We start from the raw sequence: 144,179 nt of genomic DNA on the forward strand, positions 1-144,179 counted from the left end.
TTCATTCGATTTTTATGATCGATGAACTCAAATTTGAATTCGAACCTTGTGACTTAGTTTATGAGCATCACCAAGATCCATTGAGTTTTAAGTGTTACATTCACTCTTACAAGAGATGGGTTCGAGTGAACCACTTCCCACGAAACATGGGTCAATGAGTTTGACTCAACAACTACACAGTTGAATCTTGATAGCAATATCACAACTTGCTGTGGAAAATATCTCTTATTTATCAATTGATGAGCTTTAGGGGTTTTCTAATGAATGGTTCATAAGGCACAACACTTGGTGAAGGTTTTGCAAATGAGGTTGCAAATAGAGTGGATTTAACCATGAAGGAAACACTGTATTTAAGCATGCTCGAGCTGGAGTAGTATTGGGATGGGGAACCCCTTGAAAAGTCCTAGTGCTCCACCTTTGTGACCATCACTAGATTCAATGAGAGATGGGTTAAATGGGTTCATGTGAAACACTACTCAAGAAATATGGGTCAATGAGTTTGACTCAAAACTACACAGTTGAATCTTGATAGCAATACCACAAGTTGTTGTGGAAAATATAGATCCTACTTATCGATATTTATCCAGTAAAACATTGCACAATTTACCTCTAGCAATTGGTTATATGTAGAGAGATTAGGTACCACTGTCAACTTATTGGAAAGTAGTATAACCAATTAACTCAGTTTTTGAGTATCAAAGACTGAAATGTAGAAAAAATCTACCAAAATTATTCCATATTCTCTTTTTCATTCTAAACATTTAATTTCTCAAGAATTTGTAAACTGTAGATTCTACTAGCACCTTTCCCGTAGCTTAGAATGTTGCCTTAGCTTATATAGATAGACTTTAAAATGTGCCTGCAATATGCTCACCAAAATTGCAATATTGTTAGGCTTGCAATCTGGCTTAGAAAATTTGTAAAGTGCACCTAGCAAGTATCTCAAAATTCAGACAACCTCTTTGCAATTTTCTTTTGGCTGAGAATATTTGTTTCTTGTGGCAAGTACCTACCAAAATTCTTCCATATTCTCTTTTTCATTCTAAACATTTAATTTCTCAAGAATTTGTAAATTGTAGATTCTACTAGCACCTTTCCCGTAGCTTAGAATGTTGCCTTAGCTTATATAGATAGACTTTAAAATGTGCCTGCAAGATGCTCATCAAAATTGCAATATTGCTAGGCCTGCAATCTAGCTTAGAAAATTTGTTAAGTGCACCTAGCAAGTATCTCAAAATTCAGACAACCTCTTTGCAATTTTCTTTTGGCTGAGAATATCTGTTTCTTGTAATTTAATGTTCTTGCTAATTGCAAATGCGAATATTAATTTTTTTTAAATTTATTTATTGAAAATCCCCTTAAGCCAATTGAGTTGTGGATGCCGAGTTCTTGCACCTTCCTAACCTTTGACAGTTGTGTTGATTTCCAACACCTTGCAGCAATTTTAGGAGATTTAGCTAGATCAATTGACATTGATTCTAAATATAAGATAACCTAAGAAATAAATATTTACACAATTTACCTCTAGGAATTGGTTGCATGTATTACCAAATTAAGTGCCATTTGCAACTTATTGGAAACTAGTATAGTCCATTAACTCGGTGGTTGAGCATCAAAGACTGAAATGTAGAATAAATGTCACAAAATTTTTCCTTATTCTCTTTTTCATCGTAAACATTTTATTTTTCTAAAGAATTCTTAAACTACAGATACTACTTCTAGAATTAAAAATGTGGCAGCAAGTTGCTTGCAAAAATTGCAATATGTATAGGCCTGCAATTTGACCGAGAAAATACGTAAAGTGCTTCTAGCAAGTATCTCAAAATTCAAACCTCTTTGCAATTTTCTTTGGGCTGAGAATATATGTTTCCTATAATATAATTTTCTTGTTAATTACAAGTGCAAATATTTAATTTTCTGCATCAAAGATTGAAATAGAACAAATCTCTCAAAATACTTCCCTTTTGTCTTTTCCATTCCAAATGTTCTATTTTTCTCAAGAATTCTTAATTTGTAGATACTACTTCCAACTTTCTTAAGTTGTCTAGAAATAGACCAAATTAAGATAACTAAAAACAAATCTTTATCTAATACCCTCCATTAATGGTCATCCTATCAACTACCTTGTAGAAGATAGTGCATGTCTTGTAGTTAAAATCCTTCAGAACATTTTGTTGGTACTGAGACCCTCCTTGGATCTGCAGAATGTTAATGACCAAGGGTAGCTTAGAAAAAGACAGAAGGTTTTCCCTTTATTCAGAATGGTCTGCAACAACAGACAAGAGTTTACCAATTCTTTTTTTCCTGCATTCTTATCAAGAACGATCATTTCGTATTTAAAGCCCACTCCCTTCTAAATGATTTTTTTCTTATCATGTCACATGCTTATCACATCCTTTCTGTATAATGATGAATACTATGTAGGACATATAGTGTGATATAGTTTTATTTCTAGAAAGGAAAGTTGTGTTTAAAACAAAATTTAAAATTTAAACACACACAAAATGCCCTGTCAATGACATACCAAGAATTTAACTCCAAGCTTCATGCTCATTGGATGGAATTAGCATTAAGAATAAAAGAAATCACCTACATAGTTCATGTGTATAATCATATGGAGTTTAAAAGTAGAGACAAAAGAATTCATTTGTTAAGTGCTGATATGCATGTTAGTGGTGTGTGAATCTAGATTATCTGAATTGGAACATTCCTATTTTATTCTATCAACTAACTACCTTGCAGAAGACAATGCATGTCTTGTAGATACAAATCCTTCAAAACATTTTGCTGGCACAGAGATCCTCCCTCAATCTGTAGAATGTTAACGGCCAAGCGTAGCTTAGAAAAAGATAGAGAAACTTGTCACTTTCTTTGGAATCATCTACAACAAGAGACAAGAGTTTACCACATTCTTTTTTTTTTTGGGATCTATATCAAAAACAGTCATTCCTATTTAAAGCCCACTGCCTTCTAACTTTTTCTTCTTACCGCATGACATGTTTACCACATCCTTTCTATATAAAGATATACACTACGGATGGCATATAGTATGATATAATTTTATTTTTAGAAAGGATGCCAAGTTCAAAACAAACTAAAATAGTCTTTTTAATGAATTAACATTTTAACACACAAAATGCACTTTTCTTGTCCATGACATACCAAGAATTTAAGTCCAAGCCTTGTGCTCATTTGATGGAATAAAAATTACAAATAAAAGAAATCACCCACATACTAAATGTGTATAATCATGTGGAGTTTAAAAGTGGAGACAAGAATTCATTTGGTAAGTGGCTGACATGCATGCAGGTGGTGTGTATATCCAGATTATCCAAATTAGAATGTTCCCATTTCCAAGCCGAAGCAATGTTTAGAAGATAACACATTTGTAGCTAATTCAAATGTTTCTCAATATCATGTCCATCTAAATGCGGTTGCGAGTTTTTGCATTGTTTACGGTTATTGGTATTAAGAAATATTAAAACCAAAATGACACTATCTCTTGATAATTAGATAAATTGATGCAACAGACAAGCATGATGTTGGCCCAACCAAGTTTACAAAGTGAAAATGTGCAAGGGAAAGGCTATGTTCCCCAAACCCACAAATAACAACTATCCACTCTACAACTCCTACACCCTTCCAATGGCTATGGTGGATGTATTTCAGTTATCTAAGATGGATTCAAGAGGTTCCAAGTGGTTTCAAACCCCCAACCCAATCCTAGCACTCAAATCCCTCAAAATTGTGTGGTAGGCCTAATTGCCCCCAACTAGGTCTACAACGAGAAAGATCTGAAGTTTTCTCCAAACTTTTCCAAAGAACTCCTTAAAAAAAAAAGGTTTTTAGATACCCATTTCGACCTTCTTCAACATATGTCAAACTCAGTATACATTTTTTTGGACCAACAACCAGATTCCCGAACTTGGCACCCTTTTTAGGCATAAAATAGGGTGATTTTACAAAGCAAGTATATGCTGCCCATACTTCCAAAGCTTCAGGCTTTCAACAGTCCTCCAAAATGATCCCAATCAAAGGAAAATAAAATCAATTTGACTCTCCAACCTCTACAGATAAGAAACCCCCAATTTGGCATCTTATAAACCCTCAAATATAGGGTTTTCTCAATGTGTGACCTCCCAAGACAATATCAACCAAATGAAGGTTGATTCAACATGTCCAATGTATATGTAGATGATATATACCATAAAATACCCCTCTCCAATGGACAGATCTCCAGCTGCTACACTCTAGGCATGCATTACATGCACCTACAACCACCAAAAACCCGTTAGAAGCCTCCATTCATGCAAAATTCTGCCCAATCATTTTTAGAATGATTATTTCCATTAGGATACAGGTTCATTCCATGGGAATCAGATTCTTACATCCATGGAATGACCAAATGCTTCCAAAGTGCCCAAAACTTGCATAAATTGTTGCAAAAGTTGCTTGAAATCAACACTTTTGACCAAATGATCTTCTACTTGTCTTAATGCACTAGAAAAGGGTTAGAGATCATTCCAATGGATTAAAAACATCAAAACAGCAATCAGAAACCAATCCAAACAAAAGATCTAATGCAAAATGCTCAAAAAATGGAGTTTTTATTGCATTCCAACTGCCATATCCGTACAATGCTGATGGAACCCATACAATGCCTCCAATCTGATGATCCTATGCCTTTACTAGGCTATATATGACAAAATAAAACTTCCCCAACCATATTCCATTGGTTGGAATCCATAACAAAAGTTAAAACACTCAAATACTAGTTTTCCCTCCTAATTCAAAATATAGCCGTTAAGACTTTAAATTTGAATTTAAAACCTTATTAAAATGTTTTAACTCATATTTTATTGGTTTATACCACTTAGGACTTATTCTAATACCCCCCCACAACCTATTTGATCCCTATAACTAATCTAGATCCCTTGTTGGCACTATTGGCCACCCTTAAATCATTTTTATGCCTAAATCCTTTATCAGGATCTTTAGGACTTTTCAAGTTAACATTAAATTGTTCATTACATTTAGCCATTATAGGATTCAATACATTCCAATACACTTTCAAGGATACCAAAGATCCTTTTCTTTTGTTTGCATCCAAGGTGTGCCTACATGTTTGCCTAGGTGCTCTTGCACCATACACCCCACCTTGAAAAAGACTCTTGCCACAAGAGTGAAGGGGAGTTGTCTTCAAGCCACCCATTCTCCTAGATGGATGTCTACAACTCTTCTTTAGCAATCCTCCACTTGTGCCCATGTACTTCCTACATTCAAAATGTTACAACAAATAAAAACATCAGATTTAGGACATCTATCATTTGCCCTCCCAATCTGCCCTTTCTCTTTCATTTGAGGATCCAAAAGATCCTTGTCTGTGCCCTTCATGGACACTGCATCAGTATCTAATGGAAACCAAAGAGAACCAATTAATATCCTCTTTTCACACACCATCTTCTGTAAATCAGAACTTTTGTGATCAGCAATATGACTCTTCATCATTACCAAGGAAGTCTCATGTTTCAGATCAGCACCACTTGTTTTTTGATCTTGTAAGGTGATATACTTCTTCTCACCAACACATACAATCCTTCCACCATCACCATCATTACTTGGTAAAGGGTTAAGGTGAAATATTAGACCATCTTTATGCACAATGTACACGTTTGCCAATCCATGATGTATAGTATCCCTAGAGGCTTGCCAAGGCCTTCCAAGAATAATATGACAACATTCATAGGAATCACAATGATTTAAAGCTTAATATAAAGATTGTTTTTACTTATAAATACTATAACATTGATATTGTATTAATAATAATATTTTTTTATAAATATAATATTTACCAATTATTTATATATACAATCACAACTACATTGGTGAAGACTTCATAGGCAAATCTCTATTTTATTTCACACAAAGGCAAGGACTCTAGCTCATCAAGAGCTCTTGTTTTCAAAATGATGTCATCATACTATTATTATGTCCAAGGTCATATCTATTAAAATACACATATCTATATACGTGCATAATTTGGAGCACTATGATTTATTCTAACCTTATATCCTCTTGATATATATATGCATGCATATATTTATACATATGTGTTGATGTGAGTTTTGTATCACTACATAACATATTAGTAATTGAATATTCGATACGGAGTATCAAACACACAATTCCTCTATTGAAAAGTTAAAGCTCATAGGATATGAGAATAACTCCAAGGTTCCTTACACTTCTGGATACTCACTTAGTTTTATCGATGTTGATTTGCTGGTAATCACGTAGGCGGCCTTACGCAAATTGTTGAGGATGACTTGGACTTTGGTGGGATGATGGAGATGGTGGTTCGGTGTGAATGCTAGATGATGTTGATGGGAAAGTGATGGTGGTGGAGGGTGAATGGTTCTTACGACTGGTGTTTTTCTAACTCTCTTCTCCTAAATTTTAAGTCCTAAATGTAATGACCCTCCTCAAATTTGCTCTCAAAAAATGCCGATGAAAGCTCAAGGAATTTCATCAAACAATTCACATGCGAGGGACATATGACTGATATAGTATTTCAGCTGGCTTTAAATGACTCTTTTTAAAATTTGCATCAATGAGAATCTTGTGCTAGAAGACTCCAAATGGACTACACAATGACCTAACGTGAGTGTGCTACTAATTTTGACAATATTCAGTGCATATATATGATCTAAGCATGAGAAAAGAATACCTATAGCCAACTGGCATTTTTACAAACAGTTGGTATGCAAACTAACTAGTTGATAAATAATGATATTGAATTGCTTAAGTGACACCAGCAACTATTATCTTCTTAATTTGCAATGAAATTTCTAATACAATGCTCATGAAATATGGCCAAGACTTTTGGCATTTACATGGATTACAAAATGATAATGCTGGTATAATGCACACTTATAGCTGAAACTTATAACACCTAAGAAAGCAATACTAATAAAGGAACTTGGTTGTAGATGGCTGTAATAATTTTTCTTCAATGCTGCCCCTTTTGCTTTTCTTTTTCGATTTGCTTTTTCGAACTGCTTTTTCGGATCTGCTTTTTGAACTGCTTTTACTGATTGCTTTTTCTGCCTGCTTTTTTTGTTCTGCTTTTTCAATTTGCTTTTTCGTATCAGCTTTTTCGGACTGCTACCATGTTGAATCTCAAAACCATATCTTTCAATGGTGTCAAGATTTCCAGCTTGAAGGGATTTCATCCTTCAAACTATTGAGACATAATCTCCAAAAAAATTCCCAATTTTTTTGATATTTCCAAGCATGCATAAAAGAAGCTCTTCCATTTCTTTTATAGTGTTCTCACAAGAACTTCATCCTTTGTTTTCTCAATGTGGGATAAAACATAACTCCCTTTATGTAACTTATGTCCAATGTGTTATAAAATAAAGGGGACTCTTTTAATTTAAATATTTCCCACAAACTATAGTCTATGCATTAAATAAATTAAATATTTAAATTTAACTTTATAAAATAGCTTTATCAATTCATAACAAATCTTATCAATGATAAACAAGTCTTCTTGTCAATTTTAAACAATTACCATCGACATACCGTTGCCACTGGATGTCTACCCCTGTCCAAAATGACTTACTATAAATAGTAAGTATGCCCAAAGTTGCCTCAAAAACCCTCAGAAAGACTTGCAACTGAAACTATCTAGGCCAAATGGCCTCTAAGCCCCTTTAATGTCTTGGTTAGCCTACGGGACCGTGGGGAAATAGGCTAATGACAACATCATGTTATGAATGCTAAAAAGGGGACATTACACTAAATTACTTGTTGTCTTACTTCTAATCCTATAGATGGAAGACTAGCAAATGGATGGGGATCAAACCTAATGAAAGTTAACTAGTGGCCTCACTTCCACAGATGCAATGATTCAAAAGAAAAATAAAGTAGTTTTCCACACAAGGCTTCCAACAAGCCGCTAAGATGCTAGTGGTCTAGTATTGATCCCTATCAAACATCTACTAATGCTACCATGCAACTATCCATCTACTGTACTCTTAGCAACTTGAAATGAAATTTGCTTCAACAAATTGAAAAGAAATTTACTCTAACTATTTGGAAGTAGAAACCATGCAATAATACCAAAGGCTCTTAATCACCATGCAAGTCACAACAATGAGAAAGAAATAGTGAATTTTGGCATTATCTTATGCAACAATTTTCTCTGACCCTTACAAATGAGAGCAAATGGCCTTATATAGAGGCCAAAATTACAACCGACGGTAGAGATCAAGAGCAAAATCGACGATCTAGATTGAGTCCTAGAAACCCTAATTAGGGTTGCCACCCCATTGGCCAATGAGAAGACGCCATCTTGTCAATGGACCAATGAAAAAAGTGTAAAAGTGGCAACCAATGAGAAGGCACCAAAATGGCAGCCAATCAGAATTAGACACTTGTCCTATCCTAGAAGAAAGAGAAATTTTCACTTGGGCTTACATCAAATGATCTTCTAATATAACTCCCTTTTTCTTTCATTCTTTTAGCTAAGGCAATGAACCTAGCTAGCCTTTCGTTGACTTCTTCCATGGGAGGACAAGGTGTGTGCTTTATTTTGAGCTCCACTAATTTCATCATGCTGTTTGCTACTTGTAGTGTCTTCTCATGATCCTTCTCATACTCTTTTGTGAATCCAACGAAAGCATTTAGGGAGGAAAAGGTGTTCAAATGTTTCTTCTTGATAGCAACATTTCCTAGCTCATCCAATCTCGATCCAAGTCTTGTATCATGGATATCCTCTTCTCTGATGTCTTCAAAATCAAGCGCCATCCCAACGTCGCTCATCATGGTTAAAATGGAAGTGTCGACGCTTGGGTCGTGCTGTGCAACAACTTTCTATATCTCTTCAAGTGTTCTAAATCTAGTAGTCAAGGTGACAAACCAAGATTCAACCGTACCCAATCCTCTCTCATCAACCAACTTGGCCCTTTCCAAATATGCTTTTGGTAGCCCAATGAATGCTTGTAGCCTGGGAATAGCTAAATCTTTGATGGGAAGAAAATTCTTCCACTCTTCTTCAAATAATTTGAACTTGTCTCTAATAGTCACCAATGATCGGAATGTTGAGATGAAGGCAATAAATTTTCCCATCTTGGATTGTATCATGGATCTAATCTTTTGATTTCATGTAGCTAAGCTGATATCTCTTCTAGGTTGCTCCCACTATCTTGAGGAAGGATTGCCTGGTGCAACTATTGGATGGGCTGGCAATCTCTCCAATATTTGTTCTCGGCCTCCAATTTTACGATCCTTTCATTTTCCTTCCTCAACTTTTCTCTGATTGAAGCTATACCCTCCTGAATCTCCTCACATTCCATATAATCCATGTTTCTTCCCAAGTTGTGTTCCACTATCTCATATTCTTGGGTTGCAATCTCATCCACTGCCTTATTGACTGTTGGTATAGCAATTTGAACCCTTCGGTGACCATCATTGTCACTCCTGATTACCTTTTCCACCATCTTTGCCATTTTCTTTTGGTTCTCTCTATCACCCTTTTCTATTAATCCTTGGATGTCTTCCACTGTTCGGGCAGTTACCACCTCGCCTCTTGGCATGAGCATTTGCCTTAACCATAGTGGTCCAGTGCATCTCCCCAAATTTGGATTTGATTCGACTAACAAAGCATCACCAACAGCCTTGGGTGCCCGACTTATTGCTTCAATGTCAATCGGCCCATCTTCTTCCCCACTAGTTACTGGCATATCATCTCCTTATTGGTTCTTTGAGAGAGGGGAGTATTTGGTGCTTTCACTATAGCCACTTGATTTTGAATCAGAGCTCACTGCTACTGCAGCTCCTTTACCACTTGAACTGACCTCTTGGCTTCTAGCCTCGATTATAATTTTTCTTGATGGGACTATATGTTGTCTCTTGGCTGGAGGTTTCGAATATTCTTTTCTTTTTTCAACCTCCAAAGCTCTCCTTTTGCCTCTATTTGTTTCCTGTTGCCAGCTACTTCCTTCACCCTTTTGTTCGACTGATTTTGTTGGACCTTCTTTTGGTTTCATCTTCTCATAGGTAAAGGAATCCTTTGTCTTTTTAGCTTCCTTAATCTTTCATTATACCACGACTCGGTATGCAAATCTACTGCCCTTGTGACTGCCTCCAAGGAAGGATCCTAATGGTCATCCCAATCCATTGGATTCAATTCTGTTCCTTCTACCATATCATAATCTTCTCTTAGCACATTTCCATCATCTTCTAGTTGATCAGGAATATCACGGCCTCTCCACTTGATATCCCTCATCATGTTCACCGATAGTCTTGGGAAAGCAAGCTTCCTCACATGAAAGTCATATTTGGCGTTGGCCCAAAAGTCTTCTATAGTGGAACATGTTTAAATACATTTCCATGAGATACCTTGATAAGACCATTAGGATCGAATCCTTGCCTTTCTCTATACCACCCTAGATGATACCATTCCAATTCCTTCTCCATAGCTACAAAGGCAGCCCAATTGGGGCAACTATCATTGCCAATTCTGGTTGAGAAGGTAATCTCTGCTTTACCTTGATTTCTCATTATTCTATCATAGTTCTCAAGTTGTCTAGCCAATTCCATCAAAACTACCTTGTTGGGTGAGTATCTTGGCAGCCTCTTGGGACAAACTGTGCTTCCTGCTTCTCTAATGTAGGTGAATTGCAGAAATTGGATGAATCAACTCCCAAACTTCTTTATCTTTGCCTTTTCTTTTGATGAAAGTCTCTTAGCAGGTGTTCCTTGTAGTACCCTTATTGTCTTCATGGCAAAGGCGTCACAGAATATCTTGTAATCCTTGTTGTTGTGCAAGTGAAGCTGTGGATAACATTCATGCACCAAATATTGCCCCATCCCCTTGCCAACTTCTCCTAAGGCCTTAAGTCCCAGACTCTTATATAGTCTAGCAATTAGGTAAAACAAATAGGATCCCATGTAGAATTGCCTTTGATTTTGTATGGTTCTAAGTTGAAACTCTAGGGTCTCACTTATGATCCTAGCCCAATCAAATCTTCTTTTTCCCTTTTCAATTTCATCAATGAAGAAATACATCCAGTTTTCAAATTGTATACCTTAAGCTAGGCCCATGGTTTGGCTGAGAAGTAAGATGAGATCTCTGTATTCTGATTTGATGACTTGGTTACACCTTTCTTTCCCTTGTGTAGCCAATTCTGCTTTAGATGTGTGAAATAGGCCTCCTGGTTATCCTGAAATGATTTAGCCATCTGATCCATCATCACTACTGTCATGTTCTTATACTGGGGAATGTTAAATGTTTCTTTGATTGCTTGTCCGTCGATGTTGTCCAACACCCTCTTTCCTTCGCCAAAGATGATGGATTCACTAATCAGATCAAACTGGGATGCGCATTCCATAACCAATTCTGGATAGGGCAATGTAGGAGGAAAAGCCATTGCGTGTAGAATTCCACTTCTATATATCTTCTTTGCCAAGGGGGATTGACCTTTCTTTACTCTATCCTTTACTTGTACCATGTTTATTGTACCGACATTGGTATCAGTTATTCATTTCATTTTCAAGAAGAAAGTTGTTTTGGGCATCATATCCTCTTTGTCTTTCTTAGTATTTGTTCCCTTAGGATTCTTGCTTGCACTACCATCCTCCATCTCGTTGCCCTATTACGAGATGGTAAAGTGGTGGACAATGAATGCAAGAAGAAACAAGGGAGACAATATCTAGACCAGAACGAAAGAAGTCATCTTAAGGACCCCTTTCAACTCTAAATGATTAGAAGTCACCTCTACCAATAGCCATATCTTTCTTTTGGAAACTAGGATCAGACCTTGAGAATTTCAAATCCCTTGAAAATCAGAATTTTACTTCTTTGGAATTGTCCACCTTTGGCCTCAAAATCAGACGTAATCATGTATTTCTTCTCCAAATTAAAGTTTCCCAGGTCTGATGTAAAAAAAGGGTGCAACTCTAATGGAGAAAATTAGACCCTAATCAAGAATTATTTAGGGCAAGAAAATTGAAACTAGCATAAAGTGCAGATCTGCCCCTTGAAAATCGCCAAGAATGAACAAAATTCTACCCTTGCAATAGTTAGCCAAGCATGAAAAAGTATAGATTTGCAAGTAAAATCGCCAAGGAAGAAAATTGCTCCTTCTAGAAGAAATTGCCAAACATGGAAATTTTCCCATTGCCCCAAAAAGAATCGCCAAGCAAACTAGATCTGCTCATGCAAGAAAAATTGCCCAACAATGGAGAAAGCTGCCCTCAAACTGATTCACCGAACACACCAAATCTACTCTCAAAAAGAAAATCGCTCAAGCATGGAAGAGAAGGAATGAAGAATGAGGGAGAAAGGGGAAAGAGTTTCCTCTTATACCCAATTTGTTTGCCCTCCCCAACTGGCCGACTGGGACCTTGGGAGCAAGAAAATATTAATTAGACCACCAAAGCTAGCCCCCAATTAAATGCTTAGCACGAAATTAACTTTGCCATGATGAAATTTACTTTTTTAAATTGCCAATTAGACCAATATTGCAAAAAAGAAATTAAATAATGCCTTGGAGATCCTAAATATTTCCATTTAATGAGGATTTAGTAATTAATATGTCATCAAAATCAGATTTTGGCTAACCAAAAGCCATTTTTCAATATTAAATTACCAATTTCATCAAAGGCTTAAAATTTTTCAAGGCAATTTTAATCCATTAAAGCCAATTTTCTGCAAGTTTTATCCAAATCGATTTTGCTATGCCATTTAAAATTTTTGACAAAAAAAAAAATCATCATTTCTAGAGTCTAAAATCGATTTTGCAATTTGACTTCATCTCCACAAAATTATTTTTTTCACCAAAGAAAAATTTAAGATTCTCCAAAACTCAAATCTAACAAAAATTTATTTTTTGAAAATTATCGAAGTTTATACAATTACATCCAAATTTTCAAAGAAAACGTCTAAGTTCAAATTTTGCAATTTTATCCTGCCAAGTGCTACTTTGAAATTTTGTTCGGCCTAAGGATGAAATTGGTTGTTTTGGAAAATCAAGTTGAAATCAGGTGAAAATAAACTTAGCCCTCTCCCCTTTGGCCCTGAAGGTGTCCAAGACTTTAAACTTTTCAAAAAAAATTGAACCAAATTTTTTTGGACAACTCAAAAATTTGCCAAGGCAACTAAAAAAAGGGGGTCCCCAACGTTTTGGGGCGATGGTGTGAGAACCTCACAACAATATGTTACAAGAGATGAACTAGAGATTCAATATCATGGTGGCATCATACATACATATATATATATATATATATATATATATATATATATATATGATGATGATGATGATGAAAAATGGAGACGCTATCATAGAACAACAAAGGTAATGGTTCTAAACATCAATTTTGATAATGATAGCTATATATTTTATATGTTTGATCAAGTAGCTCATGGTATTGTCCAACATACACTCTTGCTTGCATAGTCGTTTACCCTTAGCCATGGTGATTCAAGATTCATACCTATTATTTTCTCAGTTATGGTGGTGCCCCCGTGCCCAATTCTTTTTTAACAATGCTTCCACCCCTTCGACGTGCTCCTATAGGGAATTCTCCATGATTATATCATATTCTTCAATATAATAACAAGTTTCCATAACAAGTTATTATTTATAAATGGCTAACCACCATTCTACTTCCCATGATGAATAACCAACTTTGTAAAATTTCATGATAATGGTATAATAATATCATAACGATTAACTAACATGTCATCTTCGTATGAAATTATAACAATTGACCATCTTACCATTTCAAATGATCATAACAAATTTTAACTATCAACTGACTTCATGTGAAACCTTAACATTTTAAATTGGGTCCAAAATTGGGATGTAACAACAAACATCAATAAGCAAATGCAAATTAAGGATATGTGCACATAGATTAGTTACACTACTACACCAGATCCATTCAATTTCAACAGTCTTGAGTTGCTAGGTTTGTTGGGTAGGGTTGGGGAGTTCAGAGCTAACCGCTTCATGGTTGGGTGGTAAAATTGCCTAGGCCACACTCCTGTCTCTAGATAGCAGATGGTCTCACATATGGGGGTTTAGGAAACAAGAACTTGTAGATGGACTATGGTTCGATGTACATGAAACACAATGTACTTACTCTCATTTTAAGTTTGACATGTAGACCAACTTCTCATTTTAATGGATTTCATTTTTTTATGAGGACATGTCATGCTAGTGTTGACAGTGTCTGGCCAATTGTAATTTAGATATCAAATATTCATCATTCTGCAAGAGGTCGAATTGTATGCTTTATTTTTCCTTTACTATTCAAGGAAATTTTATTTGTTAATCAACTTTATGTGAAATAGGCTGATTTTCAAACAACTTTTTCACACATTTTTTTTGTTTTACGTTTATGTGGCAATGTTGTAGAAAATGCAATCTTTACATGTGGTATGCCATTGCGATGAGAATGCTACTAACCCCCCCAATAATCTACAACACCTTTGACTAGAAATCATTACAAAATGTCCAACCTAATATTGGATACAAAACTATCCTTCCCTAGAGTCAGAGATACACATTGAGAAGAATTGTCATGATTGAGGAAAAATTGGCAAAGCATCTAAACTATTGTCCACAACACCTTTGACCAGAAATCATTAGAAAATGTCCAACCTAATGTTGGATACAAAACTCTCCTTCCTTGGAGTCAGATACACAACGAGAACAATTTTCATGATTTTGAGGAAAAATTGGCACCATCTAAACTATTGTACATGAGTAGGATGCCCCAAAACTGATTGCAAGATTCAATGATCTAAAGTTTACAAAGCATCTTTTTTTGAAAAATAGTAAAAAGCTGAAAACAAAAATCCTTGACATGAAAACCCACACGAGTTTTGTATATTATAGAAACCGAAAAATATTTTTGAGGTGGAAAATCAACCAAAATCAAATATGATTCCAAAACCAAACAAAGTTGTATCAGGTAACTTGAAACAAATATTTTTTTGAGGTAAAAAGTATTAAAACCCAATAAATAATTCTTGAGGAAAAGTTATTAAAATCTCCCATGAGCCAGTCATACCTAGGTGGGCTCTGAAGGTATGGGCTCTGACTTTGATACAATGAGATTTTTAAAAGCAAAATGATTATATTAAACAATACACCAAATATATAGAGTTTAGAGGCACTATAAAAAGCAATAACTAGTTGTCTAATTAAAGACAATGTCTAAAAATAGACTAGATTTAGATTACTAAAAATAAAGCCTTATGACCATTAATTAAGGTTCTAGAAGAATAAGCTAAATTTAGCAAGAACCTAGGATACTAAAAATAATCTAATAAACTCACGGAAGTATTCAATGAATTTTTAAATTGTGAGGAAACTTGAAGCTTTCTTAACGCTTACATTCTCCTGGGATGTTTGATGATTTGTTTGTACTATAATCTGTCTATTCATAGATAAAGCCCATGCTATGTCCTTTATTCCAAGAACATTCTTCATCTCGTTTGCCCAGTTAGCCTCATGGTCTTTAGAAAAAGTTTTGCAGTCCTCTATTACCAATATTCTCTTCTTATGCACTGCTTTGTTTTTACTTAGAAGTTACAAAATCTCATTTTGAATGCAAGTGATGGTTACAATTATGCTTGGGGTTGAATCAGTATAATAACAACTTTTCCAATTTAAAACTACTATTGAAACAATAACTTCAATTACTGAAATAAACAATTATGCACATGAACACAATAACACAATGTTTACGTGGAAACCCAATGTGGGAGAAAACTATTCTTTTACAATGTTTTGCATGCTTCAACCTACTAGAGGTTCTCCAACCCCTATGTTTATGAGCACCAACTCATTGGATGCTCCAACTCTCACACTTTGTAGGCACCAACCTTCTGGAAGCACCAACCCCCAATTCTGTTTTTGTGAGCACCAACCCACTGCACACAAACTGCTCTCCACCATGATAATGTTACTAACTCAACTTATGAGGACTTTTTAATTCACTACCTTATTTGTTTCTTTATTTTTCTTTTCTTATCTGCACACTTATTTACCTATATATATATATATATATATTCTAACACATATCTGATTAAGATCAGAATACATTTGTAGTACTTGATTTCCATCATTACTCTATTCACCCTCTATATTCACTTCACACACTTGATATGCTTTTTTTTATCCCACATCTGTGTATACCCATTTTTTAATATTCTTCTTTTTATCTCTGTTCTTTTACTTTTACTCCATTCACACCACTCTCAACCAAATACATCAGATCATTAGATCTGAGTATTTACTTTCTTATCTCTTACTGCATACGTTCTTTTTATTTATCTTTTCACTTCATTTACTTCCAAAGTAAACTCTTTATATTTCAATACATTTTTTGTTATATCCAAAACAATGTCTTTTGGCCAAAATGACATCTCTTGCTAATATTCGCATCTCTTCATTTTAATTAGTTTCTCATGATCCCTCTTTATTGACATTAACAAACCTTGATAAGTAGGAGATAAGTAGGAGACATTAACAAACCTTGTTTTACTGCTGCATCTTAACTAATCTTTCTTCCATTTGTCTTAGTCATCCTCTATCTCATTTCCATGCCAAACTAAAAGTCGCTGTTTGTTTCATGAGTAACCAAACCTTAATGCTTCTGATGTGAAATTTGTCACTTCAAATTTTCCTTTGTTCAATATTTAAATTGCTGACAGACTCTGGTACTTTTCCGACAAGTATGGAGTCAAACATCAACACTTCGCTCATGTCTTCCATATTTTATCGAGCCTTCCAGAAAATGTCACATATGTATTCCATATCTCTACCATGCTTTTCATGTATACTAGAATCAAATTCCATGTTGTCTGTCTATCTTGAGTTCAAATGATGATAACTTTAGCAAACGTACTAACGTTCTGGAAATTTTGAACCCACCCAAAGTTGCCGTAAAACCCCCATCGTCAACTCATACTGATTGGAAATCCATGATGGCTCAGCATAGCCTTTGATGACTATTTTATATGCCTTGGTCTTTTATAAATAAATGTAATTGCTTATGTTAGTGTAGTTTTTTATTTTTCCTATTTTGCTAGATTTTTCTTACATTTTTAATAATCTCGCTTAGGTTAATAAAGCATGTCTTATTAGATGAATGGTTGTGAGGTGTCACCTTCCTACATGTGAGCATCCATTAGCTATCTTGGGAAGATACTTTGCTCTCTTTAGTCCGATAGATGGTTGCTCCTCATTGGTTGGTGTTGCCACCTCCTTCCTCTTCCTAGCCTATATAAGCATGCTACATGGCTTGTATTTGCATTTCTTGTTTTTGCATTCTCTTAATGCTATTTTGCTTCCAGCATTTGCATTACTCTCTTGGAAACTAACTCTATGATGCTATTTTGATTTTGTATCATTTGCATTCATAGTTTAGATATTTATTCTTTGCACTATTTTTCTGGGTTATTAATTTTATTAGATTCTAATATGGTATCAGAGCTTTTCTATGTGCAAGAGTAGATTTTAGTTTGTTTATTTGAGAGATTCGAGTGGGGGGGCTAATAAACTTTATTGTAGTCTTTTGAAAAATGAAGTATGCTCTTCTCTTGCATCTTTGGATGATCTTGAGAATCAGAAATTTTTTGACAAAAATAGTTTTTCTCTGGAGTTTCAATCTCAAATCTAACAACGAACTTGCATATTTGGAGTTTTCAATTAGTATTGCAAGTTCCAGCATGTCATTGATGGACTTAGGAAGCTGTCTAGCATTTGCATGTTGTATTTTGGTTGCTCGGGTTGGTTTTTGATTTTTGAAGCCATTTTTTACTGTTAAAGGTGTCTAATTTACACTACAGCAGCATCTTCTGTACATCAACAAGAAAAATTCTTTGTGAGTTTTGTTCGCAGCCCCGAAAAACCATTTGGGTATCTTTTAGATTTTGCATGCAAGCTGTATATTTTGCAGAATCGAGCATGAAAGGTTACAGCCATACCCCTCTCCGTTGGCAGTCGCAGATTTGAATGCATTTTTCAAATGTCTCATTCTTGCTCATACGAACTCTGATTTTGATGATTCTTGTGATGAACTTGGCTATTTTTTTGTGCTCTATCCACAAGTGGAGTTGTTTTTTGATTTTCATGCATGAATTGTTCAGAAATTGCAGATTCTCAACTGTGACTGTGCACAGTTCTCGTTTTGGAAACTTCGGAGGATCATAACTTTCTCATACGACCTCGTATCGAGGTGATTTTTTTTTTTGAAAGTGCATGATTTTTTGAGTAGATCGCAGTGGTGCTATTTGTTTTCGTGATTATTGTGCCCAAGTTTCACTTTTAGCATATGCTCTTCATGAGGGTTTGTAATGCATTGAAATCAAGACCACTAAGTATTTCTAGTGGTAGTTGTAAACACACTAAAATAAAGTGCCAAATCATATTTCTTTGCGGGGGGGGGGGGGGGGGGGGCATCTTTGATTGAGTAAAAGGGGGGGGGGGGGCATTGTCCTGGTTGGGTTCTCTTCTTTTTAGCATTTCTTTGCATTTCTTCATCATGGATCAAACAAATATGCCCATCCTAACTCCATACAATTACTTTGAGTGGAAATCACACATGACAATTCACTTAAAGAAAGCTGGATTAAATAGGATAACTATGGGACTTGAAACTGAACCTGCTAAAGATGAAGACAAGCCTAAGTGGTTTAACAAATGTGATGAGGCATATGGAATATTGTGTTTGTTTGTTTCTCCTGACTTGCTATTTCACATTGAGTCTTTGGATACACCAAATGAAGTATGGACAAAGCTAGAAACACTATTTAGCACACAAGATTCAATGAGGGGTCATATGTTGGAAAATGAATTAATTAGTTTGAGTCCAGGCAATTTCAACACAATTCAAGATTTCTTCACCAAATTGAAATCACTAAGGCTGCAATTAAAACAATGTGGAATTGAAAAGAAAGATGAACAACTGATTCTTAATATTCTCTCTAAGCTAAGTTTAGAATATTCTGTGTTTGTCTCTACCTTCTATGCTACTAAGGGTGCACTTGGTACTCAATTCACCATGCCATCTCTAGATATTTTGCTGTCAATCTCACTCGAGAACAGGACAAGCTAATCCAGATGGGTACTCGTAAGTCCTCTAAGTCACATGCCTTAGCAACCAACCAAGGCACAAAAGAACAAAAAGGACAAAGTAGTAACAACAATAGTAAGGATGAGAAACAAAATAATAGTGAGGAAAAGAAGGATTAGATACCAATTGCTTCAAAAGCAACTATTGATACCTCATCCTCTAAGGGCGATAAGCCTAAGAAAGAAAAGGTTAAATGTGCCTATTGTAAAAGACCCGGTCATGATGAACATAAATGTTTGAAGAAACAAATTGATCACTTGACATACATTCTTGAGAAGAATAATATTAGTGTTCCTGAGTCTATCAAACAAAGTTCTAATGAAGAGTCTAACAAGGCAAAAGAAAACAACAAGGGGAAAGGAAAGGGCAAGGCTCTTGTTGAAGTTGCTTCCTCACCATCCACTTGGGTTCTTGATTCGGGTGCTTCGCACCACATGGCTTCATCTAAGGAAGAACTTGCATCCTTGGAGCCATGTACTATGCCTTCTATTTTGATGGGTGATGACACTCCTGTTGAGGTGTGTGGGAGAGGGTCTGTTGATGTGGGCATGGCACATTCCATGATGTTCTTTGTTTACCCTCATTATCAACTAATCTCCTATCAATGTACCAGATCACTCACACAGGTTTAGGCAAGCGGGTTGAGTTCACTCCCGATTCAGTGGAGATACGTGAGTTGCATAGTGATTCTGTAGTTGCAGTTGGGAGAGCAGATCATTAGTCACGGCTCTATCTATTTTCTCACTTTGTTCCTGATCCTCCTTCATCTGTTTTGCTCACTCACTCTAATCATGTGAGTAAATTATGGCATGAGCGGTTTGGCCATCTTAACTTTCGCTATTTGCATCAGCTCAACCAGCAAAGCATGGTCACAGGGTTGCCTTCGGTTCAATTCTCAGGAGGTGTTTGCCAAGGTTACATTCTTGGTAAGCATCCTAAGAAAAAGTTTGACAAAAGTAAGGCATGGAGAGCTTCACAAATACTAGAGTTAGTTCAAAGTGATTTGGCTGGTCCATTTCAACATCCTTCTTTCAGTAGGGCCCAATATGTCCTCACATTCATTGATGACCTTTCTCGATATACATGGGTGTACTTTCTCAAATAGAAGTTAGAGGTATTTGATCATTTTCAAGACTTCAAAAATTTTGTAGAAAAGCAATCTGGGAAAGCCATCAAGGTTTTGTGCATAGATAATGGTGGTGAGTATGTCAACTATCGGTTTGAAAGATTTTGCACTTCAGAGGGGATTGATTTACAACATTTAGTTCCATACAATCCTCAGCAAAATGGTGTTGCAGAACAGAAGAATAGATCCTTGAAGGAAATGGCAAACTATATGATTCACTCTAGATCTCTTGCACCACAGTATTGGGCAGAAGCTATTAACTGTGCTTGTTATATCCAAAACCATGTTCCTCATCGAGACTTGAAGGGAGTTACTCCTTTTGAAGCTTGGAGCGGTCGAAAATCATCAATTAAGCACTTTCGAGTTTTTGGCTCCCCTGCATGGGCCCACATTCCTACAAAGAAACGTAAGGCCTTGGATCCGAAAAGCAGACCTTGCATATTTGTAGGTTATCCTGATGGTGTGAAGGGTTATTGGTTGCTCCACCCTACTACACATGAGTTATTCATTGAGAGGAGTGTTCAATTTAAGGAGGGATCTTCAAGCTCACTTTCTATCACTTCTCCAACTCCTTCTACCTTGACATTAGAGTCACTTGGAATACATGACAGATCTTCTAATGAGTCAGATTCACTTGAACAGTCTTCTACCTCTACTTCTGATGCAGAAAGTGATTTAGAGAACTCACCTCCTTCCTCTCCTAGTCATCATTCAGAGGTTAATGATTCCCCTCCAGATTCTCCATCTTCCTATCCACTTTGGGCTATATAGACCTTGCAGTCTGCAAGTGATTGGGTTGGGGATCCATTAGACACCAGGCGAAATCGTTCACAATTTCAGGATGCTCCACATGTCTTCATTGCTACTGCCTCAAATCCACAGTCCTTTCATGAGGCTTCTGGTATTTCTGAGTGGGATACAACTATGCAGGAAGAGTATAGTTCCTTGATGATGAACCACACTTGGGATCTTGTCCCTCTTCTTAAAGGAAGAAAACTTGTTCAATGTAAGTGGATCTATCGGACAAAATTTGCAGCAGATGGGTCAGTTGACAAACACAAGGCTCGCTTGGTCGCCAAAGGATTCTCCCAAGTTCCTGGGATTGACTACTCTGAGACTTTTGCGCCAGTTGCCCGAATGAATTCCATTCGAATTGTTCTTTCCATTGCTGCAGCTAATCATTGGGAAGTACATCAGATGGATGTGAAGAGTGCTTTTCTTCATGGTGACCTTCATGAGGAGATCTACATGGAGCAGCCACAGGGCTTCCTTCAGAATTTTTCACTTGTGTGTTGTCTTCGAAAGTCTCTCTATGGCCTCAAACAAGCTCCTCGGGCCTGGTATGCCAAGATGGACTCCTTCCTTCTATCATTTGGGTTCACTCAGTGCCATTCTGATCCTAATGTCTACATTTTGCAACAGGGTGATTCACTTCTATTTTTGGTTTTGTATGTTGATGACTTGCTGATCATAGGAAGTTCTTCACCCACCATTAAGGCTGTCAAAGTGGCCCTTCAAGATAGTTTTTTGATGACTGACTTGGGCTTGTTGCATTACTTTCTCGGGATTGAGATCCTTCAGTCTCCTTCTGGGATCACCATCACACAATCCAAGTATGCTCTAGATTTACTCTCGAGGTTTCATATGGCTGACTGTAAGCCTACTCCGACTCCCTTCCTTTCTGGAGTCAAACTTGAGGCTCAATGTTCTTCTCTACTTGTTGATGGCACTTTGTACCGCCAACTTGTTGGGAGTCTCATTTATCTGACTCATATGAGACCTGACATGTCCTATGCTGTAGGTATGGTCTCTCGATTCATGCAGGAGCCCCATGAGTTGCACTGGAAAGCAGCCAAGCGGATCCTTCACTACATTCAGGGTTCTCATAATTGTGGGATTCACTACACAGCAGGGATTGAGCTTGATTTGGTGGGCTACAGAGATTCAGATTGGGCAGGTGATTCTGAAGATCGCAAGTCTACTTCAGGGTATAGCTTCTCACTTGGGTCAGGTCCTGTTTGTTGGTCGAGCAAAAAGCAGTCTGCTATTGCTCTGTCTTCTACTGAGGCTGAGTATCAGGGGGCTGTAAATGCCACCACTAAGGCCATTTGGCTTCAACATCTTCTCACTGAGTTTGGTATCTAGATCAGATGGCCATCAGTCATATTTTGTGACAACCAGAGTGCCATTCAGATCTCACGGAATCTAGTTCATCATCAGTGGACCAAACACATAGAGGTCCACATGCACTACATCCGAGAGCTCATCCATGGTCATGTCATTGACCTTCGCTATTGTTCGACTTCTAAGCAAATTGCTGATATCTTCACCAAACCCTTAACTGAGAGCAAGTTCCTTCATTTGCGAGCTTTGCTGGGGGTGCGGGATGCTTCATCTTTTGGAGGGGCCTCTTCCTCTCGCTCGGAGTCCTGATTTTTTTTGTGGGGGAGTCTCTTTTCTCTCTCTTTTGGGAAATCTTATGTACATGGGTACCTCATCAGGCTTGACTTGCCGAGACCCATTTCTACATCCACCTAAGCTTCGCTTATGGGGGGGTGTTAGTGTAGTTTTTTATTTTTCCTATTTTGCTAGGTTTTTCCTACATTTTTAATAATCTCGCTTAGGTTAATAAAGCATGTCTTATTAGGTGAATGGTTGTGAGGTGTCACCTTCCTACATGTGAGCATCCATTAGCTATCTTGGGAAGATACTTTGCTATCTTTAGTCCGATAGATGGTTGCTCCTCATTGGTTGGTGTTGCCACCTCCTCCCTCTTCCTAGCCTATATAAGCATGCTACCTAGCTTGTATTTGCATCTCTTGTTTTTGCATCCTCTTAATCCTATTTTGCTTCCAGCATTTGCATTACTCTCTTGGAGAATAACTCTATGATGCTATTTTGATTTTGTATCATTTGCATTCATAGTTTAGATATTTATTCTTTGCACTAGTTTTCTGGGTTATTAATCTTATCAGATTCTAACAGCTTAAAGGTATTTGCTGTCCACTAATGACATATTTTTTAATCGCCAAAGCCATCCTATCTACAGGACTTTATGAGTCTTCCAAACCTTGACAGGGATGACATATATATTTTATCTACAACCAAATCCAAACTCCCATCGTTCATATGCTGAGTGTATTCATATTTATAACATAGTCACTTTTTGAAACTTTCGGACACTGTAGGATGGCCTTCCTAGTTTTCGTTTGAAACTCTTCCACATACACTATCTATAATACTTTTCCATTCAAAATTCATGTTTATCAGACTTCTTGACTTGTCTAATCACGTATTCATTTTCTGCCTAAATCTAAAGTTGCTTCTATCTTGCTTGATCAGGGTTCATTGTCCGTAAAATGTCCAAACGCTGGGTATATTTTTGTATGCCTCTTTGATAGTCATTGCTTATCTTTAATTTGTTGTTGCTGACATGGCAAAAGAATAGTCTTTTAGAATATTAGTATCTTTTCTTTGTCCTGTTGTTACCTGACGCCTTCATTGTTTGTAGTTTTTTAAACATTCGCTACACATAGCTGCTTTATATGTCTTTAATGTTGCTGCATCTATATTGCTACTTCTATAGCATCATATTGTTGACTCATTTTGACTGTTACCATCACTGTCACCATACTTAATGTACCAAAATTTATGCCTTCTACGTATGAAGTGAAAGATCAAGTTGAAATCGTATTTCTTCTGTGATAGTCTCCTTGTTTATTCATTCTCATGTTTCGCTATCTCTATATGTCGATGACCACAATCAATATTGAGCTTATGTATCATTCATTCTTTGACTTTCGCTGAATATTATAACATGTTCAATATATATGTCATTGTTTGGATAATAGATGAAGTAAATACTTTACTTCATATATCTATGTATCTTCATAGTTGTAGGCTTGTTATGTACGAACATCATTGCCATTGCTACTTACCTTGTTTTTGTGCCAATGATCTTAATTTATCTCCCCTGTTCTCCACACAACTGTCCATGTATTTGATGTTTCTTTCTATATTACTGATGCACAGTCCATAATTTGGTGCACTTTCAACACAATAAAGTCATGGTGTATATATATGCAATCTAATTATATTTTTATCTCTAGTCAATGCTATTATTGTGACAACCATGTCACAACAATGATTATAATATCTTTATAAATTACTCATTAAATCTTCATATATTTTCATAGGAATGCTTCAGCATAATCATCATCCATGGGATCCTTGTCTTAACTCTTGACATTAATGATAAATTTTCTTCAATAGTTTCTACCTTTGACATCAATGACAATATCTCCATCAATCTCCCCCATTGTCATTGATGGTAATAGTTCCTGATCTCGTCCGATCATTCTCCTTTATTTATCTCTCCCTCGTTGATGTTACATCCCAGATTTTGCCCATTTAAAATAATCATATCTGTTATATATTTCATGTGAATGCCAGTTAGTTAAATCAATTGAATGTTACAATCATGTGAAATGAAAATTATGGTTGTTTGTTTTGATTCATGTAAAGATGAGTTGTTAGTTTTCTGTTACAATTTTAACTGAAAAATGATTATTTATTATTTTACAAAAAGTTATAAAAGTTAGTTGTTTAGTGGAAATGGTGGTTAGCCATTTTGATGATTATGAAATAACTTTTTGGTTATAGTTATCTTGATTTAAATTAAGGAGTATGTTATTATCATGGGAAAATTCTTCTTGGATGCAGGAGAAGGATTTGGGCACCAAAAGTCTATCAACAGGCCATCAAGTATGGATTCTAGCTGTCTTGGTTAAGGATTTAATGACTAAGCAAGCACGAGTATACCTAGGACAACCATGAGCTACCTAGTCAGTTCATAACACAAGAAAATGTTAAACATTTAAATAATATAAAATTGTTACCTTGTTTGTTACAGATCATTGTGTAGCCTGCTAATTGTATTTTCATATATTGACACCATGCTATGTTAACATCTGTACTTGCACCTACATGTGTGTATATATATATATATATATATATATATATATATATATATATATATATATATGTATGTATGTATGTATGTATGTATGTATGTATGTATGTATGTATGTGTGTGTATAAACCAATGTAATGATACAAAAGAATTACGTGATTAAATTTATGCACATATATGTATATATGTATATATGCACATACCAACCATGAGCTACCTAGTTAGTTCATAGTGTTGTTATTCAAGGATTGTTTCTGCAAATGTAGTAACATTGCCAATGTGATTGATGTCTTCCAAATGCAGATTTGAAGACTCATAAATATGAGAGGAGACGTGTCTCATGATCTCATGAAGGCACATGTCTCTATAGTTGATCATCATTAGTTAATATAAATAACCATATGTATAACTCATTTTTAAGCATATATGTAATATATAATTATATTATTATATAATAATATATAATGTATAATATATATAATATATATTATATTACATATGTAATATATATTATATATATAAGATATTTATCTTAAAGATGATTTACCATCAACAAGGTATTTCATGATAAAATCAATTCGACAGAAGCTACAACCTTAACACATAACACAAGAAAACATTAAACATTTAAATAATATAAAATTGTTACCTTGTTTGAGTGAGATTGTTGTGTAGCCTACTAATTATATTTCCATATATTGACACCATGTTATGTTAACATTTGTACTTGCACCTACATGTGTATATATGTGTGTGTGTGTGTGCGTTTGTGTGTGCATAAACCAATATAATGATACAAAAGAATTATGTGATTAAATTTATGCACATATATTTATATATGTATATACATACATACATGCAAATATAGGTGGCACAAATAACATGATGCCAATATATTTTAAAATAATGAGGAAGGATGACCTTTATCAATATCTTTAATATTGGCTCCTCATTATTTGAGCAATTGCCATCTTTTCTCGGGCTCATAATTCTTTTAAAATTCAAATCGATGGAGTTACTCTTTTATTGTGTTGGAAATTAATAATTCTTTGAATTGATAGTTGGCTTACATCCACCACCTCAATCTCTTTCTTGTAACCAAGAGTAGGTTTATGGGCTGCTTATTTATGCTCTTGCCAAGACCATGCGAGTACCTTTTTGTTGTTCAAGTTTCTTTATACTCTGCAATAATAGTGAGTCTAGCAGATACTTCAGTACAATTGATTTCATTTCCAACATTTCCAGTTAGCATTTTACTTGCATCACCACCAGTGATCTCAAGTCTACTCTAGGCAGTGCGACATTCAATTATAGGTTATGCAATCATTTTTTCTTTCCACATTGCCATTTATATACATTGTTTGTTTCTAATATAGATTTTGCAAACAATGGTCTACTATGTTGCCATCAATTGTTTGCTGATGGAACTATTATATAATCATTGAACATCATTTCGATGCCATGCATATAGACTGTTTTCTGGTAATACTGTTATGCAAAATCATAAGTTGTCTTTGTGATCACTGTAAATATTTCATAATTACTTTCCATTGGCATATTTTGTGCATGAAATGCTTTATTAGAAAGCACATAAATACTTTTGTGCAAATTAATCAACTTGTCTTCGAGATGCCATAAATATAACATTAAATACAGAATACTCAATCCGATACCTAATTGTATATGATCTTGGAATCTTCTAGGATGCACCCCTAAGAGCGAAAGGGTCAAGCCAGATGGGTAGGAGGAGAAAAAATTCCTGGACGAACAAATGGAAGTGATTATATCATAAAATTGTATAAGTATAACTGAGTCAGCTCATGATTGTCTGGTAAGTAACTCTTGTTGTCAAGTCGAGCAATGGGTGATCGGGCAATATAGTAGCCCATTGAAATCCTTGACCTAGCATGCTTGTCACAGAGATCACTAAAGGTCAGAGTGCTAGCTGATAGAGGGGAGGTTGATGGAGGATATCCACACCCTTGTTTGCTGCTTAGTCGACACTGGAATGCTCGGGTGGCAGGACCATGGTGCCCCAAGCCTAATCTTGAGGTAGGGAGGGCCTTTCTTGATTGAGATTGTGTGGGGATAAGTTAAGGTTTGTGGTTGGGAGATTAAGCCCATGTCAATATGCTTTTCCTCTTCACTAGATGTTGAGGCTTGCTCAATACAGGGATTGTCTTGTGCTTCATGTATGGTACTTGATTCTTTTGTACATTTCATTGTCATAATTTAGTATCATGTTGATTAAATAGATATATCATTACGTTATTTATGACGATTGTAATAGACTTAGAAAGAAATGAGATATGGAAGTTATAGTAGTTTCCTTTGATGTGAACTAGATTAGTTTGTTACTAATTAGTAATTTCTATTTTACTTTTATAAAATGTAATAAGGTGATAGATTTCCCTTTCATGTGAAGTAACTAATGCAACTACCATTATGTCATTCTGTTATGCATCTAGATTTGCTTTAAAATATGGTTCTTAAAATGGTTTTAGAAAGTAGCTTGTTACAGTTGACATCAATGGAAAAGGGAGATGATCATCAAGCTTTCATCTACAAACTGGTCGTCAAATGTATGTGAATATATAGCTCCTCCTTTGAAGGTTCTCTAGTACTTCCCCTAAGAAGGATTCTTCAATGCTCTTGCATGCTTTAGTGATGCATCTATGAAGGTTCCTCTTGCAAACTTTGACATCAATGCAATCAGCTTTCCGTCTTCAAGACATCAACTATCTCATTGTTTTCTCCAAGGGATTAATATATATCTCTTATGTATCTCCCCATGAGTTCATGCTTCTCCTCTCAAACTAGGAGGTATATGAACTGCAAGTTGCACTTGCATTTGTTTTTTCTTCTTCTTCTTTAGTGATCTTTCTCCAAACTTTTCTATTTATTTCCTTATTCTTTCTTGAAGTCCATAAAGATTCATTCTCCATTTTATCTTTCTTAAGTTTCTTTCTCCATACAAAGGTAGGATCTTTTTGTTTGTTCTTTGTATAATTTATCTTGTATCCTTTATGTGATTCCATAAACCCATATCTGCAGTGTTGCGCTAAGTGTCCATAATGATTTCTATTTCTCCGTTGATGAAAGCTTTCATTTTGTGTTTTACATTCTCTTGCTCTGTGACCAAAGTAATTGCATGAGTAACAACATCCATAGAAGTCATGTTGGAGTTCGGATTTATGCTCTTGACTAGGAGGAAAATCTTTTCTGATTCTGCCCTTCTTATCTGTTCAACATATCTTTCAAGTTCTTCCTCTTTCTAAGATGAATTTGACATACTACCTTCTTTGATGAAGCCTTTGAATGTACAATCATGATGCTTTGAACCTTGTTCATAACCTACTCCTATTTTGCTAGAAGATGGCCTTTGGCTGTGAATTATATTAGTCAGAATTTCAGGTAAGATAAATTTATTGATGTCCAACAAAAGACCATCCAAGGGTCTATGGGACTGAAAAGTGTACAAGCAAAGAGACAATAGGCTACAAGAGTACCAAATAGTGTTTGAGAAAGAGCAAACAATAACTCTTTTCAAACTTGTGACTAGTATTCAGTTTGACAGTGGTTTTCTCTGAATCACTTTTCAACATGACGCCTTCTTCCTCTAATTTGGTATAAGCCACTTCTTTTGCATTTAACTTCCTTGTCATCCCATTATGAACTTGTCTGACTCTTCTAATTGTTCCTTCAAAGTTTCAATTGTTGTGCTTGATTCCTTTTGGGATTCATATAATTCTTGAATTTGTGTTTTCAGTTTTATATTCTTCTTCTTAAGCTTTCCATTTTCTTTGTGAGCATAATAGAGTTCTTCCATGGTATCAACATCCTCTTCGATGACATAGGCCTTCTTCTTCATCTTCTGTCATCTCTTTTCCATCATTCACAAGGTCATTTGGATTCATCACATCATCATTTTCTATTTTTGTGTGTATTCCAAGTGTCACCTCATCACATATAATAGCTTACATATTATCACATGTATTCGAATATTTAATGTCAATACAATCATCATTGCATACTATGTCAATTCCTTTTTCAAAGAGTTCATTATCTATCACTTCATCTCTAGTAAATGGTGCATTACTATTTATACTCTTCTTCAAATAAAATTTTCTCTTATTTCCTTTACTTTTTCCCATGTGTGCTCAATAAATTTACCTTCAAGCTATTAGGATTTATAGAAGGAGCCAACTATGATACCAATTGAAGAGCACATGATTATACTGAGAGGGGGTGGGGCAGGGAGGGGAGTGGGGAGTGAATCGTTATAATAACATCTTTGCCAATTTAAAACTTCATTTAAACAATAACTTCAAATCCTGAAATAAACAATAATGCACATGAACACAATAACATAGTGTTTATGTGGAAATCCAATGTGGGAGAAAACCACGAAAAATAATTGTTTTATATATAAACTTGTTCTTTTACATTAGGATTCAACGGTCAACCTACCAGAGGTTCCAACCCCTATGTTTATGAGCATCGACTCACTGGAAGCTCCAACTCCCACACTTTGCAAGGATCAACCTGCAACCCCCACTTTTGTCTTCATGAGCACCAACCCACTGTACACAAACTACTCTTCCACCTTGATAATGTTGCTAACTCAACTGATGATGGACTTTTTAATTCACAACCTTATTTGTATCTTTATTTTTCTTTTCTTATCTGCACACTTCTTTACCGATATGAAAGATCCCTGATGGATCTCTTCTGCTGATTTGCTGTAATTTTATATTTTCAAATTTGTTTTCTCTGTTTATTAAAATTTTCTTGCAGAGCTAGACAGAAGTTGCAGAAGGGTTTGATTGTTTTATATTTTTGATGATTTTTCAATAAGTAATAACATAAGTACAATAACATGAACCATTTCTGAGAATGTATTCCAAGTACATTTAAAGAGAAGTTGCTTCAAGTAGATTTTTTTTTTAATATACACCTAATATGTAACCAGATGAAGATTTACAATAATATCCAGATGATTACAATTGAGAATAAAGCCAACTTGAAGGTGAAATATGAGCCCAGAAGGAAGCTATGGTCAGAATCTAGCTCTCAAATGTTGTATGTGGAAAAGTAGATGGCTGCAAGGTGTGGTTATATAGCTGCAAAGTGCCCACATGTGGGTAAAATACACAAATCAGAGTTGTGGGAGCTTCCTACATGCTTCCATTCCAATCATCAAACAACACCCCATCTTGATTCTTCACATGCTTAGATAAGAGTGGCTCAAAGAAGTCTTCAACTTGGCTTCTATGAGATTCAAAGTCAAATTGCCTGCATACTAAACTTTTCATCCCATTCTTAAGTTGAATACCATCATCAACATCATTACCTCCATTTGAAATAAATGTTGCCTCATGATTTGAATTGCTGTTGCAAATTTCAGAATAGGCCTCACACCTGCTGTCACATTTCCAACATCTCTAATGGTTTGTCCCCTGATTGTAATCTCTTCCAATTTGTGACCAATGGCTTCTTTATTATCATTTAATATTTTTTTCTCTTTTTGTTACTGAAAGGAGCTTGTAGATACCTAGTTATCATTTGCTTCAGGTACACCCATAAATTTTGTAAAGGAAAGGAGGTTGCGTATCTCCTTGGGAAGAGAACAATACTGATGGTAGCTGCTCATAACTGCAACATTGAATGTCTTGGCAAGAGGCATCTTATTTGTACTTGTTAACGAAGATGAAACCGCAGAGCACCCATTTTTATTTCTAGCCATGGTATTGGCCTGTAATTGAACTGATTTTTTTTCCAACAGGCTGGTAGGTTCTAGACTTTGATACTATTGAAACATCCCTGATGGATCTCTTCTATTGATCTGGTGTAATTTTATATTTTTAAATTTGTTTTCCCTATTTATTAATTTTTTTTTGTAGAGCTCGACAAAAGTTGCAGAAGGGTTTGATTGTTTTATATTTTTGATGATTTTTCAATAAGTAATAACAAAAGTACAATAACATGAACTAGTTCGGAGATTGTATTCCAAATACATTTAAAGCAAAGTCACTTCAAACAGTTTTTTCTTTAATATACTCCTAATATGTAACTAGATGAAGATTTACAATAATATTCAGATGATTACAACCAAGCATAAAGCCAATTTGAAGGCATGAGGGTGAAATATGAGCCCAAATGGAAGCTATAGCTAGAATCCAACTCTCAAATGCTGTATGTGGAAAAGTAGATGGCTGCCAGGCGCTGTTGTACAACTGCAAAGTGCCCACACGTGGGTAAAATACCCAAACCCTAGCTAAAAATCTAACTCAGTACTGTGTTCCCCAGAAGAAATAATGCACAATCTCTAAGATGCTTTTGACTGCAAGAATCCAAACCACTGTTTTGGGGGCTACATCCCAAATAGGCAAAGCAAGTGGGTTTGGCATCCCAAATGTTGAAAGCTCAATCAGAGCCCAAAACTCAAATCCAAGATGTAATATGTCAATAATGCCTTCGAACTTTGTTTTTACCTCCTTATAACCCACCAAACTTAGCTCGAATCCTAAAAGTGTCCCCATGTGGCATTGGGTTATAAAGTAATATATTTCTCATTTTTACAGTGGTCAAGTATCCAGAAAATGACCTTTTTCCCTATAAAAAGAAATTTGTTCACCGAAATGCTCTGAGTCAAAAGAGAAATATTTAGAAAAGTTAAAGACCTTTCCAATGAGCTATTACACAAAGGGATATTCACCCAGATGAGGCCAGAAAACCCCATATTACTCCAAAATGGCTATAACGTAGCCTTATTTAAATTATTAAAATGCTAACTTAGGAGAATATTTAAATATATTAGAATATTTTCCAAATAGCGAACTGATAGCCAAAACACCTCTACAAGGTGAAATTGAACTCATCACTTCCTATGACTGATGCCGGATAATCTAAAATAACTGATAGTCTCATCCCTCAAAATTAGGTATACTCCTAAAAAATAGGAACGTCTCCGAATCTCTTGAAATTGAAACCATAGAATGATCTTGTAGAGACTCAAGACTATATCCCATCTCCACCTCCTAAAATATAGGAAACTCCTCTTAGAATTAAGGAACTACTCTCAACTTCCCTCCTACTGTTTGAAACTCTAGATCCGAACACTGTATACCCTGACTGAGTCTCTAAACACCACTGCCAGCCTACGAGACTCCTTGATAGGCTAACTCTATCGTCTTTGATGTCCACTCTAAAAAGGGGACATGACACGATATATATATATATATATAATTTGTATCTGCACGAATTCTCTTTCATGTCTCTGTATATGCCTCTTCTTTGTCTGCATTATCTGATTGAAATCAGAATACATTTGTAGTACTTGATTCCCATCATTATTCTATTCACCCTCTATATTCACTTCACATACTTGATGTGCTTTTATTTTTATCCACCATCTGTGTTAACATTTTTCTTTTTATCTCTGTTCTTTTACTTTTACTCCATCCACACCACTCTCAACCAAATACATCAGATCAATAAACCTGATATTTTACTTTCTTATCTCTTACTGCATACCTTCTTTTTATTTGCCTAATTCACTTCACGTACTTCCAAAGTAAACTCTTATATTTATACATCTTTTGTTATATCCAAAAGGATATGTCTTTTGGCCAGTATGACGTCTCTTACTGATGTTTGCATCTCTTTATTTTATTTAGTTTCTGTTGATCGCTCTTTATTGACATTAACAAACCTTGTTTTATTGCTGCATATTAACTAATCTTTCTTCCATTTGTTTTAGTTATCACTCGTCTTCTTTCCATGCCAATCTGAAATTTGTTGTTTGTTTCATGAGTAACCATACTTTATGCTTCTAATGTGAAATCTGTCACTTTAAACTGTTCTTCATTCAATATTAAATTGCTGACAGATTCTGGTACTTTTCCGCCAAGTATGGAGTCCAACGTCAACACTTCATTCATGTCTTCCATATTTTGTTGTGCCTTCCAGAAAATATTGCATATGTATTCCATATCTCTTCCAGGATTTTCATGTATACTATGTATCAAATTCTATGCCATCTGTCTATCTTGGGTTCAAATGATGATAACTTTAGCACACACGTACTAGTGTTGTGGAAATTCTGATCACAACCAAAGTTGTCGTAAATCCCCATCATCAACTCATACTGATTGGAAATCCACGACGACTCAGCATACCCTTTGGTGAATATTTTATATGCCTTCTTTTATAAATATATGTCGCTGCTTAAAGGTTTTTTCTGTCCACTAATGACAAATATATTTTAATCTCCAAAGCCATTGTATCTGCAGGACTTTAAGTCTTCCAAACCTTGATAGGGAATTTAACATCTGTATTTTATCTACCGCCAAATCCAAACTTCCCTTGTTGATGTGCTGAGTGTATTCATTTTTATAACACAGCCACTTTTTGAAACTTTTGGATGCTGTAGGATGGCCTTACTAGTTGTCGTTTAAACCTCTCCCACATTTACTAACATGTCTATAATACTTTTCCATTCGAACTTTATGTTTATCAGGCTCCTTGGCTTGTGTGATCATGTATTCATTCTCTGCCTAAACCTGACATTGCTTCTATCTTGCTTTATCGGGCTTTATTGTCTGTAAAATATCCAAACACTGGGTATATCTTTGTATGCCTCTTTGACAGTCACTACTTATCTTTAATTTGCTATTGCTGACATGGGAAATGAATTGTCTTGTATAATATTAGTATCTTTTCTTTGTCTTGTTGTTAATCAACGCCTTCATTATTTGTAGGTTTTTAAACATTCTCTGCACATAGCCTCTTTATTTTTCTTTAATGTCGCTGCATCTATATTGCTACTTCTGTAGCATATTGTTGACTCACTTTGACTGTTACCATTACTGTCAATATACTTATTGTATCAGAATTTCTGCCTTGTGCATATGAAGTAAAAGATCATGTTGAAATCATATTTCTTCTATGACAGTCTCTTTGTTTATTCATTGTCATGTTTCACTATTTCTATATGGCAATGACCACCTTAAATATTGAGCTTATGTGTTATTCATTCTTTGAGTTTCATTGAATATTATAACAGGTTCAATATATATATATATCATTGTCTTGGATAATAGATGAACTAAATACCTTACTTCATATATCTATGTATCTTCATAGCTGTGAGCTGGTTATGTACCTACATCATTGTCATCGATGCTTGCCTTGTTTTTGTGTCAATGATCTTAATTTATCTCCCCTTTTCTCCACACAGCTGTCCATGTATTTGATGTTTCTATTTATATTACTGATGCACAGTCCATAATTTGGTGTACTTTCAACACAATAAAGTCATGGTGTATATATATGCAATCTAATTATACTTTCATCTCTAGTCACTGCTATTATTGTGACAACAACCATGTCACAGCAATGATTATAATCTCTTTATGAATTGCTCACTAAGTCTTCATATATTTTCACAAGAATGCTTCAACATAATCACCATCCATGGGATCCTTGTCTCAACACTTGACATCAATGACAAATTTTCTTCAATAGTTTCTACTTTTGATATCAATGACGATATTTCCATTATAGATTACTTGAGTACAATCCCCAAATTCAAGAGGATTAATTTTTTTGCTTGATAAACTATATTATGTGACTCAACAACTGCATTTGTGGCGTCATAGATGTCCTTGCCCAGAAAACTGCCGCAGAGGCCTATGAATCGGCTATCCGTCAGGGATTGAAACTCAAGGAGGATGACTATTAGGGATAGAATATGGAAAAAGGAAAAATGGTTTAATCTTCCCAACCCTACAAAAGGTGAATAGACAAAGAGGACACTAATAGTAAGGGTGATAAGAATTTAAAGGAAATAGACAGGATTTCTGAGGGGACAAAATGGGCACCTCTAATAATAAAAGAGGTAATGAAACATAGAACAAAGCATTTGAAAAGTAAGGTCCCTTGGGATGCTTCACCTATGGTGGTGAGCATTATGTGAATCAGTGCTCTACTAGGACACAGGGTAGGAAAGCAATAGAGGAACCCCCTTCCTAATTGACAGACAGTTTTCCAGCAAAGAATCTATGCAACAGTAGATTAGCCAAACATATTTTTTCCTACAAAGAATTCGCACAATAATAGATAATAGGTAATTAGACTTTTAGATCACCCCTATTAAGACAACATCTACACTCTATGGGTAATCCTGTATCAACATTAATAGACACTGGAGCTACTGAAATTTTTACATCACCTAAAATATTTAGTAAATTTCCTAAAAGAGCAGACAAGAACCTATTTGTAGATTATGCTCTTAAACCAAATTTATGACCAAGGTAAACGGTTTGCCATGTTGGGCATTAGGTTCTAGTATGTCAAAAATATTGTGGTCAAATGGAACCCCTCCAACATGTGTACAACTACAAACATGTAATGTCCCTTGTCGGGACTTACATAATTTATTTCAAATCCTGTCTAAACTTTTTACCGACCAAATTTTATATATCTCCTTTTCTCCTATATATATTTTTGGGTGAATAGTGAGTCAATAGTGCTGCGTGAATAGTGCCACATGAATAGTACCACGTGAATAGTGCCGCATGAATAGTACCTACGTGAACAGTGCTGCCACAGTATTTTGTCTTCCAAATAGTCCAATATCTTCATAAAATCATTCCCTCAATGTGGCATAAGCGTCGGATGAGTAAAGGAGGAGATGTGAGCAAAACATCAAATCTACCTGTAGCTAGAAACACACCCAATCTGCTTGATAATGAAGTTGATAACAATGGATTCCAAAGGCCAAACCCCAAAGGATTGACATCTAGAATGTCAAAAGAGAGGATAGACATCCTCTAATGCCAAGAACTGATCTACAACTCACATATCAATTTTCTTCTCATATTCAACATGCCAAATGAAGCCAATAATGCTTGCTTTTATTTTTTCTCCAAGGGTCAATTCAACTCACATGAGCAATGTGGGATAAAAGATGTGCAATATAAAACATATTAAAATAATCGCTTATGTCTCCCTTAGGCACCCCCTTTGATTTGCACACATCCCATAAAATTTAATATTAAAGTAACACTTTATATTTTATAACTAAATTAAATGTTACAGGCATAAAAATATATTAGCTATTGAATTCCGAACAACACGATTGATAGCTCGTAGGAAAGCTCGCGCCTAGGAGTATCAAATCCAATCACCAAAACTAGCCTCCCCTATGTCCTGTTGACTTACTAAGAATAGTAAGTATGCCTGAGACTGAGTTAAGAAACTCCGTTTTAGCCCAAACTAGAGATGACTAGGCCAAAACACTCTAAGATCCCTTTAAACCCTTTGTTAGCCCTCGGGACCATGTAGAACTAGGCTAATGCACACACACTTGGTTGACTGCTAAAGTGGGGACATTACATAAGCCTTTATAACGAAAGACTACTAGAGAAAAGAAACCATGCAATCCTAGACACTTAAAGTAAACAAGAAAGGGTATCTAGTGATATTGCTATGTTTGGATACCATTGGAGCTTTCAAACATATAGTATCAGACGGATAACAAAGCTTTATGACAAGATGAATAACAAGAAGAAGAAAAACCTGACAACTTTAAAGCATCTTGAGAGAATCCTATCAGACAAGGGCGGCTGCTAGAAAAGAAGATGCTCAAGAGAGAATATAGTGAACAAGAGACACAAAGGATGGAATCCAAAGATCATTAAGAGAAAGGAAACCTCTTATTAAGAATATAAGAGAGAAAACAAGATACAAAATGAAAGATAACAATATAATGAGCTCAAGACAATGGCTAAAAAATAAACTAGAAGCAAACTAAAAAAAATGGGGCATGATACAAGATAAGGAGGGATGGAGGGAAGACCCTAGAATGAAAGTCACAATTAGAATGGATTTATAAATTAATTTGATTAGAATTAGAAAATTCTATTTATTGATCAAGTTCCAATATCAGTGAAAGCTTCCTTAATGAGCTATAGTGATCTAAACAAAATTTAGAAAAGACCACACAAACTAGACTTTCCTTTAAACAAATTATTTGTCAAATAGTTCATAACTTCATTGGTTGCAAAAATAAATATAGTGAAATTACTTGCTATCAAATTTATTTAAAATAACTATGAACTATATGCAGGGTATGGGAAATCGAAATTCCTGGAAAATAATCCATATTTGAATTACTATTTCGAATGACAATATACAGGTTTCATTGATTTGCGAATAATACAGAATTGGATTATTCCTTAATTGTCAGGTCTTTAAATCATACAACCATATATTGTACTTTCTAAAAAGGGTGAACTTTAATCTAAGAAAACAGAATGCATTACAAGAAGATCTAAAAGGAGTAATAATACGAACCCATTGAATAGAACTATTAGTAAAAAAATTGAATTTCTAATGAAATTCTTGAGTTTGGTTATTATTTCTTCTAAATTTAAAAGCTATTATAATACATGTGAGGAAGGAATGTGATGGCCAATAAAATTGCATAACATCTCTTTTGCCATTTTGAACAATTCATAAAAGCAACTGAGTATTCATCGATAAACTGACCAAGGTACAACCCTACCAATATCTTAAATTTAATCTCTATTAAACTAAATTGAAACGATAAGAACTAAGAGTTATTTCTACGAAAGAGAAATATGGATAATAACTTAGTTTCGTATTGATAGAATATCATAGAAGGTAGTGAAATAGCAGTTAGAGATCCCATTGTTCCATAAAGTTAAAAAAAAAAAACCAAAAGTATAAGTCTTGCAGAGGACCATCCAATTACATATCTAGAAGTATATTTAATTATGTACTGTGACTGATACAACCAGAGGGGACAACCGGTAAAACTAGAAAGGCCGCTAAATAGAGATAAAAAACTAGATGAAGACACCTAACTAGACTAACAAAATATACCCCAGTTTAAATAGAAGGAAGGGAGACAACCTCTATAAGGGTACACTTAACCATCCTAAAAAGACAATAAATCAAACCTGCTGAAAGGACAAACAAACCAAGGAAGCAAAAAGGAAGACCAGAAGAGAGAAACACAATTAGACATCCCTTCTGAACGCTCTTCTATGCATTCAGATCAGCTTCTGACAACTTCCATTTTGATGCTTCTTAGGCTTCCTTTCGTCATCTTCACGGTCAAAATATTCATCCTCCTCTAGCCAAACAACATTGGTGTAGGACATGATCTCTTCGTAACCTTCATAAGATTTTTGGTAAACCAATTTCTCTCTATTGGCCTTATGACATGTAAGAAAATTAAGGTTTCTCATAGGAATCTCTATGTTATCTCTAAAACCAGCCCAATCTTCAATCCAAATGATCGAATACTTTGGGACAAGCTTTCCTTGATGTTAGGGTTATTGTAATTCCTAGCCTTAGGAGCAAGGGAACTGTCAATGTTTCTAATAACTGTGTTCAGATTGACCAAATATTTCTTATGGAAGGCATTTCTACATAGGTTCTTGACCTCATCTTTGTCTCCTTTCAAGAATATAGTCAAGGCCAGAAATATGGATACAATATCTATTATTTTATTAATGTTATATTAATGTTTTATTCGAAGAACATACCATTATTAATATTATATTATTATTGTTTTGTTTATTTATTGTTTATCTATATTTTATTTATATGAATCTTACGGGGATATCACAGTCCTCCCCTCTCAAAGTTTGCTTGTCCTCAAGAAAAATAGATATATTCATAACTTTTTTTATAGAGCATATAATTGAATAGAATAAAGCATAAGGGATTCATGGAGTATGTATGAAAATATGAAGCATACATGAAGTGAACATGTAAGTGCATGAAAACCTAAAGTAGACACATGAATGCATTAAGACATGAATTAGACATGATGCAAACATATAATGCATGCATTATTGATTGTCTTACAATTTGCAATGAGCCAGGGTCAGAAAATGTTTACAAATTTACTTCTTTAATAGATTCCTACAACCATAAGTGACCATTAGTACACTTGTATATATAAGTTTCAAAGAAAATATGAGTCATGATAAATTACTCCAAGCCAATCCCATACTAAGTTTGAGAGAAGAACTTTTTCCCCCTGTGGTGTTTACGAGGTGGCCTACTTAGTGGAATGCTTGTTTTGTTTTGCTGTTGTTTTTATTCTTAATTGAGAAGAACACTTAGGATGTAAATAGGTTACTTAAGGACCAAACTCAATGGTTTACCTCAAGGCCTTACAGTTCCAAGCCCCTAAGCCTTTCTTGGATATGTCTGCAAGGCGCTCAAGGATTTTGATCCTATCCTTTATTGGAATAACTGATTGGCTGGATTTATATTAGCCTTATAGATAAGTTAGTAATAATCTCTATGTGAATTGAAAAGTTAGGCTATCTTGGTTATGACTATAGCCTAGAAGGAATGATGAGATATAATAGGTCACTTTGAGACCAAACTCAAGTCTTCTCAAGGTTTTTGTGTATCCAAGCCCTTAAGCATATCTTCAACATTTCCTCAAGGTGTTCAGGGACATTGACCCTTACCTATCTTGAGATAACCTGTTGATTGGATTTATATAGGCCTTTCCCATATTGTAGCCCTACTTATTCCTTCTAGCTTCGTAAATAATATACTTACATCAAAGATGCATGTCTGAACATTATCTTTCCTTCTATGTTGGTGGTGTAATTTGTGTCTGATTGAATGAGACAGATTTTAGAATGGTTTTTATTTGTTTTATACCCTTTTCAGGCCCTGTGTGAAATCAAATGTCTATTGGATATGGATTATATCTTCCATTTAGGCTGATAGTATATGTGTCACTTAGGCTAATCGTATTCTCTTCTAGCTTAGACTTATAATGGGACTGAGCATGGCTATTATTTAAATGAATTGATCAATAAATAAAAAAATTGATCAATAAATAACATACTTACACGAAAGATGCATGCTTGAACAATTTCTTTCCTTCTATGCTGGTGGTGTAATTTATGTCTGATTGAATGAGACATAGATTTCATAATGGTTTTTATTTGTTTTATACCCTTTTTAGGCACTATGTGAAATAAGATGTCTATTGGATATGGATTATATCTTCCATTTAGGTTGTTAGTATATGTGCCACTTAGGCTAATGGTATTCTCAGTTTCCTTACTGTCTTATTTTCTTATCTGTCTTCCTTTGTTTCTGATTTCTACCTTCCCTATTTCATACGACCCAAGGGGGACTCACAACCCTTAAGTGCTAATGTTTAGATTGCTTGGTAATCTGTTAAAATGGGTTTGTTTATCAAATTAACTTTTAATTCTGCCACTGTGGACATACATTGATTTTGTCTAGTCATGCCGGCGATTCATCTGCTGTCATAGTATGCCCTCTAGATTGATGGTGCGGCATGAAATACAACTCTTGATTTTAGGTTGTCCTTCTAAGTATATTATGATGGTTTTTGAGGGATGGTTTCATGGGATAGAAATGCACGCACCTTACTCCCGTAAAACTTTAACAAAAATGATGGTAAGAAAAACTTGTATGGTGAAAAATTGCATATGTTTTAATTTGTTGGAAGAACGTGGTTGATATTCACTTCAACATCTCGTCAAAAATGGAGATCTCAACAAATATTAAACTAAGCAGTGGTCCAACCAAGTCTTTGAATCTCAGTCAATTTTATTTGAATTGTACTGATTTTAAATGGGCTTTGTCAATGCAAAGATTATGCATATAAAATGGGCTCGTGGAGGTGAGAATTTTTGCTTATCATTCACGACATTCAAGAGGATTGAGAAACAAAAAAGGAAGGCCTTGGAGTTTTAGTGAAATATATAAAGCCTTTCTTTGTGGAGACTGGTGAAGCCAATTTCAAAGCAGTACTACATAACTTAACTAGCCAAGATTCTCTTGCAATTTAACTTTCACAAATCTGAAACTCACAATGATCACAATCTAAGGGACTTGGCACAATTTTCCTATTCACTAACAACTTAATGTTGGTAGCATTTCCTCTCCTACTGCAGTAATGGTGTTAATCCTCCTTTGGTGTATTTGACATTGCTGTATTACAATAGAGATAGTAATGACATCTCTCATAAATTAATCATACCTGATTTCCATTAGGGTAGCTTGCTTTGATGGTTTACATTTTATATTCTCCTCTCAATGATATATTTTCTTTGTGAACATAAAACATATCACACTGTAATGTTTTGGCTATACTGGGGAGATTTATGTAAGCTTGGAGGGGTTTTCTTGTGCTTGAACAAGCTACGATATGTGTTGTTTAGGCCACGAAATTTGCAGTGGGCAGTATAAAGTGTGAAGATCAAGCTACAACTAGATGCTAGAGCAATACATTCGCCAAATATGCCAATTAATGCTAGTGCAAATGTTTCAATCCCATTCTACACACACACATATATATATATATATATATTTGCAAACAAAATAGTACGTGGATTTGCTAGATTCGAGCAAGTAATATAGAGACAAAATAGGGTGAGGATTGAATCCCACCGAAACCAAAATAGCCAGGTAGGGAAGGTCTTTCATTTTCGAAGTGGTGAACATAGAGAACTCCAATAGGAATTCACAGTACAAAGAGAATAATCCAAATTGCATACCAACTACTTCCTATGTGCCATGCTTAAATACCCTTTAGAGGATCTTCCTGAGGGTTTATAAATATAGCCAACGACCATACCACTGAAACAATTAAATAAAAAATGGGTCTGAGATATACCAAATCAATCGGCCTATAAACAAAGGTTTGATTGATTTTTTATTTTATGACGAAAACATTACAGTCCTCCCATCCCAAAATTTGCTTGTCCTCAGGAAAATGCAATGTTAGATGCTACAAAATGTTTTCACCTTCCCAAGTCGTGTCGTCCAACGAAAAATGTTTCTAGCAAACCAAGTATTCCCTCAGGGTACATTTCCATAGAGTCTTCTACCGTACATCAAGGATCTTGACCGGTTCTAACATGAGCTTCCCTTCTTCATTGAGGGGTAGAAGATCTGTAGTTACTACGATGTTTTGTCCCACGACTTTCTTCTTGCAAGAGACATGAATGACGTTATGGATGTGGCTTCCTTCTGGAAGTTCCAGTTCATAGGAAAATTCACTGATGCGACAAGCTACATGATAATGACCATAAAAATGTGGTTTCAATTTTTCTTTCCCCTTTTCCTTCAATGAGGACTGCCTGTTTGGCTGGAGTCTTAGATAGACCAAGTCTCCAACTTCAAAACTTCTCTTGATCCAGTGTTTGTCAGTGTAAATTTTTTGTTGATTTTGTACCCTTTGTAAGTTCTCCTTCAAGAGTCTCAAGATGTCTTGCCCTACCTGAAGCCAATCCCTCAACCTTGGTGTGTGGCTATCACCCAGTACCATGTCGATAAATAAAAGGGGTTCATACCCGTATAGTTCTTTGAAGGGTGTCATCCCAATGGACATGTGTAAGTGGTATTGTAATATTATTCCCCCAGATGCATCCATTTTATCCATGCCCATTGCTGTGTCGAAATGTAGTTCCAGAGGTAGCCCTCTAGCCACTTGTTCACAATCTTCGCCTGTCTATCTATCTGAAGGTGGTAGCTAGTACTTGGCAACAATACTGTTACTGCCAATTGAAACAATTCTATTTAGAAAATATTGAAAAACTGACCATCCTTGTCACTAACAATGTTTCAGGGTAACCCATGCAGATGAAAAAATTCTCCAAAAAATAAGTCCACTACTTGTGCAGCCTAAAAATTTGAGATGGTGAAGAAGTGTGCATACTTCGTCAGTCATTTGACCACCACAAAGATATAATTTGTCCCCTTTATCTTAGGAAGTCTGGTGATGAAGTCCATGGAGATACTTTCCCACTTTTGTTTTGGTATAGGCAAGGGTTGCAGAAACCCGATAGGTAGAAGTGTGTTTGGATTTTTTTTGCTGACAGACCGCACATTCCTGTATGTACTGCAATACACCTCCTTTAAGTCCCTTCCATGAAAACCTCTCCCTAAATTGTCTATAGATTTTGAGAAAACCTGGGTGTCCAGCCAAGGGTGAGGCATGTATTTTCTTTGGGATTCTCTGCTTCAGTTTGAATTCAAACACTAAGTATATCTGATCCTTTATAGTAAATGGCGTAATCCATCACTTTGTATCGGTTATCTAGAGTGTTGCCATCCATTAGCTTACATGAAAATGTGTTTTTGGAATATTCCACAAATAAGTGTGTTTTCTAGTCAATTGAAATTTGAGATAGTAAACAGATGGTGGGTTTTCTTGACAAGGAATTTGCAACTACATTGTACTTTCCCTTCATATTCAATGTTGAAATCAAAAGCTTGAATCTTACTTACCCATTTTTGTTGCCTCTTGTTCAGATCCCATTGCTCCAAAAAATACCTTGAACTATTATGATTGGTATGAACGACAAACTTGGCACCTACCAAATACTGTTGGAACTTGGTTAGTGCATGCACGATGGCCAATATCTCTGTCATAAATAGAATATAAACACTCCTCTTGTGTAAGCTTCTGACTTTCATAGGCTATAGGGTGTCTATCTTGCATTAATATCACACCAATGCCCTCTTTGGATGTGTCACACTCTAGAATGAATGCTTGAGTGAAATCAGGTAAGGTGAGAATCAGGCAAGTGCTCATTACTTCTTTTAACTTATCAAAAGTGTGTTGCACTCTTTCATTCCATTGGAAGGAACCTTTCTTATTCAGATCTGTCAATGGTAAGTTGAGCTGAGAGAAACCATTTACAAACCTCCAGTAATAACTACACAGTCCCAAGAACCCTCGCAACTTAGAGAGCAATTTTGATGGGGGCCAATCCAGGATAGCTTGAATCTTCTCCTAGTGGACCTACACTCTATATTTACTAACAACGTGCCCTTAGGTACAATATTTTTGTCATCCTAAATTTACACTTCGATTGCTTGGTGAAAAAAGATTGAGCCTTTATGATCCCTAGGACTTCATCCAAATGTCTCAAGTGTTCTTCCCAAGTTTTGGTGTAAATAAGGATATCATCAAAAAATACCAACAAGTACTTACGCAACTATTTGTTGAAGATGTGATTCATGCAAGATTGAAAAGTAGTTGGTGCATCGTTAATCCGAATGGCATGACCGGGAACTCATAATGCCCATAGTGACAATGAAAATCCATCTTCTGCACATCTTCTTTCTGCATGTGGATTTGATGGTATCCAGAATGAAGATCTATTTTAGAAAAATAAACTGCACCATGCAGCTCATCCAATGATTCATCGATCTTGGGAATAGGATATCTATTTTTTATTGTCTTCTAATTTAGTGCACGGTAGTCCACACACATGCGCATTGTCCCATATTTCTTTTTTACCAATACTATTGATGATGCAAAAGGGCTAGAGCTGGGACGGATCCATCCTTTCTCGAGCAACTCTTGAATCGTCTTCTCGATCTTGTGTTTGAATTTTTTGGGTGGTGATAAATGGTTTGGTGCCAACTTCCAACTCGATGGTATGAAAATATTTTGAAGGTCATCATCCTGATGGGGTGTTTGTTGTCCTTTTATTGGTTTTGTCGAAGTGAAACGTGTATCCCATGCAATGTCATCATGAAGAAAAATGACCTCTATCTGCTGTGTCGAAACTTCCTTCGATCCCTCATTGGCCATCTCACAGAGAACAACCTTCTTCCCATGGACAACAAAAGTGAAGTCCATTTGCTTGAAACTCTATGTCTATTCATCAAGTGTCTCCATCCACTATATGCCCAAAATAAACTTCATATCATCTAGGTCCACTATAAAGGAATCCTCCATCACATTGTGGTTAACCATAGTGATACTCAACTAGGGAACAAGGTGCGTGTAGGGAAAAAGTGTTCCTTTGATGACCTTGACCTAGAATCCTTCATGTGTCTCAGTAGGTAGACCTCTTCTTTTCACCAAAGTTGATTTTATGAATTTTGGAGTAGCTTTTCTATCGAGCATCACAATGACCCTCTGTCTTTGAAGGGTTCCCCGTACATAAAATACCATACATCTTAGGCTCCTAACTAGGGCAAGTTCCCCCACGCAATACCAATGCAGTGATCCTCTCTGTACGGTTCAAATTAACCATCTTGGAGTCCTCATGAGGGTGATCATCTTCTGTGGGTAGATTCTCCTGATCATCCTTGTCATGGGCTACAACTTCAATGTAGTGTATTTTCCCTTTACCGAGGCATCTGTGCCCAGGTTCCCACGGTCCCTTGCAATTGAAACATTATTGCTTCCTTTGGAGCTCCTATCTGGTAGCTTTTTCCAATGAAGGTTTCTTCAGTAGAGGTTTATATCTTTGTCCCTTGGAAATACTGGTAGTTTGGAGTGGGCGTAACCTCGAGAGGATGATGTCGATGATGGTGCCATTCTTCGCGCCTTTTTTAGAGCCTTCAAAAGAGTGGTAGGATTGAAACCTTTTACCCAACTCCTCAGTGGTTCTGTCATGATGGAGCCCAAATTATTTCCAAAAATGTATGGCCTCCATTTAAGAAATAATATTAAATTGAGGGAATTATTGTCAAAGATGTTAAAGTTATACAATCAAGATTATTGAAGGATGCACAAAAAAGCCACAGGCCATAAATAACCTATAATGAAGGAGAAATGAATAGAGCAAACCAACAAATCCAAAACATACAATTATTATGTTTTCCATAGATTTCATTGAATGATAGTGCCTCCAAAGAGATGACACCTCATGGAATGTAACGATAGTAAGATATCCATGAATTGGTTTGCTTAAGGATTTTTGAAAACTTGAATACAAATGCATTCAACCAGTATAAAGCAGAGCCCATCAACCTTGGCTAGTAATCTCCCTTACCTATTCATCTGCAATGAGAGTTTTATAACAGTAATCTAATGCTTTATTTATGTTTGAGAATTTGAAATGAGAGCAACATGAGAGTTTGATAAAGAGTGGTGAAGATCACTGTAATTGAGAACAAAATACACCATTTCAAGATGCTGGTAGGATTATGGATGGTTTCAATTTATCAGCCCTTGGATTCAGTATAGCTTCAAGATCACTAGATGGCATGTCAGCCATGAATGAGAAAGGATAAAAAGTCACAGACATTTGATAAAGACAAAACATTGATGGCATACAAAATAGAAACAATGACATGATTGAGAAATCAACAACATCATTTTTAAAGCCCTTCAATAACTTTTTTTGTAGCAGTGAATTTCCTTTCAAAGTTGTGAATGTGTATATGACAGAATCATTTCTCTGGATTTCTCAGTACAATATAATTTGTCAACATAAGTCTCAATATCTCAAATATTGTTTTTGTAAAGGTATCAAGATACCTACCTCCATTGTCCACTAGGGTTTCATGAACCATTTGAACAATTGGTGAATGAAAAATGCCTTCTAAACAAGATCAAATATATATATGTTCACTATCAAGACGTGAAAGATCTAGAACAATGACCAGGAGTAAGAAATAAAATCTTCTGCCAAAGAAGTAAGGGTGACGAACAAATTACAAATCCCTTCTGTGAATAGTGATTCAAGACTTCCAGATCATACCTGTTAGGAGTCACTAACAAATATTATAAACTGGAAAATACAAACCATGGCATATGGAATGCAACACAGAGAGGACATACCCAGACTAGTTAACGACATAGAGATATTCATGGACTCGTACGAAATAAGGAGCTCTTCCAGTCTTAAAAGCAATCAAGTCGTAAGTATAGAAAAATAAGTAACCATCAGCGAATAAAGACAAAGTTATAGCCGACATGTGATTAAGGAGTGTTGATTTTCAAAGAGCACCGATATATGTAAAATTGCAATTTATGTTATGCAGCGATTGGAATAATAATAATGTTTGGAACAAGCAAATATTAATCATACACAATTTATTTTTAACCAAAGGATACGATTAAGAAATATGTCCAACCAAAGGTGACAGAGACAAATGGTGTCTAGAAAAAAGTGCTAATATTGAGGATTATTGAGAAGACAAAGAAATAGGATTGATAAGAAGAAACTGCCAGACTTTGCATCTAAGGATGGTGAGTCGAGTCTCATGCAGAGGGGAAAACACTTCATTAACTCCATTGTAGGTTTATAGTTATGAGAAATATTAGCTGAAATATAAAACTTAATTAAAATAGGAGGTGCGATTACGAGATGTTTATTTAATTAAGAATATGTTTAGAAGAAATGTCATATCCTTTCATAAATAAGGGACATCTTTCTTCTATTTTTGAGAAGTAAATAAGAGATGCTTTATTTCTCAACAAGACATATTCGAACATTCGAGTCCAAAGAAGAAGCATTTTATATTTGTATGAAGGAATAAGGGGCTTCAATATGACTTTATAATGTAAATTCAATTATTTTAAATTTAATAATAAAATAAAAAGTCCCTTGTTTATTTTTTTAAGGCATGGAGAATTAAACTTGAGTTGATTCATCCTTTATATTTACTTTTAAAAATTTATGTAAACAATTCATGTTAGATAAGTGGACGAGATCATCTATGGAATTTTAAACTCGATCATCATAGACGTTGTGAAATATTCAACTATTTCCAAATCGGCATTGTAAGAAATGATAATGTTGAGCAAGGAACAAGAAACAATCCAAGTAAGTTAAGTGTGAAACAATGTTACCATAAGATAAGCAACTCCAAGAGCATACACCAAGATGGTTCAACAATGGAGACAATGATTTATAAGGGGAAAGCAAAGAAAACCCCTTGTGAGTTATTATGAATGAAGGCAAATGCCTAAAGAAGAGAGAGAGAGAGTGTTGGAGCAAAAGTAGCTCAATACAATAACATCAAGTGCTTAGAGTGGTGTGTAGTTGTGTAGAAGGAAGGAGGAGCATCTCTTATATAGAGATGAGAGAGGAGTTGCATTTGTAACTCCCATTTCTATGAATGCCACATTCATAATAGGTGTGTGCAAAGTGTCACAATCCTCTTAAGGAGGATAAACTAAATAAAGAAATAAACAAGAGTTGTCCTTACATGTGGAATAAGGGACAAACAATGACATGTCCTCCACATGTGTACAAGTGGACAAACTACATGTAGGGACCCTTGGAATATCCCAATTAAAATATATCCAAGGAAAGATTAACCTTTCTAACACCCCCCCTTAATCTTTACTTGGGGAGTTTACTTCAATGGGTTGTAAACCCAAATTTTTACAATGGAACTGAAATCTCTCTTTAGAAAGTGGTTTGGTTAAAATATCAGCCACTTGATCTTCTCCTTTACAATAAAGAAGAATAATTTGATTGTCTTCAACTTGTTCTCGAATGAAGTGATGTTGAAGTGAAATATGTTTGGTGCGGGCATGATACACTGGATTCTTTGCCAAGGCAATAGCACTTTGATTGTCACAATGTATAGGTGTAGGTAATTGTTGAGGTAGATCGAAATCATCAAGAATTCTTCGAATCCACAAAGCTTCCTTAGCTGCATTGGTACAACCTTTGTATTCAGCTTCAGTTGAGCATAGGGAAATAGAGTGTTCCTTTTTGCTTTTCCAAGAAATTGGACCTGAACCAACAAAGAAAAAGTAACCACAAGTGGATTTCCCATCATTGGGATCTCCACCTAGATCAGAATCAGTATAGCCATGTAAAATAAATTCAGAGTTTGGATCATAAAATAAGCCTATATTAATAGTTCCTTTAATATACCTTAAGATGCGTTTAGCAACTTTAAAATGAGTTTGTTGAGGTTTAGACATAAAGCGAGACACTAAACCAACACTATAAGCAATATCAGGTCTAGTAAGAGTTAAATAAATTTAAACTTCCTACTAACTGTCTAAAGTTTCATCAACAAAAGGAGTATTCATATCATTCATTAATTTAGTTCCTAATTCACATGGAATTGAAACATGGTTAGAGTCATTCATCTTAAATTTTTCTAAAAGATCATAAGCATACTTGCTTTGAGAAACAAAGATACCATTAGGAGTTTGAAAAATTTGCATACCTAAGAAGTAATGTAAGATACCTAAGTCGGTCATTTGAAATTTTTGTTTAAGTTGGAATTTAATATCAGAAATCAAAATGTCTAAACTAGAAGTGAGAATTAAATCATCTACATAAACAATAACAATGATAATATCATCGTTAGTATGTTTAATATACAAATTAGGATCATTTTTGCTTCTAGTAAAACCTTGAGAAATGAAGAAAGAATTAATTTGAGAATACCATTCTCTAGGTGATTGTTTAAGACCATAAATAGATTTGTTCAATTTGCAAACTAGATTTTCAGTACCTTTCTTAACAAATCCAGGAGGTTGAGCCATATAGATTTCTTCATGTAACTCACCATTTAAGAAGGCACTTTTAACATCCATTTGATGAATGGGCCAATTCATTTTAGATGCTAAAGCAAGAACTAATTTGATAGTAGGCATTTTAGCAACAGGTGCAAAGGTTTCATTATAGTCTAAGCCTTCAATTTGGGAAAAACCTCTAGCAACTAGTCTAGCTTTAAATTTACTAATTTCATTATTAGTATTCAATTTTGTTTTATATAACCATTTACATGAAACTAGATTTTTGCCAGGAGGTAATGTGACTAAGTCCCAAGTGTGATTAGCAAGTAACGAATCATATTCCTCTTGCATGGCTTTCTGCCAATGAGGTTGAGAGTTAGCTTGATCAAAAGACTTAGGATCGTTAGAATTCATAATAGTAGTCATCAAAGCATAATTACAATAATTAATCCTTCTATGTTTAATTCCATCAGATTTGGAAATATAATCATCAGCTTCATTGATGAGGTTTTGAGCCCATTTAGGTTTACGTTTAGTTGTAATGGAATTATCACTAGAGGAAGAATCATGAGTAAGAAAAGTATCATTAGTATCTATTTGAGTATCATGAGATGTAGGAGTAGAAATAACCGGTGGTACTTGATTAAGAGAAAGAGTAGGGTTAAGAGAAGGAGGTTGGTCCTCCACTAGCACAATTTTAGTGCCACTGAATTCTTCATCCGTTGTAGTAGAGCAATCATGAACTCCATTTTCTGCAATACAAATATCTCTAGCAACTTGAACTTTGTTAGTAGTGGAATCATAAACACGATAACCCTTAGTGTTTTCATCATAGCCAACAAACATATAAGGAGATGACTTAGCATCTAATTTATGCCTTTTCTGTTTAGGCGTATGAACATAAGCAATAGAACCAAATATCCGTAAATGATGTAAATTCAGTTTCCTACCAGACCAAGCCTCTTTTGGAGTGATAGCCTTGAGAGCTTTGGTAGGAGTCCGATTAAGAATATAAGTTGCACAAAACATGGCTTTAGCCCAAAATTTATAATGCAAATTCTTAGCATGCAACATGCTTCGAGCCATTTCAACAATGGTCCGATGCTTTCTTTCCGCTACACCATTTTGTTGTAGTGTATAAGGAATAGTAAGCTCGTGCTTAATTCCACACGATTTCAAATAAGAATGAAAAGCATTATTCACATATTCCTTCCCATTATCAGTTCTAAGAATTTTAAGTTTATACCCAGATTGCCTTTCAACATATAACTGAAATTCAATAAATATATCAAGAACTTGATCCTTGCTATGCAAAAAATAGATCCAAGTTCGTCTAGAAAAATCATCAACAAAGGTAAGTGCATACCGAGAACCTTGGATGGAGGTATTCTCCATGGGACCCAAAAGATCACTATGGACAAGATGCAACTTATGAGTTGCTCGCCATGATTTTCCACTTGGAAAGGGCTCCCTATGCATTTTACCACTCATACAACCTGTACAGGCAATCTTGAAAGGAATAATGTTAGGCAAGCCATCAACCATATTATGCTTTTGCATGAAAGTAATATAATCAGAATTTAAATGACCAAGTCTTTCATGCCATATATTGAAATCAATAGAAGTATGTAAATAATATCGTGAACTAGCAAATTCATGGAATTTAAACAAATTGTCATTATCCATTTTAGCATAAGCAATCACTTTGAGAGTTTGAGGATCTATAATATAACATGTATCTTTGTAGAATTCAACTTTATAGTTCTGACATAGCTGTGAAACAGAAAGTAGATTAGTTTTCAAGTTAGGTACATATAAAACATCATGCAATTTACCATTAGGAATAGTAACATCACCTAGTCCTTCAACTTTACAAGTCTGATTATTAGCTAACTGAATAGGAATGTTAGCAATATCAGGTTGTAAGGAATCAAAAATTTCTTTATGAGAAGTGACATGTTGTGATGCACCGCTATCAACAATCCATTCTAAAGGTTTACAAAGATTAAAGCTACAAGTAAAAGCATGACGAGGATTAGAACTAGTCGAATTACCTTTTTTATGGTTTGAGGTTTGATGATTGGTACTATGATTCATAGGTTTTTTATCATTTTGTTTTTTAAAACAGTTATTGACAAGATGACCATCTTTGCCAAAATAAGAACAATGAGGTTTGGAATTGGAATGGTTCCTTTGATTATTAGTATTACGAGTATTATTAGGATGATTGGTATTATTATTATATTTGGGATGAAATTTATTGTTGGTGTTATTTGAATTAGAAGTAGATTGTTTGTAATTATTATTATTGGAACGAAAATAATTAGTTGAATTTCGAGAGACAAATGCATGTTCAGTTGATTTGAGAGTACCAAACTGAATTAGCTTAGCTTCTTCCTGTCTTAATAAAGTTTGAAAAATAACATAAGTTAACTGAGAAGTTAAAGTAGGAATAGCAAGCTGTGCATGAATATTAGTTATAAACTGTTGAAATTGTCTAGGAAGACATTTTTTAAGAATAAGATGGATTAAACAAATGTCCTCTAATTGAACACCTAAAGCCATAATTTGACTTTTAAGAGAATCAAATTTTAAGAGGAATTCATCCATACCTTTAAAATCTGCATACCTGAGATCTTCGAGTTGATCTTGCAATTGTATTTTGCGGTATTCATCGCCACTGTCATACTTGGTTTTCAAGATGGACCATGCATCATGAGCTTTAGAACAGTGAGCAATTAAGACATATAAATCTGGAATAATAGAAATACCAATTAACCCTAAAGCTTCTTCGTTTTTAGCTTTCCAAGTATCTTTCTCGTCTTGAGTAGCCGCCGAACCAGGCTCAAGAGAAGGGTCAGTGGCTATTTCGAAGAGATGTTTAAAACGAAAAATAAATGAGATATGAGTTTTCCAAGAATGATAATTAGAATAATTAAGTTTAATTTCTGGAATTAATGTTGACATGATTAGGAAAAAAATTCTTCGTTTGTTTGAAAAAATAATAAAAAATAAATGCCCTTAATTTGAAAATCAGATGGATTGAAAAAAAAATGTTGTTAAATGAGAGAGAAAGAAAAAAAAATTAAATTTTATTAATTGAAAAAAAAATTGGTTTTTTTTGTTTTTTTTTTTTGATAAGATTAAGAATATTTTCTTTTAATTTTAACTAATTGTGACAGAGAGAAGTAAAAATTAATTTATTAAACAAATAAAAAATTAATATAATACAAGTTGTATTAGTTTGAGTTAAAACCAAATTTTAAAACCATAAAAGGTTTAAAATTAGCAAAGAGGGGGAAAAAAATTTTTTTAAAAATTTGAAAGGGGAGCGGAGCTGTCGGTGGCTGCCGCGTGGCGAAAGGAGGGCCGAGGTCGGTGGTTGCCGCGTGGCGAACGGAGGGCCGAGGTCGGTGGTTGCCGCATGGCGAACGGAGGGCCGAGGTAGCGGCGGAAGCGGTGGTTGGGGTTTAAAATGTGAATAGAGTGAGGAGCGGCGCAAGAGTGTCGCGCGGCAGCGCAAATCTGGACTGGCGGCAGTGTTTGCGCGCGGCGGCACAAGTCTGCAATGGCGGTGGTGTAGGTCTGGACCGGCGGCGTTTGCGCGGAGAAATGGGGACTGTGCTGTCGGCGGCAATTGCGCGCGGTGGCACGGGGTGCGCGCGGGTGGCGCGGCCGCCCAACCAAATATTTTTTTTTTTTATATATAAAAAAAAGCTTTGCACTATGTTGTTGTTTTTTTTTTTTTTTTTTTAAAACACAATATAGTAAAATATATGATTTTTTTCTTAAAATTTTTTTTTTTTTTTTTTAATAAATGAAGTAAGAAAAAGTAGAGAGTTAGAAAGCTTTACTATTGTGTTTTCATAAAAAGCTTTACTAATGTAATATGTTTTGTTTTGGCGGCATGCCGTCCAAAACAAACCAAAAAAAATTAAAATTTACTAAGAAAACCCTTTGGCGGCAAGCCTTCCAAAGAAGGTTAGTGAAAAATATGAAGCTTTACAAGAAAACCCTTTGGTGGCAAGCCTTCCAAAGAGGGTTAGTAAAAAATATGAAGCTTTGCAAGAAAACCCTTTGGCGGCAAGCCTTCCAAAGAGGGTTAGTAAAAAATAAAGCTTGCATGCACAAGATTAGTTAAAAAGAGCTAAAATCACAACACAAACTTCTTCTCTCAATAACGTCTCCAAATAAGGTGTGCTCCAATGAATGGCAACCTTCACCACAAAACTTAAAACAAGGATTAGATAACCAAGCTCTGATACCATGTAAGAAATGATAATGTTGAGCAAGGAACGAGAAACAATCCAAGTAAGTTAAGTGTGAAACAATGTTACCATAAGATAAGCAACTCTAAGAGCATACACCAAGATGGTTCAACAATGGAGACAAGGATTTATAAGGGGAAAGCAAAGAAAACCCCTTGTGAGTTATTATGAATGAAGGCAAATGCCTAAAGAAGAGAGAGAGAGAGTGTTGGAGTAAAAGTAGCTCAATACAATAACATCAAGTGCTTAGAGTGGTGTGTAGTTGTGTAGAAGGAAGGAGGAGCATCTCTTATATAGAGATGAGAGAGGAGTTGTATTTGTAACTCCCATTTCTATGAATGCCACATTCATAATAGGTGTGTGCAAAGTGTCACAATCCTCTTAAGGAGGATAAACTAAATAAAGAAATAAAAAAGAGTTGTCCTTACATGTGGAATAAGGGACAAACAATGACATGTCCTCCACATGTGTACAAGTGGACAAACTACATGTAGGGACCTTTGGAATATCCCAATTAAAATATATCCAAGGAAAGATTAACCTTTCTAACAGGCATCCAGTCTATCTATTGACCTTAAAAGTTAAAGTGCAATTTGGACAAGTTTAGAATTGCGTATACATATTTGATCCATCGCATCTTGATCATTAAATTGTTATAATTGAAGTGTGTAGAACATTACAAAGTTGTATGTGAAAATCTTTATTGTAGTTGACTCTGTTGCCTGAACAATTAAAACATTGGTCTATTGGATTTATATTTGAAGTCAGAAAATCTAAAACTTCCTTCTTACAAGCATAAAATTCATCATTGACAAACATTATACAAAAAATCTAACCATTTCAAATATTTAACATTCAATCCCATTTTGATCAAGTTCAAGGACCTTGCCAGTCGGAGAACTCCAAAGCTTAATTCACTTTAGAGAAGCTCTCAACCAAGCGATCAGGTTTGAGGAGAAGGTCTACCCGCCTAAGTGTAGCAAAGCCTGAAGTGCAGGGGAATCAAGGTGATTCTCATTCGTTGGCCAAAACTGATTGTAGAATCTTGTAAGAGAAGTGGCAAGCTCTTGGATTTCCAATCTGCAGTTTTGGGAACCAACATGTTAGTCCGTCCATGAAGAGCACTATCTATCTCCTTTGGGAAATGTCCGTAACCAAATAAGAGAGTTTTTGAAATTATGTGATGCACTGGTCAATTGATCCAGTTTGCCTCAATTGAGCCAACTCTTTGAAATTAAGTTTTGGATCTTTACCACGAAACTGTTCTATCAATCTTTTAGTAAAGTCGACATAAGTATTTACTGGATCATGCCCCAGCGTGATAGTGCCATGATGCCACCATTCATGTGCCACTCCCTCCAAGTGGAGTGCTTCAAATTTAATTGCTTCTTCTTCTAGCATTAGATTAAGCTGGAAGTATGTATCGACTTTCATTACCCATGCTCAGGCAGATATGCATCCAGATTCATCAAATAGTGACAGTTTTACTTTAATCAACTTCCTTTTGAGATTGTCATTAAAATATCCTTAGTTTCTACCTCTTCAATATCTCATTCTCAATTTTGCACAGTCCTTGTAGGATATATCCTCTTCCAAGTTTGCATTCTTCCAGTCTTCTTTCAACTGTTCTTGAATCTCCTCAAAGGTTAGTTGCCTTCCTCTATGTGGTACCTCTGTCCATGTAGGAAAAGTCAGCATGGAAGGTCGAGAGCATGGCCCGATGAGGATTCGCCTTTCTTGAAACTGAGTTAGAATTGTGACCATTGTGTTCCCCGGATATCTTATTGTCTACCAATTTTCGGTGAGTTTCTTCCATAAGTCACTTAGTGTCATTGATCTGTGCTTGATTCTCGAAAGATCCCTCAACATTGCTATGACTTCCGAAGGAGTGGCTTCTTGATTTTCCATTCTATCAACTAAGTGGGACCCCCCTCTCTTTGGGCTAGAAAATTTCATTCACTGTCCATAGGTTGGCAAGATCTTTGGCTCTGATACAATTATAATGTTCTGGCTATGCTAGGGAGATTTAAGTAAGCATCAAGGGGTTTTCTTGTGCTTGAACAAGCTATTGTAGGGTCTCTCAATTGTCGTATGGTGGCCTAAGAAGTGGAGTGTATGGTGTGTTGGGGCTTTGGAGATTGCTACAACGTACAAATTAGAGAATCCTAATGGATAGACTGGAATGAGTGACCGTACGGTAGGGGAAGTATGGTGAACCAAGCCATCTCTAGATGTCCATACAATGTTGTTTTGGAAGCCGTACAGTGGGGTGGGTGGAGTACAGTGTCGTACGGTATAGCCATAAAGTATGTGGAGCAACAACCGTGCAGTGAGGGAGATGATTAGGCAAGTACAAATGTTTCAATCCAATTCCATATTGTTGGTGTAAATAAGTATTCACTTATTACACTTAAGTTTTACTTAGGTTAATGCATTATTTAATTATTATTTTAGGTGAGACACTTAGGAGTTTGTGTACTCTCATTGAGTTACACAAATCTAATTATGCATGATGTCTACAACACAGGAGTATGCATCATTCACTGAGTTTTCATGATGACAACACAGTTATCTGCACTCCTCATTTAGCACATGTTGTCTACACCACTGATTTGCGTGCTACACCATTGTAGGCTTATCCTCACATCATTGCATTTAATCCCATGCTTAATAGAGGATAATCCATATCTGGTGGACATGTGCCTGGTTGTATGACATATCATGATGCCGACTTCTATGCATTCTAGAAGCTCTCCTGAGGCCTTTATATTCAGGCACTCCTAGTGTACTCTCAACCAGTTATTGAATGAATATCGTCATTCTGATCATACTCTGTCTATTTTGTTCTACTGTGTGCTTGTGTTGAGTTCTTTAGTTCTTGGGTGAATTTTGGCCTAAGCCAAATTCTTGCATGCTATCAAAGCCAAGGAGGATTCTCATCATGTAGCCGTTCGAGACTGTTCATGCTTCAACACCTCGATACAAATTTGGAGGATCCGCAGAAATTGGGAGAATCTAGAGCCAAATCTGACCTCACTATTGCATCCAGAGCATCAATTCAGTGAAGATCGACTATAAATTTGCCTATGTTGGGTGAAAGTTGATCGTGAGGCAAAATATTTTTTGCAAATTGGAACTCAAAGGCCCCGATTTGCAATTGGGTATGATTGTTTTCGGATCTAATTGATTTTTTTTTCGGATCTGAATTATTTAAGCTCTGCAATTTTCAGCATTTTTTTTCAAATATTTATTTTTGGAATATTAGTCTCGGCAAAGAAATTTCTTTTTGCCAAACCGGGCAGTGACACCCCAGCTCGGCTCTGTATTTGGTGGAATTTTTTTGGATTAATTTATTGCAGGTATATTATTAAATCTACGGGCCACATATCAACTAGTCGTACCTTCGCATTTAATCCAGTTGCGGACCACATTAAATACTGAGTAAATCCTATAGTGACCATATTTAACCGGTGGCAACATTAATTCCAGTGGCATCTGCCAGCGATTCCACTTCACTTTTCTTTGTGAGTGTTCTTGTTTTAAACAAGCGCTTCATATGCACTATTCCCACGAATGTGGGACTAAATAGGACATTTCTGACAAAGATTACATTTTGAGCAAAAGTTTCCAGCAACGAGTTTATTATTTCGACGATTGCTGCTCACGACTCGCAGTTGGCGACGAAAAAAAGGGAAATTCGACGACTGTAGATCTGCGCACGGACAGCGCCACACGGTGCCCTTCTATTCGCCCTAACACCTATGGTGCCAACAACGCTTGCCACATCAGATCGCAAGTGTCCACTTGGATAGCCTCTACCAACACAACTACCACATTTGTATCCTAATTAGCCTATATAGTTAGCACATGTCATCCACCACGCAGAATTTTTGTATGATCCGTATGATTGTGATGTCATCGACATGTCATGCTAACGTAACCTAGCCTTGGAAGTCGCTAACATCATCAAGTCAGTATCCTAAATTTGACGGCCATCTGACCATCATTTTAGGGCCATATACAACTGTTGCGACAGCCGTATGACCGTTAAATTTAACCCCGTGACTCGCTGATGCAACCCCTCTTCAGATTGATTTTCATTTTTGCAGTCCAACTTCAAGAGGCCATAACTTGCACATCCAGACTCCAAATCAGGTGCAATGTTTTTTGAAATTGGGTAAAATTTTCTAAATTTTTCAGTGGTGCAGCTATTTTCTTGTTTTGGTACATAGATTGTTCAAAATTTGTATTTTTTGGCGATTGTACTTGCATAATCCTACATTTTGCAACTTCCAACGCTCCGTATGAGAACATCTGGAGTCGAAAACAAGTTCTATTTTCTTTGAAAGTGCATATTTTTTTGTCTAATTTCTAGATCTAGCATTAGATTATAGTGTTGTGTGGACAAAATTGTCACTTTCAGAAATAGGGTCTTTCTTTGCTTTGTAATGCTTCAGTATTGTAGCACATTGTAAAGTTTCAAATTTGTACTCTATTAAGAGGTTATAATAAGCAAAATCAGAAGTCCACGAAGGCCAAATTGGCAAGTGGCCCATTGTAATTGCACTACTAATAAAGTGCCCAAAGCATCTATTTTTGGGGGGTTTCTTGATTTAGTGAAAAGGGGGGGTGTTCTTGGTGTTGTGTTTTCTCTTTTCTGCAATTTTCTTTCATTTTCTACATTATGGGAAACTTTAAGTTTCCTAAATTAACTCCTCATAACTATGCTTCGTGGTCAATCAAAATGTTGTATCACTTAATGCATAATGGAGTTTCACAATTTGTAAATGGTACTCTTCCTAAACCAGCAGGTGATAATGTATCAACAAGTGAAATTTCAAATTGGGTAACAATGGATAGGAAAGCTCTAGGTGATATATGTTTGAGGGTAGATGATAAGATCATGTATCAAATCAAGAAATGTACTACATCCAAGGAAGCTTGGGATACCCTTGAAAGCCTATATGAGAAAGTGTCTGAAGAGGATGTTTTCAAAATTGAAGATGAGCTTGTATCCTTAGATCCTAAGTTGTATGACTCAATACAGGATTTCATCATCAAGGACAAATCTTATTGATTGTGGGAGTTCTATCAAAGATGACAAACTGATCTATCTCATATATAACAAGTTGCCATCGGAATATTCCACATTTGTATCTTCTTTTAACACATCAAAGACTACCTTAGGGTCTGCCTACAAGAAAGTCACTTTTGATGAATATGCTAAACTGTTGGATGATGAAGAAAAGAAGTTGAAAACAATGGGGATTCTCAAATCACCTCCATCTAAAGCATTGGTGGCCAATGAGGGTTTTCAACATTCAGCTAGCCAATCTTCAAATAAAGGAAAGGGTAAAAAGAAGTGGAAGAAAGACAAATCTGAGGATTCAGAAAAGACAACACCACAATCCAATCAACAAGGCAAGTCCTCGAATTCCAACAAGAAAGGGGACAACAATAAGGAGAAGAAGAAGTGTGCTTATTGCAAGAAATCAGGTAATGAAGAGCATGAGTGTTATCTTAAAAAGATTGATGAGTTAACCAACATCATGAAGAAACATAATGTTCCATTACCTAATGCTTATAAGGATAAAGGATCATCTTCAAACTCTAAGGGCAAAGGGCAAGCATTCATGGAAAATGCAAACTCTTCAAAGGAATGGATATTTGACTCAGGTGCCTCATATCACATGGGTTCTTCAAAGGAGGATTTTTCTTCAATGAAGCAGTCCAAGGTACCACACATCTTCATGGGAAATGATAGCAAAATGGAAGTTGAAGGAAAAGGAAACATGGAGATGGAAAATGGAGAGTTTCAAGAGGTTCTCTATGTTCCAAACCTAAGTTTGAATCTCCTTTCAATCTACCAAATCACTCACCTTGGAGATGGACAAAGAGTTGAGTTCTTTCCAGACTCAGTTCAAGTGTACAATCTTAAAGATAATTCCTTGGTTGCAGTGGGGAAAGTGAATGATCAGAAGAGGTTGTACTCTTTCTCTCATTTTGTACCCAAGACTCCTTCAAACGCCTTGTTAAGTCAATCAAATTCACACATGCAATTATGGCATGAGCAGTATGATCATCTTGACTACCGCTATCTTTAGCAACTTTGCACATACCACATGGTGAAAGGTCTACCTCAAATCAACTTTTCTAAGGGTGAATGTTCAACAGATTTAGTGGATATGCATTCAGAGGGGAAGTTACAAAGAGGGTCTTCTAGAGCAACATGTGCTCTTCAAATGGTTCACATGGTATTAGCAGGTCCCTTTGCATTCAGCCAGGGTTGCTACATACTTACCTTAGTTGATGACTTTTCAAGGTTCACTTGGGTCTACTTTCTGCATAACAAGAATGAAGTGTTGGACAAGTTTCTAGCTTTCAAGGTTCATGTAGAATGGAAATCCAAAAAGGCCATCAAAGTAATCCGAATGGACAATGGAAACATGGATATGAACAGAAGACTTAAGGACTTTTGCAGACATGAGGGCATTGATCTTCAGACTTTGCCAACATTCAGTCCACATAAGACAGATGTTGCAGCATTGAGGATCTAAACTCTTAAGTCTATGGCAAGTTGCATGATTCATGCCAAGTCTCTTGATCCATCATTAGAAGACAAAGCAATATCTAGTGCCACTTAGATTCTTAATCGTTCTCCTCATCCAACCTTAGATGGAAAAACTCCTTTTGAGGCATGGTGTGGCAGAAAACCTATTGTGACACACTTCAGAGTCTTAGGTTGTCCTACATGGGAAAAGAGATCTTCCAGGGGATGCAAGGCACAGTCACCTCGGCCTTGTACTTTCATTGGTTATGAAGACGATGTGAAGGCATATAGACTTCTAGATCCTGAGACACATCAGCTATTTGTGGAGAAGGATGTACATTTTGAGGAAAGTTCACCTAGCTCGTCCTCTACTCCTCTCCACACATCATACAGTGTGGATACTGATAGTGCTTCAATAGATTCAAACACGTGGGGTTCTATCGATAGTTGTAGTGAGAGGTCACTTCATCAGTTCAGTTCGCATGCATACATAGCCATAGTGATAGGTCTAGAACAACAAGGTACATTCAGTCTTCTAGATACAGGTTTAGTGATAGATTTGGGGGACAGTATTCATGATTTGCCTCTTCTTCTTGATGCAGAAGTTCCTTCTTCAATTGTCACGAGGGTTCCATTAGAATCTCTTGTTCATTCCCTACATGATTGATCCTCATAGGTTGAAGTGATTGTGGATACTTATGATCAACAGTTACAACAGGGTTCTTCATCAGTTGTAGGGATAGATAGTTCTTTGGGACAAGTTCTTCAGCCAGTTGAGTAGGTTTCAGAGACATCACTTATTCATGAGATTCTTTCCACGCACAGTGGAAACGTCTCATTTATACCCTTGGCATTGTTTCTTCCTAAGGGGAGGAACACCATTCTGCAGTCTTGGATTAGCTTCTTCATCGGAGCAGTCACTGTTCGGCATTCTTCTTGGGGGGGGGGGAGCCCATCCTGTCTCTCTTCCTCTACTCATCATTCTCTTATGTATATACCAGATGTATGTCATAATGGGGGGGTCTTGATTACTCCATCCATCCATGCATCCTCTTTCATCTCTCTTTTTGGGGGAGGGTTTTTCCCATGAGGTTTTCCCTCTTTCCCCGCTTTATGGGAGATTGCATCATCATTATGTACATGGGTACCTAACATGGCCTAGTAGCCGGGACCCATTATGCATTTCATCCTAGATTTCGTAAGCTTAAGGGAATTCACCTAAGTTGCACTTAAGGGGGGGTGTTGGTGTAAATAAGTATTCACTTATTACACTTACTTAAGTTTTACTTAGGTTAATGCATTATTTAATTATTTTGCATTATTTTATTATTATTTTAGGTGAGACACTTAGAAGTTTGTGTACTCTCATTGAGTTACACAACTCGAATTATGCACATGGTGTCTACAACACAGGAGTATGCATCATTCACTGATTTGTCATGATGACAACACATTTATCTTCACTCCTCATTTAGCACATTTTGTCTACACCACTGACTTGTGTGCTACACCATTGTAGGCTTATCCTCACATCATCACACTTAATCTTGTGCTTAATAGAGGATAACTCATATCTGGTGGACATGTGCCTGGTTGTATGACATATCATGATGCTGACTTCTATACATTCTAAAAGCTCTCCTAAGGGATTTATATTCAGGCACTCCTAGTGTACTCTCAACTAGTTATTGAATGAATATCGTCATTCTGATCATATTCTATCTATTTTGGTCTACTATGTGCTTGTGTTGAGTTCTTTAGTTCTTGGGTGAATTCTGGCCTAAGCCAAATTCTTACACACACACACACACACACACACACACACACACACACACACACACACACATATATATATGAATCTACAAACAAAGATAGTGCACGGATTTGCCAAATCTGAGCAAGTAATACCGAAATCAGAATAGCCAAGTAGGGAAGTTCTTTCACTTCCAAAGTGGTGAACACAGAGAAGAACAAGAATTCATAGTAGAACAAGAATAATCCAAATCACATACCAACTACTTCCTACATATCATGCTTAAATACCCTTTGGAGGAACTTTTTCAGGGTTTACTAATATAGGCGACAACCACACCTAGGGAAACAATTAAATAAAAAATGAGTCCAAGATATACTAAATCAATCATCCCATAAACAAAGGTTTGATTAAATTATTTATTTTATGACGGGAACATTACACACACAGTACTAGTTTTGTGTTTCCTTAAATAATGCTTGCTTCTAGGTATTGATTGCTAAAGAGTTAAACAACATTGTCGAAGCTCAAAAAAACTATGTCACGTGATATGTTCTAAGTGTTCCATAAAGAAATCCATCCTCTTGGTCTGCAAAACTCTAATTTTTCATAATAGTTGTTTGTCCTCTTTTGCACAAGGAGTCGACAGTTTCTTGTTTATTGTTGGCCGATTTCTTATTTTATTTTACATCTTTATTGCTTTCGTCTCTCTGTCTCTTCAATGATTCAATGACTTCTTGTCTCTATTGTCGATTCTATCCCTTGCTCGATCTAGTACAATAATCTAAATGTTAATGTATGTTTCAAATGCTGACTTCCCCGTTCTGATACTTGTAAAATTATCTTCACAGGCTGGCAGGATGTTTGCTTTGATACCAATTGTAATGTCCCTTTTTGTGACTTACATAATTTATTTCAATTCCTTAATCTGAACTTTTTGTAGACCAAATTTTTCATATCTCCTTTCTCCTGTATATATTTTTTGGTGATTGATATTTCTTAATATGGTCTTGATATGAGAAAAATATGTCTTTTCATTATATTATTAGTTAATATTAATCATGTTATTATGCTATTATTATTAATATTAATATTAATATAATTCCCTTTATATTATAACCTAAGTTGTCGATTCGGGTCTAGGGACGGATTTGGATTTAGGGTTTGGTTTTGTGGATTCGGGCAAAAAAGAAAAAATTCCCATTTGGGTTCGTGGGTGGGTTCATGAGTATATATATATATATAAATATTTATGCACTATATTTACAAATAGACACACACACACACACACACACACACACACACACACACACACACACACACACACACACACACACACACACACACATACATACATATGCATTATATATACAATAAAATAGAGAAACCTGCGGGTCCTCCTGGATTCGCCATGGGTCCTCCCGGGTTCACCATGGGTCTGTTTGGATTCGCTGCGGGTCTAAACAGGGTCCTTCATTTGGACTGTGGGTCCACCCGGGTTCGTGCCAAGGGCTGACCCACAATCCAAATGAAGGACCATGCCTGGACCCACAGCGAACCCTAACCCATGGGAACCTGGATTTGCGCAACAGGGTCCGAACTCAGTAACTTAGATTATAACTATTAATATTTTATCATTTTATATGATAATATTTAATTCTCATATTTTAATATTTATTTTTTATGCAATATAGTAATATGATTATAATAAATTGTAACTATACCATTAGACACGTTATATTATTATTATTTTATTATTTATCTATATTTTAATTATATAGTTCTTATTTGACAGGGATATCACAAAACCTAATATGTCTATAGAGGAAAGTTGGATAGGGTGACGACATGCTAAGCATGTTGAGTTTATCCTTAGCCAAGGTGCACTATCTCCATGTGCTAGTGTTAGTCAGCATATAAGACTTGATATACATCCCTAGTCATGTGTCATGCTAAGATAGTAGTAGTTGTAGGGTGTGGTTGACTATGACTTGTAGTGCCTTACACCGGATACCAAATGGCTTGTCATAACCAAGTATGTCAAAAAAGTGAGAAGAGGAGCAAACAAGAATCTATTTGTAGAGGAGTAGACAAGAACCTATTTGTGGATTATGCTCTTAAACCAAATTAATAATTTAGTTAAATGGTTTTCCATGTTGGGCATTAGGTTCTAGTATGTCAAAACTATCGTGGTCAAATGGAACCCCTCCAACATGTGTACAAATAACCTAATATGTCCACAGGGAACAAGTTGGATAGGGTGAAGAAGTTGACGACATGCTAAGCATGTTGAGTTTATCCTTGGTCATGGTGCACTATCCATGTGCTAGTGGTAGTCAATATATATGACTCTAGATACATCCTAGTCATGTGTCATGCTAAGATAGCAGTAACTGCAGGGTGTGATTGACTGTGGTTTGTAGTATCTTACACCAGATACCAAATGGCTTGTCATAACCACGTTTACATCCCTTGTGAAGGGCTGGGCCCATTTTGAGAGAAGTGAGAAAGGGAGGATCAGTAATTGATCCAAGTCCCCATGTTGTATAGTGGAACTAGAAGAAAAACTTTTGGATTCCAAATTATTAGTTAGGAATTGTAAGAACTCTTTCCTCTTCTTCTTACTTTGTATAAGTTGATAATTATTTTATGCATATCACAATTTATCTTTCAGTTTATCTTCTTCTTCTTCTTCTTAATTGTCTTTCAATTTATCGCAATTTAATTTTCATAAAATAATGTTAATATCATGTTAGCTTAAATTCTTTTACAAGTTCATATTTGAGTTATATATTTAGTGCAAGAAAGTTAGCTGTTGTTTAAGCATTTCTGTTTGTTACATTGTCATTTCCAAAAAGTTTTTACTTGACTACATGCCACTCTTGAAGGTAATGCTAACTTACTTCACATGCATTTTATTTCTCAAATTCAATATTTATGTGCTTGAAATTAATAATTCTGTAACAAGTTATTCCCATGTTAACAAATGGCAAGAATTCTTAGTCCTTTTCTTGTATAAAAAGTTAAAGAAATTGCCTGTCTATCGTCTCTGTCATGCTAAGCATAATTAAATGACTGGATTTTACTGTGCAGCAGTTGACTGCATAACTGAATTATTATTCATATGATTTAAATCTTTAATCAATCAGAAGTGCCATTGCCAAGTGAAATCAATATTTCCTCACTGTGCCAGTTTGTTATAGAATTCTTGTGGAACAATAGACTCACTTAAAAAATTTAACAACTCAAGTCTTACAATCCTAGAGTGAAAACTATTTTCAATCATGTGATTCAAAATGAAAACTTTGTTAGGATTTTATATCATGGAGCATGTTTAAACAATCCAAAGCTATTTTTCTTGCAATGAAGTTGGTCTCTAGTATGCCCCACCTACAATGAGTACCTAAGAATTTCTGTGATGCTCCCACTATCATAGATGTCATAGGGCCTAGTGGAGGGAAACACACATGTGCTGTAAATTCCAAACACAGTTCAAGGAAAAGCCCTTTTGAAAATGAATATTGCTACTTTTTCATAGGAAAAGAAAACTATAGAAAGAAGAGAGGCTTTTTTAAGATCTGTCTGTCTACCTGCCTGTCTCTAGCACTGGTGTGCACACACTCGTTTCCTCTTCTCAACTTAATCGTGAGTAGTTTGTTGATTCTTGATTTGAGATTTTGAGCCCATTAGATTAGCCTAGAAAGCTTTTTCTTAAAAACTATATGTCATTTTTTTCATCCATAGGCAAGGAAAATAAATGTTATGTGAATTACAAGATTAACTCAAATGGTAGCCCCATCAATGTGAAGGAAGGTGACTGGGGTGGAATAGAAACAATATATTAAATAAAATCAAAATTTAAAATTAAAAGCTACAACAATAAGAAAAGGTTCAATAATTTTACTTAATGTATTGATTTACTTGTTACCCTGCTCATCTCCCCTTAACATTGATAGCTTTATTTATGTAGCTAATATTGCAGTTCCCCATAACATGAGTTGTTTTAATTTGGACGATCAAGGACCGTGATTTGACATTTTCTCTTATGTGGGTCTTATACTTAATAACCTCTCATATGAATAATGTAATTACTCAACAAATTGGCTAGTGACTTGAGATTTTTGAGGTTTTTTTCAAGGCTTCTCATATTCAAAGTAGTGTAGATCATATATTGTTACAGTCCAAAAAACCAGGTCATCAGATACTGAGAAAGGTAAGAAGATTTGTTATAGCCTTAGTAGATGTTAAATCTATAAAGAGAGACAGATTGATGAGCACAAATGATGACTATTGAAAGGCCAACTAGGCTTTGAAGCCCTTCATAGAGTCTTGACTCGAAAGTTAACCAATTTATCTATCTTTTGTGGGCCTAACAACTATTTTGGCAAGCATTTACTTTTGCTCCATTTGACATTGTTCAAAACTGGATCTATAGGTTGTGAGGTAATGTATGTTTACTGACATCAATTTGTTGGCCCTTGTTTATGCCTTAACATTTCCAACTTATTGTTGCTTTGCTACTTTCAGGATTTAATCTGGTAGAATTAAATGAAAGTCACTTATCAATATCTTGACATTAATTTGACCAGACCATGTGTTTAACATAAGAGATCTAGTAATCAAGACATGATACCATATGTTGTTTGTGAAGTCAAGGAATGCACCCTTTCTATTAAGTAGTTAGGAAATAAACAGTGTACCTAGGGATCCATCACCCTAGCCCCCTCTAACAAAATCCCCAGCGTTCTTAGAATGGGGATATCTTGCCACTGTCCGCCAAGAATGCAGGCACACCCCAACATCCTCAGAGGGGTCAGGGGCACGCAACAACGTTCCTCAACCCCTCTTAGGATGCCTAGATGTCTCCCATCACAACAGAAATAAAAAGTGCAATTTATCAAAAAAAATTATTTTAATTTGATAGTTTCGCTGATGACGAGTTTGCCAGGGATGATTAGAGGTCTCCTCCACTAGATTTTGGCATTTTGATCTTGTAGTTTCTACTTGTTTTGATATCATGCTACTCAAATCTATTTTTTTTATGATTATTGAGGCCCCCTTGTCACCCCTATGCGGAAACTTGCTCCCTGTTCCAAAGTGCCTCTGCCCCCTGGGGTGCTGTAACTATGGAAATAGATTCAAACTTTTACAATTGCTGCTTGCTTTTGCACTCGCTCGAGTTGGTGAGTCTTGTCATGCATAATGAATAATTGTGTAAATGAGTGCAAAAAAACAGTTGCCTAAGGTTCTTAAAAGAAGCTTAATAAAAGCTGTTGCAACATGTATTAGATTAAAACATTCTGTCTTATTATGCTCTATAATCATATCCATCAATTATGTTTTAGGCGAACATATTCATGTCACAGATTTTATAGTAAGGCTGTGGATTCTCAAACAATTAATTTCATATGTATCTGAATCTGAATCTTTTATTGTTTGCAGCTGGCAATAGGTCCATCCCTAATTTCTAAACAAAGAATATAGATTGCTTTACTAGTTTGTAAACCTTTTATCTTGCCATATTTATTCACAATGTAGCTAAGCTTAGAGCTGCGCATGAAGAGGAAGGTGATAAATTTTACCTTCATTATTCAAGTCTTACCTAAACCTATCATTATATCTGAAATTTAAAGTTCTAAGCTGGGATTTATGTTTTCTTCCTATTCTTATTTTTGAATTTTAAAGTTCTAAATTTCTAAGCTAGGATTCTACGGAGTGGCCTAAAATTCTTATGGCACAAATGTAACCAATCAGGCAACTGGAAACGTTTTTTTAGGACTTGGCCTACAATTTTGTATAAAATATACCTATGTTGGGTACAATTTAGCATGAGAGCTATCATCTTTGAAAAACTGAATGTTAGAACAGCACAGAAGTAATACTTTTACACATCTTGACCTTTTTGTTCGTAACAGTTGAATATATTAAATCTGATCCATTTACAGAAACACTAGGTTCTCATTATACAACAAATGTTTACAATCTATGATTGTATTTTATCATCCCTGTAAATTGCAAAATGAAATACTTAATTTCATCGAAATGTTTACATTAAAGAAAAATGCAACAGGCTTCTGAAATTTAAAGCTCTAAGCTGGGGAATTATGTTTGCTTCCTATTCTTATATCTGAAATTTAAAGTTCTAAACTTCTAAGCTGGGATTCTATGGAGTGGCCTAAAATTCTTACGGCACAAGTGTAACCAATCAGGCAACTGGAAGCCTTTTTTTAGGACTTGGCTTACAATTTTGAATAAAATATACCTATGTTGGGTACAAATTAGCATGAGAACTATCATCTTTGAAAAACTGAATGTTAGAATAGCACAGAAAAAATACTTATACACATCTTGACCGTTTTGTTCATAACAGTTGAATATTTCAAATCTGATCCATTTGCAGAAACACTTCTAAGTTCTCATATACAACAAATGTTTACAATCTATGATTGTATTTTATCATCCCTATAAATTGCAAAATGAAATACTTAATTTCATCGAAATGTTTATAGTAAAGAAAAATGCAGTAGGCATTTTGTGCTCTGTAGTGTACACATAATTAATATTTCTAGATCATAATATAATACATTTATTAACTTTAGTTGGCCCTGGATTATGAAGAGAAACTCTATAGTGCCTCGTTCAATTGTAACTTGCTCTATTTTCCAAAAATATCGTCTAGTTCTGAGAGAAATGGCTCTTGTTTATATATTTCACATTAGTTTGACATTGAATCCACTATCAAATAACTGGAATATGAATAAAACAGGAAATATATTATTTAAAAAATATAATTTAATTAATTTAAGGATAATCCATTAATGTAGACCAAGTTAAGGGCATCTTACCAGATGGTATTGAGTTGCAGCTTACAATCTTAGACAATATTTCATAATTGTGTTAAGAAATCATATAAAGATTATTGTTCATAGCACAAGTAGTCAATTTATTACCTGCTGTGCATCTGTTTTGGCTCTTGTACTTCATTAATCCTTATTCTCTGCTGCATACTCATTGCCAATGCTTCAACACCCAATACACTGTGAATTTCAAATTAGTTTATCCAATTTTTTGTTTTGCTGCTTCTATTTTTAAAAAATCCTCTTCGCTATGCCTTCTTTGTTCTGCTTACTTTCTTCTCATTGGTAGATTTGTTTTTGGATTAGATTATGTCATATTTTTTGTATCATGCTCCATGACATGTTATTGGAGTAATTGAGCTATTTTTGGATTAGATTGTGTGGTAGTTTTTGTAGCAATGCTCCATGATGCATCATTGAAATGATTGACTCTCATGCCCTTTTTATTCTACTCGTTTCCCATTTGAAAGAGCTGTTTTGGATTAGATTAAGTGATTTTTTTGCATCAACATTTCAGATCATGCTCCATGATCCATCATCAGAATGATTGAGTGTCATGCCTTCTTTATTACACTGACTTTCTTCCCATTTGGAAAAAAATGTTTTCTGATTAGATTATGTGATCTTCCTTATTCCATACACTTCTATCTTTATGATAGAAATCAGATTTGAATTGCACCTTATTTAGAGCTCTACCACATATTGATTTTCTTGCCTAGTTTACTTTTATCTTCTTTTCGCCTACTACACTTCCTATTTGAATAGCATTCAAATTCTCCTTTGATTTTTCCAATCTCATTAATTATCTCTATTTTATCTGCACACAAATGTGGCACCAAGTCTTTTTTTTTTCCCCTTTTTTATCACCTTTCTATGAATTTTGAACATATTCCTCCCTTTCTTATATTATGCATTCTTCATTCTGGCTCAATATTCTCTTATATTTTTTACATATTAATTTTCACTTATTAAAATTTACATGCTCTCTTTGGTTTTCTTTCTGTTTCCTTTGCTACTTTATGCAAATTTCTTTCTCTTGTAATCACTTTCTTTATATTATTTATCATTTTTAGGGGATTTGTTTAGTTTCCACTTTCCTCTCCTTCCTTATTTAGACCACACCTTGAAGGCCAAAAGCCCTTGAAAACCAATACCATAAATTCAAAAACCCATATCAAACCCCAAACTCAAATCATTCAGGTCCCTTGGGAACCTTATAGTAAAACTTGAACAAGAAAAAATGTTAAAGCAACAAAAGATCTAATCATAATAACCCTTCAATATTTAAAGCTCCCAAAAGTAAATGCCTTAAGAACCTTAAAGCCCAATTCATAACAACTATTGGAACCTCAAATGATTGGTAACTACAGAAAATGCCAAACATCTTAACAACAAATGTTGAATCCCAAAACAAGATGTCAAACCTTAATGCAAAAACATAAACTATAAAAACATAAAGGACTTGGACTATTGAAAGCCCCGAAGTAAACATTTTAATGCATAACATAAATCATAAACCTTATATCCCAATAAGGATCTCATAAAAATACCTTTGTATATTATATCATAAACTCAAAGTCCTTAAAATCCCAAAGATTAAATATATTAAAATCTCAAAATTGTCTTAAGGTTGCCAACCCTCAAATCCTCGAATTATTAAAATCTAAGCCTCAACTATTAAACCTGTAAGACCCACTCAAGCCTTACATATATGTGTGTTTTTTCCCACAAGGAAACTTGACTTCAACTATTATTACATATTTAATTTCAAATTAGATTGATACGTTACAGTGGTATCATAGTTGGTGATCTTGCCAACTCATTAGGGAGATTGAGAGTTTAGGGTTTTGAATCGTAGTATGACACCCAATGATGGACAATGTTGGTTGATGGTGTTAAAAAAATTGGAAACTAACTCAACAAAGGTGTTATATTTTATTCAAAATATTGGAAGCGTGTTTGAGTGAGGTCAACCAATCACCTTCAATATGATGCCTACTTTGATGAAGATTGCCTTAAGACAACCAAGATTTTTGAGACACCATGACAAGGAAATTAGGCTAGTTAGAGATTTTAAGGATCTATACTTGATGCAGGAGAATCCTAGGTATAAGAGCAATCTTGTATCACCAAAAATATTATCTAGTTTGTCTTTTCAATAAGGGCTATCTCAATGCATAGTTGTTATTTTTGGAAGCTTATTTTTTAATAAGTTGGTTGTTTGCTCAAATCATTCTAATTTCTTCCCTAAAGGCTCACTTTGGATATATCAACTTGCCAGTAAAGATTAATTTTAAGATCATGTTTTTTTTGAAGATATTGAATTTTTTTGATAGGATACATAAACTTTGAACTCAACTTCAAAGGCTTTAGAGGCTTTGAAAAGGCTGTAATAATCAATCAAAGCAATTGAAGATGAGTGGTGGTCTCCAAAAGTTGCATTGTCTGAAACAGATAAAATATGCAATTGAAGGCTTATTCTAATGTAATAAAATATGAATAAGCATTGTAGAGTAGATTGTGCAATTTTGGGCTGTAATAATCAATCAAAGCAATTGACGATGAGTGATGGTCTCCAAAAGTTGCACTAAAACAAATAAAAATAATTCCTTAAAAATTTACTTTGAGCTTTGAAAGTTGTCAAGGCTTATTCTAATGTAATAAAATATGAATAATAACATTTTAGGGATATATATAGTGGCCCTGACTTGCATAATTTTGGAAAGAAAATGTCCATGTTGCTTTGCATGTCATACTTCTGAATATTGTAATTTCATTTTATTGAAGATAATTAGAAGCCAATTTCTTTGTTGTTATTTTCTTTTGTGTGTGTGTGTGTGTGTGTGTGTGTGTGTGTGTGTGTGTGTGAATAGGGAGAGTACCCTTGACCAAGTCATATGAAAGCTGAAATTCTTGAGTGTAGATAAATTGTCGAACATAATTGTGGGTTTGAGTAGTAAGTGTGAAAATACCTTTGCAAAGGAACCATGGTGGAAGAGTCCAAGGTGTGACAAAAGAGGGTTTTATATCCCTTTAGAGACAAGTACGAGATGAAAGTGGGGAGAAGTATGAAGAAGGGCAAGTTGAGCAAGAGGCAACAAAAGAAGATCCCAAGGAGGATAGGTTTTTGAGAACCATTTCCAAGATTGAAGTTCCCATAATTTTACAAAATTTTATCTTAAGAGGAACTAATCGACTGGATCAATGACTAGGAAGAATACTTTGAGTATGAAAATATTGAAGATTTTGAGTGGCTCAAATTTGCATAGGCCAAACTGAAGGGCTGTGCTTGGTGGCAGGGGATTCAATTGGAGAGAAATAGAAGAGAAAAGAAGAAAATTACAAGATGGGAGTAGATGGTGGAGAAATTAAAGAGACAATTCTTAGAAGAAAATGCAAGGGTTGAAGCAAGTAGGAAGATTTGTTCATGAATATATAGAAGAGTTAATTTTGAGTCCTCATCTGAATAGGCCACATAGAAGAGTTATATTGAGTCTAGTTAGAATGACTAGTATTGAAGAGGCATACCTATTTTCCTTAAGAGTAGAAGAAAAAACAAACAAGAAGTTTGAAAGAAAGAAAAGTGGAATATGTTATGGTGGAAGATCAAACATATGATCTTATGGAAGCTGAAATGAAGATTTAAAAAATAAATGATGAGTCTAATAGTAGTTAGAATAAGAGGGGAAATAATTTCAATCGTTCTTGTGATCAAAATAACACTAATAAGAGAGGAAGAGGGCAAGGACCATGAAGAGGAGATTTTCATGGGATGTGTTTCCATTATGGAGAAGGAAATAGAGATTATGAATGTCATCACCATCAAGGGAGAGCCAATAGAAGACCAAAGGGCAATGCAGAAGTGACGTATGTAGATAAAGATGTCAAATCATCAAACTCTGAAGAGGAGAAATCTTGATTACCAAAAGAGCCTTGCTCTATGATGAGAATAAGTTTGAGCAAAGGAAAAAAATGTTATGTACAAGGTGTAAGTATCTTGATTACCTAAAGAGCATTCTTGTGTGATGAGAATGAGTCCGAGCAAGGGAAAAAATTGTTATGTACAAGGTGTAAGTTTACTGGAAAAGTACAACCTTGTTAATGGTGGAAGGGAAGATTGAACATACAATCTTATGGAAGCTAAAATGAAGATTAAAAAAAGAATGACGAGTCCAGTAGTAGTTGGAATTAGAGGGGAAATAATTTCAATCATTCGCATGATCAAAATAATACTAATGAGAGAGGAAGAGGGCAAGGACCATGAAGAGGAGGTTTTCATGGGGTGTGTTTCCATTATTTTGAAGGAAATAGAGGTTATGAATGTCTTGACCATCAAGGGAGAGCCAATGGAAGACCAAAGGGCAATGCATAAGTGATATATGCAGATGAAGATGCTAAATCATCAAACTTCGAAGAGTAGAAATCTTGGTTCCCAAAATAGCCTTGCTGAGTGATGAGAATGAGTCTGAGCAAAGGACAAAAATTTTTCTATGCAAGATGTAAGTGTACTAACAAAGTACGACCCTGGTTACTTGAAGATGCTAAAAGAGGATAAGTCTTGATTACTAGAAGAACCTTGTTGAGTGGTGAGGATGAGCCTAAGAAAAGGAAGAATTTTTTCTACACAAGGTGTAGGTGCAATGATAGTATGAAATGCCATTATTGATATTGATAGTACAGATAATTTTATTTCCAAGGAAATGGTTATTAAGTTGAAGTGAGAGAGAAACAAGCATCCGAATCTCTATCAGTTTTCTTGGTTGCAGAAGATCATAAGGCTTGGTCAATGAACAATGTCTGGTAAAGTTCAAGACTGGGAACTACCATGATGAGGTGTTGTGTGATATTATGCCATGGTTGTTTTTCATTTGTTATTAGGGAAATCCTGATAGTTTGATAGTCATGCAATACATGATGGGGATGTAAATACCTATTCTTTGACAAAGGATGGAGTGCAACATAAGCTAAAGCCATTAAAGAAAATAGAGGAGATGGCATGTAGTAATGCCAAAATATTTTTAGTTGATGGAAGGAAGTTTCTACAAGGTATGAGACATGAATGTATGTGTTTTGCTTTGTTTCCAAAAGTTAGTAAAGTGGAAGTAGAAGACTTACTTATAGAAGATGCATACTTGTTGGACATGTTTCATGATATTGTATTTGATAATGTGCCTAATGCATTTTTTCCAGCGAGAAAGAATAGTCACTAGATGGACTTGATTCCAAGGCCAAGTTTGCTAATAAGACAACACATAAAATGCCACCATCAGATATTGGAGAGTTGAATGGAAAAATGCAGGAGTTTTTGCATAAGGGGTTGAATTGAGAGAGCCCGATTGCATATATTGTACCATTAGTATTAACATTAAAGAAAAATATAGAAAGGAGGATGTGAATAAATTCTTGAGCTATCAATAAGATCACTATCAAGTATAAGTTTCCCTTACCAATGATGGATGATTTAATGGATTGTTTGAGTGGATTTGGGTATTTCTCAAGGATTAGATCTATAGAGCAGATATCACCAAAATTGGATTAGAGAAGGAGATGAAGGGAATACAACCTTCAAGATAAAGGATTTGTATGAGTGGTTTGCTATGCCTTCTGGGCCAATGAATGCATCAAATACATTTCTATAGTTCATGAACGATGCATTGAAAAAGTTTCTAGGTAAGTTTTTTAATTTTTTATATGGATGATATTTTGATCTTCAATAAAACATTAGAAGAGCATATAATGCATAGTTTTAGGGTGTTTGAGAGGTTAAGGGAAGATAAATTGTTGATTAATATCATTAAGTGTAGTTTTATGGAGTTAGTGTATTTGAGATTTTTAGTTTTAGTAGGTCTAAAAATGGACATAGAAAAGGGTGAAGAATCTCATTGAATGATCTACCCCAAGAGTGCTACAAAGGTAAGATCTTTTCATGATTTGACTAGCTTGTATAGAAAATTTATTTGAAATTTCAGTAGTGTCTATGGATGCTTGACTAAAACAATGAGAGGAGATAAGAAATAGTTTAAGTCAACTAGAGGAGAAAATAAGAGTTTTTAATTTTTGGCATAGAAAGTTATATAACAACCTATTTTAACACTTGTAGATTTTAATAATGCATTTCAAGTAGATTGTGATGCTATTGGTAATACTATTGGAGTTGTTTTCAGTGAAGAAGGAAGGCCCATTGCTTATTTCAGTGAGAAGTTGAATGATGCCAACATAAATACTTTGTTAATGATCAAGAGTTTTATGCTATAGTTTAGGCATTGAAGAAGTGGAGACATTACTTTTTACTTAAAGAGTTTGTTTTCAGAGAAACTGGCTAGACTACTTGGTTTCTCAAAGAGCATAGTTTTAAATGGAAACACTAAGTTCACTAGGTACTTTTGGAAAATAATTGTGGAAGAAGTTAAAGACAATTTTAAAGTTCACCTTAGCACATCATCCATAAATGGATGGAAAAACAAAAGTGAGGAAAAAGAGTTTAGGAATTTTTTTGCAATGCTTAGTTGGAGATAAACCAAATGGATGATATTTGATTTTACCACATAGGAGATTTGCATACAATCATAGGAACATTAGTAAATCACAATCCAAATAGTAAATGGAAATAGTTTCAAAAATGCTTTTGAATTAAGGAAGCTGGAGAAAGGGGAGACACGTAGTACCAAAGCTAAAGACTTTGCAAAACACTCAAAGAACTTGGATGCGGAGGTGAGGAAGAACATTACTAAAATAAATACACAATATAAGGCTAAGACATTAGAAAATGAAGCGTAAGGAATTTTGAATCATAGATGAAGTCATAGTTTATTTATGAAAGGAGAGATTTCTAATGGGAACATTTAATAAGTTGAAGATGAAGAAGTTTGGATCATACAAGATACTGGAGAAACATGATTTCAGAAATGCCTACAAAGCAAAATCACCTAGTGAACTAAATATTTTGTCAGTATTTAACATTTCAAATTTGGTAGAGTATCGCGAGGTAGGAGTTGAAGACAAGGTCACAAAAGCACAATGGGATATTTTAACAGCTACTTCAGCCACAAAAGGGATTGAATACATTTTGGATAGTCGTGTTGGTAGAAGCACAAGAAACATGACATATAAAGAGTATTTAGTCAAATAGAAAGGAAGACTTCTTGAAGATGCATCATGACTATCATGGGATGAGGTTAACCATCCAAATTTTCCTTTGAAAACCTTATATTTCACAAGATCGCTTATCCAATTACTCTAGGTGTTTGATGTAGGAACATCTTGGGTGTAAGGCAATCTTGCATCACCCAAAAATATTATTTGGTTTATCTTTTAAATAAGGTCTATCTTAGTGCAAAGATTCAATTTTAAAATCTTACTATTTTTAGGAGATTGTTGGAGCTTAGAGTATTCTAATATCTTCAATGGATGTTCACTTCAGATATATCAACTTTCTAGTAAAGTTTCATTGCAAGATCAAGTCTATTTTTGAAGATTTTGAAATTTTCTAGTATTTGCAACGGGGCCCAAAAACATTGAACTTAATTTTGAAGGCTTTAGAATCTTTGAAAACGGGTCAAATTTTGACTAACTACAATTTGTGCAAATTAAGTTCTCTAGAGTAGTTCACACCATTTTTGAAATGGGGTAATAATTTATCCAATCAAAGCAATTGGCAATGTGTTATGGTTTACGAAACTTACACTACTTGAAATGGATTGGAATGAAATTCCTTCAAATTTTTTTTTAAGTTTTGAAAGTTATTGGAGCCTACTCTAATGTATTAAAATATGAATAATAATATTTTAGGGATGGTTAATATTGAAGTTTAGGGTTAAAATTTCTAGAACCTTCTTGGGCAGTTAAAAATTGCCTATATAAAGAAGACCCATAGGGTTTTCTAGAAAGGTTCATGGGATGTTTATGGTGGCTCTGTTTTACAAAATATTGCATGGAAAATGCATATGTGGATTTGCATGTCATATTTTTAAATATTGTAATTCTATTTGATTCATGATAGTAAGAAGTCGATTCCCATTTTTGCACATGGTTGTTCTATTATGTAGTGTGTTGGTGTTAATAACCCTTCATCACTACCCCTTGAGTACCATATGATGATGACACCACAAATAAGATATTGCACTTGGTAATTGACAAATTTCAAAGCCTTAATGACAATATCCTTTTTCAAGGAGCTATACAATATTGGAGATTTATGCAAAAATCAACGCGAGGATCCTTCTTTTAGGGTTGGAATTTGCAAGAATTGATCCATGATGTTTCATCACTACTTGGTCACAATAAAAAAGAGCCATGATAATAAGGTTTTTATTTCCATGGAGAGCATTATGATTTCGTCTATTGAAGAGATAGAGGTAATATACCAACCTATCATATCTATGCTATATCATATCCATGCTATGAGCTATTCATAATTTAGAATGCAATCCTTCTATTTAACATGCAGATTGGTCAATAACATTCTAAAGCAATATTTAAAAAATATTAGTCTTATTTGCTAAGTGTAAAGGAGTTTGTGATGACAATAAGATAGATGTCCTATATAAGGATGATGAAAATATGATCATAGGGTCACTTCAACAACATTAGGATCTGTAACAATTTGTTACTATATCTACAAGAAGAGAGCACCTAAGGCCACATGATAGCTATGAGACTAAAGAGGGTGCCAGTCAACATTTCTCGATCAATTGCATAGAGACACAAACTCTAGTAATAAACCCTTTCATGGGAAGGGTCTATAGTTGTAGAACATGCAACATACATGATCATTGATTTTCAAGAAGAGAGGAATTCAGATGAAAAGAACAAGTTGCAAATGAAATTTGAGCTTCCAAACCATTTTTTATTAGAGCGATTGATAGTTATGTAAGCATGATAGCTTTGCGTTAGGATGTCAACATGTTTAATGGTTGGCTTTAGGGGTATCATGATGGCTCTAGTCATGGCATTGTTTATATCAAAGTAGAGGAACACGAGCTTATTGGATATTTGCACAATATTTGATCCTAAGGTTTAAGGATGGTGCATCCATGGTTATAATGAAGCATGGAAACTTCATTGAATGTGGGTACTAATGTTCATGGTTTGGGATCCTGGAGCTTGTTAGTAGATAATTTATTGATTACTTGGGTAAATAATCTTTGGGCTAAGAGGACTATAATGTCCCCAATTTCTTAAAGTATTTAAATTTGGGGTACTCCCTTATTAACTCAAACATACATATGACAGAATAGAGAAATAAACAAATTGTAAGAACCGAACAATTGTAAGAACATTAAATTTCTTTTCTATTATCTTCAATAAAATGATATTACAATATTCAAAAATATGACATGTTACAACCACATGGCCATTTTCATTACAATAATCTGCAAGCCAAAACAATCGTATACACCATTAAAATTGCCCTAGATAACCTTTATTTGACATAATTTTAACTATCCTAGAAGGTTCTAGAAATGCTTACCCTAAACTTTGAGGTTGACCATCCCTAGAATATCATTAATCATCTTTTCTTACATTGGCATAGGCCCCAAACATGTTTTGAAACATAAATGAGTGTTTGAAGGAATTTCATTTCTCTATTCTATGTAGTGCAACTTTTGGAGGCCATAATTCATGACCTATTAACCCGATTGGCTATTATAACCCCATTTTGAAAATGATAGAAAGTGCTCTAGTGAAATGATTTGCAAAGCATGTACTAACCGAGGTTTGACCCCCTTATAAAATCTTGAGTTCAAATTTTTTTTACCCTTCTGCCAAAATAAATGAAATAAATATCATCAAAACTAGTTTTGTTCTTGCAATGTGAGGTTGATATAACCAAAATGAACCTCAAAGGAAGAAACTACAACATTTTGAGGTCAAAAGAATAACTTAATAAAAATAGTAGATTTCCATAAATAATTACTCTATGCAATTATAACCCTTATTGAAAAACTAAACAATTATTTGGTCCTAAAATTTAAATAACATCATAACAGCTTATTTAATTAATTAATTTAATTATTAAATAAAGGGGCCAAGAAAATAAAATAATAAAGTAATGTTGACTAATGACCTATGGTAACTTTCTAGATGCTTTGTAGAGTTCTTTATAAGGAGTTCACTTAGCATTGTAAATCATCTTCCAATGTATTTGAACTCTTGTTTGTATAGCTAGAAGTTAGATGTTGAAGTTGGTTTATTTGTTTGTAGTTTTTGAGCTGGAAGACCCTCCCTAGACTATATTCATAGTTTTTGAAGCGGGTTATTTCTCACGTTAATCTTCCATTGGGAATATCATTATGATATTTCACATTGTGCTTGAAATTTGTAGTCTCAACTTGAAGACAAATTTGATGTGATATATATTTATCATATGACAATTCAAATTCTCTAATCTTGATGATTCACTCCAGTTGATGGTGTGTGCTCTATGTTAATTCATTATTCATCATTGATAATATATTTTGTATTTGCAAACCATATAGTTGAATCATATCAATTGAGTGTTGAGTCTCAGTGTGTAAAAGTGCAATTTTGCAACATGCATAGTATAGTGTGCAACCATATGGTGTGCGAAGTGCCACTATTCAGAGTGTAGAGTGTAGAGTGTAAAGTGAAAGTGTCTCTACTTCTTTTGAGAGTTGTCTTTTCCCTTGTTGATCATGTGATATTTCCTACGTGGACTTGTTTCGGTGTTCCCTTTGGTGGAATCCATGTCACCTTAGTGGGCATTATAAATCTTTGCTCTAATATGCAAAGTGGCTCTATTAACATCATGTGATAGTTTTATCAAGATTTGGTGGTCTATATCAAGACACTAGGTGGAAAAGCAATCATGTGTCCAACCCTCTTCCTTATTCCAATGGAAAACTTGTATCTCCTACGGTTGGATTATAATAGTAGCTTCCTCCCTTGAATCTTGGGCACATCTTCTTGTATGATTATATCCATGTGGTTTCCGATATGCTTGTTTGTCTTATGTCTATGTCAAAATACACTAAGAGTCTTGTCCCTAACTTTTCTAGTGCCCATGTTGTTTTGTTTGACTTTATCGATCTCCATGCTTACTGTCATGGTTGGTCTACAAAGTATTTGGGATTACCATCTGCCCAATCCAACTTTTCACATATAGTTATTTAATTTGTCATCGCCATGGGAATGATGCTCTTTCAAATTGGTCTTTCCTTACTAGTCACTATTTCCCTCCAATTCGATAAGTATACAATTCATGTCCATTATCTATTCCCCTTCTTCAACATTGGTTTTAACTCCCCATCTGTTTGGTGACTCAATCTGTATTGGAATGATTATTGAGGAATATAACATGCGTGATCCGCTAGTAGTTATATTTCACATATATTAAATTGTTTCTATGTCCAAATGAATGATTACTTGTGACCATCTTCAATGTTTCACTTCTTTTGTCTAATTTTCCTTGTGTTCCATTTCTTCTATTTTCTAACTATCCAATTGAATCTTGTCTAAGACTCATCTTGACTAGAAGTTGTCTACTATCCATGTATTCAGGTCATTAGGATCTTCCTTTAAGAAGAAAAACCCTCTTAAATGGAACTAGGCTATGATACTATGCTTTTCTGAGGATTGCTGCAAATGTAATGTCACTTCCATAATGTTTGGTATGTGTTTTACAAATGGCAACAACCTCTAATTTTTAATGAAAAAAGGCTATGAAGAGATATGTCCCTTTATGAGATGTCTATTAATTGATAATTAGATATTAATATTATAGAAAATAATAATATCTCACATAGCAATATATTATTTAATCAATATATAGATATATATTATATCACACACGCATGCGCACGCGCACACACACACACACACACACATCTACACTTTAATCTCATAGTTTATCCTATTGAAGCTACCAAACATCAACATTAAAAACCAATAATGATGCAAAGAGGGTAAGAAAGAACTAGGGCCAAAGGCACACCCATCAATCAAAACCACCTTGTAGAGTAAACACAATAGAAGTAAACACATAAAGAGAAAAACACCACAAAGAGAGAATGGAACACTTTTATTGATTCATCAAGTAATCAACATACATGTCCATCTGCAAGGCCTTCTGGGTTAGGACCAGATATAAAATACATTCAAGATCCATGATCCAGCTTCAAATTCACACTTCCAAACACATATGCAACCAACTTTCGAAACCCTCTAAGTTCTGCAAGATCCCTCAAGATCCAACTCAAATCCTATCCCAACTAGCCAGTATCAATAACATAACAACAATCTGGTAGAAACCTCCAAGATCTTAGCTTGTACTTGCAAGCCACCAAGCAACCACCTTGTTTCTAAATCGCAATCACTAGCTCCTCAATTCAAAATCACAATTCTACCACAATCCTATTGTAAACTGCCTCACATTTGGTGCTTATCTATAGACTTAGGAAAACTTGCCCTTCAGCTACTCTCCATACTCACTACTTTGAAATGAATGAATCACTCCATGAATGAATAAATTAAGAATCTACAGAACTCCTTATACCCAACTAAGCCACGGGTTGATCTAGCAATCACAAAATGAAATAAACCCCATGCATTAAATGTATATTTAAGCCACAAGTCAGCTCACAACAAACATTAAATACAAAACATTATCCCTCACGTTAACTGACAGTTAACACATGATAACCACATGAAAATACTTAGGACAAGCCACAAGTTTATAACCAAGATTAAATGCAAATAGGAGAGATAACCAAGACCACACATAGGTCCACACACACTCCTAGATCGATCCATATCATGATCACATCCTACAAGCATTAAATGCACCAAGAACTCTAGTCGACACCACTATACTGTTAAGTGTCAACAAACTCCCCAAGCATCACCGAGCTCTCACAAGCATTTTCAAGAAACCAATACGTGCTGAGCACAACAGACCATGCCAAGCTCCAAGACCTTGTCGAGCTCCCTTCAAAGACCGAGCTACTCGGCCAACACTAAACCAAATAGCGAACAAGCACCAACCCTTCTTTTATGGAGTACTACTTCAAACACTCTCCAAATAAATTACTGAGCCTCCTCCCAAGAACTCCAAAGTAGCCATCAAGAAAACCCAAGATGCTCCTACATCAGACACTGCTGGAATAGAAAAGTGTGTCCCACAGTTTGATTCCCAAAGAAAGATCAACAACCAGCTTCATCTTCATCAAATTCTTCCACTCCAATAGGGGTGAGAAAACCAATCTGCACATCATCCACATTTGCATCATTCTGTCAAACACCAGAATCTCAACCACCCAATCAACATGCTCACTCCTAGGAACAAATTGAACATAATGCTTCTACATCAAATCATCATCCATGGTAAGAACTAGTGAATCCACACAAAAAACAAAAAAATCCACATCAATAGCAATGTGTAGATCTCCACCAACACATGCCAAACTCACAACACCAACAATCTCATTGCTCACAAAAAGATGCTCTACAATAGACAACTCACCACCAACAACAACTAGATCATCCATGAGAAAGTGCTCTACAATTTCCATGCCAAACCCAACCAATTAATTATGAAAACCAACCTCCATCCCAACATCAAAAAAGGTTAGGAATATCCTTAGCAACAACCTCTACTTGATCTGCAAGTTCTGTATCAGACTCCAGAAGCTGATCAACAAAACCAACCTCTTCCACCATGACCTTGCTATGCCATCTTCGTTCTCGAACAAATCTTCTAACTGGGTAGAAAGCTCTTTTCTAGATTGGTAGACTCCAACTCCATAAACATCTAGGGAATGCCTTCCTCATCTTATCCTTATCTTGATCAACCAAACTAGCTTCAAACCGAGCAAACACCTCCTTAGCTTAATCAGACAAACTAGCTTCAAACTGAGAAGACATCTCAAAAAGCCTCCTCTCCACCACTTCATGAAGATTCAAAATCATCCAAGGGTCTAATCCTCTTGGAGCCATCTTCCAAGATCTTCACAAACCCTTTGCAACAAATCCTTTCACACTCTTTGTGTTAAACCCAAATCATCTGCAAGTCAAATTGCAACTTGCCACCTCGTAGGAAAAATCAGGAACCAACTCACAAGTCTAGGAACAAAAATCTACAATCCAAAAACTCCCTGTGATCATGCATCAACAAGATCAATCTTCCATATTCACATTCATCGATCCATCTGCAAGCCCTCTACAATTGCAAGTCAAAATCATGATTTTCCACCTCACAACCAAGAGAACTAGGACTCTAGAAAGAATAAATCATGACCAGATCAAGATCTTCTTGGATCAACTTATCTCAACCCAAGTCTTGGTGCAAACTTCCTCAACTTCGGCAATTTGTCTATACACTTAGGAACAACCTTCACTCTGATACCACCTGATGCAAGGAGGGTAAGATAGAACTAGAGCCAAAGGCACACCCAATAATCCAAACCACTTTGTAGAGTAGACACAACGAAAGAAAACACACAAAGAGAACAACATAATAGAGAGAGAATGAAACACTTTTATTGATTCATGAAGTATTCAAGATCCATGATCCAACTTCAAATTCACTCTTCCAGACACATCCAACCAAATTTCAAAACCCTCTAAGTTTTGCAAGATCCCTCAAGATCCAACACAAATCCTGTCCCAGCTAGCCCAGATCAATAACATAATAGCAATCTGGTATAAACCTCCAAGATCTTAACCTGTGCTCACAAGCCACTAAGCAACCTCCTTGTTTCTAAACTACAACCACTAGCTCCTCAATCCAAACTCGCAACTCTACCACAATCCTACTTTAAATTGCCTCACATTTAGCACTCTATCCACAAACTCAAGAAAATTTACCCTTCAACTACTCTCTAGACTCACTCCTCCGAAATGAATGAATCACTTCATGAATGGATGAATTAAAAATCTACAAAATCCCTTACTTATACCCAACTAAGCTGCAAGTTGGCCTAACAATTACAAAAATTAAAAAAACTCGATGCATTAAATGCATATTTATGCCACAAGTCAGCTCACAACAAAGATTAAATACAAAACATTTACCCTCCCATTAACCCACAGTTAACATGCGATAACCAGATGAAAATACTTAGGACAAGCCCCAAGTTTACAACTAAGATTAAATGCACATAGGAGAGATAAGAAACACCACACATAGGTCCACACACACACCCATATCGATCCACATTATGATCATACGCTACATGAATTAAATGCACCAAGAACTCTAGTTGGCACCAATATACTATCAAGTGTCAAAAAACTCCCGAAACATCGCCGAGCTCCCACAAGCATTGCTGAGAAACCAATATGTGCCAAGCACAAGTGACCATGCTAAGCTACACAACCATGTCAAGCTCCCTTCAAAGATTAAGCTACTTAGCCAGCACTAAACCAAATAGTGATCGAGCACCACTCCTTCAACAAAGTACCAATCTAAGCACCCTCCAAAGAAACTACTGATCCTCCTACCAAGAACTCCAAAATAGCCATTGAGAAAACCCAAGATGCTCTTGCATCAAATAAGGTGTATCCAAATAGCTACAAATATTAAATTCATGATGCAATTTAATAAATGTCTAAAACATTTAAGGAACTTTTCAAAAAACTTCTAAAATACCATGTATGCATGTTGATAAAAAAATTTATCCCCCTTTTCCCATTTTATGCCGACTATGCATCTAGATAAATGAAATGACCTTTTTTCCATTTTAAAGTATTTTTTCTCTTGTATTTTTGTTACTTTCTCTTATTTAGATATAATTCCTTCGATTCTCTTTATTCTTGTTAAAATTTCTATGATTCTTTCTACACATGCTTTAATGGTCTCATCTTCTTGTATTCTAGCATTCTCCAACCTAGCTCTCTAGTTTTGCAACTTAGGACTCTCCTTCCTGTAAACTATTGTAGATCTCCTCAAGTTGTTAGGATTCCTTCTCAAAGAGGATATGATGTTCTGGTGCCACTTGTTAAGAAGTAAATTCAACACACCATCATTGAGGGGAAGGAGGCTAAATTACTTGTGAGAAAATATAATTAATTCCAAACTTATGAAATTGATTGCCAATAGTTAAAATAATCATGCACAACAATAAGAAACCATACATCATAAAATATTGATTTTTATTTTTGAGGGAAACCTCGATGAGAAGGAAAACCCCTAGTAGAGATAACATCCATGAAATAGTGTACTTATATATAAGTTCCTAATGAAAAGGATGTGACCCTATTAGGAGTCAAATACTATGCAATTAGTACAATGGTCCCTCTTAAAGGACAATCCCTATTACGAGACCTTGAACCCTTGTTTGAAGGTTCTAACCTTGTTAAATATTGATGAGAACAAAAGACACTCTTCTCAAGTACACTACTAAGGACTAAAGGTTAAAACATAGTTACAAATGGATAAAAAATCCAACAATATAATTTGATTGCTCTATAAATTACTTGCTAAAGTAGTTCCTTTGTTGTCCACTAGGAATGACAAATTCCACTCATGCCTCTTCACAAGAATCCAAAAAAATTCTCTACTCTATTATGAGAATCTAACATCAAGGCTCACATCTATATTTATCATTCCATTTCATACAATGAGGAAAATAAATTGTCCTTATACCCATTATAAATAATTAATTAGGTCAACTTATTAAGACTTCCCAAATGTACATTAATTTATATAGAACCATGCTAAGACATACACACCTTTACAAGAATCTATAGAAAAAATTTAGTTCATGTTCCACATGCTACAATACAAAATTAAGTCTTTTCAACTATACTTCAAATGCTACATTGACACAATTGGTTTTTAGTAAAATACATCCCACATTACACACCAATGCTATTTCTAGAATAAGCCAAATGACTTACAAATATAAACATACATTGGAAGAGAGTCTTCAATCTCCTTCCATGCTTACCAACACTAATTCCTACTCACCATCAATATATAGAAAAAATACTTCAATTGTCTCTACCAACTTTTTTTGCATACTGATTTGCTACTTAGTCTTCATAAAAAAATTGCAACTCATTTACAATATGGCATAAAGGACATCAAACATAGAAATGATGTCTACATTTATTATTCTACACAAATGTAAAGCTCACATATCCAAATTTGTTAAATAGTTTGCACTCAATTGATAAATGACATGCAATATATAGAATTCAAGTCTGTTATAAAGCAAAGAACATATGTTCACATCATTAAATTCTTATGTTATAAACCAAATAATATAACATGCGTGATCCACTAGTAGTTATGTTTCACATATATAAAATCATTTCTATGTCCAAATGAATGATTACTTGTGATCATCTTCAATGTCTCACTTCTTTTGTCTGATTTTCCCTACGTTCCATTTCTTCTATCTGCTAACTATCCAATTGAATATTGTCTAGGACTCCTCTTGACTAGAAGTTGTCTACTATCCATGTATTCAGGTCTTTAGGATCTTCCTTTAAGTAGTAAAACCCTCTTAAATGGTACTAGGCTCTAATACCATGTTTTTCTGAGGACTACTGCAAATGTAATATCACTTCCATAATGTTTGGTATGTGTTTTCCAAATGACAACAACCTCTAATTTTTAATGAGAAAAGGCTATGAAGAGACATGTCCCTTTATGAGACATGTCTATTTGATAATTAGATATTAATATTATAGTAAATAATAATATCTCACATAAAAATATATTATTTAATCAATATATAGATATATATTATATCACACACACACACACACACACACACACACACACACACACACACACACACACACACACACACACACACACATGCACACACACACACACATATCTACACTTTAGTCTCATAGTTTGTCCTACAAAAGCTATAAAACATCAACATTAACAAATAATAATAATGCAAGGAGGGTATGAAAGAACTAGGGCCAAAGGCACACCCATCAATCCAAACCATCATGTAGAGTAAACATAATGAAAGAAAATACACAAAGAGAACAACACCAAAAAGAGAAAATGGAACATTTTTATTGGTTCATCAAGTAATCAATATACATGCCCATCTATAAGGCCTTCTGAGTTATGACCAGATACAAAATACATTCAAGATCCATGATCTAGCTTCAAATTCACACTTCTAGACACATAGTAAACAAAATTTTGAAACCCTCTAAGTTTTGCAAGATCCCTGAAGATCCAACTCAAATCCTATCCCAACTATCCCAGATCAGTAACATAACAACAATCTATTAGAAACCTCCAAGATCTCAACTTGTGCTCACAAGCCACCAAGCAACCTCCTTCTTTCTAAACTGTAGCCACTAGCTCCTCAATCCAAACTTGAAACTCTACCACAATCCTACTGTAAACTACCTCACATTGAATGCTCTATCCATAGACTTAGGAAAACTAGCCCTTCAACTACTCTCTAAACTCACTCCTTCGAAATGGATGAATCACTCTATGAATGAATAATTTAAGAATCCACAAAACCCCTTACTTATACGCAACTAAGCCACAAGTCAGCCTAGCAATTAAGAAATCAAATAAACTCCATGCATTAAATACATATTTAAGCCACAAGTCAGCTCAAAACAAACATTAAATACAAAACATTAACCCTCGCATTAACCTATAGTTAACACACAATGACCACATGAAAATACTTAGGATAAGCCCCAAGTTTATAACCAAGATTAAATGCACATATGAGAGATAACCAAGACCACACATAGGTCCACACACACTCCTAGATTGATCCATGTTATGATCACATGCTACATGCATTAAATGCACCAAGAACTCTAGTCAACATCAATATATTGTCAAGTGTAAGCAAACTCCCCAAGCATCACAGAGCTCCCACAAGCATTGTCAAGAAACCAATAGATGCCGAGCACAATAGACCATGCCGAGCTCCAAGATCCTACCGAGCTCCCTTCAAAGATCAAGCTTCTTGGCCAACACTAAACCAAATAGCAACCGAGCACCACTCCTACTTCAATGGAGTACCAATCTAAACACCCTCCAAAGAAACAAATGGGCCTCCTCCCAAGAACTCCAAAGTCACCATCGAGAAAATGCAAGATGCTCCTGCATCAGATGCCATAGGAATAGAAAAGTGTGTCCCACGCTTTGATGTGCAAAGAAAGATCAACAACCATCTTCATCTTCACCAAAGTCTTCCACTCCAAGATGGACAAGAAAACCAATATGCACATCATCAACATTTGTATCATTCTGTCAAACACTAGAATCTCAACCACCTAATCAATATGCTCACTCCTAAGAACAAACTGAACATAATGCTTCAACTTCAAATCCTCATCCACATGAGCAACTAGTGAATCCACACTAGCAACAATAAAATCCACATCAAGAGTAATATGTAGATCTCCACCAACACATGCCAAACTCACAACACTAGCAATCTCATTGCTCACAAAAAGATGCACTTCAACAGACAACTCACCACCAACAACAATGAGATCATCCACAAGAAAGTGCTCTACAATTTCTATGTCAGACCCAACTGACTGATCATGAAAACCAACCTCCATCCAAACATCAACAAGGTTAGGAATATCCTCAACAACAACAACCTCTAGTTGCTTTGCAAGTTTTGTATCAGAGTCCAGAAACTAATCAACAAAGCCAACGTCTTCCACCATGACCTTGCTATGCCATCTTCATTCTTGGACAAGTCTTCTAACTGACTAGACAACTCTCTTCCAGATGGGTAGAATCTGACTCCAAAAAAATCTATAGAATGCCTTACTCATCCTGTCATTATCTCGATCAACCAAACTAGCTTCAAAGTGAGAAGACACCTGCTTAGCTCGATCAACTAAACTAGCTTCAAACTAAGAAGATATCTCAAAAAACCTCCTCTCCACCACATCACAGAGATCCACAATCATCCAAGGATCCAATCCTCTTGGAACCATCTCCCAAGATCTTCACAAACCCTCTACAAAAAATCCTTTTCACACTCTTTGTGATAAACCAAAATCATCTGCAAGTCAGATTGCAACCTGCAACCTCGTAGGAACAATCAGGAACCAAATCAGAAGTCTAGGAACACAAATCTACAATCCACAAACTCCTTGTGATCATGCCTCAATAAGATCAATCTTCCATCTTCACATCCCTCAATTCATCTATAAGATCTCTACAATTGCAAGTCAAAATCATGATTTTCCACCTCACAACCAAGAGATCTAGGACTCCAAAAAGAAAAAACCACCACCATATCAAGATATTCTTGGATCAACTTATCTCAATCCAAGTCTTGGTGCAAACTACCTCAACTTTAGTGATCTATCTACACACTTAGGAAAAGCCTTCACTTTGATACCACCTAACATAAGGAGGGTAAGATAGAACTAGGGCCAAAGGTACACCTAGTAATCCAAACCATCTTGTAGAGTAAACACAATGGAAGAAAACACACAAAGAGAACAACACCACATAGAGAGAATGAAACACTTTTATTGATTCATCAAATATTCAAGATCCATGGTCCAACTTCAAATTCACACTTCCAGACACATGCAGCTAAATTTTGAAATCCTCTAAGTTCTACAAGATCCCTCAAGATCCAACTCAAATCCTATCCCAGCTAGCCTAGATCAATAACATAGTAGCAATTTGGTATAAACCTCCAAGATCTCAACTTGTGCTTGCAAGCCACCAAGCAACCTCCTTGTTTTTAAACCGCAACCACTAACTCCTCAATCTAAACTCACAACTCTACCAGAATCTTGCTCTAAACTACCTCACATTTGGCACTCTATCCACAGACTCAAGAAAACACGCCCTTCAGCTACTATCTAGACTCACTCCCCCGAAATGGATGAATCACTCCATGAATGGATGAATTAAGAATCTACAAACCCCTTACTTATACCTAACTAAGCCACAAGTTGGCCTAGCAATTACAAAATTAAATAAACCCCATGCATTAAATGCATGTTTAAGCCATAAGTCGGCTCACAAAAAACATTAAATACAAAATGTTAACCCTTGTGTTAACCTACAATTAACATGGGCTAACTATATGAAAATACTTAGGACAAGCCCCAAGTTTACAACCAATATTAAATGCACATAGGAGAGATAACCGAGACCACACATAGGTCCACACACATTCCTAGACCAATCCACATTGCGATCGCACACTACATGCATTAAATGCACCAAGAACTCTAGTCGGTACCAATATACTATTGAGTTTCAGCAAACCCCCCAAGCATCATCGAGCTCCCACAAGCATTACCGAGAAACCAATATATGGAAAGAACAACTAACGATGCTGAGCTCCAAGACCATGTCGAGCTCCCTTCAAAGACCGAGCTACCCGACCAACACTAAACTCAATAGCGACTGAGCACCACTCCTTTGACAGAGTACCAGTCTAAGCACCCTCTAAAGAAACTACCAAGCCTCCTCCCAAGAACTCCAAAGTAGCCATCAAGAAAACCCAAGATGCTCTTGCATCAAATAAGGTGTATCCACATAGCTACAAATATTAAATTCATGATACAATGTAATAAATGTCTAAAGCATTTAAAGAACTTTTCAAAAACTTTGAAAATACCATGTATGCACCTTGATAAAAAAATTGTCACCGTTTTTTCATTTTTATGCCAACTATGCATCTAGACAAATGAAATGGCCTTTTTTTCCCTTTTTAAATATTTTTTCTCTTTTATTTTTGTCACTTTCTCTTATTTAGATATAATTTCTCCTATTCTCTTTATTCTTGTTAAAATTTCTATGATTCTTTGTACACATGCTTCAATGGTCTCATCTTCTTATATTCTAGCATTCCCCAACCTAGCTTTCCAATTTTGCAACTTTTCCTTGTTTTTTTATTCATCTCTTTCATTTTTTCCCCCTAAATTAACCCAATTCTCATGAGAAGAATCAAGTTCTTTTACCCCTACAAAGTTTTCTTCAGATAATGTACTAGTAAGTGCTTCCACTATAATCATGTTGTACTAAAATAGCTTCTTCTTCTCATCTATTCAAGAAGATAGATCAGTCTCTATCAAATTTGTTCTCATCTTTTTCTTCCAACTATCGTAATTATCTCCATCAAATTTAGGACTCTCCTTCTTGTAAACCATTGTAGATCTCCTCAAGTTGCTAGGATTCCTTCCCAAAGAGGATATGCTCTAGTGCCACTTTTTAAGAGTTAAATTCAACACACCATCATTGAGGAGAAGGAGGCTAATTCACTTGTGAGAAAATATAATCAATTCCAGACTTAGAAAATTGATTGCCCATAATTAAAATAATCATGCACAACAATAAGAAACCATCATTCATAAAATATTGATTTTTATTTTTGAGGGAAACCTTGATGAGAAGGAAAACCCCTAGTAGAGATGATGCCCATGAAATAATGTACTAATATATAAGTTCTTTATGAAAGGATGCAACCCTATTAGAGTCAAATACTATGCATTTAGTACAATAGTCCCTCTTAAGACAATCCCTATTAGGAGACCTTGAACCCTTGTTAGAAGGTTCTAATGTTATTAAAGGTTGATGAGGAAAAAAGACACTCATCTCACATACACTATTCAGAGGACTAAAGGTTAAAACACTATTACAAATGCATTAAAAATCCAGCAATATAATTTGATTGATCTATAAATTACTTGCTAAAGTAGTTCTTTTGAAGTCCACTAGGAATGAAAAATTTCATTCACGCCTCTTCACAAGAATCCAAAAAAATTCTATACTCTATTATGAGAATGTAACATCAAGGCTTACATCTATATTTATCATTCCAATTCATACAATGAGGAAAATAAATTATCTTTATATCCATCATAAATAATTAATTAGGTCAACTTATTAAGACTTCCCAAATGTACATTGATTTATATAGGACCATGCTAAGACATACACACCTTTACAAGAATCTATAGAAAAATTGTAGTTCATGTTCCACATGCTACAATACGAAATTCACTCTTTCCACTTACACTTGAAATACTACGTTGGTACAGTTGGTTGTTAGTAAAATACACCACACATTACACACCAATGTTGTTTCTAGAATAAGCCAAATGACACAAATATAAACATACATAGAAAGGGAGTCTTGAATCACCTTCCATGCTTACCAACTTTAATTCCTACTCACCATCAAGATATAGAAAAAAATACTTCAACTGTCTCTGCCACCTTTTTTTGCATACTGGTTTGCTACCAATCTTCATAAAAAAATTGCAACTCATTTAGAATATCACATAAAAGACATCAAACATACACATGATGTCTACATTTATTATTCTACACAAATGTAAAGTTCATATATCCAAATTTTTTAAATAGTTTGCACTCAATTGATCAATGACATGCAATATATAGAACTCAAGTTTGTCATAAACCAAAGAACATATGTTGTCATCATTAAATTCTTTTGCCAGTAAATTACATCTTTGGAACACTAGGATTGGAAAAATATCTCCTATTTCCAACATAATGATAAATGGTTCTATGTACAAGTTAAGATTTAGGAATACTCATCCAAGGAGGTCCACTTGGTAAGAATTCCACCCATATGGGTAAGTATTTTTTTTTCTAGTTAGCAATTAGTTTTAGAATTTAGAAGCTAACTATTCTTCTGGCTACTGGAACTATGTTTTACGAATATTCTTGCAACCATTGGAACTATGGTTTTTTTTAATAATTTTTTTGTTATATTAGATTAGTAATGTAAAAATATAACTACAAAATTTTTCTTTTTAGTTCTGGTTGTAAAGTATCCAAAACACTATATTCTACCCCAACAGAAAAGATTACATATGAAAATTATTTTTATGAATAATCACATTTTGCAACCAAAATTTCAAAAATAAATTGACTAGATTAATGTTCAATAATATTTTGATTGTATCATATTAATAATTAAAAAATATATATTTACAACATTCTATTGTGAAAGTACCCCCAAAAAAACCATACCCAACTAGTTTCATACATATATTTTGCAAATTCTAATTGTACCCATCTTTCCCTAATACAAAAGATTACATATGAACAAAATGCCAAAAATCTTATACATATGCACACTCTCTAGCCAAAGTTTTAAATATTAATTGGATTGATGAATAAAATTATAAAATCCCTCCTATGAGATTCTATTGATTGAGGCATGACCCCTTTCAATAACAACATTACAACCCTATTTATTTTCTTTGTGCAATCCTTTCATATATATGTCCACAACCACTTACATGACCATGTCCACAACCTCCTCCAATGGCTCAAAATATGATGGTGTATTGTCCTTCAAGCCATCTCATGGGATTCAATGTCCTCCTAAACATTGACTAATTTTAGGAAAAATATCTCTACGTTCAACTATCTCCTAGGTATCTCAATGACTAGCTCCAAGTCTCGATCATTCAAAAAGTTAACCAATAGAACCAAATCTTTTTTATTTCCATTTTATTGTTGATTCTATCCCGCAATCCTCTATGTGATAGAAAATGTTGCAGAGCATGTGGACCTCCAAGGAAGCCAAGCCAATCCCCATGCACTGTAACAAAACCACATCTCATTACTGCACATTGTAGAATATTGTCCAAACCTACTTGGTATTTAGGATAAACACACCACTCCTTAATATATTTTACCTCATTCATCAAAGAAAAGTATTGTTTCCACGCACTAAACAATGCAACAATGCCTTCATTTGTGTGCCACCAAAAATTCAAAAGTACATACTCCAAATCCAAGAGAGCCTTGATCATATGTAGAAAGAAGGGATATTTTGAGATGAAATCATAACTCAATCATTCCTCTTACACATTCCATTTGAAGGCTATCTATTTGTGATTGGAGCTTTAACTTTTCTTCCATGGTACATCATATTCCTTCCAACCTCACAACATCTTTTTATTTTTTCAATGTCTAAGAATGTGGCATTGTGTATGAATATAAAGGAATGTATATTACTAGCATTAATGTGCATTGAATGCTCAATAAATTTGGGATGTACCTAAAAAGTATCAAAAGGCATATATATCTACAACTTCACCCAAAATAAAAGCCTCCAAAATTAGCAACAATATATCCTTTGCTCTAAGCATCACATCAAAGCATTTCAAATTTGATGTGGATGTCATCTCTAGTCCTCAATTCATTTTTCATCCACTTTAATAAGACAACTCATCTACTAATGAAATTGGTTCACCTTCTATATCACTACCCCATTATTTTCCAACTTAGAAAATGAGTCGATAAGAGTATGTCCCTCTTGATAAATATGTGAGACTTTGAGAATGTAGAAGTAATCTATTTTTTCCTAATAATGCCAAGTACATTTTGAAAATTCCAAGCCTTATTTTAGCCTTGGAAATAGCGGCTTTGAAGACAAAATGTGTCCCCTCCCAAATATATTTTCTCAACATACAACCTTTACATCAACTCTGCATGAACCTCAACATCATTATTGGGATCATATTTAGTTTTAGTAGCCAACTATTCTTGTAGCCATTAAAATTCTATCATTTGAATATAATGATGCAAAACTTTTCTACATCTAATTTAAGATTTTAGAGGAGTCATCCAAGTGGGACCATTTACTATGAATTCCACTAATTTTTTGTAGTTAATTTTATGTCTAGTAATAGTTTTAGTTTTTGTAGTTGTCTATACCTGTAACCATTGTGACTTTCTTCTATTGACTATTCTTGCAACCTTTGTGACTCTATTCTTTGACTATTCTTGTAGCCATTAAAACTTTCTTCTGTGAATATTCCTATAATGATTAACACTCCATTCTATGACTATTCTTGCAACCATTGGAATAGGTGGGGATTTACCTTGTTCAAGAAGAAAAACCAACTCGAGGATGTATGGACAAATAACTTCATTTCAATATTGATGAGCTCATTAGGGTATTACTATGACATAAGTTTATATGCTAAATAAACCCTCAATACATAACACAATGTAGACACACAATATATAATTTAAAAACTTATGGTAATCATGTGCACCCTTATGCTATGATTTCAAAAAACAATCCCATCCAAAGCTTGTGATCCCATCTAGACCAAGATAGTTGGGATCACCTTAAGAAAATCTTATAAGTCCTTAGAATAGTTGGGTGGGAGTATTACAATGTGGAAGGTGGGTTATTTCTCTTGTTGCTATTGATTATGAACTCTAAACTATGTTCTTATGACTTACAACTAACTAGAACTTATTGATAACTAGCTAAGAATTATGGACAACGATTTCAAATACATTGGATGCCTGATCCTAGTGGATAACTTATTCATTTATATAGGATCATTAATTCAAAAACTTAGTTGGGATAGACCAATGACTATTGACAAAACCAAAGTATGGGTGGTGGAAAGTGAACTTTGACGGGGCTTCAAATGGAAATCCTAGTTCATAAGTTACAAGATTTATTATTTGAGATTCAATAGGTAACACTATAGCTTTACATGGTAATAGAATTGAAGATGGAACTAACAATGTGGTAGAAGCCAATGAAATAATGGTGACACTTAAAGTGAAAATAAGCTTAGGGGAATCAAAATTGTATCTTGAAGGCTATTCCCAAATAATTATTCATACAATTATTAAAGTTGCATTTAAGCTTGGAATTCACAAGACTATGTAGATCTTAGTGGTGCTCAATCATCTTTTTTAGGATGACTATAGAATTTCTCACGTGAAATAAAGATGACACCATATTTAATTGATCTCACAAGCCTTTGCAACTAAAGGAGAAATTCAAATTGAAGGCTTTAGAAAATTGGAATGAAACCAATTTATTTTTTCAAAACAAAAGGTCGAAGCCTATAAAATGTATATTAATAAGAGAGAGTTTTAACATATATGCTAAATCCAAAAGTAGAAGGAAAAATCTAAGAATAGAATATAGAACTTATAGAGACTAATTTACCTAGAGATGCGAAAAACTAAAAGCCTATAGAAGGTTGCACAATACTTCCATGCTTAACTATAAAATAGTTAATCATTAAAAAATTATAATAAAAAGGAAATTTATAAAAGGTGACATGCAAGATATAAGCACTAAATGAGTTCAATTAATTAGTAATGTTGGGATGGTTGAATGATAGAAACTTTCACAAGAGGACATGATGGTTATTGTAGTAGATGCCCCCAAAATTTGGTAAACCTCTCCAAAGTTTCTCATAATTATTAATGTAGGTAAAGTGGTCTATTATATGCTTTAAATAGGGAAATGTCATTCACCTTAAGAGTAGGAAATAGAAAATTTCATTTATTCAACCGAAAATGAAGAGGAGTTTAAAATGCATGGTCCTATTTATTGATAACAAGGTGGTGGACTCTTTGCCACTAATTCTAGGATGTATGTTTAACTAGATTGAAAATAGGAATATGATAGAGAAGGGTTTGTAATCCATAGTCATGATATGGGGTCTAAGATTTGGAAAACTAGTGAAGATCATTTATATGATAATTTAGGTCATAATTCTTGCTAAATTCCTTAAAGGTTCGGATTCCATTCTTGGAAGAACTATTCCTGAACATGGCATGAATTTTAGTGACAACCCAACAAATGTTGAGATGGTCAACGATGACAAATTATTTATACCTTTTATCTAGAGGTTTGATGAGAAGAAGCATATAGAGCACTTTACAGAAGTCTTTAGGGGTAGACAACACTTAAATTTGTTTAGCTATAAGGGCTCATTTGGTTGTTGGGATTAGTGATGCCAGAATTGTCTGAATTGAGAAGTTGAATAATTATAAAATTTCAAATTTAGATGACCATTTTTAGAATGGCTGGGACCATTTGGGTCACCTATAATTTATAATAAGAAGAAATATTTTTTCATTTGGTCACATATTTTTGGAATTAGAATACCACCTAAATAAACATATTTTTTAATTTGTTAACATGAATGAATATTTACAATATGATTGGAGAAGGTATAGATTTTCTTGATATAACTATGGGTTTAGTTGTACAAGATAAAAATGGATTGAAATATTAACAAAGCTCTTATGAGTATCTCCACATTTTACTTGATTCCTAAGATTAAGCATTGCTTTGGAGACATTTTGGTTTTGAAATATTTAGCAATATTAATCTCTTTTGAATGCTCCAAGAGTCCAAAATTTTAAATTTAAGTACAAAACAATAGATTTTTACAATTTTAGAGGTATTTACATCCTAATTCTAGAGCTCTACTATTTCTTTGTATTGAACAAAGTTGTCATTGATTATGGTAAAAATTATATCGGTTACCAACAAAGATCTGATAGGAGAAAACAAGGAGCTACAAAAAATTTTCTCAGATGTTCAACATAATTAGTAACCTTAGTTATCAAAACTCCATATTTGTTATTTAAAAAAAAAATGCATATTTAGATATTGAGCTCATATTGAATCATCTAGGACCTCTGACCTACACTATCCAAGTTTATGATAGCAAAATGTCAACCTGTGCATTTTCATGCTCCCTTTCCAAACAAATGAAAATAAAGTAGCCTACCTTATCATTTTGGGAAAAATTTCATGTCACTAAAGAAACTCTCACCATACACAATCAAATTCATTATTGAAAAATCACATAGTTCATGCATTATAATTCACATTTTATTTAATTTTAGCACTTGAATTCAATATAAATAAATGTATGTAGAAATAATATCATGACAAATTAGAAGGAAAAAATTCAAAAATTGAAACCAAAAAGATTTGGGACTTCAAAATAATTTACATTTATCTTATCCCCTAATGCTCATTTTAGTGGAATTGGAATTAGAATGAGAATTTGATCAATTCCACCTATTTCGATGGAAGATTGAATTCCAATTTTGGGGGTAAATGGGGATACCAAATTCTAAATTATCTAAATTCTACTTCTAATTTTGTACATCCAAACATTGGATAAAAAATCATCTAGAATTACTAATGCCAATTCTTTTCTAATTCCGACAACTGAACAAGCCCCAAGGGAATTGGAGTGGTATGCTAGGATTGTAACAACCCCTCCCTAAGAAGATTCTAAACAAGGTTGAATTAAATTGATGCAAGGAAGTTGATCCCTCCCTAAGAAGATGCTTGCCAAGGCTAGAGGCAAGGCAATGCAAGAGAGTTGATGGTACATGAGATAAAAAGTCACAACTCTAGTGCGCTCTAACTTTTTTGATATCTTTTTTTGTTTAGGGTTTTTATTTTTAGTATAATTATGCCATTAAAATTATAATGACCATGATTTAGGAGGGTGATGGTTATAAATTCTCAATTATTTTAGTTGATAATATATTGCAAACTTTGTAATTATTGTGGAAAAGGTTGTTCAGAGTTAGGGTTATAATCTACAAATCTAGATTTGAATTGTTTTTAGTAGACAGGGGTTGTACAATGGTTGTATGGTCCACCAGAATCTATTCTTCTATTTATATGAATATTGTTGAATGCAAACCCTTTTGATTTTTATTACCATGCAAATATCTCTAATTTGTATTCATCTCCAAAACACTAAAAATTACAACTTATAATTACTTACTCTAAAATTACCATCCCTCTCCCTTTTATTGATGTTTTATATGACTATGCAACCAATGTATTACATCTTCACAATGGTTAGTGGGGTAAATATTTTCCATCTGCGAGCCTACAAGAAAAAATGAAATATTATGGCAATGCCTTCTTGTGGCCTTACAAATTATTTTGTGGGACCTAGTTTTTTCATGTGGGAAAGTGAGTATGTTTCATGTGGCATGCATTTGATGTGTAAACACTCTAGTATTGTTGAATGTAATAATTTAATAGGTTTAACCTATAGCTAAGGTGGATTAGTTACAAAGATTTAATAAAAAAAGTAACTCATGATGATTTAGTTGTGAAAATTTTGAAGACACTTCTTTAAGCTTGCAATTGTGCAAGATGGTGACACATGTATGGTGATTCTGCTCTAAGTCTTATCTCCTTGATTAATCTTCTCTAACTTACTCCAATAACTCAAAAATATATCATCTTAATGACATATTGAATATTTTTTTTGAATATGAAAACAAATCTAATCGCATAGTAAAAATAAAGTTTCCATATAATGGGAGAAACACAAATACATAGAAGAGAGTTATAGATCTTCAAGAAATGTTTGAGATGTTATAGTGAGGACTACTCTCTTTTCATTTATTTCCCTTCTATTGGCATTAGACGATATCAAAGATGTTTCAATTTGGTCCCATTAAGTCAAAACCAAAATCCATTTAATTTTATGTTACATAATGGTAGGACTAATACCAAAGATAAATGGTTTATTGGATATTTCATAGAATTATGGTTACGGACAATAATTCTTTTTTCTATCAATGAACATGAGTGGACTGATGAGTGTCATATGTGTAGGAATCCTAACACTCCATTAGAAGATCTTGTAAATACTCCTTGTCAACTAAGGTTATTAGAACATACCAAAGAGCCCTAGTGACAATTAATATAAGTAATTTTACTAGAGCCTTTTGTATCAGTGCTACTAATACTAAGATTGATTTTGATAGGGAACATAGTAATGATGAGGGCCAAAAATGGGTTTTAATGCAAAATACTATACCATGTAACATTCCATTCAACACTAAATCCAATTAAGAGTATTTTAAGGTGAAAGCCATACCTTTACTTAAATAAAATAAAATCAATTTGTCAAATCCTTGTTGTAGTCAAAATGTTCAACAATAGAATTAGAGGAAAAATAATATATTATTTTATATCACCACAGGGAAAATAAAAGAAAAATAATATTTAAAAATTATAAATGCTAATTTATATTGACTATAGGGTTTTAATTTTTTGAGATTTGTTAGTTAATTACTATTCTCCCTAACATGGCTAATCATAGCTTGCTACTTAATTCCTATTATTTGGGGTCCTTTGATTAGTATTTGTCGACAACATTAAAATTTGTGAAATTAAGAATCATGTCGCAATCATGCTACATGCTCAAAATCATATAGAAAACTATTTGCAAGGCACTCAAAATGTTTGAAAAGTTCCATATAAACCCAATAGATGTATTTTTACACATGACAATAAACTCATTAGCCTAACATGGTTTATTAATATTTTCTACTTAATTCGTAATATTTGGGGTCCTCTAATTAGTATTTGACAACATTACATTATTGATAATAGATTTCCACAATCCATGATATTCTACTTATGCTTCTAGGTAAGATTGTGTGTAAAGTTTTTAGCATCAATGTCTCGGATCACACTCAATGATCTAGGATGCTAGATCATTGAGTGTGATCCAAGACATTGATGCTAAAAACTTTACACACAATCTTACCTAGAAGCATAAATAGAACATTACATTAAAATTTGTGAAATTAAGAATGTTGTTACAATCATGCTACATGCTCAAAATCATACAAAATATTATTTGCAAGGTATTTGAAATGTTTGAAAAGTTCATTACAAACCCAATACATGCATTTTTTATGTTATTTTTTGGCAATACATCAATATTGGGTTGATTTAGTTCCTTTATGGAAGATATGGTGAATATTAAAGGCTTAATCAAGGTACCATCTTACTATAACAAACTTATATAATGATTAGAATTATATAGCGTATCTTTTTAAATTAATATCAATCCACTTACAATGAGTTGGAGATGTAGTTTATGAATTAAATGATATTATCATATTTTATTTTGATAGGTGGTTTATCTTTCTTGTTCCAATTGATAAGGAATTTTGAATTATGTTCTTGGGTATATTTCAAATTTATATGTTGTTATTTTGATATTACATGCATATTGACAATAATTCTGCATATTAAGAATTTAAACTATTTATTAAAATGTTGCATGTTAAGGTTCTTTGATGTTTAAATGACATGCTTTATCCACGTTTTCACCTGAATATAAATCTATCTATGCAAACTTTCCTATATATTTATATTTTTCCCTACATTTATATAGTCATCCCCTTGTTGTCCCTATCTCAGAAACTTGGGCAACACTATTTTATTGTTGTCTACTCTTGAGAGACAAGTCAAAATTATGACATGAAATGAGATAACACCAAAAAGGACTTGTAATTTCATGGTTCAACATGAAATTTTATTCGTAACTATTCCAACTGCCATTAGGACCCCATTTTGTGACTGTTCATGCAACCATTGGAACTTTGTTCTATGATTGTTCCTACAGTCGGGAAGAACAAATTAACTTCTCATTTCTTTACTAAGTACAATGCAATTTTGTTATCTAATTTAGTTTTTGATTCATCTAATATGATTATGGTTTTTTTTATATGTTTAAATTTAGATATAAAAAAAAAAAATATTTTATCGCTAAAAATAAATAATAACTTTACAACATAGGTTTTTTTGGGCAAAACTTAGGTCTTCCACAAGAAGAAGATGATCCTCAAGATACAAACCAAGAATATTTTGATTTTGATCTAGATCACATAGTTAATGATGCTTTTGTAGATATTAAGGCTGATGATGATGACCATTTTGGTAATGGTGATGATCATGAGGTAGTTCATTGGCCTAAAGGATATGAAATTGACATTAATCATGTTGAGGGTGGGTCTTGATCTTGATTCGATCAAAAATCCTTATGTATTCCATGTATCATTTTGACTTATGTCCACTATTGGAAATTGTATCATTTATACATGGTTTTGGTCTATTGGCATATTGTACATGTATAATTTAGACAACTTTTTAGTCGACTAGCATATTGAACTTTTAATTTTTTTAAAGAAAAATATCTATATATGATGATCTTATTAGTATTGACTTGTCAATTTATATATGTTGGAAGAATTTTTTTATTTTTATTTTCTTAGGATGAATGTTTTCAAATTCAATTAAATTATAGAAATTTTGGCATGCACCTTCTTGGTGTTGACATGGGTTTCATGATTGGAATAAAACATATTAAATTAGTAAGAAATGAAATGAAAATAAGACACAATTTTAGATGCTAAAAAGGAAGCAACAATGAAAGACAAAAAATATATTAAATCAATAAGAAATGAAATTAAAATAAGAATTAGTTATAAATTTTAAAAATGAACCAAAAATTTAAGCCAAACCAAAAGAAAAAGATGGTGTTAGCAAGGACGAAATAATAGAAGAAATCTAGGTAACAAGGAAAAGAGTAACAGTGGAAGAAATTTTAGAAGAAACAAAAGATGCAATAATAAAAGCTATATTAGAAGAAATAAAATATTCCATAATGGAAGCAACACAAGAATAAATACAAAATGTAAAAAATGAAGCAATAGAGGAAGCAAATGGTGTTATGATTGAAGAAAAAACTAGAAGCAAAACTGGAAGAAAACCATGAAACATAACTAGAAGCAGCAAAGTGAATTACTATGGGAGAAAAAACCAAAGACAAAAGAGAAGCCAAATAAAAAGACAAATGGGAATCCAAATTAGAAGTAAAATGGGAAGCCAAAGTAGAAGCAAACCTAGAAGCAAACCTAGAAGGAAACATAGAAGCAACATTGAAAGTAGAACAAGAAGTCAACACATAAGGAGAACTAGAAGAAAAATGGGAAGCCAATGTAGAAGAAATATAGGAAGCCCAAGTAGAAGATAAATGTGATGTAAAAATGGAAACCAAATGAGAAGTCGATGCACAAGAAAAACTAGAATCAAAATGGGAAGCCAAAGCAAAAGTAAAAATAAGAAGAATGAGTAGCCCAAATAAAAGCAACAAAGGATGTTCTAATAGAATAAAAACTATAACAATAAATCAAAACAAGATGGAAGGTAAAAATAGAAGAAAATATAGGAATTAAAAATGAGTCAAAGTGAATCCAAGCATAACACTATATAGGACATGAAATCTAGTGCATATTCTTGAGTTTTTTCTTTGGCACCATTTTTGGCATAGACATTTCTGTGACATAACATTCAACATTAGGTGAATCTAAAAATATGACATTAATTTTAATGCTTAATATGACACCAAATTATAGAAGCATTTAAGCATCAACTTATCCATCACCTTCAAAGCTCATTTTAAAGAAAAAAATGCAATAAAACTAGATGATATTTTAGGTACTATTAGCATGTTGTATTGTAATGACAAGGGAACATTTATAAACAATGGAACACATACAACACAATATGTAACACCATATATAAGAAGAGAGGTAAAAATAGAAGAATATAAATAACATGCTTAATTCCTTTATCACCTTGCATCAATAGGGAAAAAATGATCATATAAAGAAATCTAGACAATATAAAAAAAGAAACACATAAGAAGGAAGAACATTACAATAATAAACTACATAAATACCACCATGCAAGAGGATCTAATCAAGATATTGCCTACCCACTTTCTTAGTCTATAATATTTAGGGTATATGGTTAACTTGCAAGAGAAGAAACATCAATCACTATAAAAAGAACAATAACAAGTTCCAAATAAGAACCATGTAATAAATCTAGGTCACATTACTTTTTACTTGGAGTAATCGATAATTTTTGGTAAATCATATGTGATAAATCATTATCAAGATGAATAATCTCATATAAATTTTTAGAATCACTAGCATGCATATTATTTTTAGTATTAATAACATCATCAAGTGTATCGTCTTCATCTAGATTAACCATAATATAATCTAAGATACACATATTATTAGTATGCTTATCCTTTTTATTTTTGTTCAAATTCATTTCCTCCACAAGCTCAATCATGTGGGATAGTCAAAGGGAAGTAAAAGGTATATAATATGATGATGTATTTTGGAATACATGAGTGCAAGATTCAACTTTAGCTTGATTTTTTTTATGATGGTCATAAACACATTGATTAAATTTGGTCATGGTAGATACTTGAGATGGGTAAGGATCATTTAACATCATGTCCTTTTCCTCTTTTGATGAGAGAACTTAAGTAACCCCACTAGGTTGAGAGATAACAATATGAGTATGTAAAAAAATGATTTGGAGAAGTCAATAAAAGATGAATAGGCGGAATGAGAAAAAGAAAACAAATAGGATCAATCTTAGTTTGGCTAAGTTCAACAATTTTATAAATTATGAAAGCTTCATAAGAACAAAATAGATAACCAGGATGAGTCGGTGATGTTTGAGAAATAAAATGCCAAAATAATCTCGATGCCTAGAAGGATCATAAAGAATATGGTAAATGGTCATGATATCACCATTTTGGGGATACTTTAGAAATTTATGAAATAGAGAAGCTACAACATGCATAGAAGAGAGCCAATAAAGGCCAAGTTTAACTTGAAATTTATTAGAAGTAGGAATAAAAAAGAGTATAATGTCCATAATTTTACCACAAAGTTCTACAGAGAGATATAGAAGCATGAGGATGATAGAGAAAAATATTTCAAGTTTGAATCCATATATTAGATGTATCATATAAATCCTTTTGAATTTTTTTAATTAAAAATATGATCTTTAGTTATGACATTAACCATGGGAGAAGGGTCAATTATGACACCTAGGCAAGGAATATGATCAAATCTAGTAGTAATGTAAAGAGGACCATCACATTCTTTGATCATCTCAATATGATTGAAGGTAAAAAATGTTTAGGTTTAGATTGAGATTAAGCTTTAGGTCGGACAAGTTCAACATGGTTAACAATATTATTGGCTTCTTCAACTTTATCGTGATAAATAATATGTGTAGATGAAGAAGAGGGTTGGGAAATAGTATTGATAGAATGAAATGATAAAGGATTAGTATAAATTTGAAAATTCTAATTAGGAGGTACCACAAATTTGTTTCCATGATTAACATCAACATTAATAGATATAACATTAGAACCAATGAGATCTTAGATAGTATTGAGTATCATTACCAATTTGATGATGGTATTTGCAAAATATTAAGAATCAAAGGATATAGGAAGAGGTTTGTTTGGATCAATTGACCAGATGAGAGGAAGCTTAATAATGTTAGCATTGAGTAACTTCATCATCAAATTATGAAAATATTCATCCTATGGAGTGTAAGTATGATTTTAGGTTAAAAAAATAGACATGGAAGGAACACCTTTGGTTGCTACTACCACTTGATCATCTACTATATTAGATGATTTGTTAATATTTATTGAGTTATTAGGCTTATCAAAATTATTAGGATGAGATCTAGAATCAATCTTATCAATGGTATTAGGAGCCATTAAAGTCAGTTCTCAAATTGATTCACATAGAGTTGATAATGATGAAACATTGCATATAACTGTGAGAAATACACAAATTTAGTAAGGAGAATCTCATCCCTAATATTTTTTTCAAATTATAAATAAATATGCATTATATATCAACATCAAGAACACAATATAAAATCTAAGAACAGAAATGCTGAAATCTTCCAAAAAATCACTAACCCTGTATTTAACCCCTTGTTTGAAATGCATTAAGTCAATCAAATAAATTTGAAAACCAATATTATTTTGAAAATTTTGAATGAAATACTCTATTTTTTGTTTTAAAATCAATGGGATAGGGAGGTAAGGAACAATACCATCACAAAACTTAGTCATGAACGTAGAGTCATGAGCAAAATCACTACAAAAGTTCATTTTTCTTTAACAAGAGTCATATGAAGATTGTCACCGCTATATTAAGTCTCAAGATATGGGATCTTAATATTTATAGGAATAAATAGATTGAATAATGTTAAAGGAAAAAGAAGTAGCAATTTTTCATGTGGGAATGGTGGATTTGGATTGAGCCAATGAAGAAAGTTGATGTTAAGAAGAAATTATTTGAGGTAGGATATTAGTGGTAAGCTGAGTAGAGGAAATTATATGAATAAATAAATTGGATGTGTTAGGAAATCTATGTGATGTGGAGGAAATTTTTCAAAAAACATGTGACATAGTAGAAGTATTATGAAGAGGATTAGAATATGTAAAGGGAATGTTATATTAGGAAGAAATAGATGAAGTTAATGAAACACATGGGAAACTTTTATGAAGAGTGGGAAGAGGAAGACTCATATTTTTAGAATTGGAAACTTGAATTGAAGTGGTAAAAAGTGGTGGAACATAATTAGGATCACTAGGAATGGAAGTAGAAATTGGTAAGGAAGTTTCAACACTTACAAAAAGAAGAGTATATCTTATCAATTGACAACTATCCAGTAAAGGTTTAACATTGAAATTAATGATATGGGAAATTCTACACAATAGGTGTATAATATGCTCATCATTATGAATAAGTTTCAATAAGGATTCTATGATTATACAATATCAAGATTATGATTTTCTTAAGCTAACCATTTTTCCAAATTCTCTAAATCATTAGTAAGATTTTGGACTTGGGTACAAGGGAGATGTAAGACATCATCATTATCACAAGAAGAATGAGAGGAATTATTTCTTATGGTATTATTAGTATCATGGGCTATGTTTGTCTCACTAAGATCCCTAAGAAAGCAAGAATCATGATCAAAGGAACCAATGAATCTATGACTTATTCTAACCAAGATTCTATAGGTGAGACCCAAAATGATAAAGCTCATGCTCAAAGTAATAAAAAAATAACAATGTAACTTTTGAATATCAAAATTCATACAATATGGATCTAGAAATCGATATTCCAAATGCAATTGAAAGATGAGATATAACTAGAAATTTTAAGGGAAAAAAATGCAATTTTTAAAAAATATTTTAATCTTTTGTGATACAAAAATTAAATGAAAGCATATAAAATAAGCTGATTAGATAAGAAAAATAGATGTAATCACTAGATGAAATATTTTTTTATTTTGATATAATTAATTGATGCAAGAGCATCCAGAGGTATAAGGGCAATCTTGTGTCACCCAAAAAAATGTACTTAGACTTAGTTTCTATTTCATGTCTTTACATTTTTGGATACCCATTTGGCTCAAATAAAGGTTCCAACTCTCATAGTTCAACTATCAGTGCGTTTGAAAATCTTGAAAAAATAGGAGCATGTATTTGGGCCATCATTTCGGTAAACTAGAAGGTGTGAATTGGCCAGATGAATGTAATCATGATTTAGAGCATTCCAGAAAAAGAATCAGGTCAATAGGCCCCACGATTTGAAAGTTATTGTAGTTTTTTGAGTTTTGGAGACCTCCTAAGAATGCTTCAAAGTCAGGTTTGGGGAATTAAATGACCTCGAAAAGGGTCAAAAAATGGGGGACGAGTGAAGCTTGTTCATAGGGCTATAGAGCACTTCAAGAGCTTTCCGAAAATGTAAACGGTTCGTCAATTGGAGCTACGGTTCAAAAGTTATGCCTCCCGGAAGTTCGGTTACCATTTCTGGATTCTTCTAGATTTGCACCAACTTCTAACATAGCTTTCGAAACCTTCTATTTCATTGGTGGATGCCTAATAGCACTTTCTAGAATGTACTCCTAGTCCTTAACCCTTCGGGGTCTATTTAAGGAGATTTCTGGCATTGTAAAAGGCAGTTCGGAGTGGAGTTTGAGAGGAGGTGCTAAAAGGAGAAATATTCTCCAGATTTATGCTATTGTAAGCCTTAGGGCATGTTCTGAAGTTTATTTTCTCTGTACTATTTGTACTAGCTTATTTTCTCAGTTAATATAATTTCCCTTTTCTGTTGTGTCCATTCTATTCTTGGGTTGTGTCCCCATCATTAATATGAATGCAAGATCTAACTAACCATTGAAAATACATCAAATGAATAAAAGGTATCGGTTCACAAAAATGTAACATAAAAATATAGGTGAACAATGTGATGTAATGAATATGTAAGATGTATATAAAGATGTGTATATTGAACCCCTAATTTTAGATGTACATTTGGAAAAGTGAAAGAGAGAAATTTAGTAGTAACATTTCAAAAGGCCCAAATTAGATTAGTGACACCTAAAGAGGATGAAAGGGGTGACAATGCTAAATAAAAGTCATTTTACAAGATATTTAGTAAAAGGATATCTTTCTATAGGATGCTCTTTCCTTTTAATGTTGTGTTATTAGTTGATTTGATTAAGTTTTTATTTAGCGCAACTAGATTAACCAACTAAACTGAAAATAATGTAAAACACATACAAAATATAAGTACATGAAAGGATTAGTTATGAAACATCAAATTAAGCTTTATGAGAAAAAAAAGATAAGAAAAAATCACAATGAGGTCTAATAGGAGAGCCAACTCAATTATGAAAACTGGCTATCGAACCATGCCAAAATATAGAACAAATATGGATGCAAGACCCTAAAACTTATTTTAGTCAATTATAGCATCCAATAAAGGATAAATTATAGGTTATTGGTTTAGTTGGGGTCAAGGATGACCTAGGAGGACCTAGGGTGACCTAGGTTGAAGAAAAAGTTTGTCAACTAGTTGATGAACTAAAGAAAATAAAATAGGAAAATGAAATCCTGAAGAAGTCTAATGAAAGCACCAGGAAGTTGGAGGAACAACTAAAAATTCAAAGGAAGATTGCAAGCACAACCAGACTAGGATTTGAAGGAGTCAACATAATTGAGAAAGTACAGTCTTTAGGAGTGAAAGAATTGAATCCCACAAAGAACAAGGAGACACCTAAGAGAGGTATGTCATTCAGAAAACCTTCTTGTTACTTTTTTGGTAAATTAGGAAATATGTCAAATGTTTGTTGGCACAAGAAAGTAGTGTCTAGTACACAACATGCTTATAGAGGCTACTACAATATTTATCACTTGTATGGACATAATGCATGTGATTACATAGATTTTGTTAATGAGGAAAGTTCAAAAGGTTATTGTTACCATTGTAAAAGGTATGGTTACAAACATAATAACTATAGATCAAATTCTTAATCAAATTAGTCATCTCCATAGATAGGAAGATACACTAAAAATAATAAGAATTCTAGATAGGTTTTCTCTACTACTAGAAATGATGGTCACCTTGCATTCCATTAAAATATGAGGATAGGTTATAGAAAAAGTACTAGACTTGGAACAATACAAGCATAAATTACTTTTGATGTCATAATATTAGTCATATTGCCAACTATTTTTGGGTGAAGCATAAATCCAACCATCAACATGATGGCAACAAAAGAAAAGGAAAGACAATTGACATTGATAAAGTCACCAAGGACTTTACTAAAGTGTGGACCAATAAGAAATAAGATGGCACTGAAGTAAAACCTAAAGTAGTAAGTTCACCAATAAATGATGGGACTTCCCAATTAAGATAAACTAGAAAATCTTAAAGTGGTTACACAAGAAAATTTAGTCTTATATTGGTCCCCAAATTTGAACTAGTTAGTCATGATGAATGATGTATTCAAAAGGGGTCATGCTTTACTTGTTAAGATAGGACAAGTTGTCTCTAAAACTTGACTATTGGATGAGTCATCAAAAATCATTTATTGTACAAAGGTATAGGTAGGTAAGGGAAAAGTTTATCATTAGAACCTCAATATTACTCTTTCTATCAAATCTATAAATAGGAACATCACATAGTGGATATCACTTTTGCAATCTGAGAACTTAAGAGCTTTCATATTCATGAAATCCTAGCTATCAAAAGTGAGACCTTTTTGTAAAAGTCTAGGAAAAGAAGTGATAAGAAACCCTAGAGTCAAACTAGTGCAAGAGAGTGTACAAAAGGAATCAAATCAACATATTGAATGAATAATGGAATAGGAACAATGCTCTATATTGTATAACATTAAACTAGTTGTTGGAAAGGAGAATGATCCACAAGTCTACAAATCAATCTTGAAGAGTGAAAATGAGAAAGACATGATGGGATCCCTATCTTCACTCCCAGGTAATGTGTTACTAGTTAAAGATGTTAGCGACTATCTAAAGGAAACAATAATGGAATTAGGAGACAAGGAAATTAGGTTGAATTATGAGGAGTTTAATGTGAGGATGGATGGAAAATTAGGGCTAGAATCAAACCTAACTATCCATGTAGTGCCTCTCCCATTAGTCATCCTATTGGATGCAACCCTATTGATCTTTTTTTGTTATGAATCATGATTGTGACCATGAGTGGTCTACACCATCAAGGTGTTTGGATTTATGTTTCTATATCAGTTGCTTTGATTATGCTTTTGACTTATCTATGAGATTATGATATGATTTATGATTCACTGAGGTTTGTGCCAGTGCTTACCAAGATCGATGTGGTATCATGAGGTTGTTCTATAATTACCCTGAGATGTGTACAGAGATTGCACTGTGTACTATTACCATGCTACACTGGACTAGGTTCCTATAGTAGTGGATAGTCATGTTTATGACTATGTTCTCTTATGTATGTTGAGTGCCTTTTTAATGTTGTTTAAACAATCATTATTAAATGCTTAAGTAATTAGAAATAGATTGCCCATTTGGATTATTTGGTTATGTGCTGCGAACATTTACCTTGTTATATTTTGATCTGAGAAATATTTGTTACTTATGTTATGTTTTACATTTGAGAGGACTTGAGGGTCAGATGTTATACTTTGATTTTAGTATCATCGATTTTAGACTACTATGTTGTTTAGTTGATCATATTGCATGACGATGCCATTTTGAGATGATAGTGTATTTTATGATGATATCTAGTTATCTAGTATTTGGATATACATCTTATTATGTTAGGTGATGGATTTAATGTTATGGTTATTTACTTCATTCTTACATTGTTATGCTTTATGCAAACGTGAGTGATGTAAATAGATTATTTTAATATTATTAAATAAATGGTTAAATTAGGTGATTTAATGCATTTATTGCTTCGGCTATGTTATTATATGCAATTGCACTTGATCGTGTTGTTTAGTATGTAGGATTTATATCCATGGTAGTGGCAAATGGAGTTAGTGATTCAACCATTCATATTTTACCAATGTCATCTTTGTATGGTCGGCATATCCTTATTTTAATTGTTTTATTAAACCTTTTGGTGATTATTAAATTCAAACTCATTTGCATTATCTGATTAGACCAGTAAGCGTGTCTATGCATTTAGAGGTCCGCATTGACACAAAAGTTATTAAGGAAATTTATGTGTTTTTGGGTTTTCAGGCTTTTTAATTGATTTATTTTAATTTCTAGCAGCTTTTCCATAGATGAATTCCTATTTATAGGAATAGCCTATTTTCGTTTTGGGTCAATTCGAGGTTTAACTAGGTTGCCTAGTTATTTGCCCTAATCAATTATTCACTTGAAAAGTGAATAATTATCCAAAAAGAAATTTAAATTCCTAACTTCTCACTTTTGAATTAGAAAATTGGAGAGTAAAACCCAAAATCCTCTTCATGAGGATTTACTGTTTTGTTCGTTGTGGGAGCTACGGACGTGGGTGTTGGAATGTCTTAATGGGAAGATATCTTCTGAGAGAGGGGGGTGAATCAAAAGTACTAGTCCTTTAACAACTTTTTAACTCATATAACTAAAATCAACATGTATGCATATAACATTAAACAATCATGTGAAACAAACATTTATCACCACATAACACTTGAGATTTTGGTGACCTAGAAACCCTCCAAGAATAAGAAGGTAAAATTGGGCTACGGATGATACCCACGAAATTACTCCAGCAATTGATTTCAACCACTTTTGATGGTTTGCCCTGTTAGAGGCTTGCCCTGTTAAAGGCATTACATTGTGTCAATAGTGACTTGGTTAAAGGATTTACAAACACTTTACATGAAGTGTTACCAATCCTTGATTTCTAAATATAGGCGCTTAATCTTCTTTCCCTAATCTTGATCTCCTGAGATCTAATATTCATTCATGTCCCTTGCTTTGTTTTGATCAATTAAATGTCTAACTGTTGTCTTGTCCACTTAATCCTTTTAATACCAAAGCTCTATAACAACCTTAAAAAGACTCTACAATTCCTTCTTGTCTACAACAACCTTTCAATGGCATCAAGACTCCCCTATAAAGATTAGTGGATCGTTATGCATCCTTGGATAAAGTGTTCCTGCTCAAACCCTTAAAATTCATCGATTGGCTGCATGTAATTCCAATTTTCTGATTAGCTGCATGAGGATCACATAGGTAAGTGGAAGGATTTGATCTTATCTCCTTACCATGTTATGAGCCATGCATAACCATTTTACATCTTAGTTTGTATTGACACAAAATCTTATGCTAATCCTACGTTGCTCGGCACACGAAGTAATACTAATGCTCGAAACCATCTATTCTGGATTTCTTAGCATCCACTGTGTTTCTTGTGTTACTCGGCTCCTATTGATTCCTAAATTACTTCACTCTTATTAAATTTTCAATACTTGGAACACACTATCTTCTGATCTACTCGACACATGTTAAATTCTGTATAGCTCAACATATACTGAAATGTGTTTTCTCGGCAACAACTATAGTTTGCTTGACACTTTCACTGACTCAGCATATAAAGAAATTCTAGCTCGGCTCTCATTGTGTATTTGATATGTATGGTTAAGTGTGTTGACACTCATTTGTCAATCTGATTTAATTGATCAACAATCTCCCCCTTTGACATGAGTGTCAAAAATACTTAACTAATCAACAATCTATCTCCCCTGAGTTGATTATGCCTTGTCATTTCATGAATTTTGATATCTTGTGCCATTTTGCCTAATGTGCTCTATTTCTATGTCCAATATTATATATTTCTCCAATATTATCTCCCTATATATTATCTCCAATATCATCTCCCCCTTTGAATATTATCTCCCCCTTTTTGACACTAATGTTAAAGGGTTCTAAATGGTAATGCCATGCTTGGAAAAAAATGTCTTATTTACCTCAAGGAGTATTTTGAGAGTTGCATCCTAGTTATTCAATGCAATATCTAATGACTTGTGTTGTATTGCAACCTTGAAAGCGAGATCAACAAGTCCTTCATGAGTAGAAATATTTGGTTCTTTCTTCAGGTCTGTTTCTACATATATTTTCTCCTTGTGTAATATTTCCAAGTGAGGAGTGATAGAGGCTTGTATCTGCATCAAATTTTCTTTAATAGTGGCCTCTTTTGCTGATAATGCAGCTAATTCCCTCTGAGTGTGAAGTGTTTGAGCAAACTACTTTTCACTCTGTGTAGGATTTGAGGGTAGTTTCTTGCTGGAGAGTTTTAATGTGCTCTCAAGGTTCAAAATTTTTGAGTTTATTTCTTGTGTGAACGTGGAAAAATCACACAATTTGCTATAAAGGGAAAAGATATTCCCTAATACAATATTTACATTATCTAATTTCTTGGCTAGATCAACCTGTCCCAAAATGATGTTATTGGCTATCTTCTAGTTGAATTTTCCTTGAAACTTCTTATCTGACCATTCCATGAGTTTTGCATTCGTATCATGGTCTTCATTATTTACTTGGTCAACTATATTAGATAGTTGCTCAAGGATTGGCTTGCTTGAATCCAGAGGTTGTAGGCTAAAGGCATCCATGAATATATCTTTGATTTCATTCATTACCTACTTGTATTTGTGGTCTTTCCTCATTGCCTCTTGCCTCCTTCTTTTGTCCAATGCACTCTGTATTTCATTCATCTTTTCCTCATTCAGAGTGCTAGAATCATAATAGGATATTTTAATTTCTTCATTAAGCTGAGGAATGCCATAATGAATGGTCCTAGCTACCATTGTAGAACTTGAGCTTGGTGTACTAAGATGTAAGGTCATCATTTCAGTACTTAGCTTATAACTGGGTTTGGTGGGAGTACCTATTTTTGTTAATTCAACCAAAGTTTGTATTGCAGATTCCTCCTTATCTTGTGTTTCTTCTTTATCCTCTTCTTCTTTCTTGGCTTCTTCTTCTTCTTCTGTTGCTGCTACTGAAGGTATACTTTCTGTCTGGACTATTATACCTGTGACTTCCTCTATTGTTGCACTCGGCTCCTGATGAGCTTGAATGGCTATTCTTGGTGGTGATGGAAGTGGTAGAAATGTAAGCCCAATAGTTTGAATGATTTTAGGTGGTTCTTTTGGTTACACCTTGGATTCTTTGAGTTTTTTTACAGACTTTTGGAGATCATCTACATTGACCAATATGGGACTTGTACACAATTGCGCTTGTAGAGTTGTTTGGTCAAGGATCTTAGTAAGATCCTCTGTAGTTAATGGATTGATGTTTTGACATGTAGCGTCAAAAAAATCCTTAATCTTTATGATCTCTGTAGGTGTGGTAGTAGAGTGAGGTGGGCTAGGAGGTGAAAGTTGTGTGTCTTGCACACTTTTCTGTTCATCAGTACCTTTGTCGTCATCTTTTCCTTCCTCCTCTCTTTCTTCCTTGTGTTCCTCTTCTTCAACCCTTTTATCTTCTTCTGTCTTCTCTTCTTTCCTCTTCCTTCTTTCCTCTAGATTAGCAGCAACTTCTTCTTTGTATTCCTCTTCAAGGACATCTTCAATCGTCTTGTACAAGTTTTCCAAAACTCTTGTGGTTTTCTGTACAACTTCTTCCATTTTATTTTGTAGGATGGAGAATGCCCTATATTTGGGTGTAAACTTAGTGTTATGCCTTTTGATTTCTTGAGTTATATGTTCTTTAGTTAAATTAGGTAGTATGCTTGCTAGGGTTTATTCCCTCATCTCCTTCTCCATCATTAGACAGAAATGCCATCTGTCTTCTACAATTTTAGACAACTCCTTTGGCAATTGTCCATCTAGTTCAAGAGGTGTATACTTGAACTATGCCATTAAATCATAGACTGATTCTTCTATGCTATTTTTTTCCTCTTTATTGAACTTATTGAAATCAATCCCTTTTATTTCACTTAAGTCTCTGTTCCTAATCTTTTCACATAATATATCAACTAAAGATTTAGGAGAATGACTTACCTATTCCATATGATCTTCTTCATCAGTATCAGGTTGAGCCACATATCTTTTCCTTTTCCTTGGCTCTTCCTATGCCTTTTTTATTGTCTTTTTCTTCTTTGTGGCTTCCTCTTTGGTCCTTTGTATAGAGGCCCTTGTTGTAGCTCTGGTTTTTGGCTTCTTGGGTGTTTTCATGGCAACTTTGTTTGGTGAAGGCTGAGAAGTAGGAAGTGTCTTTGTCTTCCTTTTGATAACTCTGCCTTTGATGGGTGCTTCCTTGGTTACTTCTTCCTCAGCACTCTCATCTTTGTCTTCACCTTGACCTTGTGATAATTCAAGTGGCTCTTGTTCTGGCTCACCTTCTTCTTCTCCTTCGCTAATCTCTTCTACTTCGCTTGCTGTACTTGATTCTCCAACACCAAATTTCTTCTTTATCTTCTTTACCAGCTTGTCCTTTTTCTTTACTGTTGTGGCTGTCCTAAGTTCTATAACAACTCTTGATTTGACAATGTCATATGTTCCAAATGCCTTTGTAGATTTGTCGATTTCCTCTGCAAGTAATGTTGTGATGGTTGTAGAAGCTTGGTCAACATCAAGCTCATATCCCAATGGTCTAAGCCATCTTATTCTTGGAAGGACTACTTGAATGTAAGTATAATCAATATCAACAAGAAAACATATGTCATTTACATGCTTTTCTACCAGTGAAACTAGTATTCTCATTCTTTTCTTCATTGCATTCTTGAAATCATCAAAATAGATAGACATTTGATCATCAAAGCTATCTCCCATTTGTGCAATGAAATCATTAATTTGATCAACAATGGTTCTATTCTGACTCCAGTTAATTTTTCCAAATGAAGGGAATTCCGTCATTACATAGAAGAACATACAAACCAACATTAAACCAAATTTACATTGTGTTCCCTTGGACTTTCTAATAGCTCCAAGATTTTCATTGATTTGTTGCAACATGAGCTCTACAAGGTCATAGGTGTGGTCTTTCTTTACAAGCTTATATGCCACATCCACTTCTATGTAGGGTACACTATTTAACCTGCTGGATTGATAAAACTTATGTGATATGATACTTATTACAAAGTCTAGGAGGGGATCAATTATGGTATCTATGGTCATGCCTCTATTGTTCCATTTTGCACTTGTGTTCTCAATTGTTTCCTTCTTTTCACTTCTCAATGTCTTTGGCCGATCTAGGGTTGGAAAACTTGTAACCCTATGAACCATCTTCTTGGTAATCTTGATTGGTCCTTGTTCTAACCAGAATGATCCATCATGGATTTTTCTTAGAATTATGCGTATCCACTTGATTTTGAATACGATTGGAAAAACTAGGGCTTTGGTTAAATCCTTCTTCTCTATGATAGAAAACTCATCTTTCAATACAATATTATCATAGAGTTTGTCAAAGGCATTAAAGATTTCCAAGTCTCCTATGGCTCCTATTTTGCAATTATAACACTTTCACACATCCTGGACCATAACAACTTTTTCGAGGATGGCGGATAGGGCACCAACGAGATCATTTTTATATGCAATTTTTGGTATAGGTCTAAACTTAGGTTTCTTAACCTCATTGCTGACAAGTTGAATCTCATGGCTTACTTTCCCTTGGGTCATCTTTGAACTAGATGCCATTTATATCTAAACTAGGATTTAACAATTAAAGCAAACTTCTCAAACTATAAAACTCAGCACCTTAAGGAAATACCTGGATAAATGCTTAGATTGCTTGGGTGGATGTTGAATCACTGCAAAACATTGGTTAAAAGCTTGAAAATCACTCTGTCATGCTCCTGATAATCGCTCTTTGTTTGAAGGCTCAAAAATAAATCGATCTTCAACTTTATGCGACATAAAAACCTTGCATTAAATGCACTTTTGTATCTGTCACTCGACTTTCAAAGATTTTCTTTTAACTCGGCATCCAAAGATAGCTCGACATCATCATTTAAGTTTTAGTCTTAACATCTTGTCTCATGCAAATTTATACTTTGCAGTGCTTCTCCATGGTTTAGGACTGATGTGTGATACTTCCTTATGTATCAACCTTATAGGCTTATCTTTTTGATTAATTGAATGAGAAATGATCACTTGACCTCATGGGTGAAGTGACCCTTTCATTAGATTTACTTGATCCATCCTTTTTCTGCCATGTCTTCTTCATGTCTATTCTGATGTGTTCTACATCAATCTTTTCTTTGCCCTTATTTACTTCAGTCTTGGGTGCCTTGGCCTTTGTTGGACAATTTCTACTGACATGTCCAATTTTTAAGCAACTGAAGCAAGTAGTTTGGTTCAACCATCTCTTATAGTTCCCCTTGAAATGTGGTCTTATGCAATTTTAGGGTATATGTCCATACTCTTGACAATAGTGACAACTTTGCCTTGTATTGTAATCCCAATTGTAATGATGTTCATAGTTATCCCTTCTTATATGCTGATTTAGTGTCCACATAGACTTTGATCTGCATTCAAAAGCTCTATGTCCATACTTTTTGCAATTGTGGAAATGTCCATCAAATCTTTGTGTCTGCGTGACTTTGGACCTGCAATCTTGTGTCATATGTCCTTGCATGTTGCACTTGTGACAGTAACCCTTGTTTTTGGATGTGTTTGGCTGATTGATCCTTCTATTCCTACACACATTAGCAATATGCCCCTTTTTATTATAGTAGTGACAGATGGGTTTAGAATCCTTACCTTTGTCACTCCTTTGCTTGACACTCTTCGATGATTCCCCAACTTCAATGCTGTTGTATCCAAGTCCTGATGTGTCATGGGCTAATCTTGGAGATTTTAGCAACTGTCCAAAGTACTTGATGGCTTCACTTGACTTGTTGAGATTCTCTGTTATTTCTTTTTCTCTATTTAATTCATTCTACACTTGTTCATTCTATATTCTCAAAGTAGAGATCTCAATATCTTTCATATTGAGTTCATGATGAAGGTTCATTATTTGGCTAAGTGTATCCATTTGCATGTTTGAGATCCTTGTTAATTTAGTGAATTTTTCTTCAATTGTGTTTGCAAGATTTATTTTTTCATCTTCCATCATACCTCTATCCTCAACTACTCTTTTCTTTTGTTTAGTGATTTCACATAGCATCATGGCCTGTGATTCGTGCTCTATCTTAAGAGTTCTTATCTCTTCTACTTGAGCTTTGTTTTTCTCCATCAGTTATGCTATTGCTGCATCAAATTCTTTGGAATCTCCTTTTGCAAATACTTGTGTGGTGTTAATCTCCTTTTAGTGAATATCATTTTTGGCTATAGCTATTTCCTTCCTTCTTTTTAAGGATTTTCTCAATTCCTCTCTAGCTTCCTCTACCTTGTGTAGAGCAAGATGCACATCTATCACCTGGTTCTCAATGATCTTACCAAGTTTGAAGACTTCCATTTTTAGATCTTTTCCTCCAATCTGTTAGGCTTCTTTTTGAGAGAATAGAGCTCTAATACCAATTGTTGGAATGTCTTAATGGGAAGATATCTTCTAAGAGGAGGGGGGGTGAATCAGAAGTACTGGTCCTTTAACAACTTTTTAACTCATATAACTGAAATTAACATGTATGCATATAACATTAAACAATCATGTGAAACAAACATTCATCACCACATAACACTTGAGATTTTGGTGACCCAGAAACCCTCTAGGAATAAGAAGGTAAAACTAGGGTGGGGATGATACCCATGAAATTACTGCAGCAATTGATTTCAACCACTTCTAATGCTTTTCCCTGTTAGAGGCCTGCCCTATTAAAGGCTTTACACTGTGTCAATAGTGGCCTGGTTAAAGGATTTACAAACACTTTACATGAAGTATTACCAATCCTTGATTGTTGAATACAGGCACTTAATCTTCTTTCCCTAATCTTCATCTCTTGAGATTTGATATTTTTTCGTGTCCCTTACTTTGTTCTGATCAACTGAATGTCTAACTACTATCCTATCCACTTAATCCTTTTAATACCAAAGATCTATAACAACCTTAAAAAGACTCTGCAATTCCTTCTTATCTAAAACAACCTTTCAATGGCATCAAGACTCCCTTATAAAGATTAGTGGATCGTTATGCATCCTTGGATAAAGTGTTCCTGCTCAAACCCTCAAACTTCACCCATTGGCTACATGCAATTCCAGTTTTCTGATTGGTTGCATGATGATTGCATAGTTAAGTGGAAGGATTTGATCTTATCTCCTTATCTTGTTATGAGTCATGTATAATCATTTTACATCTTGGTTTGTATTGACACAAACTCTTATGCTAATCCTGTGTTGCTTGGCACATGAAGTAATACTGGATTTCGTGGCATCCACTGTGTTTCCTATGTTACTCAGCTCTTATTGATTCCTAAATTACTTAACTCTTATTAACTTTTCAATGCTCAGCACACACTATCTTCTGATCTACTCGGCACATGTTGAATTCTGTATAGCTCGACATATACTAAAATGTGTTTTTCTTGACAACAACTGTAGTTTTCTCGGCACTTTCATTGACTCAGCATATAAAGAAAATTTAGCTCGGCTCCCATTGTGTATTCGGTATTTATGGTTAAGTGTGTTGACACTCATTTGTCAATCTAATTTATTTGATCAACAGTGGGATCATCGTGAGGTTGGGCTCGTTGGATCCAACTTGGGAAAACCTTGGATTGTCGCAATATTCAGCTACTTCTATGGGCTATTTATTTTATGGCTCAAATTTCTATTTTGCCCTTTTGGCTGTGAGGTAGGGCTTTCCTATTTTATTGTTTCTACTTCATTTTTGCTTCTATTTTTGGTATTCATTTGTTTGGAGGCTGAGAACTAGCATTCCCCTCCATTTCTATATGCTATTTCTACTTGGTTGGGTGGCTATGAACATTTTCCTATTTTTCGGGATGAGGGTTTGGAGTTCTACATTGTTATGTTGGCCATTTTTGCATATGGTGTCTAAACTTGATTATTTTTGAATTTTTGGAATTTTTGTGCCCAAAGGCCAAATGGGTTTTAATTTTGAAGTTTTAAATTTTTTTGGGGTTTTTACCTTGTTTTGCATGCCACCCTATTTTCTTGGGTTTTCTTGGCACAATGTGGGTCTTGGACCTTGATGATCCATTTAGATATCAATCATACCACTATTGCACTTTTATGTTGCATTGGGGTGCGTATCACATCTGTACTCCTAACATTGTGGTTGGTTAAGTGATTTTATACCTGGGTTTATGGTTTCTTTTGGACCTTTGTTATTGTTTTGTGGACTCTAAGATTTGTGTAGAATCTATGCTCTTAGATTAAGGCTGGTTGAGTGAGTTCATGATGTTTGGTCTTGTTGCATCATTGGGATTCATGTAGAATCCATACTCCTAGATTGAGGCCGATTGAGTGATTTCATGATGTATGGTTTTATTGGCTTTGGGATTCATGTAGAATCCATCCTTCCTATGTTGCTTTCAATTGGGTGTTATCTTTTGCTTTGTGTTCTCATCCTATCCTTGTGTTATGATCTTCATGATGGTGGTACAAGACACACCAGTACGTGCATGTACATTTATTGGAGGACTTGCAAGTCTCGATCTTTTGTGGTACTTCTAGAAGTTATGATCATTGGGGTTGGGATGGGAGTATGCATGCCCACGGGAATTTGTCATAGGATAAGCATGGGTAGGGTAGGGTAGCATATGGAGGGGGCTTCTATCTCGTAGCCTAGTGATCATTGTGCCTAGAGGGTTGGCGGAGGAAGTTTTTAACTAAGTGATAACTAAATATAATGTGTGATTGGTAATAAAAACTTAAGATAATTAAAATGTGGGGTGCTAGAGCCTTTCTCTTGAGGGATTTTGAATCTGCACAAGTTCAAGCTTGGGCTTTATGATGCCAAGAAAATCTCCATGATGTCATCCCCTACTTAGTATCCTATTGAGTGTCTGACTAGGACCTATACTCGCATTGTCTTAGGTTTTTGGTTATAGCCATCATATTGTATGGCATGAGTGTTAGCCATGGATGTTGTTTTGTGTGTTTTTGGTTGGTTCATTATCTCCATTAGCACAGTGGGTGTGGACCTATGGGTTCTATGTGGTTGGGAGGTGTAGCTACCTTCACCACTACTAGGGACCATTGTACAGAGACAATCTCTTATCCTAGTGCAAACATTGTTGGATGTTTTCACTTAATGTTTTAGGTTTTAGAGTATTCTTTCCTATGATTTATGCTTTCATTGGAATGCTTGGATATCATGTTTAGCTGATGTTAGTTTATTTGATGCATTCCCATATTATGATGTTTAGCATATGACTAGATAATGTGAATTGTTGTATTGGATTATCTATTGCTTCTTGGTTAGCATGTTATATTTTCTTATTATGCTGATTAGCATGTGATAGGTGATGTTATCTACCTTGTAGGATTATCTTATGCTTTACTACTAGCATGTTAGATTTCCTTATGCTTATATTGTAGCATGTTTTAGTAGTGACATCCCTATTACAATAGTATCGACGATCTGTTCAGTGGCTTGGGATGTTACATGTGGGGGATGGCTAGGATCCATCATGGTGTTATGAAGCTATTTGTTGCCCCACTTTTCACCCCAGACCTATGTTGTTAAAAGTGAAAGATTTTGAAGAAATAGTTAGCTCTGGTCTGATTTGTGTCTAGGTCTAAGTCCTCCATAGGTAGGCTATCCTTGTCGGATTTCCCTTTCTCTTGCCCTCTCATTTCTAAGTCACGTGGGTTGGTTCAAAGTGTTGTCATGTTGGGTAAGTGATAGCTCAACCCAGCAAGGATATAATGTTTTCATTGATGATCTTCTCAGATGAAGGATGATTGTGAAGATGTGGTCTCCAGGCATATACAAGGGACTTAATGAAAGTTTTTCTCACATGATTGATGTAATTATAGGTCTGCCAATTTGAAATTTTAGAGTTTCACTCCATGGAGCAGTGTGTATGATTCCGTTGATAAGGCTTCTTTCATCTTAATGTGTACATTGGTTATAAAAATAGAGCTTACAAGTGGAAGGCATTTGATTACATTAAAGCTATGCAGATCAAGAAGATATTAAGTTGTGTTTCTAGATGATTGCGGATAAGGTAATCTGAGCATCATTATACCTTATTTGATATCATTTTACCCAAGGCTTGTGATATTGAAGGCCTCATCTCAAATGATAACCGATTTTGGAAGGGGAGTTCTAAATTAAAAGATGCATTGAAAGCTAATCTTTTGAAGAATTGTTAATACAATGTGAATCAACAAAGTTCATTAGGTTGCAATAAAGATTTGGTGTAATAGTCCTACCTTCAATATATGAATAGTGTTAATATAGAAGGAAAGAAATCTCAATTCATGATTGCAGTGGTATATTTCATCTTGGAGTCTTTATTCTCAATTTTTTTTAGTATAGTCAATCTTTAATTGCATAATGCAAAGATCTAATGGAGAAGCCACAAAGTATAATTCTTTGGAGGATCAAAAATGTGATTTCTAAATAGGGATATGAGTAATATACTGTGCTGATGAGCAGTGATCAAAAAATATATTGATTTAGTGACTGTGTCTTTGAGGAAGGTCTCAGGTTATGGCTCTGGTTCGAACCCAAAGTTCATAGCACCGATGATGCACAATACAAGAGTTAGATGATTAAAAAGATTTGGCTGATATGTCTGACCAAATTCTAATACAAGCTTGTAGGAGACCCATGGTTATACAAAGGATGAATCAGCTTGAGTGTTTTGGGGAATGTGATTGAAGACCACAGAAGACCCACGACCATGTGAAGAGGATTATGCTCTATTCATACACAATACACATTATACAAATGCATTAGAAAAATCTACAGAGCCACCAGTGGAGGAATCATGCAATAATGTCCATAGGTTGCTAAGGAACATGCACTTCACATGATATTAGTATACTAAGGAAGATGCCTCTATTGCTCAAGGTCATGCAGAAGGATGGACATGACATTGCGGATGCAGAATTTTAATACCCAAATCTAAAGCTATAGTCATTAGCCAACAGTTAGTGAAGTTATGGAGACCACGAAAGAAAATCTTAATGTTTCAAAGTCTTTCACATGTGAACAAGAGTTTAATATTTGCCTAGATATATTTGGAGAGTGAAGACAAAGTACATGGGTTGCGATAGAGAAGACATGGTGGGAATGTTTGACCAAATGCCAATACCAGCCTAAGGAAGATTCACAAGGAAGCTCATGGCATATGAGTTTATATTGCTTGTAATCTGCATATTCACATTGTGTGAGTCTCCTACATCATGTTGTCGAAACATCTTCTCAGGGATAAGTGTCTAGAGTTGTTCAGAACCATAAGGGATCTACAAACACATAATATAGGCCTACATGAGGAGAATGCAATAATTTGTTTGACAGTATGCCTTGTGTGCAACATCATTTTCCAAAAAGAGACATATAATGATCAGTGAGATATAAGTTCTCGTAAAAGTGCAGGCTCGTGGGATGTAAAATAGTTACCAAAGCTCATAAAAGTAATGGATTTCCATCGTGGATTGATCACTCCAACATGTTGAGATGTCTCTAATATTGAGAAATTTGCATATAATCTACTGACAAGTCATAACATTTGAAGAGGCACGTGTCTTGATGAAGTTAAAGAGGGATTGATCATTTGTAAGTGGAGAACATATTGCTTTGATCAAAGAAATCGAGCTATCTCATATTCATTTCAATAGCATAATAGGCAGACATTGACAATATCAATTCTTCCATGATTATGAGCTGGTGGCTATTCGAAGAATATCATCTAGAATTATGAGGGATATTTTAAAATTAAATCATAGTGATTCAAAGAACTATTCAATTCATCCTATTGAGAAAAAGAAGGTGAAAGGGAAGAGTCAATTTCTTCCCTCTTCCTTATGTTTTGAAACCATTTGATTCTGTGCCTTTTGATATTCATGGAAACTGAAAGATCATGAGTTCTTATGAACTCTATGTATTGCAAAACTCTATAAATATTGGAGGAAACAAAATGATAAAGGGTCGGCAAGTTATTGGTGTAAAAGGCTTGATATTGAAAAGCTAGTAAAAGAGTGTTTTATGTTAATAATTTCTATTTCATTTAGTTAGCTTGTTGTTTCTATGCGTCTTTCTTTTAAATCTGAATTGTAGGAAGAAAGGAAGGATGTTTCATTCTTTTTGTAATAAGGATTTGAATTAATCACAGTAGGATGTGCTTTGTGAGATTCAAGGAAAGATTTTGGAAAAGTTCTTAATCATTTCATTTAAATTTATGTAGATAGTTGCTGAGTTATGAATTCATAGGATTTTTTGATCCTATAGCTTAGTTTGTAGATCGGTATGTATTTTCTTGCCTGAATTAAGCTCTGGTTAGACTTAGTTCAGTTAGCCTCTTCTACTCTCAAGTTAAGAGCATACCCTGAGTTAGATGTAGAAACAAAAACATAATTCTTTAAAAATCATCCACATAGGGAGCTGTACCTATAAATTTAGAGAAAAGTTGGTAATTAGAAGATGTTCAACATTCAGGCATTGAGAGTCATATCATTACTAAGAACAAGAAGGAAAAATATTTTTACCAATAGAATTTTTTTTGGCAACTCTATTGGGGAGATAGAAGAGAAGATCTGTGCTAGAGATTGTTTTCTTAGTCTTATTATTATTATCTCTGCTAGAGATTGGCGACTCTATTTTTTAAAGAATTCTATTTCATATTAGATTTTGAAGAATTTGAAAGGTTCTCATTATTCAGTTACCTAGCTTGTGTTTACACAACAAAACTTTGGTGACTAAGAGGAAAGAACTCATTGATTTTTCAAGCTTCAATATTTATTTTCATTGCTTCTTGAGCAATTGGCAACTCTATTCTCAAAGAACCCCATTTACAAGGTTTTCTATTGTAGAGCCTTGGTGTTAATTGAAAAGGTCAGAATACTAATGCTCACAATTAGTTGCTTTACCTGTCATGAGGAAAATGGTGCAACCTCGTGAGGATATAATTCTAATTATAGAAGAGCTAGTGAAGTTTTGAAAGAAGGAGAACTAGTCGGAAAGTTGGCCGCTGTGGTACAAAGACAAATATAGAATTAGAGGCTAGCTCAAGCACTAATTCAAACATTCAGTTACCCACAAGATTGAGGTAACATCATCCTCTTTCTCATTAATTTGATGAAATTTTATGTAGATTTCTGTCACTCTATTGTACAAATAATCTCAGAGAATGTATTGAGGATAGAATTTTCTAAGGAAAATATTAGGATATGGCTGCACCTTGGGTAGTTGCTACTGGGCCACTTAACTTTGAAGCCTACCATCCTCTTCCTTTCGATTCTAGAAAGAATATACCTAAATTCACAGGAGATGGGAAGGTTACTACAGATGAACACATAAAGGCATTTTTCACAGCTATAAATATTTTAGGAGTTAATCATGAAGAATTTGTAGTCCGGTTATTTGTTGAAACTCTTATTGAAGTGACTGTAGACTAGTTCTATCATTTGGCTGATGGATCTATTATGAGTTGGAATACAATGAGAGCAGCTTTTGAGGATCATTTTAAAATTGCTAAAGATGAACATGCTCTGTTGGGTTAACTAATGTCAGTGAAGAAACTACCTTCTATGAGCATGAGAGACTTTGTTGCTAGTTTTAATAAGATCACAAATAGAATTCCAGTAGAAAATAGACCTATAGTAGGCAAGCTGAAAATATTTTTCATCAGTGCTATGCCTCCTGACATACGCTTTGAATTAAGAAGGTCTAGACCTACAGATTTGGAGGCAGCTCAAAGAACTGCTATAGAATTAGAGGATGATATGATTGTTGTAGGAAAATGGAAACATGAAATTCATCATAAGGCCAACACCAGTGATACTACTTTACAGGAAGAAATGATTCAAAAGTTGTCCAATGAACTAATTGCTTTGAAAAGATAGCTCCCAAACTTCAAAAATCCATATCAAAGAGGTTTTTTAGAGTAGGATCGTGAATGTAGTAATGAACCTTTGCAGTTGCTTGGACCACAATAGAGATTAGAAGTTGAAGCTCCACATGAAAGGGTGAATGGTAGTTAGACTACATCATATTCCAATGACAACTTTGGAAATTTGTTTTTAGAATATGAATCAGACTTAGAGAAACAAGATGCAAAGGTAGCTATTAATTCAAAAGTTCCTCCAGCAAGACAAAGACAACTGGCATCTAAAATGCATAGCATTGAGGTACATTCTAAAAAGGATGTTTTGTTTTCTCCCATCTTCCCTGCTTTAAGAGAACCTAAATTTTCTTCATCCTTGGTATTACCATGGATGAGCCATCATAAAAAGCATTTCCAGCCTGAATCAATACAAGGAGAAGAAAAGGTTGTTTTTATTCCTTGTTACTCAACAATATTTCCTTTGGAATCATTAATTACACCTTTAGATTCTTCATTTGAGGTTGAAAAGAAGACCTTCTTTCCTAAGGATGAACATAATGAGAAGATTTTGGAAAATGCTATGTCTATATCTGAAATTAAATTTCAAGAGCACACTACAAATAGTTTAGATGTGATTAAAGAAGATGTTCAAGAATTATCTTTTTCTAATAAAACTTACAAATTCAATCAAGAGGAGGTAGTTCCTACAGTAGATTGTAATTTGGATGCTTCCCAAGAACTTATGAATGTGAATCTAGAACCATCTTTAGTATTGCAAATAGAAAAATCAGTTCTAGTTCATCATGCTGAAATTATTGAAGCTAAAGAGATTTCTTTAACTACTACAAAGAGTAAGGAGTTGATGATTGAAGTAGAGGACAATTCTGATCATGGACAAGATGAGAAATCACTTCTTTTAGTTTAATCACTTGAGGTTGTAGAAAGTTTCCCTAAGGTATGTGATGTTGATATCACTAGTCAAGTTATCTCAAAAAATGATATGTCTCAAGAGAACATTAAAAAAATAGCAGACATACATACTAGTGATAACACCCATGATACTGAAAATATAGGCCAATTTTTTTTCCTAACTACTAATGAATCAGTCAAAGCTAAGGAGGATAGAATTAGTGAACATAACGATGATTACTTTTTGATGGATGGTTTGATGTTGAGTGACAATAAAGTTCAAAATTATCAGGAAGGTCTTAGTCCTAAAGAGAGTATGTGTTATGAAGATAATCCAACATTCAATTGGTCTCTGTTGCAGCCAAAACATGAAAGTATAGAAACCTGTCATGAAGAAGTTTATGATGAAAAATGGTTATTTAGCAAATTACCATTTCTTGAAAGGTTGCTGAATTGGTCCTATTCTCATAAAAGTAAGAGGTTTCTAACGAACTTAAAGAATTCATATATATGCAAGCCTCTATTTCGTAAAGGGTCATATTTCTCTCAGCCTATAAATGGCTTTGCTTGATCAATGTAGGATTCTTCTCATATAAGGTTTTCTAGTTTTTCCCACCTTATATGAGATCTTTTTGTTGTGTTTAGTTTGTTTTATTTTCTTTCCTATTTTGTTGTTTCCTTTGTTAAGTTTTGTGGTGTTGTCACCCTTTTTGTTTACTGGCCTATGAAACCAGAGATTTAGGATTCCTTGCTCAAACATGGGAATGTTTAAGTCCCCAGTCAGAGCTAGCTATTGCCCCACTTTTCACCCCATACATATGTTGTTAAAAGTGAAAGATTTTGAACCCATAGTCATGTCTGGTCTGATTTGTGTCTAGGTCTAAGTCCTTCATAGGTAGGCTATCCTTGTCAGATTTCCCTTTCTCTTACCCTCTCATTTATAAGCCGGGTGGGTTGGTTCAAAGTGTTGTCATTTTGGGTAAATGATAGCTCCTAACCTAGCAAGGATATCATGTTTTCATTGATAATCTTCTCAAATGCAGGATGATTGTGAAGCTATGATGTCCAGGCATATACAAGGGACTTAATAAAAGTTTTTCTCACATGATTGATGTAATTATAGGTCTAGCAATTTGAAATTTTAGAATTTCACTCCATGGGGCAGTGTGTACGATTCATTTGATAAGGCTTCTTTTGTCTTAATGTGTACATTGGTTGTAAAAATAGAGCTTGCAAGTGGAAGGCATTTGATTACATTAAAGCTATGCAGATCAAGAAGATATTAAGTTGTGTTTCTAGATGATTGTAGATAAGGTAATCAGAGCATCATTATACCTTATCTGATATAATTTTACCCAAGGCTTGTGATATTGAAGGCCTCATCTCAAATGATAACTGATTTTGGAAGGGGAGTTTTAATTAAAAGATGCATTGAAAGCTAATCTTTTGAAGAATTGTTAATACAATGTGAATCAACAAAGTTCATTAGGTTGCAATAAAGATTTGGTGTAATAGTCCAGCCTTCAATATATGAATAGTGTTAATATGGAAGGAAATAAATCTTAGTTCATGATTTCTAGGGTATATTTCATCTTGGAGTATTTATTCTCAAAATTGTTTTAGTATAGTCGATCTTTAAGTGCATAATGCAGAGATCTAATGGAGAAGCCACAAAGTATAATTCTTTGGAGGATCAACAATGTGAGTTCTAAATAGGGATATGAGTAATATGTTGTGCTAATGATTAGTGATTAGAAAATACATTGATTTAGTGACTATGTCTTTGAAGAAGCTATCAAGTTATGGCTTTGGTTTGAGCCCGAAGTTCATAGCACTGATGATGCACAATACAAGAGTCAGATGATTAAAAAGATATGGCCAATATGTCTGACCAAATGCTAATACAAGCTTGCAGGAGACCTATAGCTATACAAAGGATGAATCAGCTTGAGTGTTTTGGGAAATGCGATTGAAGACCATGGAAGACCTACGGCCACGTGAAGAAGATTATGTTCTATTCATACACAATACACATTATACAAATGCATTAGATAAATTTGCAGAGTGACCAGTGGAGGAATCATGCAATAATGTCCATAGGTTGCTAAGGAACATGCACTTCGCATGATATTAGTATACTAAGGAAGATGCCTCTGTTGCTCAAGGTCATGGAGAAGGATGGGCATGAGATTGTGGATGTAGAATTTTAATACCCAAATCTAAAGCTATAGTCATCAGCTCGCAGTTAGTGAAGTTATGGAGACCATGAAAGAAAATCATAATGTTTCAAAGTCATTCACATGTGAACAAGAGTTTAATATCTACCTAGCTCTGTTTGGAGAGTGAAGACAAAGTGCACGGGTTGTGATAGAGAAGACATGGTGGGAATGTTCAACCAAATGCTAATACCAGCCTAGGGAAGATTCACGAGGAAGCTCATGGCATATGAGTTTATATTGCTTGTAATTTGCAGATTCACATTGTGTGATTCTCTTGCATCATGTTGTCGAAACATTTTCTCAAACATAAGTTTCTGGAGTTGTTCAGAGCCATAAGGGATCTACAAACACATAATATAGGCCTACATGAGGAGAATACAATAATTCTTTTGATAGTATGCCTCGTGTGCAACATCATTTTCCAAAAAGAGACATATAATGATCAGTGAGATATAAGTTCTCATAAAAGTACAAGCTTGTGGGATGTAAAATAGTTACCAAAGCTCATAAAATTAATGGATTTCCATCATGGATTGATAACTCCAACATGTCAAGATGTCTCTAATAGTGAGAAATCTGCATATAATATATTGACAAGTCATAACATTTGAAGAGGCACATGTCTTGATGAAGTTAAAGAGGGACTGATCATTTGTAAGTAGAGAACATATTGCTCTGATCAAAGGAATTGAGCTATCTCAGATTCGTTTCAATAGCATAATAGAAAAACATTGACAATATCAATTCTTCCATGATTTTGAGCTGGTGACTATTCAAAGAATATCATCTGGTGTTATGAGGGAGATTTTAAATTAAATCACAGTGATTCAAAGACCTATTCAATTCATCCTATTTAGCAAAAGAAGGTGAAAGGGAAGAGTCAATTTCTTCCCTCTTCCTTATGTTTTGAAACCATTTGATTCTGTGCCTTTTGATATTCATGGAAACTGAAAGATCATGAGTTCTTATGAACTCTATGTATTGTAAAACTCTATAAATACTAGAGGAAACAAAATGATAAAGGGTCGGCAAGTTATTGGTGTAAAAGGCTTGATATTGCAGAGCCAGTAAAAGAGTGTTTTATGTCAATAATTTCTATTCCATTTAGTTAGCCTATTGCTTCTATGCATCTTTCTTTTAAATCTAAATTGCAGGAAGAAAGGAAGGATGTTTCATTCTTTTTGTAATAAGGATATGAATTAATCAGAGGAGGATGTGCTTTGTGAGATTTAGGGAAAGATTCTAGAAAAGTTCTTAATCATTTCATTTAAATTTATGTAGATAGTTGTTGAGTTATGAATTCATAGGATTTGTGGATCCCATAGCTTGGTTTGTAGATCAGTAAGTATTTTCTTGCATGAACTAAGCTCTAGTTAGACTTAGTTCAGTTAGCCTCTTCTGCTCTCAGGTTAAGAGGATACCCTTAGTTAGATGTAGAAACAAAAACATAATTCTTTGAAAATCATTCACATAGTGAGTTGTACCTATAAATTCAGAGAAAAGCTGGTAATTAGAAGATGGCTTTTCAACTTGTAAGTAGATGTTGTTCAACATTCAGGCATTGAGAGTCATATCATCACTAAGAACAAGAAGGAAAAATCTATTTACCAACGCTATTGACGGTTGGGAGGAACTGTGTACTTAGTTTGGTTGTTCAGTTATTGTGATGTTATTTGTGTACATTGTGATGTTGTTTATGTTCATTGTGATGTTGCTTTCAGTGCATTCTATTATTTCTATGTTTTAGATGGATAGATTTTCCTCCTTCTTGATTCCTTGGCAATATGTTGATTATGCACTCGAGTGTTCACTCCTCAATTTATGTGGATCTGGTACTCCCTAGTGTGGAGGTTTTGAACTCAATTTTTCTTTTTTTTTCCCCTTTTGTGTTTTCCTTATGTGTTTTTGTGTTTCCATGGGCAAAATTTTATCAGCATGGTGCGACACAAAAATATATCACACACCCATTAAAACTTTATTGTGCGTCCTCGGATTCTATCACATGCCTCTTGGAGAAATATCATGTGATACTAGAAAGTATTGCACCTCCTTGTGAGAAATATCGTACGACACCCTTAAAGTGTTGCATGCCTTTGGGAGAAGTATTGCCCAGTTCTTAAAAGTATCACCCTCCTTTAGAAATGTCACACGATACTTTTCTATGCTGTATTAAAGTATCACCTGGTTTTTGTAAAAACCTATGCGGGTGGGTAGCGAGCACTTTTTGGTCTAGTTCAAACTTTTTGAGAGTTGATTTGGATACCCTCTTCTGTGTATTTCAACCCTATGGTGTTGCTTTTTTATTTTTTTTGTGTGTGTTTTAGTAGTCTATCTATTGGGGTTTAAAATATATCGTTTAAGTATAAGTTGACATATATTTAATTCCTTAAGATACATTTTAATATATGCGACGAATCTTTTGAGATAGGTTTCAGACCTCTCAAAGATGAGATAAAGATTCTAGAAAATTTTAGGGCTTTAGAAATCCAGACTTAGCCAATTTTTAGGGCTTCAAGATTTTAGACTTAGCCAAATTTTAGGATTCTGCATTCTACCTCTGCTTGGTGTTTTTTTGTTGTGTGGTTGTTTCTTCGAGCCCTCATCTTGTGTGTGGTTGTTGTTGGCTTTTATTTGCATGTGTCAGTTTGGTAGTGGCATTCAGAGATCTGTTGGTTGTCGAGATTGTGGTGAATTCTTCCATTGTGATCTTTGTGATCCTTGTATGATGTTGTCATGTGTATTCATACTTGTAAAAAAAATAAAAAATCTTGGCTTGTATTTCATCCTTGTTTCCAAGGATCTCCGAACATGGCATCACAATCCAACCACTTGCAAAGTAAACACAATGGAAGAAAAGAGAGAGAACAAAACCAAGGAAAGAAGAAATGATAAGGAATCTATAGATTCATCAACTTATCCACAAATATTCCTAGTTGTGAGGCCTTTTGGATTATGGCCAATACAATGATTAGATATACATAAAAATGCATCCACCACAATACAACTATGATCACATATCCTAATTATAGTTTTCTAACTTCTATAATTCCTCTACTTGGCCTCATCATTCCTCTAAACCTAAACTAGACTCACTACTTATACTTGCCAAAATGACTTATAGAAGATTTTAGATCTATAAATAAGAGAAGGCTGACCTTATAATAGTTTTTACACATCCTAATGTACAATCCTTGCATTAAATGTAAGAATCAAATTAAATGAGCAAGTTGGCTCTCACTAAGAACCAACACAGACAAACTTAGTTAAAGAAGGAACTGAGCATCAACAATCTAATGACTTCACTCGACCCTTAAAGGAACTCAAAAACCAAAAAAATTGACCAAGATAGGCACTCAACTACCAAAGGAATCAGCTAAAGTAGAAACTAATAATAAGGAACTCAGTCATTATTGTAACTTGGAAACAATTGCACTCAGCCAATACAAGAACTTGGAAACAACTGATAGAATGAACAAAGATGAGAAGGGTAATGAGGTAACCCAAGATGCCTTTGCATCAGACAACTAAGGTTGAACGAAATGATTCTCTTGAATCATTGAGATGTCACCCCTCGAGATGAATCCAACTTAGAATATAAAATCTATGTAGCATCTTCAACCGGTCTATTATTTCACTTCACCAAATACTCAAAGTAACTCTTTCCTCTTGTTCTCTTGCTAACTCTCTAATATAATATCTGTTCAACCTCTTCAATCTACTTCTTGGGATAACCATTTGGTACAACAACTTTATCATCTAATTCATGATACTCATACAAATTAGAAACATTGAATATAGGAGATATATCCATGTCATCAGGTAACTCAACTTTGTATGCATTCCATAGTCAAATTTCCTCAAAATCTTACAAGGTCCAAAATTCTTCATTTTTAGATTACTATATGTTCCAATAGGAAATCTATCTCTTTTAAAATGAACCATCACCTCATCATGAACTTCAAAAGCATGGTGTCTTCTAGACTTGTTTGCATTCTCCTTATACTTCTTTATTCCAACCAAAACTTAACTTCCTCGTGTAAATATTTCATAAAATTAGTGAACATTTCTCCTTAAGCACTTTTGTTATCTCCATTAGCAATATCCCTTAAATATAATACTCCTATAGGATGTATTCTAGTAATAATATGAAAAGATTTTTTCCTAGTATCCTTTTCACATAATTATTATACGCAAACTTATCTTGTGCCAATACCATTTCCCAATTACTCATCTTATCCCCAACTAAACATTTCAAAAAATTACCCAAGCTTCTATTCAAAACCTCTCTCTATCCATATGTTTTTGGATGGAATGTAGAACTAAACTTCAACTCAATACCCATCTTCTTCCATAAAGTCCTCCTAAAATAGCCAACTAACTTGCTATCTCTATCAAAGATAATACTTCTTGGTAATCTATGCAATCTAACAATCTCTTTAAATAAAATCTTTGCAACATGCACCACATCAAATGTCTTCTTATGTCATATGAAATGTGCCATCTTAGAAAATCTATCCTTAACAATAAATATAGAATCATATACTCTTACTGTCTTAGGTAATCCAAGAATAAAAACCATACTAATGTCACTCCAAGGTTTCTTAGGAATAGAAATAGGCATATACAATCTAGTATTCTAATTTTCTCTTTTTGCAAATTGAGAAATTCCACAATTCCTTATAAACTTTTGAACATCCTTATACATATGTGGCCAATAATACTTGCCTTTAAGAAAAATCAATGTCTTATCAACCCCAAAATGTTCAATTAATCCACCACAATGCTTTTACTTAACCAAATTAACTTTCACAAAACTTCTTAGTATACACAATAAAATTGCTTTGAATAACATACCTTCTTGGATAAAATAATATTCATACTTACTCAATTGATTTGATAGATTAAGTGCTCTATCTCTTTGTGTGTCTCATAAAAATTTGGGTTAGTATCATACAACTCCATCTCATCAAAACCAAGAACTTCAATTTTCATCTTGTTCAACAGAGAATGTCTTCTACTCAATGCATTTGTAACTCAGTTAGTAACTCCATTCTTGTGCTTTATCACAAATGTGATACTCTACAAGTACTCAACCCACTTCATATGTCTCTAATTCAACTTATGTTGACTTTCAAAGTACTACAAAGCCTTATGATTAGTATACAACAAAAATTCTTTAGGAAGCAAATAATGTCTCTACTTTTTCAAGGATTGAACAATAGCATAGAACTCTTGATCATACATGTAATACTTTTTTTTGCATCATTTAATTTATCACTAAAGAAAGCAATAGGTTTACCTTCTTGACTCAACACAACACCTATTGCACTACCAATTGCATCACACTCAACTTGAAATACCATATTGAAATAAGGTAAATCCAATATAGGTAACTAAGTAACCTTTTTTTTCAAACTCTCAAAATTTTATCAGCTCCATGTGTCCTCTTGAAATCCTTTTTATCTCCTTTCATAGTCTCAGTCATAGCATTACAAATAGAACTTAAATTCCTATGTATTTTCTTTAGAAACTAGTTAAACCATGTAATGATCTTACCTCACCTATATTCTTAGGTGTAGGCCATTCAAGGATTACTTTAACCTTCTCAAGACCCATTCTCAAACCATCATCTGAAATGAAAAAAATCCCAAATACACAATCTCCTCTTGCATAAATCAACACTTCTTCAAATTAATCAATAACTTCTCCTCCTTCAATCTCTATAGTACTTGTCTAATGTGTTGAAGATGTTCTTCCTTAGTCTTACTAAATATCAAAATATCATCCAAATAACCAATCACAAACTTACTCAAAAATCTTTTTAGGACCTCATTCATCAACCTCATGAAAGTATTTGATGCATTAGTCAAACCAAAAAGCATAATTAACCACTCATACAAACCTTCTTTTATCTTAAAAGAATTCTTCCACTCATCACCTTCTCTAATTATGATATGATGATAACCACTCTTAAAATAAATCTTGATAAAATATTTGGTTCCACTCAAACAATCCATTATGTCATCCATCCCCAACATAGGAAACCTATATTCTGCTATTATCTTGTTAATATCCCTAGAATTAGTACACATTATCCATTATCAATTTTTATTAGGTACCAATATAGCATGTACAACACATGGACTCAATATTTCTCTTGCCAAACATTTTCACAATAACTCCTGCACTTGTCTATTAAGTTCTTCATTCATAGTAGGTGTCAATCTATATGGTTCTTTATTTGAAAAAAAGTAGCTCTAGGAATTAGATCCATACATGACTTATATTACTTACTAGTAGTAAACCATTAGGGATATCTTCTACAAAAATCTTTTTGTACTTATTCAAAAAGTTTCTAATAAGTGGCACTCAGCTAACACTATCATCTTTTTCTATTACTTGACCTCTACTGTCTTTTGTTTCTTGGTCATTAGTATTTTTTGTCACTCAATTGTTACTATGACAACTCAATCCTCTAGGAATTACAACAAAGAAAACTTGGTTCTTCTTCATCTCCTTTTAAAATTATTTCCCATTAATCATACAAACTCTTAATAGTTGTACAATTTAACTCATCTAGAACTTGAAATTAAGGCAACAACGTGTTCTTGAATCAATTTACCTGAATAGTATATTGATTCAATCTACGATCATACACAACATTTATATCATATTTCCGAGGTCTACCTAAAATAATGTGACAAGAATCCATAGGTATAATATCACAAATTAACTTCATCAAAGTAGTTTCTAATTTTGAATTTCACAACACATTGCTCACTTGCCAAAAACTTATCCTCATCCTTGATTCATGAAAAATAATAGGGTTTAGGATGCCTTAACCTTTCCAACTACAACTTTGTATCCATCTCCTTAGATGAAAAGTTTTATGAACTCCCACTATCAATGATCATTTTGTAACATTTTCATTCCATCTTACATCTAGTTTTGGAAAAAAATGACCTCAAGATAGGTTCTTCATCAAATTTTTCACTACAGAAAGTTCTCCTTACCATCAAATTTTCTCTAGTGTTAGGAGCACTTAGATGATTCATAAATTCACCTTGAACTACATCATTTATGTTACCACTTTAACTCTCACCAAAGTATTTAGACTCAAAGGATCTATGCCATTCTTTACCACAATAGAAGAAATTTACATGAAAACCACCTCTAGTGTAAGAATTATCTCTTCCTTGGTATGAACTAGTACCTCCTTGACAATAATTACCACCTTTCCGCTATATATTTCCTTTATCTTTACTCTTCCATTTAGATTTACCCTTATCTTGCATAGAATTTTCAAATCTTCTACTTTCTCCATAAGACCTACCTCTACCTCTCCACCTTTTCTCATGCTTCTTTGTCAATATTTCCTTATCTTTTAGAGCATATTGATATACCTACTCCACCCTATCTAATTCATAAAGCTTATCTTATCCTAAATTCCAAATCTAAAACCATTTAGGTACCTAGATACTTTCTCTACCTCATCATCCACATGTCTAGATCTCATGTCCAATCTATAGAATTCCTCAATGTACTCCTTCATAGCTAGGTCCTTTTGTATCATATTTTGCATCTTCCTCAATAGGAAAACTTGGTAATCAAGAAGAAGGAACTTCTTCTTCACCTTGTTCACCATTTTCAACCAGGTTCTAATCTTTTCTTTCCTCTTCTTTGTCTATTAGTTTGCAAATTCTCCTACCATAGTAAGGCACATCTTTTCAACCTACAAATTGCAATATTCACCTTCCTATTATCAAGAGTTCTTTAAAACTCAAAGAAATTCTCCATATTAGAGATCCAATCCAACATAAAATTAGTATCTAAATTTACATCATAAGGAAAAAATTCCATAGTAAGCTTTGAATGTGCCCTAGACAATACTCTCAACAATATTTCCTCATCATGATCTTCTTCAAGCTCTAGATTAGGGTTTGGTGTCACTACTTCATCATCACTCACATCATCAAGATGTGCTTCTCTCCTTTGGGTTGTCTCCAAAACATCTAATATGGCTATAATCTATCTCAACATGTCTAATATGGCATTATCACCATTTCCTCTACCTCAAAGCATTTTGACAAACATGTCCCTACAAGATTGTAACCCTTTGCAAGTTATAGGTCAAATCCATAGGTCTTACACCCTACAATAAATACCAATTAGGGTTCTACACAATCCAATCTCCATAAGGATGAACCTCAAGCTTTGAAACCGCATGATGTAGGGAAAAAATAATGCTAGAAGTACACCTAACTATCCAACCACCTTGCAGAGTAAACATAATGGAAGAAAACATGAAGAACAACAACAAGGAGAGAATAAATAGAAATGGCTTTATCGATTCATCAAATTATCCACAAACATTCCTAGATGTGAGGCCTTCAAATTTATGGCCAATACAATGATCAGATATACATCAAAATAAATCCAACATGATATAACTATGATCAAATATCCTAATTATAGTTTTCTAACTTCTACAATTCCTCTACTTTGTCTCATAATGCCTTTAAATATAAACTAGACTAGCTACTTATACTTTCCAAAATTGCTTATAAAATAATCTTGATCTTTACATAAGAGAATGCTAAACTTATAATGGTCTACACACATCCCAATGTACAATCCTTACATTAAATAAATAAATCAAATTAAATGAACAAGTTGGTTCTCACTAAGAACCAACACAAGAAAATTTTTTTGAAGAGAAAATTGGGCATTAGCAAACCAACAAGCTCACTCAACACTTGAAGGAATTTGACAACCATGGAAATTGGCCAAAGAAGGAACTTGACTATCATAGGAACTTGGTCATTATTATAACTCGACAACAAATGTGCTCAACCAATATAGGAACTCAACAACAATTGATAGAATGAATAATGATGAGAAGGATAATGAGGCAACTCAAGATGCTCTTACATTAGAGTTCTATATCAAAAACTAGTGGAAACCATTTTTTTTAGATATGGAGGAGGCAACTCTATCCCATGCAATGGTCATCCCAAATTTCTTCAAGGATGAATGAGTTTTATTCATGCTCAAAAAAGTGCATGACAAGTAAATGTGGCTCGATAAACCCTACTGTTGCTGTAAATAAGTATTTACTTATTAAACTTACTTAAGTTAACTTAGTTTAATGAATTATTTAATTATTTTGCATTATTTTATTATTTATTTAGGTGAGACACTTAGGAGTTTGTGTACTCTCATTGATGCATGCAACTCTAATTATGCACATGGTGTCTACAACACAAGAGTTCACATCATTCATTGAGTTGTTATGTTGAAACCATGGTTATCCACACTCCTAATTTAGCACATGTTGTCTACACCATTGATTTCCATGCTACACCATTGTAGGATTATCCTCACATCATCACACTTAATCTCATGCTTAATGGAGGATAGTCTATATCTGGTGGACATGTACCTAGTTGTATGACTTATCATGTTGCTGACTTCTATGCATTGTAAAAGCTCTCCTGAGGCCTTTATATACAGGTACTCCTAGTGTACTCTCAAGCTGACATATTGAATGAATATCATCATTCTGATCATATTCTATCTATTTTGGTCTACTATGTTCTTGTGTTGAGTTCTTTAGTTCTTGGGTGAATTCTAGCCTAAGCCAAATTCTTACATGGTATCAGAGCTCTAAGGGAGATTCTCTACACATAGCCATTCGAGACCATTTATGCTTCAACACCTCGACATGAATTTGGAGGATCCATAGAAATTAGGAGCATCTAGAGCTAGATCTAACCCCACTATTATGTCTGGAGCGTTGATTTGGTGAAGATCGACTATAAATTTGCTAATGTTAGGTGAAAGTTGATCATGAGGCAAATTTTTTTTGCAAATCAAAACGTAAAGGCCCCGATTTGCAATTCAAGTATGATCATTTTATTGATCTAATTATTTGATTTTTGGATTTGAATTTATTTATTTTTTCTCTACACTTTTTTTTTTCGAATTTCTATGTTCAAAATTATTTCTAAGTTAGCTAGGCAGACAATTTTTTTTTAGCCAAACCAGGTAGTGACACCCAAGCTCAACTCCGTATTTTTGGTGGATTTCATATTTATTATCATAGGGCTTTAATTATAATCCATGGCCATTCCATATTAAATTCAAAACACTACATAGTATAGAGAAAGGCAGCTGTATATGAATTCCAGCAAAATATTCCACCAAACCACCAGCAGATCTCAACTCCAACTGGTGCTTCCCTTATGTGTTTTCAATTTTGTGGGTGCCAAGTTTTGTATAACTTGGAAGTTAGTTCTCCCACCAATGTGGGACTAACTCTTTACAATCTGGATGCCATAAAATTAAAACCTAGCAATGGAGAAGGCATAAACTTCGACTGGCAAAAACTATTTCTTTCTAGCGAAGAGAATATACTGCCACAACATATTCTGCTACTGCACAATCATATTTTGGAAATGGTGGACGTGATTTTGGGGACCACTGCATCTATATCCTAGCGTGGCTCATATTCTCTGGCACTACAAACCCTACACTCAATGACATGCATCACCAACTAGTTGATCCACGTGGAAGTCACTTCAGTGAGTAGTCTGCTCACCCATCCAACTTGATGCCCATGTGACCCAATTATATCCACACAAGTGGAAAATTTATTTGCATAGGTTTCGAGTAGTCAATGTTTGCACCTAGTCACATCATCATCTGTAGAACCAGTCCCTACCTAACACGTGGTGCATAGTGAGCATACAGAGTCACCATCTGAGTTAGCTCCGTATGCCCATGCAGGCTGCCATGTCAATTTTTTTTGTACAATTTGTATAGTATGGAAGTGCCATGTAGGAGGCTGATGTCACCATTTCATACACTAACATCATCACTGGCCTTGGAGTCACTAATTTCATATGATTAGTAGTCTAAAATTGACAGCCGTCTGGATATTATTTTAGTGCCAAATAGAACTACTATGATGACTGTATGATTGTCAAATTTAACCCTATCTTTTGCTGATCTAACCCCTCTCTAGATTGATTTTGGTTTTTGCAGTCCAACTTCAGGAGGCCATAACTTAGACATTCAAACTCCAAATTAGGGGTGATTTTTTTTGAAATTCGATAGAATTTTCTAAACTTTTCAGTGGTGTAGCTTTTTTTTGGTTTTGGTGCATGAATTGCTTAGAAATTACATTTTTTGGTGACTTTACCTACATACTCCTGCATTTTGCAACTTCAAACTCTTTGTATGGGCACATCTGGAGTCAAAAATAGGTTCCATTTTTTTGAAAGTGTGTTATTTTTTGTCTACTTTCTAGATCTACTATCAGATTATAGGGTTGTGTGGACAAAAGTGTCACTTTCAGCAATAGGGCTTTTCTTTTCTTTGTAATGCTTCAGAATTGTAACACATTGTAAAATTCCAGAGTTGTAATCTATTAAGAGGTTGTAACAAGGAAAATCAGAAGTCTACAAAGGCCAAAATTGGCAAGTGGCCCATTGTAATTGCACTACTAATAAAATTCCCAAAGCATCTATTTTTGGGGGGTTTCTTGATTTAGTGAAAAGGGGGCGGGGGGGGGGTGTTCTTGGTGTTGTGTTCTCTCTTTTCTGCACTTTTCTTTCATTTTTTTCATTATGGGCAACTTTAAGTTTCCTAAATTAAATCCTCATAACTATGCTTCGTGGTCAATCAAAATGTGTTATCACTTAATGCATAATGCAGTTTCACAATATGCACATTGTAGATGGTACTCTTCCTAAACTAGCAAGTAATAAAGTTTTAGATAGTGATATTTTGGCTTGGGTAGTAATGGATAGAAAAGCCCTAGGTGATATATGTTTGGGGGTTGATGATAAGATCAGGCATCAAATCAAAAAGTGTTCTACATCTAAGGAAGCTTGGGATTTTCTTGAAAGCCTATATGGTAAAGTGTCTAAAGAGGATGTATTTGAAATCGAAGATGTGCTTGTCTCCTTAGATCTTAAGTCATATGACTCCATACAAGATTTCATCATCAAGGTGAATGAACTAAGGACAAAGCTTATAGATTATGGGAGTTCTATCAAAGATGACAGATTGATCTATCTCATACATAACAAGCTACCATCGAAGTATTCCACATTTGTATCTTCTTTTAACACCTTAAAGACTACCTTAGGGTCAGCCTATAAGAAAGTCACTTTTGATGAATATGCTAAACTGTTGGATGATGAAGAAAAGAAGTTGAAATCAATGGGGATTCTCAAATCACCTATGTCTAAAGCATTGGTGACCAATGAGGGTTCTCAAAATTCAGTTGGACAGTCTGCAAATAAAAGAAAGGGTAAGAAGAAATGGAAGAAAAAATTTGAGAATGTAGAAAAGACAACACCACAATCTAAACAACAAGGCAAGTCCTCGAATTCAAACAAGAAAGGGGACAATAATAAGGAGAAGAAGAAGTGCGATTATTGTAAGAAATTGAGTCATGAAGAGCATGAATGTTATCTTAGGAAGATTGATGAGTTGACCAACATCACGAAGAAACATAATGTTCCATTGCCTAATGCTTATAAGGATAAAGGGTCATCTTCAGATTCAAAGGGCAAAGGGCAAGCACTCATGGAAAATTTGAACTCTTCAAAGGAATGGATATTTGACTTCAGTGCCTCATATCACAAGGGTTCTTCAAAGGAGGATTTTTCTTCAATGAAGCAGTCCAAGGTACTACACATCTTCATGGGAGATGATTGCAAAATGGAAGTTGAAGGGAAAGGAAACATGGAAATGAAAAATGGATAGTTTCATGATGTTCTCTATGTTCCAAACCTAAGTTCAAATCTCCTATCAATCTACCAAATCACTCACCTTAGATATGGACATAGAGTTGAATTCCTTCTAGACTTAGTAAAAGTGCACAGTCTTAAATATGACTCATTGGTTGTAGTGGGGAAAGTGAATCATAACAAAAGGTTATACTCTTTCTCTCATTTTGTGTCCAAGTCTTCTTCAAAGGCCTTGTTATCACAATCAAATTCAAACATGCAATTATGGCATGAGTGGTGTGGTCATCTTGACTTCTGCTACCTTCAACAACTTTGCACATATAGAATGTTCAAAGATCTACCTCAAATCAACTTTTCTAAGGGTGAACGTTCAACAAATTTAGTGGATATGCCTCTAGAGGGGAATTTATAGAGAGGGAAGTCTTTAAGAGCACCAAGTGTTCCATAGCTGGTTCACATGGTATTAGCAGGTCCTTTTGAATTCAACTAGGGTCGCTACATACTTACCTTTTTTGATGACTTTTCAAGGTTCACTTGGCTCTATTTTCTTCATAATAAGAATGAAGTGTTGGACAGATTTCTAGCCTTCAAGAATCATGTAGAACAAAAATCTAGGAAAGCCATCAAATTATTTTGCATGGATAATGGAAGCATGCATGTGAAAAAAACACTTATGGACTTTTGCAGACTCGAAGGCATTGATCTGCAAACTCTGCTAGCATTTAGTCTACATAAGATAGATGTTGCAGCATTGAGGATCCACACTCTTAAGTATATGGCAAGTTGTATGATCCATGCCAAGTCTCTTGACCCATCATTAGAAGTCAATACAATTTCTAGTGCCATTCACATTCTTAATCGGTCTCGTCATCTAGCCTTAGATGGAAAAACTCCTTTTGAGGCATGGTGTGGCAAAAAACCTATTGTGACACACTTAAGAGTCTTTGGTTGTCCTGCATGGGAAAAGATATCTTCCAGGGGATGCATGGCATAGTCATCTTGGCCTTGTACTTTCATTGGTTATGAAGATAGTGTGAAGGCATATAGACTTCTAGATCCAAAGACACATCAAATTTTTGTGGAGAAGGATGTATACTTTGAGGAAAGTTCACCAAGCTTGTCCTCTACTCCTCTTCGCACATCATATAGTGTGGAAACTGATAGTGACACCAGCGATAATGCTTCAATAGATTCAGACATGTGGGGTTCTATCGACAATTATAGTGAGATGTCACTACATCAATTCAATCCACATGCATACATCACCATAGAGCTAGGTCTAGAACAATAGGGTACATGCAGTCTTCCTAATATAGGTTCAATGACAGATTTGGGGGACAGTATTGATAATCTACCTCTTCTTCTTAATGTAGAAGTACCTTCTTCAGTTGTCATAAGGGCTCCATTAGATCCTCTAGTTCATTCTCTACATGATCAATCATCACAAGTTGAAGTGATTGTCGACAGTTCTTTGAGACAGGTTCTTCAGTCAGTTGAGTAGGTTTTAGAGACATCATTTATCCATGGGATTCTTTCCATGCATAGAAGAAGCATCTCATTTTTACCTTTGGCATTATTTCTTCCTAAGGGGAGGAACACCATTCTGTAGTCTTGGATCAGCTTCTTCATTAGAGCAGTCAATGTTCATCATTCTTCTTTGGGGGGGGGGGGGCTATCCTATATCTCTTCCTCTTCTTATCATTGTCTTATGTATATACTAGATGTATGTCATAATGGGGGGGGGGTCTTGATTACTCCATTCATCCATACATCATTTTATCTCTCTTTTTGGGGTAGGGTTTTTCCCATGAGGTTTTCCCTCTTTCTTCATTTTATGAGAGATTGCATATCATTATGGACATGGGTACCTAACATGGCCTAGTAGCCAGGACCCATATTGCATTGCATCCTAGATTTCTTAAGCTTAAGGTCATTCCACTAAGTTGCACTTAAGGGGGGTGTTGGTGTAAATAAGTATTTACTTATTACACTTACTTAAGTTTACTTAGGTTAATGCATTATTTAATTAGTTTGCATTATTTTATTATTTATTTAGGTGAGACATTTAGGAGTTTGTGTACTCTCATTGATGTGCACAACTCTAATTTTGCACATGGTTTCTGTAACATAGGAGTCACATCATTCAATGAGTTGTTATGTTGACAAAACAATTATCTACACTCCTAATTTAGTAGATGTTGTCTACACCACTGATTTGCATACTACAACATTGTAGGATTATCCTCACATCATTGCACTTAATCCCATGCTTAATGGAGGATAATCCATATCTTGTGGCCATGTGCCTAGTTGTATAACTTATCATGTTGTTGACTTCTATGCATTCTAGAAGCTCTCCTAAGGCCTTTATATACAGACACTCCTAGTGTACTCTCAAGCTGGCATATTGAATGAATATCATCATTCTGATCATAATTTGTCTATTTTGGTCTATTGTGTGCTTGTGTTGAGTTCTTTAGTTCTTGGGTGAATTCTAGCTTAAGACAAATTCTTACACCTACAAAATCATTAAGGAGTTCATTGAAATAGATACAACATTTAGTAAAACTAAAACTGATCTAACAATCAATAAATACAAGCCAACTAAAGTGGAAAAACTGACAGGATGTCATTAGATAACAAGATGTATATATTGAAAGACATCATAGACAAGAAAGTAAAATTGTC

This window comes from Cupressus sempervirens, chromosome 10 (genome assembly GCF_028749045.1).
Source record: "Cupressus sempervirens isolate cs-2001-9-10 chromosome 10, ASM2874904v1, whole genome shotgun sequence".
Classification (NCBI taxonomy): Eukaryota; Viridiplantae; Streptophyta; class Pinopsida; order Cupressales; family Cupressaceae; genus Cupressus; species Cupressus sempervirens.